The sequence below is a fragment of the Salvelinus alpinus genome, chromosome 35 (assembly GCF_045679555.1).
Source record: "Salvelinus alpinus chromosome 35, SLU_Salpinus.1, whole genome shotgun sequence".
Taxonomy (NCBI): domain Eukaryota; kingdom Metazoa; phylum Chordata; class Actinopteri; order Salmoniformes; family Salmonidae; genus Salvelinus; species Salvelinus alpinus.
In genome coordinates, this window is record NC_092120.1 from 15,638,760 (window position 1) to 15,781,115 (window position 142,356).

At 43.2% G+C, this 142,356-nt stretch overlaps 10 protein-coding genes, 1 long non-coding RNA gene and 1 pseudogene across 14 annotated transcripts in view; 4 read left to right on the forward strand and 8 right to left on the reverse strand.

Annotated features, from left to right (window-relative positions):
* Nucleotides 1-1,030: 1,030 nt before the first annotated feature.
* phldb3 (pleckstrin homology-like domain, family B, member 3) lies at nt 1,031-27,063 on the reverse strand. Its single transcript, XM_071383810.1, has 15 exons — nt 26,485-27,063; nt 17,176-17,324; nt 16,809-16,919; nt 16,253-16,375; nt 15,743-15,871; nt 14,598-14,780; nt 13,386-13,496; nt 11,810-11,911; nt 11,571-11,658; nt 10,783-10,948; nt 10,341-10,428; nt 8,979-9,128; nt 7,622-7,829; nt 4,278-4,363; nt 1,031-4,102 (listed from the first exon to the last, which is right to left on the reverse strand). The coding sequence occupies exons 2-15, from the start codon at nt 17,320-17,322 to the stop codon at nt 3,968-3,970; spliced, it is 1,827 nt and encodes a 608-aa protein (XP_071239911.1). The 5' UTR covers nt 17,323-17,324; nt 26,485-27,063; the 3' UTR covers nt 1,031-3,967.
* Nucleotides 27,064-28,588: 1,525 nt separating this feature from the next.
* Nucleotides 28,589-34,968, reverse strand: LOC139564328 (persulfide dioxygenase ETHE1, mitochondrial-like). Its single transcript, XM_071383781.1, has 7 exons — nt 34,294-34,968; nt 32,887-33,031; nt 30,987-31,135; nt 30,535-30,664; nt 29,848-29,937; nt 29,340-29,456; nt 28,589-28,996 (listed from the first exon to the last, which is right to left on the reverse strand). Exons 1-7 carry the CDS (start codon nt 34,483-34,485, stop codon nt 28,950-28,952), a joined length of 870 nt encoding a protein of 289 aa, XP_071239882.1. The 5' UTR covers nt 34,486-34,968; the 3' UTR covers nt 28,589-28,949.
* Nucleotides 34,969-35,795: 827 nt separating this feature from the next.
* On the reverse strand, nt 35,796-39,404 carry LOC139564329 (transmembrane protease serine 6). The gene is made up of 6 exons (XM_071383782.1): nt 39,238-39,404; nt 38,882-39,060; nt 38,283-38,378; nt 37,778-37,920; nt 36,249-36,404; nt 35,796-36,146 (listed from the first exon to the last, which is right to left on the reverse strand). The coding sequence occupies exons 1-6, from the start codon at nt 39,354-39,356 to the stop codon at nt 36,087-36,089; spliced, it is 753 nt and encodes a 250-aa protein (XP_071239883.1). The 5' UTR covers nt 39,357-39,404; the 3' UTR covers nt 35,796-36,086.
* Nucleotides 39,405-43,369: 3,965 nt separating this feature from the next.
* On the reverse strand, nt 43,370-60,537 carry LOC139564031 (D(2) dopamine receptor A-like). Its single transcript, XM_071383226.1, has 8 exons — nt 58,208-60,537; nt 50,057-50,471; nt 49,659-49,768; nt 48,708-48,844; nt 45,366-45,580; nt 45,112-45,195; nt 44,475-44,841; nt 43,370-44,298 (listed from the first exon to the last, which is right to left on the reverse strand). The coding sequence occupies exons 2-8, from the start codon at nt 50,438-50,440 to the stop codon at nt 44,102-44,104; spliced, it is 1,494 nt and encodes a 497-aa protein (XP_071239327.1). The 5' UTR covers nt 50,441-50,471; nt 58,208-60,537; the 3' UTR covers nt 43,370-44,101.
* Nucleotides 60,538-60,645: 108 nt separating this feature from the next.
* Nucleotides 60,646-83,909, reverse strand: xrcc1 (X-ray repair complementing defective repair in Chinese hamster cells 1). Its single transcript, XM_071383225.1, has 17 exons — nt 83,501-83,909; nt 83,036-83,128; nt 80,262-80,369; nt 79,917-80,075; nt 75,965-76,042; nt 75,349-75,472; nt 75,056-75,156; nt 74,169-74,337; nt 73,741-73,996; nt 73,068-73,184; nt 67,274-67,358; nt 67,007-67,115; nt 64,373-64,412; nt 63,164-63,300; nt 62,797-62,887; nt 62,470-62,545; nt 60,646-61,726 (listed from the first exon to the last, which is right to left on the reverse strand). Exons 1-17 carry the CDS (start codon nt 83,549-83,551, stop codon nt 61,619-61,621), a joined length of 1,902 nt encoding a protein of 633 aa, XP_071239326.1. The 5' UTR covers nt 83,552-83,909; the 3' UTR covers nt 60,646-61,618.
* A 3,209-nt stretch (nt 83,910-87,118) lies between these two features.
* On the reverse strand, nt 87,119-93,165 carry LOC139564442 (sialoadhesin-like). Of its 2 annotated transcripts, none has more exons than XM_071383965.1 (8): nt 93,086-93,165; nt 91,412-91,810; nt 90,298-90,609; nt 89,824-90,087; nt 89,171-89,443; nt 88,593-88,683; nt 88,126-88,291; nt 87,119-87,991 (listed from the first exon to the last, which is right to left on the reverse strand). In XM_071383965.1, exons 1-8 carry the CDS (start codon nt 93,138-93,140, stop codon nt 87,788-87,790), a joined length of 1,764 nt encoding a protein of 587 aa, XP_071240066.1. In that variant the 5' UTR covers nt 93,141-93,165; the 3' UTR covers nt 87,119-87,787. The 2 variants fall into 2 exon arrangements, with proteins under 2 accessions (XP_071240066.1, XP_071240065.1); XM_071383964.1 differs by having other exon boundaries at nt 88,584-88,683.
* Nucleotides 93,166-107,304: 14,139 nt separating this feature from the next.
* Nucleotides 107,305-108,342, forward strand: LOC139564562 (uncharacterized). The gene is made up of 3 exons (XR_011672779.1): nt 107,305-107,375; nt 107,642-107,741; nt 107,824-108,342. It is a non-coding gene; the product is annotated as an uncharacterized lncRNA (long non-coding RNA).
* A 240-nt stretch (nt 108,343-108,582) lies between these two features.
* Nucleotides 108,583-118,734, forward strand: LOC139564480 (B-cell receptor CD22-like). 2 transcript variants are annotated; one of them, XM_071384034.1, is made up of 11 exons: nt 108,583-108,665; nt 114,782-114,877; nt 115,451-115,810; nt 116,067-116,360; nt 116,483-116,746; nt 116,965-117,252; nt 117,423-117,513; nt 117,608-117,652; nt 117,738-117,782; nt 117,949-118,123; nt 118,405-118,734. In XM_071384034.1, exons 2-11 carry the CDS (start codon nt 114,853-114,855, stop codon nt 118,444-118,446), a joined length of 1,629 nt encoding a protein of 542 aa, XP_071240135.1. In that variant the 5' UTR covers nt 108,583-108,665; nt 114,782-114,852; the 3' UTR covers nt 118,447-118,734. The 2 variants fall into 2 exon arrangements, with proteins under 2 accessions (XP_071240135.1, XP_071240136.1); XM_071384035.1 differs by lacking the exon at nt 117,738-117,782.
* A 2,108-nt stretch (nt 118,735-120,842) lies between these two features.
* LOC139564106 (free fatty acid receptor 2-like) lies at nt 120,843-123,721 on the forward strand (annotated as a pseudogene).
* Nucleotides 123,722-127,049: 3,328 nt separating this feature from the next.
* LOC139564107 (free fatty acid receptor 2-like) lies at nt 127,050-127,976 on the forward strand. Its single transcript, XM_071383305.1, has one exon. The coding sequence runs from the start codon at nt 127,050-127,052 to the stop codon at nt 127,974-127,976; it is 927 nt and encodes a 308-aa protein (XP_071239406.1).
* Nucleotides 127,977-129,216: 1,240 nt separating this feature from the next.
* Nucleotides 129,217-136,181, reverse strand: LOC139564504 (lens fiber membrane intrinsic protein-like). 2 transcript variants are annotated; one of them, XM_071384077.1, is made up of 6 exons: nt 135,940-136,181; nt 134,909-135,130; nt 132,706-132,910; nt 132,081-132,230; nt 131,745-131,879; nt 129,217-129,498 (listed from the first exon to the last, which is right to left on the reverse strand). In XM_071384077.1, the coding sequence occupies exons 2-6, from the start codon at nt 135,014-135,016 to the stop codon at nt 129,437-129,439; spliced, it is 660 nt and encodes a 219-aa protein (XP_071240178.1). In that variant the 5' UTR covers nt 135,017-135,130; nt 135,940-136,181; the 3' UTR covers nt 129,217-129,436. The 2 variants fall into 2 exon arrangements, with proteins under 2 accessions (XP_071240178.1, XP_071240179.1); XM_071384078.1 differs by lacking the exon at nt 134,909-135,130 and having other exon boundaries at nt 129,218-129,498.
* Nucleotides 136,182-136,877: 696 nt separating this feature from the next.
* LOC139564108 (myelin-associated glycoprotein-like) overlaps nt 136,878-142,356 on the reverse strand; it is an 8,432-nt gene continuing 2,953 nt past the window's right edge. Inside the window, exons 3-11 of the mRNA XM_071383306.1 lie at nt 140,941-141,324; nt 140,431-140,724; nt 139,841-140,110; nt 139,305-139,577; nt 138,786-139,049; nt 138,400-138,666; nt 137,955-138,066; nt 137,230-137,281; nt 136,878-136,931 (exon numbers count right to left, since the gene is read on the reverse strand). Coding sequence (XP_071239407.1) covers nt 136,878-136,931; nt 137,230-137,281; nt 137,955-138,066; nt 138,400-138,666; nt 138,786-139,049; nt 139,305-139,577; nt 139,841-140,110; nt 140,431-140,724; nt 140,941-141,324 — 1,970 coding nt within the window. The remainder of the gene's footprint in view (nt 136,932-137,229; nt 137,282-137,954; nt 138,067-138,399; nt 138,667-138,785; nt 139,050-139,304; nt 139,578-139,840; nt 140,111-140,430; nt 140,725-140,940; nt 141,325-142,356) is intronic.

A 142,356-nucleotide genomic window follows, 5' to 3' on the forward strand; every position in this document is an offset into this window, starting at 1 on the left:
CAACTAAGGAGTGGCTCCGTAAGAAGCATTTCAAGGTCCTGGAGTGGCCTAGACAGTCTCCAGACCTGAACCCAATAGAAAATCTTTGGAGGGAGCTGAAAGTCCGTATTGCCCAGCGACAGCCCCGAAACCTGAAGGATCTGGAGAAGGTCTGTATGGAGGAGTGGGCCAAAATCCCTGCTGCAGTGTGTGCAAACCTGGTCAAGAACTACAGGAAACATATGAACTCTGTAATTGCAAACAAAGGTTTCTGTACCAAATATTAAGTTCTGCTTTTCTGATGTATCAAATACTTATGTCATGCAATAAAATGCAAATTAAATACTTAAAAATGATACAATGTGATTTTCTGGATTTTTGTTTTAGATTCTGTCTCTCACAGTTGAAGTGTACCTATGATAAAAATGACAGACCTCTACATGCTTTGTAAGTAGGAAAACCTGCAAAATCGGCGGTGTATCAAATACTTGTTCTCCCCACTGTATATATTTATATACACATTTTAAAAGATTTCCATGAAATACAAGGTCTTAGGTAAGTACGTAATTTAATTTGACTTGGTATGCTTGTAGACTCTGAAGACTACACTTAGAATCCACAGGACAGTGACCACTCCACATATTATGGATGAAACTGATGAATATGACAGGGAGATGTTTAAGTTACTTTGTTAGCTACCAAATCCACAGACTCTGTAACTGATTTATACAGAGAATAGGATAATCGTTAAATGGGGATGGGGCGTAATATGCCATTCATATTACACCACATGCTAGGCTAGCTAATGCTATAGCAGCCCATTGGATTCCATGAGAATGTGACCTTTAGCATTGTGGTGAGTAGCTACCAGAAGTGTTGTCGAATCCAAATGGGTTGCTTTACTATTCCTAAATTAAGTGACAAGAAACGAAGCACTCTTTCTCCACCTTATTGATCATTTCTCCAACTTATTAATAAACCAGCTGCATAAACATGTGAACACAGTAACTAGGCTCAACCACCAGAAATAAAAACACAGAACTGTTGAAAATAGTAATCAAGTACCTTTAACATCAATATTGATGCTTTCAGAAAATACAGACGGAAGACTGTTGTCTTATTCAAGGTTGAGGTAATATTGGGAGAGGTAGGAACGGGGATAAGGGATGTTTAGGATAGTGGTGCAGCCCTTCTCAAGCAAGTCCCCAGCACAATCTTTAACACTGTCTCTAACACTGTATTCCCGAAACCTCTAGTCCATGTTCCTTTACATGGACAAGTGAGGAATGACTAACATGTAGACTCCAGTGTAAATCTACATGGAATGAGCACACAAGATCCACTCAGAGCCTCTATAATTGGAGGCATCAACACTGCCACCTTTTGGTTTTGGCACAGAGCATCTGAAATAAACAGTTTAGACTGAAGAATGGATAGCAAAAAACACAGAAACAATATCTTCCGAAATACAATGCTCAGTTATTTTTTTGCACATGAACGATTTAAAAGAGCTAAAGTGAAATCATGAGAAAGAATGCTTATGGTTTGTATCTAGAACTCAGTAAAACAGTAAGCCAAGTTTGAAAGAAAAACTAGATATTTAGTCACCACAAACTACGAGACAGTGGATTATGCAGTCAGACGGAACAGAGAAAATAGGCATTTAATGTCATAGATTTAGCCGGTAGTAATTTGTGCAATAGACACCGGCTGGAATGTGGTTTTAACCAATCACCATACAGGATTAGACCCACCCGTTGTATAAAATGTTTTTACAATCAGTGTACAGTATAATAAAGTTTATACATCTGGTGTTTTTAATCCTGAATGTTGATTGGTTAAAAGTGCATTCCAGCTAGGGTTTTTCCCACAAATTCCCTACCAGATAAATCTATGACGTTAAAATGCCTATTTACTCTGTTCCATCTGATTGCGCAATCCACTGTCTCGTCAGCTCATCCAGGCAAGTTATAAACTTGATCTCCACTATAAAAAGCATCTAGACATTGTCTAACATTGTTTTTGAGACTAACATTTAGTTTTCAACAGCAGAGATTTGTATAAACCTTGTTGTCTGTCTCTCCGACATTTGCAACAGTGTTTCAATATTCAAATTCTATATCCACCTGTGCCATATTTGACGTGACTGTCAGTTAGCCATAGTTGGCTAGCTAGCAAGCAAGAACATTGCCAGGTAGTATGGTAATGGAACATTTAGAACAAACGACTGGGTTGCATCCATAGACACAGAACAAAAAGACTGACACCTGGGTCGCTTCTCTGGGAACCGAACCGAAAGAATGGTTCGGTTCGGGTAGCAACCCTAGATTTGTGTCGGGACTAAATCTTGAAATAGTATGAATAAAATCATCAAAATAATGTTTTTAATATAAATATGCCACCTCTTCATGTTACAACAGCTGGGGGCAATCCATTTGAAACGGTCAATACCATAGTTAATAGATCTGTTTGAAATATGTATATACAATTGTGGGTGCCAGTTTGTATAGCTCTATAGCTGTCTGGCAGGAAAGTAAAGTTAAAATAATAAAAATAAAAAGCATAATTAAAAAGTAGTTTTCAAATAGACATTGAGACAACGCATATCAGTAAGGGAAGGTTTTCACCAAAAGTGTATGATCACCAAAAGTGTATGAATAACCTTTAATGATCACAATAATAATAATACATATTTGTAAGCATATAGTATTTCTGTGTTGATATTGTAAAAAAACAAAAAACAATCCATTTTGAGAACTGAACGATCTGTCAGTGTTTTGATTGACTCTGAACAGCCCTTTTGACAGATGAAAAATATACAAATGTTCAATACAGACATACATGTACAGGTTACTGCCAAAAGAATGGCAACACTAGAGTTAATGAGGGATACAAAGTATATTGAAAGCAAGTGCTTCAACACAGGTGTGGTTCCTGAGTTCATGAAACAATTGATATCCCATCATGCTTAGGGTCATGTATAAAAATGCTGAGCAGGCCATTATTTTGGCTATTATTTTGTCTACCATGGCTATGCCCCTATAGGATGACAATGCCCCCATCCACAGGGCACGAGTGGTCACTGAATGTTTTTGATGAGCATTAATACGATGTAAAGCCATATGCCATGGCTGTCTCAGTCACCAGATCTCAAGCCAATTGAACACTTATGAGAGATTCTGGAGCGGCGCCTGAGACAGCGTTTCCCACCATCAACAAAACACAAAATTATCAAATTTCTTATGGAAGAATGGTGTCGCATCCCCCCAATAGAATTCCAGACCATTGTAGAATCCATGCCAAGGTGCATTGAAGCTGTTCTTGCTCGTGGTGGCCCAACGACCTATTAAGACACACTATGCTGGTGTTTCCATTATTTTGGCAGTTACCTGTATATTTCAATGGAAGCTGTAGTACTTCAACACTTCAATATGGCCACAAGAGGGAGCTCAAACACAGCTGCTAGAGAGACACCAACCATTAAATCCTGATTTGAGACTAATAAAAAGACATCAAAGGTTTGTCTGTCAGTATATCATGGTTGGCACTGACTCTAAGATGTCCAATGGTTGCTCCAGCTTGCACTTCCACGTCTTTATATTCCCATGGCCTTGTCCCTCCTCCATCCTCTAAACGTCTCTTGTTCCACACAGAACCTGTAACAGTCTGCCACTCAGTCCCATGTCATCAAAGCTCCTAAGATACTATCCAGAATCAAATGTCAGGTCCTTCAGGAAGAGCTTTACTGAACATTATGTTCTGCTCATCACTCCTCACCTCCACCACTCATATGACGTAAAGTTCAGGCAGCAAAATGGCAGCCTAGCTGGGTCCTACACGCATTGGAGGGTGAAGATTGCAGTTTTCCCCACATAATGTAAACTGCTGAAACTGTAGCCAGGTTAGCCAAGTCAGCCAGCTGAATGGAGGTTCAGCCCAAGGGGTAGGTCAGACAGACACAGGAAAGGGGGCAGGTGTAAAGTCGAGGTCAGTAGCGGCTGTGCTCGTCTGTTGCTGTAACAATGACGTCCATCCAGATCCTCATGGCCTCGGCGCTGGGCGCCACCAGGAAGAAGAGGCGCTCGTACGTCTTCACACAGAACGTAAGGCTGGGCCGCGGCGACTGAGAGAGAGAGAGAGAGAGAGAGAGTGAGATGAATGGTGGGAGAGCCATAATTTTGGGGATTTGGTGTCAAGCATTGAATGCATGAATGGATCATCTCTTTAACAGTTGTGGTGATATCATGGGCACATTGTTCCCTCTCTATGGTGATAAAATACTGTATATGAGGACTCACTGAAGTGGCTGTGCGCAGGTGGTCATAGTAGACTTCCTCTATAGCCTGGAAGTAGATCACCCCCTTTAGCTTCCTCTCATCACAGTCTGAAGGTAAACAATAGTCAATTAGAGAGAGAATGAGAGAAAGAAAGAGAGAGACAGACACAAATCACATAGGCATTTAGTAGGGCTGTGGTCATTACATTTTGTCAGCTGGTTATTGTCATGCAAAAGACTGCCAGTCTCACAGTAATTGACCGGCAATTAACATAAACAAATTTAGCATCTCCAGACCTCCACGCATACAAGCCGCTGGTGCGAAGCCTTTGCAACATCTACATTTAAAAAAGTATAATAAATCAATTGAATATACACCATCACAATAAATCCATTATTGATTTTAGGCAGGTCTATTGAAACATTATGATGTGAAGAAAATATATTTCAGAAGAACAGAATATGAGTTGGCCTACTGTATGTTATCTGGCTATGCTCAATGTCATAGGCCAGGCATACTCAACTCTTATCCTACGAGGTCCGGAGCCTGCTGGTTTTCTGTTCTACCTGATAATTAATTGCACACACCTGGTGTCCCAGGTCTAAATCAGTCCCAATTAGAGGGGAACAATGAAAAAATGCAGTGGCACTGACTTGAGTTTGAGGGCCATGGGATTTAGGCTTGTTCATTTAGCTGACAAGAAATTCTTCTAAGTCTTATGCCATTATTTTATATTACATGATTTTATAGCAAGAATAATATAATTGAACTTATCTGAATAAAATAGAAAGGATATTTTTCCCATTCCCGGAGTGAGTGGGCATATGAAGTAGCTATGTTGAGCGTAAAAGTGATCATTTTGAAACAGGTCCAATATTATGCTAGATTCAGAGTTATTTTGCAACTTTAGTTGGGAAGTACAGCCGCAGGCTGCCCAGTGACACAAGCCTACCAGACGAGCTAAATAACTTCTATGCTCGCTTCGAGGAAAGTAACACTGAAGCATGCATGAGAGCATCAGGTGTTCCGGACGACTGTGTGATCACGCTCTACGTATCTGATGTGAGTAAGACCTTTAAACAGGTCAATATTCACAAGGCCGCAGGGCCAGACGGATTACCAGGACGTGTACTCCAAGCATGCGCTGACCAACTGGCAAGTGTCTTCACTGACATTTTCAACCTCTCCCTGTCTGAGTCTGTAACACCAATATGTTTCAAGCAGATCACCATAGTCCCTGTGCCCAAGAACACTAAGGTAACCTGCCTAAATGACTAACGACCCGTAACACTCACGTCTGTAGCCATGAAGTGCTTTGAAAGGCTGGGCATGGCTCACATCAACATCCTTATTCCAGAAACCCTAGACTCACCCAAATTTGCATACCACCCCAACAGATCCACAGATGATGCCATATCGATTGCACTCCACACTGCCCTTTCCCACCTGGACAAAAGGAACACCTATGTGAGAATGCTATTCATTGACTACAGCTCAGCGTTTCATCACCATTGTGCCCTCAAAGCTTATCACTAAGCTAAGGACCCTTGGACTATACACCTCCCTCTGCAACTGGATCCTGGACTTCCTGACGGGCCGCCCTAAGGTGGTAAGGGTAGGTAACAACACATCCGCCACGCTGATCCTCAACATGGGGGCCCCTCAGGGGTGCATGCTCAGCCCCCTTCTGTACTCCCTGTTCACTCATGACTGCATGACTCCAACACCATCATTAAGTTTGCCGATGACACAACAGTGGTAGGCCTGATCACCGACAACGACGATAGGGAGGAGATCAGAGACCTGGCCGTGTGGTGCCAGGACAACAACCTCTCCCTCAACGTGATCAAGATAAAGGAGATGATTGTGGACTACAAGAAAAGGAGAACCGAGCACACCCTCATTCTCATCAACGGGGCTGTCAATCAATCAATCAATTAAGTTTATTTTATATAGCCCTTCGTACATCAGCTAATATCTCGAAGTGCTGTACAGAAACCCAGCCTAAAACCCCAAACAGCAAGCAATGCAGGTGTAGAAGCACTGTAGGTTGAGAACTTCAAGTTCCTTGGTGTCCACATCACTAACATTGTCCAAGCACACCAAGACAGTCGTGAAGATGGCACGGCAATATATTTTCCCCCTCAGGAGACTGAAGAAATTTGTCATGGGTCCCCAGATCCTCAAAATGTTCTACAGCTGCACCATCGAGAGGATCCTGACCAGTTCCATCACTGCCTGGTATGTTAACTGTTCGGCATCTGGCCGTAAGGCGCTACAGAGGGTAGTGAGTACGGCCCAGTACATCACTGGGGCCAAGCTTCCTGCCATCTAGGACCTAGGCGGTGTCAGAGGAAAGCCCAAACATTTTTCAAAGACACCAGTCAATCAAGTCATAGACTGTTTTCTCTGCTACCGCACGGCAAGCGGTACCGGAGCACCAAGTCTAGGACCAAAAAGCTCCTTAACAGCTTCTACCCCCAAGCCATAAAACTGCTGAACAATTAACCAAATGGCCACCGGATTATTTACATTGACCCCCCCCCCCTCCATTTGTTTTTACACTGCTGCTACTCGCTGTTTATTGTCTATGCATAGTCACTTCACCCCTACCTACATGTACAAATTACCTCGACTAACCTGTATCCCCGCACATTGACTCGGTACCGTTACACCCTGTATATAACCTCGTATTTTGTTATTTTATTGTGTAATTTTTATTATTTTTTAACTTTTGTTAATTTGGTAAATATTTTCTTAACTCTTTCATGAACTGCACTGTTGGTTACGGGCTTGTAAGTAAGCATTTCACGGTAAGGTCTACACAATTTGTATTCGTCGCATGTGAAAAAGAAAGTTTGATTTGATTTGATATTGATGCATAAACTATAATATGCCTATGGATGTTTTTAACTAATCATCACCTTAGAAAGCTGTCCATATCCCTGTCTTAGGTTTTGAAAGAACAACTACAATGATCATGTTTTACACTGTTTCAAACTGCTGTTGAACTTCCTTCTTCAAATTGATCATCACAGTGAGGTTAGTTTTAAAAGCATGATGCTGTTTTGATGATAAGTGTTTGATGTGATTTTCGATGGCATTTGCATTGATGTCAGAGTGGTTAGAGGGACAATAGAGCCATGAGTATCAGGCTGTTAGGACCTGATGGTCATTAGCAAGTTGGGTACTACCAAAGCATGTCCAGAGTGCATAACATGAGATTACCGTGACTCAACGGTCAGGTGGAATTTTACTGCGGTCATGACTCATGACTGCCGGTGTGACGGTAATAGGGTCACCACAACAGCCCTAGCATTTAGGCTTATACACACCAACATCCAACACACACACAGTCTCATCACCTGTGTAGTAGGCTAGCCGCCTGTGGTCCATATCGAAGAGGAACCACCTCCTCCTCCAGGTCTTGACCCGCCCGCCACGCTTGGTCAAGAAGCCAGCACAGCGGCGCGGGGACATACGCAGGCCCATGCACCCCGCCACCCCATGACCCAGCGACTCCACGTGGGCCCGCAGGTCAAAGTTCGCAGAGAGGAAGAGAGGTAGGGAGCGCTGAGAAGAATAATGAGTATAATGTATATAATTTCACTATAAATATGCCAAATAAAACAGATCAACATTACAAGGTTAGTGAAAAGGAGACAGACAGAAAGAAAGACAGATTGGGGACGCAATAAGCAGGGGAAAAGGAGAGGTTGGAGAAAGGATGTATTGCGCTATAGAGCACACAGACAGACAGCCAGAGCAACCAGACAGAAAGACAGGCAGCCAGCATGTCACGTTCCTGACCTGTTTTCCCTTCTTTTTGTATGTGTTTAGTTGGTCAGGGCGTGAGTTGGGGTGGGCATTCTATGTTATGTGTTTCTATGTTGGGTTCAATGTATTAGCCTGATATGGTTCTCAATTAGGGGCAGGTGTTTTACATTTCCTCTGATTGAGAACCATATTAAGGTAGGCTGTTCTCACTGTTTGTTTGTGGGTGATTGTTCCTGTGTCAGTGTTTGTACCATACGGGGCTGTTTCGTTTCGTTTGTTAGTCTGTTCCTGTTCGTTGCGTTCTTCGTTGTCTGTAAGTTCACATGTTCAGGTCTTGTAACGTCGTTTATTGTTTTGTAGTTTATTAAGTGTTTTTCGTCTTCGTTATTATTATTTAAATAAATCATTATGTCTTCATACCTCGCTGCATATTGGTTCTTGGTTGGTGGGTGATTCTGTAACGATTGTCTATGTCGTCCTCCTCATCGGACGAGGAGAGGCGAGAAGGATCGGACCAATATGCAGCGAGGTATGAAGACATAATGATTTATTTAAATAATAATAACGAAGACGAAAAACACTTAATAAACTACAAAACAATAAACGACGTTACAAGACCTGAACATGTGAACTTAGACAACGAAGAACGCAATGAACAGGAACAGACTAACAAACAACAGCCCCGTGTGGTACAAACACTGACACAGGAACAATCACCCACAAACAAACAGTGAGAACAGCCTACCTTAATATGGTTCTCAATCAGAGGAAACGTAAAACACCTGCCCCTAATTGAGAACCATATCAGGCTAATACATTGAACCCAACATAGAAACACATAACATAGAATGCCCACCCCAACTCACGCCCTGACCATACTAAACAAATACAAAAACAAGGGAAAACAGGTCAGGAACGTGACACAGCCAGAGCAGACGGACGTACCTCAGGGGAGCTGGGGACAGGACTGGTGGTTTTGGGCTGCTCCTCTGGGTCAGGGACTAGCCTGGTCTGGGACTCTACTGGTTCTGCTGCTCCTCGGCCCTCCAGCTCTCTCTGCCTCCTCTCCTCCACCACCACCTGCCTCCTCTCCTCCTGGATCAACCCACAGGCTCTATCTCAGTTATCCTTTCTGTACATCCTTGCATCCTATCTCCTCGTGTCCTTATCAATCATATTGGAGGAGAAGGTGCCTCCCTTCAAAGACCTTCTTCAATTATTTTTTATTTTTTAGAAAGAGGCATACTTGTATTGACAACAGGGGGATTAAGATGAAGTACAATATCTAGGCTGAGGCATACTACGTATTTATTTGGACAGCGAAGCTAAAACTTAATTTGGCTCTATACTTCAGCATTTTGGATTTGAGATTATATTTTTATATGAGTACAGAATGTCACCTTTTATTTGAGGGTATTTTCATACAAATCTGTTTTACCATTTAGAAATGAAAGCACTTTATGTATCTATCTCCCCATTTGAAGGTGTCATAAGTATTTGGACAAATTCCCTTAAAAGGTTAGCATGTTTTGGGGACATGATCCTTGTGCATCTAACTTTCTCATTCATCATTATTCACGATTCATTCATGATTATCCGTAATCATGGTAGCATCCACATTAATGTAGAAGTGTTCAGAAACATATTCTATTCTTATTTACAATAAAAGTGAGTCCAAAATGATACCATTCTAATGAGCACAACATAATCCGAAACATAACCAAAACAAACTCCAAATGCATCCAACAAGTTTGTAGAGTCACAATCTTGATGTAGTCATCGTGTGCTAGGAATATTGGACCAAATACTAAACTTTTGACTACATTTAATACACTATAAGTGAATTTGCCCAAATACTTATGACATCTTCAAAATGGGGGCACTAGACAAATAAAGTGCATTCAATTCTAAACGGTAAAACAGATATGTATGAAAATACTCTAAAATAAAAGGTGAAATTCTGTACTGACGCCTCATATAAAACAAGTTTTTAGCTTCAAATAAATACATAGGAGAGTGTATGTTCATTTTCTATGAAGTGTTCTTCCATTTCACAGTGTTTTTTCTTCTGGTGGTCATGTTAATTACGTACGGTAATCAGTCAGTGGTCACACAACAGGGTTGTGTTCATTAAGCAACATACAGAAGAAAACTGACTGAAACAAGGAGGGACTACCTGAATTAACTGTCCAATAATAAACAAACTGTTTTTAAACGTTTTGTTACGGTGTGCCCTAATGAATATGACCTGGCATGTCTAAAGCTGTGTGTCTGAAGTGATATGGGATGTTAGTGGTGGTGACTCACCCTCTCTTTGAGAAGCCTTTCTCTCTCTGCCTTGGCCTCCCTCAGTCTCCTTTCAATCTCCACCAGGTTTAACAGTCCCAGACTCGGGCTGGAGGGAGAAGGAAAAATACATACATGTCAGCAGAGTTATTGTCATTATTGTCGTCAGAGACGCAGATGTACAAGCATACAGACACATGGACACACGCCCACACAGACTGAGAGCAGCATTTATATTTCACTCACACACACCTAGAAAACTCACCTGACCAGTCTATCACACTCCACCTCACATCAACTACATCTCCACTCTGACCCAATCACCCAATCAATCTTCCACAGACAACTCATCCCTTCCCTCTCCTCCTGACAGCCAATCAGATACCTCCTCTTATTCACTTACAATACAATCACATGTTCCTTTAAACGTTGTGATTTTAGATGTTTTTTCCCCTCCACTCACCTGGCAGCACGGGAGCTACTAGCACTGTTACAGGGGGTGAGGAGATCACTGCCATTGCTGGGCCCAGGTCTGTGCCCGTTGCTGTGCCCGTTGCTGTGCCGGTGGGAGGGAAGAGGGGAAGTGAAGCGCTCTGGGCTCGGACTGTCAGGTACCATTCTCACCAGCCCTGTGAAAGAGATGGAGAGACAGAGAGAGAGAGAAAGAGGAAGAGACACAAAAACAGCACACATAGCACGTATTATATTATATAAGAGACAGGGTAAGGAGAGCATGAGAAAGGGGGAGAGAATGGAGAGAGCAGAGGAGAGAATGGATGACAGCGCACACACACACAGTGGGTTAGAGAGATCGTGGAAATGGGATTTAGGCAGCAGCGGAGCAAACAAACAAACTGAATTTCTAAAGAACAGCCATAGACTAGTACCCCCACTGGCTCATCCAGTTCATACAGCTATATCCTGCTCACGACATGGTAATAACACACAGCTACATCTGCTACTGACACGCCTTAGCAGAAACTGAAAAGGGAGAGTGAGAGAAAGAGATGGAGAGAGAGAGAGAAAGAGATGGAGAGAGAAGCAGAGAGAAAGTGAGACAGACGGAGAGAGAGAGAGAGAGAGAATGAGAGAGGGAGAGACAGAGAGAGAGAGATGGGGTAGAACTAAACAAGTAGACAGACAAAGACAGAGGATCAAAGAGAAAGAGAAAGCAAATACGTAAAAATGCTCTGAAGTAAAGCAAATGAAAAACACAAAGGAATTCATAATTAAACACCCATCATAGCTCACCTTGCGCCGAGACCGGCCTATCCGCGAGCTTATTGTTGCGGTGCGAGCTCCGTCTTCGGGGTAAACTGGCAGATTCTTTGGCTTGTTCCTGAAGTTAGGGAATAACACTGTGAGTTTGTGTTTCAGTACATTACTGGGAGAAAAACAACAAGTGAATCAAATCAGTGTTTATGTACAGTATGTGTCACGTACAACTGGAAAACATGACCCGTGTCAATGGTAACGGCCCGGCAACATACCTGAGGTGATTTGTGAATGGTCAGCGGCGAGAGTGACATCATGCAAGGGACCGAGCTGGGGATGTTGGACCAATCAGCGAGTGGCTTCTTCTCTTTCAAGACCTGATAAGAGATGGGAGTGTGACCGTTATAAAACCGGTTATGGCATAAACTCAGCCGTGAAGAGGAGAGTGAAAAAATAGACAAGTGAATGTTGTTGTTATAACCTAGACATGTCAGTTAGGTTGGCCAAACCGTCAGTCATCAGACCTGGATGACCACACGACACACTAAGACGGTTGTGTCAACATTTAGCCATGACACATAATGAAATGACATAGTAGGAGTGTAACAGGTAGTAAAAGACATTCTGCAACTCACTGAGAATGGAAAACGCATGCCAGCTCTCAGGAACCACCCTAATGAGTTAAAAATTATCTCCCACACACTATATCTCGCTTTCCCTCCCTCCCTCCCACCCCTTCTCCCTGACTCACAGACACATAAGCAATTCGGAAGCGGTATGCATTCTCTGTGAACCCGTCTCAGTCTCTCTCTCTCGTGTCTGGATGAGAGGAATGAAATCAATTTCTCTCTGCCAAAAACAGTTCCATCTCTTCTCATTAGTGACTACTATCCATATGACTACCCTAGCATGTCATACAAAGTCTTATTGTATTCAGACACAGTTGTACAGAAACACATTGTCTGTCCCTCCTTTCTCCCCCTATCTACCACTCCCTCCCTCGCTCCCTCTCTCGTCCTAGTATTAACTGACACCCTTAGCCTGTATTAAATGCCATTTCTGATTAACACATTCTAAAGACACTGGAAGCATGCATATTTGATTTGTGGTGTCTCTCCGCTTACCGGTGTTGTTGCGACGCTTTTAAGTTCTCTCAGCTTATCTTCCCTCATTCCCTCTCTCTCTCCCTCAGTCACCCTCCCCTGTTCTGCTTTTCTCTTCCCTGTTTCCTCCCTCTCTTTCTTCAGTCATGCCTCTCTCTCTCTCTCTCACTCTCTATGCTCAGTTGTGCTCTTTCCCCGTCTCTAACTAGTCTCCTCCCCCTTTTCAACTCGCCCTGTCATGATTCTAATCAAAGGCATGTCATTGGTTCAACAACAAACCATATCATTGCCCAAGCAGGGAGTTGACAAATCACACACTTTGGCGCTTCAGACAACCATTATGAATATTGAATTAAAACACTGGCAACATTGGACATTCTTATCTAGCTTCCACGCACTTCATTTACATTTTACATTGTAGTCATTTAGCATACGCAGTTTGTGCATTCATCTTAAGATAGCTAGGTGGTACAACCACATATTACAGGCATAGAAAGTACATTTCTCCTTAATAAAGTAGCTGTCAGTAGACCAGTAGGGTGACATGAGAGAACTTGGGAAGGTTGAAAACTAGGAGGGCTGCAGTGTTCTGGATAAGTTGCAGGGGTTTGATGGCACAAGCAGGGACAATCATTAAATGTATCATACTTGAACCACCGGGAATATAAGACATAATTATAATTTCCCTGATAAATAATACATAAACTATGATAAAGTTCTGATCATCATTCCTTGTTCCCTTTATTACCCTTTGAGTGGTGCGGAGCAACTCTCTCCTCTCCTTCTTGAAGGCATTCATCTCTCTATCCTGCTCTCGCTCCATCTCCTTCAACTGCTTCTCAAGCTGCTGGACTCGCTCCTGAAGAAATCGATGAATAAAGAAAAGAAATCGACAAATGAAACGTCAGACACTTAATATTAAACAGCGCATCATTCTGTCTCCTGTCATTCATGTACTGTATGTCCAGTGGCATGTTAGACAGAGGATGTTGTTGTTAGCATTATTAGAGTTGTTGTTTTAAATGTGCACAGCATCTTATCTGTTGTGTCTCATGACTTATGTCAATAGTCAGTTACTCTAGGTGTGTTCAATGGCACAACTTCCAACATCCATTTGAGTTATGAGAGGAGATGAGGGATGAATGACAGAGGAGAGGAGTGGGAGATGACAGGGAATAGAGAATTCGGGATGTCAGCTCAGCACAGTTAATATGTCAGAGAGGAGGAGATAAAGAGAGAGACAGAGAGAGAGAGGGGGGTATAGAGATGAGCTGTCAACCCAAGCAAGGCCACAGTGCAGCTGAATCAACTCTCTCCCACTCTCTCTCTCTCTTCCCCTCTTTTCATCACTATCACTTGTTTCATCTCTCTCTCTCTCTCTCTCTCTCTATTCTCCCACTTTTCCACCTCATCACATGATATCCTAAGTTTATCCTCTTTCTTTCTTCTCGCTCCCTCACGATACAATCCTTCCTTTTATTCTTCAACCCCTCCCCACCACTCTCACCATACCCCTTTTACCATCTCTCTCCATTCTCTACTTTTAGTCCCTCTCCTTTCCTCCTACATTTCCTCAATTGACCAGCTCTCCCTTCATCTATACATCTTTCTCCACTTTCCCTCCATCCCTCCCAAAGTGGCCTCTGATGCAATTGCCTAACTTGTTTGTGCAGTCACGTGACAGTGGAGGGTGATACCATAGAGTGTGAAGAGAAGGGCGAGTTCACGCTCATGTCTCAGTTTAAGAAGAGGAGGCTGGGGGGAAGGGGGTTACTTGTGAGGAGCCGTTTCCAAACAGAGAGTGACTAACGTATGGGGCACAGAGTGGGGGGAGAGGAAGGGGGCATTTAGAGAGAGTCTGTGGTGGGGGATAAGCTTCTAACCAAACTAGTAGAACCAGCTTGGAGCTGTGAGATTCTCTGAAATGTTGTCGTCTTCTTATTTGTCAACCCTGGCTTACCTGCGCTGAGGTGACAGCATGCTTTTGGCATGAGATCTCCTTCTCCTTATCTTCCTCGTTCCCTCTCTCCTTCCCTTCTATCTTTCCTTCGCTCTCCTCTTCCTCTACTCCGGCCTCGCTCTCCAGGACACGGAATTCCCAGTCCTCAAACACCCGGCCGGCTGCCTCCACCATCTCTTTCTCCTGAAAGAGAGAGAGAGGGACGGAGGGAAAGAGAGAAAGAGAGTGGGATGGAGGGAGAGAGAGAGAGAGATGCAGAGAGAGAGAGAAAGTGATGAAGGAAAGATGCAGAAGGAGAGGAACAGACAGAAAATGGAAGAAAGCTGTTGATTAGTACAGAAAGAGCCTGTGGCTTAGAACACTAAACCAAAAAACAACTGGTCGGACCACTCCATTCAAGACCATTAAACCAAGTCGTCGGTCTCAAGCTTGTGTCCCAAAGGCTATCCTATTCTCTATATAGTACACTACTTTTGACCAGGCCCCATTGGGCTCTTGTTAAAAGTAGTGCACTATATAGGGAATAGGGTGCCATATGGAATAGGGTGCCACATCCACTGTCATCAGAATGACACGCCATGTCAGTGTCACTGCCAAAATGCACAATGAACCCTTTGTCTGCCTGCCTGCATGTCTGTCTCAGATACCTATATGACACTTTGACCTATCAGGTAGAAGAGGTACTACAAAGATAACTAGTACCGCCGACAAGAAAGAACATGCAATGACCAGAGAGGCTAGAATTAGAACACATGATGTGAAATGAGTTCTAACCAGAGGCAGTGTGAAACCATGCTGTCACTAGCACCTGAATTCAACTGTATATGAGGCAAGACCAAAAGCTAGCTCTCCACTGCACAAAGTTGACTTCACTTCAGGTCTCAGGGCAGGTGATGTCACTCTGCTAGGCTACCTGTGAACTACCCTAACTACATCTAGACAGACAAACAGGTAGAAGATGCAGTGCATTCTCTTTTTGGGTACTATTGATAAGGTACCAAACGGAAGGAAACGGACTGAAACAGGTAGGGACAACCTGGACTTAAGCGCTCTTTTTGTTTTTGTTTTGCAAAACGTTTTAAAACATTGCGTGCCTTAATGAATACCACCCCAGTCAGTGGACTGTTCCTGGATCAGTAAATCACCTGTTGTAGATGGACCAGTAGCTGCTCTCTCTGGCCCTCTGGCTGACTGGGGATCAGTGTCTCCTTCTCCTCCAACCTACTCCTCAGCTCCTCAACCCGGGCCCTCTCCACCTCCAGACTGGCACGCTCCTACAGAGAGAGAGAGAGAGAGACAGACAGAGAGAGAGAGAGAGAGAGAGAAAATAGGAGGATGAGGGATGAGAGAGGGAACAGTCATCCCTTTATATAAAGATCCATCTGTTTGTCAGCTCATTCCACTATTCCATAGCTTAGGCCTATAGTGTCACATGAAGTGACTCAGTGTCTATCTCACTGCTATAGCTACTCATGTACAGGCCATATCACTCTCCGGTCCCAAACCATGAGATTCAAACATACCGCCTGAAGACAGGATGCTTTGGATGGTATTGAATGGAGCTCTGTCTGCAGGAGGACAGCTAACCGTCCATCCGTCAGTCTGTCTGCGTCTGTCTTGCTCCTTATGCTCCTTGTGTGTACAGCACTACTGACCTTCTGTCTGTCCGTCTGTCTGTGTGTCTCCTCCTGCAGTGTCTGTAGATACAGAGTGTGTCTGCGCAGCTCGTTCCTCTCCTCCTGCAGCTCGCCCTCCAACAGGGCTATCTCCAGCTGCAGCTGGAGTGGCAGACGAAAGAGAGAGAGAGAGAGAGAGAGAGAGAGAGAGAGAGAGAGAGAGAGAGAGAGAGAGAGAGAGAGAGAGAGAGAGAGAGAGAGAGAGAGAGAGAGAGAGAGAGAGCGAGCGAGAGAGAGAGAGAGAGAGAGAGAGAGAGAGAGAGAGAGAGAGAGAGAGAGAGAGAGAGAGAGAGAGAGAGAGAGAGAGAGAGAGAGAGAGAGAGAGATGTTAGTCCCACAATGAAGAATGCAGAATGTGCCTTTGAAGGAGACATTAGAAAAAAGGAGTTGGTTTGTTGTGAACAGATCCAGAATCAAATTTCATCAGATACATTTACTGAACAGCCACCACTCTCCATAAAAATTGTTTGATATGAGACACAATCAGGCCCTTGAGGGTTTAACTTGTACATTCATTAATCCATCAGTGTCTCACCTCTATCTTTAGCTCCTCCCTCTGCTGGTCAATCTCTGTGATTCGCTGTTGCAGCATGGAGGGCAACGGTAGGATCCTCGGTGACCGCGCCTCTAAACGTTTGGCTGGAGACTGAGAGGTAGAGAAGAGACACACAGACGATTGAAAAGAGACTATTCAACCTGGATCTAACAGTCATTCCGATGGCTCAGTTGGTTAGAGTGCGATGACTGCGGCACCATAGTTACCGGTTCAATTCCAGCGTTGGACACATACACTGATGTGTACGTTGAGTCGCTTTGGATAGCAGCGTCTGACTCTGACCACATTACCAATGTAAACAACCAACCGCCGGACACTAGTTAACGTGAGACCCACTCCTCCTTACCCTCTCACTCTCTGTGCTGCTGCTCTCTGTGTCTGACTCCACCCCTGAAGAGGCGGGGCTTTGCCCTCCAGCCAATCGGGCGGCCCACGGCGGCCGCAAGCCCTGCTCCCATCGGCTCCTCGGGGTGTCTATATTGTGGAGGGGCATTTCTGTAGGATAGAAAGAGATGGAAGGTGGGATGATGAGTGCTATAGGATCCGGGATCCTTAACCTTGACCAGCACCCTTACCTTGCCAATTTTAAATGTGAACTTCAACGGGGTATCATCACCCTGAATATAGTGGCAATTCAATACACTGCATGGTTAAGAGCTAAATGAACCAGGTGACAGTTCACAGAAGTGATACTACACTATGAGCAGTACACCAGTGTGTCAGCAGCACTAAGCACTTTAAAGCAGAATATCCCCCTGACTTCCAGAAAAGTTGTTACTGGAGAAAACACCCTGGAAAAAGCGATAGTGAAAGAGAAGGTGGTTTGGGATTGTATTTCAGGACAAGGACTGTTAGCACAAGGCTTTTGCTGTATGGACAGTTGGTACTGTACAGCAAACAATGCCGATTCACCTCCCAGCTTTGGAAGTGCATTGTGGGGAAGCATGGCACACAAATTTGAGTCAGTGCAATGATGTGGTCTTTTAATAACCATGCACAGATATACATAGAAATAAGGGGATTCACCTTTGAAGTACTATACACTGTACATAGTACTATACACTGCTCACAACACATTATGAACGATTTGCATCACTGCTGAGGTCTTGGATGGAGAATTCTCAGCAATAACTAGGTTATTTAATGTCTTTATGTCACTTGCTCATACGAGTGTAAGCAGTAGTAAAATAGCAGCAAATATGAAGTAACGACCGAGCAAACCGAGTGCACACACTCACAGGCAGCAACCAAGTACACACATACACAATCACATGCATGCACACACACAAACACACACGTGGGAAAATAGTCTGGATTCCCATTGTCCAAACCTTTCCCACCCTATCCTTTTTCCCTCTCTACTCCTCTCATTCCGTCTCCCTGAACTCCTCTCTTCTCTCTCCCTTTCTCGCTCCTCTCCTCCTGCTCTCTCTCTCTCTCTCTCTCTCTCTCTCCCTCCCTGTACAGGCCTTATTAGGCGATGGGGCCTGGAGGAGTGGAGGCATGGAGATAAATATACAACTATGATATGAGTGAGGGCTTCCAAACACAGACTGGCACACTGACACAGAGACAGACAGAGGAGGGAGAGAGAGGGGGACAGAGAGTGGAGGAGGAGAGGAGACGAGTGGGGGGAGAGGGGAGAGGGGGGAGGAAGTGGGTTCTAAAATGTCAGAGGCCAGTGTCATATTTCCAGTGAGGAAATGGAAAACAGTCCGAGTGTGTGGTATATAACTTCACAGAGCTGTACACAGGACACACAATACTATGTTGTTTATAGAAGAATAGTGAATGGTTGCATGCAGGAATTATGTATATACTGTGTTTTTAATTGTGTATGTGTGTGTGCGTGTGTGTGTGTGTGTGTGTGTATGGATGCACGCATGTTGAAGAGGATGGCTACCATTCATCAATACCCATAATTACACATAAATATTTGACAAAGTAATACCGTATGCCAAATTCCATATGGTGAAGTTATTAGTTATTATTACTTCCATTCCAGATATGACATGTAATGGACACCACATGGAGGTCATGCTTTGGGAAGAGGGCAAAATTAGAGTGAATGCTGGTGAGGAGAAATCTTTGTTTAAACCAAGACTGACTCACATCCATATGACCCAAACGGACGTTTGCATTATCCGGTTGAGATACACTATCAACAGTAAGAGAGACTGTAGTGTTGAGAGAGAGTCATGCAGGAGTAAAGTCCATTCTGTCATGTCAACACAGATGTTATTCAAAAGCAACAAACAAAGGCTAAACAAACACACCAGGGTTGGGTCTGTAATGGCACCCTATTGCCTACTTTTGACCAGGGCCCATGGACAACAATACAGAGAAAAGATAGGGAGGGAGGGAGGGAGGGAGAGAACACAAAGAGACTAACTTAAAAGGATGGAAAAGAAAGTGAGTAGAAAGGGACATAATTAAGTGGAAAGGGAAAAGGTATGATATAGAGGAAGAGGAAGCTGAACATTTGTGTGTTAATGTGCTGAAAATAGGTCTTGATTGCAGAGGCGTGGCAGGAGCGATAAGAGAGTGGAAGAATCAAAGGCAGTCCCAAGGAGTGAGTGAGTGAGTGAGTGAGTGAGTGAGTGAGTGAGTGAGTGAGTGAGTGAGTGAGTGAGTGCGTGCGTGCGTGCGTGAGTGAGTGAGTGAGTGAGTGAGTGAGTGAGTGAGTGAGTGAGTGAGTGAGTGAGTGAGTGAGTGAGTGAGTGAGAGTATTAAAGCTGGGCGATCCAGTTGTGCTAAATGTCCAGGACTGATGCGATACCGATAAATAGATTGCTAAGTTTAACATTAATGTGCACCAGATTTTGCATTACCCTTTAAACTACTACTAGTTTGATGGTTGTAGCCGTCACGTGTCCCATTAACAATCACCCATATTAACAAAACGTATTTCATTTCAAACTTCACATTTCTCTAGTATGGGCTACTTATCGTAATGAACAATATCAGCATGGTCGGTATGGTCGGGTGGATCATTTCCAGTTTATGGCCGCAGCTCTAGTGTGTGTTACACAACTACTGTCCTATCCGGAGGTGACACAATGCATTACCCTCAAGTCTGAGGTCAGAGGACTCACTCAATCTCTCACACTGCAGTGCTAATCTTTCCCCTCGACTCAGCAACAACCAGCAACAGTTGAAGCGTCATACAACTAGTACACACACATTACACACACAAGAACATACACGCCCTCTCAACAGTGATCGATCATACGCGAACAGAAGCAAGGATTCCACAGTATTTAGGTTCCACAATCCTTACTACCAACACACAAACACACAGAAATAGAGAAAGAGAAAAAGAGTACACAATCGGAGTTCATTCATACCTGTCCCTCCTCCCTCGCACTGCAGGTAGTAATATGCATATCCATATCTAAAGAAGTGTAAGTCTGTTCACTCTTGATTCACCTGTGTTGACAGGATTACAGGACTGGGATTCAATTCAATCAACTTTATTCATCGCTGAGGGGCAATTATTTCTAGCAGCCATGTGTGTGTGTGTGTGTGTGTGTGTGTGTGTGTGTGTGTGTGTGTGTGTGTGTGTGTGTGTGTGTGTGTGTGTGTGTGTGTGTGTGTGTGTGTGTGTGTGTGTGTGTGTGTGTGTGTGTACGAGCCAATGTTTTTCCTCTATCTCCTTTGACCACTTGAGGTCAGGTTTGGATCCAGTGAAACTTCAGCTGACGGAATCATCATCAACCCCCTTACTGGGTGACAACGCTCATGTGTTGGCCTATCAGCCTTGTCTATCTGAGGAGGACAGGCTGCAGCCACAGTCATGGATATACAGTTCAACAAACTCTGTTTGATCATTTGATGGCCGGCCATTTTGGTACCATAAGATCCAAGACAATTGTCTTGCGTTGGAATGTTCATGGAACGTTTTGTGTGAACATGGAGAATCATTTGACAAACTCAGCGACAGCAGAATACAGCAGAACTGCTACAATAATATCTCGCAACCGGGCCGTGCACATACTGTTTGGGGGGCTGGTGCTCAAACTAAAAAAAGGGGACCCCCCCAATTATTTTTTGCCACAACCACAGACTCATTGAGCAATTATGACTTTGATTATAAATAAATTAAATTTAAATTAAATTTAAATAAAAATGACTGATTATTTAGTTACATTAAAGCAATAGAAGGCAACATCTTAACGGGTAATTAAATGACACATATTTCACAAATTGAACAACGACTTGCAGGCAGTGGATTCAGAACAACAATGACAAAAACTGTATATTTTTTACAAAACACATCTAAGACTGGAAGGGCAAAGGGGCATGTGCCTGTCTCTCAGAGTCACACTGACTGTGACCATAGTTCCCCAATAGAATTGTATGGAGAAATAAAATAAAAAAAGGTAGGCTAAGCACTGTGTAGCCTATTCAAAACCATATGTACTGTACATTCACAATCAATACAAGTGACAAGAGCTAGGCTATTTTGCGCGACAAACATAGGAAACAAAATACTTAACTATGGCGTGCCTGAATGCAGAGGATTTGTTTTCACTATGGGCTCAATGCAAGGGCACCAGAGAAACATGTTATACACACAACACTAGAACAACTGCCCTGCTTGGGGTTGACCTGGGGCTGCCATTCAATTAAAGGGACAGTCCACACTCTCTCTGTCCCTGGTGGCCAGACCAAGTATAAACACAAGCAAAAAAAATACATTTACACCAATAAGTATAAGTATATTCTTTCTACATGTTTGGTCAAATTTGTCTTATTCTTTGTTTTTTAAGAAGGGTACACTAGCAAACACGTCCCCCCTCAGTCCTCCAGAGCATTTCAGGGTGAAAATCAAATGTATGGACTGTGTCTTTAACCTTTGTCTGGCTGATATTGAGCAAGAGCTGCTCTCACCTGAGAAACATAAAAACACCTGTATTTTCTGCATTGGTGAGCACTTTGCTGCGCTATCCTCAAGAAAGGCATCAGGTGTCACATACATAACCCACTAGCAGTTCAGGTAGCTCAAGTGTCTCTCTTCGTTGAGTCCAGAAGAAAAAAAGGAAACTTACTGTCATCAGTGTATGCTATTCTGCATATTGAGGGAGAAGTAAGTAATCAACTTACTGATTATGACAAGTTTGTGCTCCATTCAAACCCACTAGTCTGTCTAGTGTCTAGTCTGCCAGCCTCACAATGTCAATAGCGGTCAACTGTAACAATGAAAGACATTTTCATCAGTAACAATAAAGGGCATTTCCATAGAATACAGGTACTGTATTGCTCAGGTCTCTAGTACTCTCCAGAGGATTACAGCGGAACTATCCAACCCCCACCTGACCTGTTAGCCATGAGCACATTGTGACATCTGACAGATCAGGTGCCCTGGAACACCTAGGATGCGTCCAAAATGATTTATTTTAGCTTTTATTTCTTTCATCACATTGCCAGTGGGTCAGAAGTTTACATACACTCAATTAGTATTTGGTAGCATTGCCTTCAAATTGTTTAACTTGGGTCAAACGGTTCGGATAGCCTTCCACAAGTTTCCCACAATGAGTTGGGTGAATTTTGGCCCATTCCTCCTGACAGAGTTGGTGTAACTAAGTCAGGTTTGTAGGCCTCCTTGCGCGCACACACTTTTACAGTTCTTCCAAAAAAAAATATGGGATTGAGGTCAGGGCATTGTGATGGCCACTCCAATACCTTGACTTTGTTGTCCTTAAGCCATTTTGTCACAACTTTGGAAGTATGCTTGAGGTCATTGTCCATTTGGAAGACCCATTTAACTTCCTGACTGATGTCTTGAGATGTTGCTTCAATATATCCACATAATTATCTTTCCTCATGATGCCATCTATTTTGTGAAGTCCACCAGTTCCTCCTGCAGCAAAGCACCCCCACAACATAATGCTGCCACCCCCCGTGCTTCACGGTTGGGATGGTGTTCTTCGGCTTGCAAGCCTCCCCCTTTTTCCTCCAAACAGAACAATAATTATGGCCAAACAGTTATATTTTTGTTTCATCAGACCAGAGGACATTTCTCCAAAAAGTACAATCTTTGTCCCCATGTGCAGTTGCAAACCGTAGTCTGGCTTTTTTATGGCGGTTTTGGAGCAGTGGCTTCTTCCTTGCTGAGCGGCCTTTCAGGTTATGTCGATATAGGACTCGTTTTACTGTGGATATAGATACTGTTGTACCTGTTTCCTCCAGCATCTTCACAAGGTCCTTTGCTGTTGTTCTGGGATTGATTTGCACTTTTCGCACCAAAGTACGTTCATCTCTAGGAGACAGAACGAGTCTTCTTCCTGAGCAGTATGACGGCTGCGTGGTCCCATGGTGTTTATACTTGCGTACTATTGTTTGTACAGATGAACGTGGTACCTTCAGGCGTTTGGAAATTGCTCCCAAGGATGAACCAGACTTGTGAAGGTCTACAATTTCTTTTCTGAGGTCTTGGCTGATTTCTTTAGATTTTCCCATGATGTCAAGCAAAGAGGCACTGAGTTTGAAGGTAGGCCTTGAAATACATCCACAGGTACACCTCCAATTGACTCAAATGATGACATTTGACATCATTTTCTGGAATTTTCCAAGCTGTTTAAAGGCACAGTCAACTTAGTGTATGTAAACTTCTGACGCACTGGAATTGTGATACAGTGAATTATAAGTGAAATAATCTGTCTGTAAACAATTGTTGGAAAAATTACTTAGATGTCCTAACCAACTTGGACACCTAACCAAAGTAGATGTCCTAACCAACTTGTCAAAACTATAGTTTGTTAACAAGAAATTTGTGGAGTGGTTGAAAAACAAGTTTTAATGAATCCAACTTAAGTGTATGTAAACTTCCGACTTCAACTGTATGTAGACAGCTATGAAAAGTACAGACGAAAACTCTCTAGGTAGATAGTGTGGTCTAGTTTATCATGAGATACTCTACCTCAGACGAGCAAAACCTCAAGACTTCCTTTGATATCGTGCACCAGCTGTTGTTAACAAATATACATAGACCACCACCCCTTGTCTTACCAGAGACTGCTGTTCTATCCTGCCGATAGGGTGTATAACCCGCCAGCTGTATCTTATTCATGTCATCGTTCAGCCACGACTCTGTGAAACATAAGATATTACAGTTTTTAATGTCCCGTTGGTAGGATATACGTGCTTTTAGTTTGTCCCATTTATTTTCCAGCGATTGTGCGTTGGCTAATAGTACGGATGGCAAAGGCAGATTAGCCACTCGTCACCTGATCCTCACAAGGCACCCTGATCTCCTTCTGCAAAATCTCTCTTTTCTCCTGCGAATGATGGGGATGAGGGTCTGTTTGGGTGTCTGGAGTAAATCCCTCTCGTCCAACTCATTAAAGAAAAATTATTTGTCCAATTCAAGGTGGGTAATCGCTGTTCTGATGTCCAGAAGCTCTTTTCGGTCATAAGAGACAGTAGCAGCAACATTATGTACAAAATAAGTTATAAACAATGCAGAAAAAATAAAATAATATAGCACGGTTGGTTAAGAGCCAATAAAATGGCAGCCATTCTCTCCGGCACCATGATACATTTGTGTATATCAGAAATGACACCCTATTCCCTGGTCAAAAGTATAAGGGATATGGTGCCATTGTGGACCCTACCTACTGGGCACAGACATCAATTCAACATCTGTTCCACGTTGGTTCGATGTAAATTAATTGAAATTATGTGGAAACAACGTTGATTTAACCAGTGTATGCCCAGTAGGAAGTGTCCATACCAGTCTCAGCTGTATGACCTCAGAGCCCACTTAGCAATGCTTCGGTGGTATATGGAGGGCTACAGTAGTCTATGGAGGGCTATCAGGAAGCTGTCATCACCCCACTGTGTCCTGACACATCAGGTTCCCAGGAATACCTGGTGACCAGTCTGAGCTGTATGACAGAGCCCACTGAGATATACCACCATAGCCTATGGAGGGCTATGGGCTGAGAGAGGAAACTGTCATTATCACACAAGGGCCTGAGCAGGAAGAGCCGGTGAGAGGAACCAGGGTCATATTCATTAAGGAACCCAAACACGTTTTAAAAACAAACACGAGCGTTTCTTATTGGATAAGTTCAGGAAGTCCCTCCCCATTTGACGTTTTTTTTTGCCGTTTGGTACCTAATGAATACAACCAAGGCTGGACAGCTCTGTGTGGCGTCTGTCTGTCAGATGAGAGGTGAGATATCATGACTAACTGTCTTCTAGGTGTGAGGGCAGATAGGCCTATTGTTAGACTCCTAGAATGATACTGTAGCTGGGCCAACTGGCTTCTGTTGGGGAATAAATGTTTTTTTGTTTATAGGGGACCAAAGGGTTGAAGATTCAAATACAAGCTAGGATCATTGATTGTTAAGGAAGATGATTTGTTGTATTTCCTGTAAGTTACCCTATAGGCCTAATTGTTTCTCCAATAAAGTAGATTATCACACTATGATACCACTGCATGAATAGAATAATTCATTCAAACGTGACTTGTGCATATTACAACACTGCAGAACTGACTGGAATGGTCCGAAGACACCACTAATTACACAGACTTTGAATATATACTACTTCAACAACATTAGCAGAGATTCCAGTGGGCTGAGCAAATCTCTCCGTTCTGAGGTCAGCGAAATAACGACCCATTAATGACAGGCTAGGTCCCAGCTATAGAGCTGTTCGTACAAGTGCAGCCAAAAAAAAAGGGTGTGCGAGAAAAAGAAACAAGGAGAGATTGAAGACAGAAGATAGATATGTGCTCTGGACTCCCCTGACGGCAACCCTCCCAGGCAATCTTTTCTCTCCACCTATGTCAGCGTCATCCTATACTCCCCTCCTCTACTTTGTTTACACTATGCGCAGATGGAAATGATAAACAATGATAAACAACAGATATCAGAAGAGTCTGGTAAACAAATGTAAGTTCACATAAACTGAGGAAAACAATGCCCTGGGAAAGGAGGTTTGAGACATTAAGAAAAACATGTTTGAATTAGAACCAGATATGGTCCTCTCATCGTTTCACAGTGAAAATGACACATTGAAAAGCTATAGGCCTGAGGACATTTTTAGCCCATCTAACTACTTATGCTCAAGCACAAAAGTCCCAAATATTGGGTACTCAAATATAATGTTGTCATAGAATCTTGAGTATCTGGATGTTGATCATCATACAACCAAGCATTCTGACATTTTAAAAACGAATAACCCCCCCCCCCCCAAAGTTGTTATTTAAGTTATGGTATGTACACAATTTGCATAAATAGTTTTTTAAAAAGTAGTCTTTTTGGCTTAGTGTGAACTAATAGACTAATGATAGCTGTATTATTTGATATAGTCCATTTATATAAATGGCATAGGTCTATATTTTATTTATATAAATAGTTTAGAAAGTAGGCTACAGTAGCCTACTAGCTTTCTGTAAACATAATAGAGATTCTGTGTTCCATTTATTTACATGCTATGTCAAGTTCAAATTGACATCATCCCTTCTCATGACACTAATGAAGTCCATTTATAAACAGACGACCACTTTCAGTAGATAATTAACACTGTAGGTAGCTACTGTGGAATAATACGAATCCTAGTGTTATCAAATCGCGATCATTCACCAGCTACAATGTATCAAACTACAGCTACCCAGAACAGAAACAAAGAACTCATGCCTTACCTGAGAATACGCCGCTTTCTCTTCAAACGCGTTCTTGTTGTGGGTAATGTGTATTATTGTTCTTGAATTTGAATAAAATAGACGCTCATAAAAACAGAGTGACTAAATAACGAAGTGATGGGTTTAGACGGGAAGCGCGCTTTCGCTTTCAATCATTTGAACTATATCCAGAGAACTTTCAGAGTTTCTGTTTGCTGTCATATCCCATCTGAAGACCTTTGGTGTCTATGCTCTCCTCTCTCTTCTCTCTGGTTTGATTCAATCCTTTCAAATCAATCCCAGTATAAATGACAGATCGCAGTGAGCTGTCGTCGTCAACAGGTGAAATGGAATGCATGTGAGGCGGGCACACCGACCAACACAAAGTTAGTGTGAAAACGCGACTGAGCGCGTCACTAACTGACTATACAGTTTCTGTGGTCTATTTGTGAGGGGGCTCCGCACCGAAATGAGAACTCTATTCTGGGATTTCCCGCGACGACATGACTTTGTAATGCCCTCGTTATAGGCTCGCTATAGGCTAACGCAAAAGCAGTTTGGCTTGGCACCCTGCCAACACACCTCGCGGGTGGTCTTGTGTCGCTGTCAATGCCAAGGGCCATTGGAAAGCGTCAATAGCTGCCACGTATATCTCTCCACTCTCTTTACTATATCCAATGTCCTTTATCGGCCCCTGCCCCCTTAACAGTTCTGTCTCACTGAGCTGATAGGTTATTCCCTCAGTCTTCCCCTAAACAAGGGCATGTGGACAGGGTGAGAGAGAATGCCTGCAGTCAGGGTGGGTAGTAGTGCGTGAGTGAGTGGGCAAAGATAGAGTGAAAGGGATAAAAGAGAGAGCAGATGGAAGAGGCAGGGTACAGACTGGGTGAAAGAACAGCTGCGGACTTGAAAAAAAGCACAACAAAGTCAAAGAATAGGTATTTTTTTCCACAGGCGAAACACTGCCAATTGTTTTTGTCTGTGTATGTTTTTGCTTATATAAAAAAAGTTGAAAACAAAACAATAAAACATAGCTTAGGTGTGATGGCAACACTGGTCACACCCTGTGCATTTTAAAACAATGAATGCAGGCGTGTCTGTCAGTAGGTATACAAGAGAAGAGTTGCCTAATGTGGATGTTCTGTTTGTCTCTAGCGGTGATGGACAGCTGGCAGATGAAGTGGTGAGAACATGTATGTGACAACAACACAATGTAATCTTTTCTTCAGACTTCTAGTTCTTTCTTTTTTTTCACTTTGAATACATCATCTCTATTTCCATCCAAAGGTTACAGTAGAAACCAAACATTTGTCATTTCACACATGGGTGTGTCAGGTGTCTTTCAATGCAGTCCAAACCAAGCTGTCACTTTTGTCACAGCATCAAAGGCATGAACTGCTCAAGTAACCATCCTCAAATACTTACATACAGAAGGGTATAGAACCTTTGAGATGTATTAGCTCACAGTACACCATGATTATGAAATGATCAGGCAGGTTTCAGAGACAGAGACATGGTTGAGTCAGAGCCAGACACTCCCATCTCCCCAAACCTGTCTCCCAGGTAGAGACTAGTCAATGGGCCGCGGGACAAAAATTAATGTAGTATGCTACTATGCTAGATACACAGCTAAGAGGAATCCTAAGGCTAAACCGATTATGGTGATGTGTTCAGAACATTACAATATGGTACTATATAAAGAGGGTGAGAGAATAACAGGATGATACCGGATAAATAAAGCGGTAGATAGAAGTCAGATAGAGAAACAAGCACACAAAGGCACGGCAATGACGAGTTTAGGACTCTTGCATTGGAAACTTGGCCCATAGTGATTTCAAATGCAAATAGAGGAGTTAGGTATTCCTGGTATGCAAAAAGGCCATGGCTGGCAACAGTCAGAGTACTGTGTGTGTGTACAGTATGTGTTTGTACAGTGTGTGCGTGCATGTGTATTGCCTTGGCTAGGGGATGCTGGAAAGGCCATGTGGAAGAGCTCAATTGTGTCAGTCCAGCATTCATAAATACTAAACCATGAATGGAACCTTCGATCAGAGCATTTTCCATAAGTTACACTTCAACTCTGCAATTTATACAGGTGTAGTCAAAGAAAGAGTTCATTCAGACATTTACAGTTGAACAATCTTTATTTAATATAAAACTAGGTCATTTTACTGTTCACATTATTCCAGGAGATTGTATTAGAAATGTCACAATGTACATGGGTATGTTTTATGATCAAGTATTTTAATGCATCTTTTACTATACAATTTCAGTATCTGTACACCCACCAAATCATAAATCATGAATTTATGTTCATATTAGAAATAAAATATATACATTCTTACATTTTTGACAAACTTTAGTTCTGGTTACTTCTTAGATACAAAATATTGCATTTAAAACATTAAGTTGTAGCCGGGTGAAAATAAATTTCCCTCTTCCTCCCAATAGTGCTTAAAGTGAAATCCTAAAAATCGATTTGACATTCAAACCTCATGGAGTCCACACACCAGGTTTGCAGGCACCGCAATATCTGGCAGAGAGAGAAATAAAAAAATCAACATCTTGTTTCTATCAGTGAATTGAGAAGAGCTTACACTAACAAGTAATCAAATCGATGCGCAAAGGACAGTTTTGAAAAAAAAACAGTACGTGTAACATATTGCAATTTTGTCACGAATAGCTTTGTCATGCTCTTTCCCATGATGAGGTTTAAGTGAGGTGAAAGACCACTGATAATAACTCTATTGTAATAGAAAAGTTACATATAATCTAGATAATAATAGGCCCTATAGTAATAGAATAGTATTATATCATACACAACAACAGTTTCTATTGTAATAGAATCGCTGCAGAGGGTGGACTGTCTGAGATACCTATCTTAGCAGGCTTGGGGAGGTTCAGGTTGGTCATGATATCCACAAACTCTTCCACGCTCTTAGTCAGGCGGGGGTTAAACCTGCTCTCCTCGCCCACGGTGGAGGCCGTCTGACCTGCAGCACAGGGTTAACAGACCTGTTAGCAATACAACACAATGATGATTCAATGACTACACTCAACTGTAGAACACACAGTCTGATCTGGCTTAGGAATGACTCAGAAGAGAACACAGAGTTGAAAATTAAAGTAGACAAATGGTGAAGAGTGGTGGTACAGTACACCGGACAAGTTAACTTCGTAAAGTCTATGGAAAGGATAGTCATAGCATTGTGAGAGTATACAAGCCTTCTGGGTATGCTTGTACAAAATAGTTGGTGAGGCTATCCCCAAGAGCATAGATGTAAAAAAGGAAATCTTGCAAGGAAAGGGGGTCAGGGAATACACAAGGATATACACATTATAGTGGAATACAAACACATTGCATAAAGAGGATGTCTTGTCAACCTTTGTAGTCATGTGCAGGGAAGACGAGACACTGAGGAGGTAATGTAAAGATCTTCTGGTGGACTGATTCATAGAGCCTCCTAGAGCAGCCTGGGAAGTAGAGAAACAAACAGATCAGGGTTGTTTTCATTGGACCCCAAACAAACGGACTGAAACAGGGAGTGACTACCTGGACTTGTCCGATAAGAAACACTCATTCACGTTTTTCTGTTCCAAAACTTTTACTGTTGCTTGCCCTATTGAACATAACCCAGGAGTAGGCAAGTAGTACAATGACTATTTGTGATCAGACTACACTGAAAAAAGGTTACAATACTGCCACCTTGTGTCCACTAAGCATAACTACAAAATCAATGCAACAAGTGTGGGTGAGGCAATGATCCACAAACTTTTCATGCATTGTTTAAAATAAGTCCTGACCAAAGAATTGGGAAACAATAGTGTATAGGGATGAAAGACTGTGACATACCCTGATAATATCTCCATGGCTAGATATATCACCACAGAGGCCAAAAATCAGAGAGAATATGACGTGAGTCACACTATAGTACTGTGTTGGCTTAGATACTTTATTTTCACTTTGTCATGTCCAGCATGGATTCAGCCTGGTGGATGCCCGGCCAATGCATTACAGTACAATTTGTCTTGGTTCTGCTCGGTTTAGCTATGTAGTGTGGAAAAGGTTACCCTGCTGGAAGTCTGTCCTTCCACAGCCCCTGATTAGCAGTGTGTCCCCAGTGAAAGCCATGCTCTGGTCCTCTGTCACCAACGTCACACAGCCGTCTGTGTGCCCTGGAGTCTCCCTCACCGTCAGATACTGAGGGACGAGAGAGGCAGTAAGAGGGATTTCAGAAAACAAGTGAGGGGAAGTAAAGAGAAGAAAGGGGGTGTGAAGGAGAGATGAAGGTGAATAAAGCCGAAGCATTTAGAGCAGTCGTCAACAACCCTGATCCTGGAGAGTAACAGTACATGATGTGTCGGCTTTTGTTTCAGCCCAGCACTCGTACTCAGTTGAACCAAAACCCTGTAAACCTATGACTTTCCAGGACCAGTGATTTTGGGTGACCACAAATTGGGGTAGGTCCAGACCCATACTGTATTCTCTATAGCTATATGGCTGTAGGTAGGTCTGTCCTCACATGTTTGCCAAAGCTGATCTTATCTCCCTCTGATAGCAGAATGTCTGCACTGGCCCCGCTGTGCTTGGAGATGGCACTCTTCATCCCAAACAGCCTGTTCTTCAGCTGTCCCGTGCCTGTGATGTGGTCTGCATGGCAGTGAGTGTTCACTAATCGGGGGGGGGGGGGGGGGGGGGTGGAACAGGGTAGTGTGAGTTGTATGTCATCATTAACTTCTTGAGAATACAGGGGGTGCTATTTTCCCATTAGCATAATTTGCCCTACAGATTAAACTGCCTCTTATTCAATTATTGCTCTTACTATATGCATATAAATAATACCATTGGAAAGAAAACAATCTCTAGTTTCTAAAACCGTTTCAATTTTGTCTCTGAGTGATACACAAGTCATTTGACAGCACTTTCCCTGACCAAGAAGTAGAATGCAAGAAGTCTATGCTCGCTTCAACGCTCTGCCTATATATGGTCATGACCCCTATGACCAGAAACACACTTCATTCGCCTTCCTCTGGGTGTCAAGAGGACGTCAGAGGAGAAATTCTTTGTTTATCTGGTACTGACGTGAAATAAGACCTATTTCTTTGGCGTGACCGACAACTTCCGGTTTTCTGATTCGCACGAGTTGGAGCTGCGATTGTGTACTGTTTTGCTGGCGTTATGGATGAAATCTCCGTGTCGAATTTTGTTTGATACATGTGACCATATCATCGTAATGTATGTTTTTTCAATATAGTTTAATCAGATTATTTGAATTTTTTCGGGAGTTTTGTGGTGTTCCGTTGTCTGATTTTATTTACGTTTGAGAGATCCGTGCCACTCGACCAGTACCTGTGCTAAATGGAGTGGGAAAGGAACAATTCTGAACGGAACCAACGACTCATCTTGACAAAGGACACTTTGATCAACATTCTGATGAAAGATCAGCCATAGTAAGACCCAATTTACGATGTTATATCATATCTGTTGTGCATGTGAACTGGCCGTGGGCGCCTAGCCGAATCTGCCTGGTATAGCTATGCTAATTTAGCGCTACATTTTGTTTTCGTTATAAAACATTTAATAAATCTGAAATATTGTTTGGATTCACCAGATGTTGGGCTTTCAATATCTGTACGCTGTGTATTTTTCTGAAATGTTTTAAGATGAGTAATTCGTTATATGACGTTGGTCTCTGTAATTGTTCTGGCTGGGTCAGCACTATTTCAGATTGCAGCTGCAATGTAGAACTGTGATTTATACCTGAAAAATGCAAATTTTTCCAAAAAAAAACTATGCTATACCATAAATATGTTATCAGACTGTCATCTTATGAAGTTGTTTCTTGGTTAGTGGCTATATATATTTTTATTTAGTCGAATTAGTGATAGCTACTGACGCAGGAAAAAACTATTGGGAGTAAAAAAATCGTGTCCTTTGCTAACGTGGTTAGCTAATAGATTTACATATTGTGTCTTCCCTGTAAAACATTTTAAAAATCTGAAATGGTGGCTTTATTCACAAGACCTGTATCTTTCATCTGGTGTCTTGGACTTGTGATTTAATGATATTTAGATGCTACAAGTTACTTGTGACGCTATGCTAGCTATGCTACTCAGTGGGGGGGGGGGGGGTGCTACCGGATCAGGGTTGGTGACTCGTGAGAAGTTTTTAACAAGAATACTATAAACAAGGAGATCAAAATGGATGTAGGATCAGTGTGTGTGTGTGTGTGTGTGTGTGTGTGTGTGTGTGTGTGTGTGTGTGTGTGTGTGTGTGTGTGTGTGTGTGTGTGTGTGTGTGTGTGTGAGGAGTGAGTTAGTGTGTAAGTGAGTGAGTCAGTCTGTGCATGTCTATATGTGTGTGGACGTGTTAGCGAGCGCATGCTTGTGTGTTTGTCCATGTTTTAGAGACATCCAAGTTACCTGCCACTTTCAGGTTGAAACCCAGTTCCTCTGTGAGTTTCAGATCCCTGTCCACTGTCTCCAGTACTGGATCAATGAGGACCGCCTCCCTGCTCTCTGTATCAGCCAGTAGATAGGTGTAGGTGCTGCTCACTGACTCAAACAGCTGTAAAGGTTGGAACAAGCAAGGACAAGTGAGTGAGTAACGACAGGTTATAAAAGGTGAGGGGGCAGTACAGTATGCTATTGCATAACGCACATCCTGCCTGTATATTAGTCATGGATGATAACATTTGGGGTGTGGTCTTTTATGGTGATAAGTGGTTTGCTATTTTCTGTGTCAAGTGTCACTGTCAAGGTGGATTTTCATACAAGAGAAGGGTGCAATTGCGGCCAGCAATTGGAGGCAGTGCTGCATGTGGGCATTCCTGCATCTACAGGAACCCCCATTTATCCTTCTATTGGTCAATTTTTAAACTAGGACTCCCTTACGAAGGCGCTCATGTACAGTAGGTGGCGGTAATGCAGCATAAAGTTGGATGCCAAGCGCAGATAAACACCACAGAAGAAGAGGCGGGAGTAACAACCGTAGCTTGCTAGGACAACAGTAGACAGTGTCCTTCGCCCCTGCTCTCCCACATTTCTGTTAACGAGGATAGTTGTTCAGTAGACGTTTAGGACACTAACAAGCTAGGACTCCGGTACACAGCCGGTGGGAGAGGTAGCTAGCACACCGGTAGACCGTGTATTTCGCCCCCGCGTGTCGGGCACTGGTTTCCCGCAGTTCTGCTAACGACGGCAGGTGTTCGTAAGCGGGAGTGAACGACGCTCCGGTACACAGCAGACACCGGTAGCTAACTAGCTAGCTAGGACACCGGTAGACAGTGTCATTCGCCCCCGAAAAACTCAGATAACACTTATTTCCGTTTTGACATAGAGTGGGGTGGATTTTAATCGCATAGACAATCAGGGTAATTCCAGAATATCAAGTGTCACACAAGCATGAAGATGGCGTGCTATTGTTATAATGTAATGGTTACCTAGTTTGGTTTGTTTAGATTTGAGTTATTACAAATCTTAAGTGGGTTTTTTTTTGCCAGAAAGTGTAAACATTTCCATTTGAATACGCCCCCTCTACTGCTACAGTTCCGCTAGCTTTCTACATTGTTGTACAATTGTTTGAAAACAATAAAACAACTAAGGATGTCTGGAAAATACGTTCCCCCTAATTTTGTGAACCAAGACACATTTTTATGAATTCTCATGTTGACCTATTGCAAAATACTTGTTTACATGCAGTGAAAAAAAAGTATTCCTATTTTCACTGTGCTTCCAAAAAGTCGGCGCCCAATTGAAACTTCAGCCTATAACTTGCCAAACGTTGGCCCAAAGCAAAAAATATATACATTATTGCAGTGGCTAACTCACCTGCCGGAAGAAAGGCCCTTTTCCCAACTCCATCCTGGCGCAGTAAGGTCGTATGATGACTGATTCCAGAGGCTGCTTGCTGGTGCGTAAGCCCGGGCCCATGTGGGCTGGAACTTTACGCAAGTGCCCGGTTGTTTGGAGGCACAGCGTGTAGGCCAGAGCAGGTTTCAGTCGGTTTACAATTGAACACATTTTTTCTCCACGGTGATTTAACTGACACTGCGACGGGCAGGGTAGAAATCCCAGAACTAAAAGCCGACGAGTTTGTTGTGTCCCAATCCTTTGTAGTGGTCCGCTGTCTTTGCAGTATATTTGGCTATAGCCTAAAACAAAATTTGCATGGTAGGCACAAATGTTGTAGCTATATTGACTTATTGTGCATGTAGCCAGGAAGTCCAAAAAAATCTGATAAGGGAGCCTACTCCTTGCGAATCTCCAAGAACTAAACAAGAGCAGTGGACATGTGCAAGATGTCAACACTTCAACGCGCGCACACACACACACACACACACAAACTCAGCAAAAAAAGAAACGTCCCTTTTTCAGGACACTGTCTTTCAAAGATAATTCGTAAAAATCCAAATAACTTCACATATCTTCATTGTAAACACTGTTTCCCATGCTTGTTCAATGAACCATAAACAATTAATGAACATGCACCAGTAGAACGTCGTTAAGACACTAACAGCTTACAGACTGTAGGCAATTAAGGTCACAGTTATGAAAATTTAGGACACTAAAGAGGCCTTTCTACTGACTCTGAAAAACACCAAAAGAAAGATGCCCAGGGTCCCTGCTCATCTGCATGAACTCTGGAGCGGCATCGATATGGAGGGTCCGTCATGGTCTGGGGCAGTGTGTCACAGCATCATCGGACTGAGCTTGTTGTCATTGCAGGCAATCTCAACGCTGTGCGTTACAGGGAAGACCTCCTCCTCCATCATGTGGTACCCTTCCTGCAGGCTCATCCTGACATGACAATCCAGTATGACAATGCCACCAGCCATACTGCTCGTTCTGTGCGTGATTTTCTGCAAGACAGGAATGTCAGTGTTCTGCCATGGCCAGCGAAGAGCCCAGATCTCAATCCCATTGAGCACGTCTGGGACCTGTTGGATCGGAGGGTGAGGACTAGGGCCATTCCCCCCAGAAATGTCCGGGAACTTGAAAGTGCCTTGGTGGAAGAGTGGGGTAACATCTCCCAGCAAGAACTGGCAAATCTGGTGCAGTCCATGAAGAGGAGATGCACTGCAGTACTTAATGCAGCTGGTGGCCACACCAGATACTGACTGTTACTTTTGATTTTGACCCCCCCCCCCTTTGTTCAGGGACACATTATACCATTTCTGTTAGTCACATGTCTGTGGTACTTGTTCAGTTTATGTCTCATTTGTTGAATATTGTTATGTTCATACAAATATTTACACAAGTAAAGTTTGCTGAAAATAAACACAGTTGACAGTGAGAGGACATTTCTTTTTTTGCTTTGTTTTAGGGTCAGGGTTAGTCAGAGTTCAGTGTGTCACTATGACAGTGCACATGGGTGTATTTATATAACAAGTTATTTGGCACTGCTTTCTGCCCTTCGTGACTATTGTCAGCAACTCCAGAAAGGAAACAAACCCAGTCCCAGTTGAATCCAACAATCCATGCATTATTATGAGTAATTAACCATAATGGTTTGAATGAGAATGTGCTTTCAATAAAATTACAAATATTGAATGCCAAGCAAAAATACATAATACTTTAATATTTTGCATAAATGTAAGTGGTCGCATTACTGCTAATAAAATCTAGCTGTCAGAGGTATAATTCATTGTTGTTGGGGTTCCAGATTCTTCAAATGTGTCCATCTGTAAAAGAGTCAAAATGATGACATGGAGTGGTGCATTTTCACATTCAGAGAAGCACTGACCCAGTTCTGTGTGGCTGGTGCATCTACTGTAACTATGTACCTCTACGTATTTGTACATCCAGGGGAGCAGCTGGGTGACTCTGGTGTAGACTCCTGGTTTGTTGGGCCGACCACAGCCATCTCCCCAGCTCACTATCCCAGCCAGCCTCCAGTCCCCCTTCCCTGTCTCACACACCAGTGGGCCTCCACTGTCTCCCTTACAACCAGAGAAGACCACATATGAATTAATGCCTGCATGCATACACCCCCCCCTCCCCATTTTGCCCTCAGAAAGCCTAATTTTGTCTGGACGTGGACTCTACAAGGTGTCGAAATTGTTCCACAGGGATGCTGTCCCATGTTGACTCCAATGCTTCCCACAGTTGTGTCATGTTGGCTGGATGTCCTTTGGGTGGTGGACCATTCTTGATACACACAGGAAACTAGTAGAAAGAGGAGTAAGGGAAGCGCTACTAAGGTACACTATAGTGCATTTTGGTAGATAGAAGGTGCTCTTTGGTAAAAGATTGCATTGCCTTTGAATGGGGTATGGTAGTAGATGCCAGGCGCACCGGTTTGAGTGTGAAGAACTGCAACGCTGCTGGGTTTTTCACGCTCAACAGTTTCCTGTGTGTCAAAAAGAAAGGAGGACCAAGGCACTCTTCATATAATTAATTAAAATGCCTTTATTAGTATGGCATGTTCAATAGAAACAACGTTTTTTTTAAACCGACGTGTTTCGGCTGCATGGCCTTCGTCAGGGAGTACGAAGGGTACTCCCTGACGAAGGCCATGCTGCCGAAACGCGTCAGTTTAAAAAAAACTTTGTTTCTATTGAACATGCCATACTAATAAAGGCATTTTAATTAATTATATGAAGAGTGCCTTGGTCCTCCTTTCTTTTTGACACACAGGAAACTGTTGAGCGTGAAAAACCCAGCAGCGTTGCAGTTCTTCACACTCAAACCGGTGCGCCTGGCATCTACTACCATACCCCATTCAAAGGCAATGCAATCTTTTGTCTTGCCCATTCACCCTCTGAATGTCACACATACACAATCCATGTCTCAATTGTCTCAAGGCTTAAAAATCCTTCTTTAACCTGTCTCTTCCCCTTCATCTACACTGATTGAAGTTGATTTAACAAGTGACATCAATATGGGATCATAGCTTTCATCTGGATTCACCTGGTCAGTCTATATCATGGAAAGAGCAGGTGTTCCTAATGTTTTGTACACATATCAATATGATATTTTGTCTATGCATATTGGTGCGTTGCGTGCACTGTGATGTTAGTTCTCTTGTATGATGTGTGTAATTCTTTTCTTCTATTTATATGATAGAACACATAAAAATATGCCATATACAGTATAGGCCTATTTGGTGCCAGCTAAGTGGATCTGCTTTCTAGACAGGGAACTATTTTTATATGTGGAGAGCATAGGCCAGCTGAGTATAGCCATTGACATCTGGAGTAACAGAGAGGCCTTTCTTCCCTATGGAATAAACAGATTCCTCAGTATTTTGAGTATTTTGTTTTGCAGTTCTTGGTGTGCGTGTGTGTGCTTGTGTGCGTGTGTGTGTGTGTACCTGGCATGAGTCCACCCCTCCCTCCATGGTGCCAGCACAAAGCATCCTGGGAGTGAGGTAGGAGCCGTAGACATTCGGGCGGGAACACGTGGACTGGGCTATCACTTGCACCTGAGCCTGTCGTAGCTCAGATGATACAGAGCCTTGAGAGACAGAGAGAGAAAGAGAGAGAGAGAGAGAGAGAGAGGCAGACAGACAGACAGGTGGAGTAGAGAAAGGAGGGTTAAAGACAGATGAGAGAGATGAAGAAGGAGAGATTATACAAATAGGAGTGTATTAATGGAAAGAGAATGAAGAGACAATTGTCAGGTTATTGAATGAGATTATGGGATGGAAGGGAACATTGTCTTCATTCTGTGACAAATGTCAGGCAATTTGATGTGATTATAGAAAAAGTGGGAAAAATGGAAGACAAGTAAGGCAGAATAAATTAGAGTGATCATCCAATCAGTTGAATCGAAAATCATAAGGTAGTGGTGTGGGAATATTTGTGAACGTGACTCACCCCCTTCTTTAGTGAAGCCCCAGCCAGTGACCCAACAGGGGGCACCAGGAAGGAAGGACTCTCTAGGACTGGGCATACATACTGGTCGAACCCCACCTAAAGCAACACATAACCCAACACCAGGGTCATGTTCATTAGGACACACCGTAGCAAAACTTTTTGCAACGGAAAACTGGTTCCTTATTAAACAAGTTCAAATAGTACCTCCCCATTTCACTCAGTTTCTGACAGTTTTCTCCATTTTGTGCAGCACATTGACTGTACTGCACTGACTATAAGCTCACATGTACCCAGTGAATCAGTGGTTAAATCAAAAGCGATTCTGTGAGGTAGTATTTTCACATTCTACTTCATTCTACTTATTTCACATTTAATATAAAAAATCGAACCCACCATCTTAGTTTTGCAAGCACCATGCTCTACCAACTGATATTCTTTTTGTGTTGACATAGTGTTAAGTTGTCAGTTAGATTTCATGCTTGAGAGAAACCATGAACATGACAAATGCCAAACAGGAACAGGTGAAATCAGAATAGGAGCAACCATACATATAGCCATATAACCTCCGCTGAACATCTTTCATCATTAATTCTTCTCACCTCCCATGTCTATGTCAGCCACAGTGCGCAGTAGCCCCAGGTCATAGTCGTTGTTGTTTCTGGAGAAGCTGGGGTGATAGAGGATCTGCAGTGCTCTGTAGCGTTGGCCCGCTGATGTGTCCGTCAAACTGAGCGTGTCCACAACCACCTGCCACTCTGACTCCTGCAACATGTTGTACCTGAGTTATGGAGAATGCAGGGAAATAGAAGGCACATATTATCTAATGTAATAAGTACAGTTTCCATATTAAGACAGCCTCAGAGTCAAAAGGAGTTGTTGAGGATGTCATAATTTGAACACCGTAATGAAAATAAATAAATAGATAAAGCATTTGTTCTCTTTCCCTCCCCCTTACTGGATGAAGCAGTGGGCTGCAGTAATGATCCAACGTGGGGTGACGATGGCTCCCCCGCACACATGTTTCCCTCTCCAGTGTAAACTGCTCTGCCAGCCCCACTTGTCCTCTGCTAACATCCCCCCAACAATCCTCCAAGCCTTCCGACCAGCACCAACTGGACCTAGACAACCTGAGGCAGAGTGGGATAGGGGAGGGGTGCTTCACCAAATGAACTGTCAACACAGACCTAACCTGAACACGTTATTCGGTTATGCAAGACATTGTTCAGTTTGTACAATATTGACTTGTGGGATCAGTTACTTATTGTCATTGTGTGATAGCCAGTCATTTGGCCAGTTGTCTACAGATTGCTTGTGCATTTGAATGTACCAAGAAGACCTATACAATTCTGATGTATCAGTGGATGGGATGGCATTACCTGCACTGGCGTTACCTGTCTGGTTGATGGGTTGCTTGGGCAGCAGGACTGGCATTGAGACACTGCAGTTCCCTTTAACGCCACATGGCTGCACAATGTCTGTCAGGTTGGGTGGGAAACACAGGAACTTGACTGAGGAGGAGACAAACAAGATGCGAAGGAGAGTGAGCGAGGACATGGTAAAATGGGTGTTTGTTGAACGCTTGCATCCTTTTTTTTACTGTCAAATGCATCTTGTCTTGGGCGGCAGGTAGCCTAGCAGTTAAGAGCGTCTGTCTGCTTGTCTGCAAGCTTTCATGGTTGCCCAGGAATAGGTTGGAACATTTATGCAATCAACAATGTGTATTATATTATACAACTGAAAGGTTGCTGGTTTGAATCCCTGACCTGACTAGGAGAAAAAACAATCGATGTGCCCTTATTGCACCTGTAAAATCTGTCAATGTAACCCTAATTGTGCCTGTAAGTCGGTCTGGATAAGAGTGTCTGCTAAATGACTGTAAATATAATAAGATATGACATTGTGTCTGTAAATGTTACTAGCCATAAAATCCTTGCTTTCTCAAAGCTTATTGGAGGAGAGGATGCAAGGGACCTCCTCCCCCAACGAGCTTTGAGAGGAGTTGAGTGAAAAATGCTCGTGACGTTTTCAGACACAGCCCGGGTCTACTATGCCAAGCACTGCATTGTCAGTGAGGTTACCTAAAATGGCGAAGAAGATGAAAAGAATGATGAAGACGGCGATGAAGGTCGTCAGCATTGTCAGACGTGAGGGGCAAGTGCACCGCGGGGGCTCAAGATCTACAGTAAGAAGGGAATAGAATAACAGATCCGTTGTTTTGAATAAACTGCTGCATTCTGTGGATACCTTGAACATTCAAGTGCTTTTAACAAGTACGTGCATAACCTTTATAGAAAAGTACAATACGTTTCAGAGACGTATATAATATCTGTCCCTGTGTGGTTGACATGTCGGCAAGCTTTCATGGTTGCCCAGGAATAGGTTGGAACATTTTATGCAATCAACAATGTGTATTATACAACTGTGGAAAGGGTCATGGTACAGCCAGGGGGACTGTGGTGCTTGACATGAACACAAGCTAATCAACCAAAAGCCCAGTAAGACTTGGGGGCATATTCAATACTCCAATTCTGTTGCAAAACGTTGCAAGATTTTCATTAAATGGAAGCAAACGGAACAAAACGGGAGGGACCTACCTGAATTTGTCCAATAGAAACTCGTTTTGCTCTGTTTGCTTCCATTTGGTTTTTAAACAGTTTCCGTAATGAATATGCCCGTGTATTCAAGTCTCTCTCTCCAATACTGCACAGTAGCCTACCTGGCTCTTCATCAGGGCAGTCTTTGGGGAGTGTTAGCCCAACAGATCCTTCATTCACTTCAGATGGCTTCCTCTGTGGGACCTCCAGAGAGCCACCATCACAGGGAGGGAGGGGCGAGGAGGTCTCTGAATTTGGGTCCTCTGAGCATGCCATGTCCGGGGGTTGGGGGGATGAGGGGACTACCATTTGGGGTTGGGCCTCCATGGGTACCTCAGAGGAGGACGTAGGGGGATCAAGTCGTGCTGATGTTTGGGGCTGTTGGGCCTTTAGATTCACCTCAGAGGGGCGAGGTGTTGGGGTTGTGTCTGTCTGGTGGGCATTGGGAGGTGGTGGTGGTATGCCCATTCCCAAGTGGTAAGTGGGAATTCCCATGAGTGCAAAGAGTGTAGAGGATGGTAACTGGAATACCCCCACTGGTACACCCCCAGTTGCAACATTGAGGGAAACAGAGGGGAAGGTTCCGAGGGATGGGGTGATGGGTTCATTGCGTGGATGTTGTGCACGTGGAAGGAAAATGGAGGCCTTCATATCTATACTTGTGAGGTCTGGGTATAGGAGTTTCTGGGGGGGTGGTGTGAGGAGTGGTTGGGCAAGGGGGGTGATAGTAGACCGATGCTGTAGGGGTTGGAGGCATGCGACAGGTGGTGGAGGATGGATCTGACCAGGGGGAGTCTGCCCTGAGTGGGATCCAGCAGAGAGGGTCTGAGGCTGGGCAGGAGAGCAGACCAGAGAGGGGAGCTCTGGGCCTATCCCAGATGAATTGGTACCACAGGTGCCCTTTAGCAGAGATATAGACAAGCTTTTAAGAACCTGTACAATGTGTTTTGAGGGTGAATGTTAACTTCTTGATACAATCTCTGTTCTTATAAACAAGTATACACAGGATTTTTTAACATATCTGTATACACATTAAGTCCTCCACAAGTTTTGTGCTGTCAGTAGAATCAACAGAATTGTGCATGAATGAGAGTTAAAGAGAAAATTATTATAAAGAGCATAATTGCTATAATAGAGCTATAAGGAATTTGAATAAAACATTTGAAGCTTGCTGGGAAATCAAATACCACCCAGTGTAGATTAGGCAAGGACATTTTGTTTCCAAAAAAAGTATAGTTACTAAATTGATTTTACCTGAATGTAAGCCATAGAGAGCTGTGTGTCTCTACTTCATCAGGGATTTTTCAACTTAATCTATTATTCCTTCACTCAAAGTTGGAATTCCAAAGTCACAAGAACAACATCCTTGAAATAGTGGCAACAATTCTGTCAAATGCATTGTCTATCCCAGGCGTGGTCTTTTTCAGTTCATTTTCGCCAGACCACTCCTCTGTCGTCTCTTCTTCTACCTGCACTAATCCTTCCATACCCAACCTAGTTCCTTTCCTAATCGTTTCATTATCTCACCCCCCCATCATCCCTCTTCTTCTGCTCTCATGAGTACCACCATTTTACCTCTCCTTAATCTTTCTCTCCTCCTCTGAAGGGGGGGTACTGTAGGTAGGTGCGAGCAGGACAGGACAAGGTAACAGATATGTACACTCTTGTCATCAGGGATCATGAAATATGCATGTGAATAATTGTGAGCCAGGGTCAGAGTTTAAAAACAGAGGGTAATGTATACTGTACCGCCGAGTCATTCACTCGCAGGTACTCAGTTACACAGACACAGTATACTGAATGAAATCAAACATACTTAAGTTTTAAATATACAATGAATCCATTCTTATTTGAAGGGCTTCTCATTTTAAATAATCTCCTAGGTTGGTTTGCATACAGTATGACACAAACACAGACAAACGGTCCCATACAAACCATGTCTATGTTCATCGATGGGACAGGAGTTGTCAATGGGAGGCACACACAAACGCACAGTCATAGTGACCTAACCATGACTTACACTGACCCACTATCTTTGTGTGTGTGTGTCCTGTTTCACATCAGCAGCATTTGTTTGGCCTCTCACGTTACTGTAGCAGACAGGTGTTGGCAGACAAGCATGGGGAGCATCCACACTGCTTCACCACCAGAGGGGTTAAAGAAGCGATGAGAGAAGAGCCAAAGATAAATGTAGAGAGCAAATGTATTTAAACAGTTTGGAAAACAAGTTAGTCAATTAATCCATTTATGTCTATTGTTTGACCAGTACAGTAATGCAGGGTTGGGGTCCATTTGAATTGAAGTCAGTCAATTAAGGAAGTGATTTGAATTTAAAATCCAAAAACGGATTAAGTTGTCAATGAAAACACAACTTTTTTCTGCGAATATTAATCAATTGGAAAATATCTTTACTTCCAGAATTGACTGACTCCAATTCGAATTGACCCCAACCCTGCAGTACAGAAAACTTGAAATAGACGAACAACAATATGAGTAGAACATAATTTATTACGTGTATCTGTACAATAACAGTAATACAGATATTTACAGCAGAGCTCACATTAACTCTAAACAACAATATATACATATACTTCATGAACAAACCTTGATGAGTCACTCATCATATTGCATCATATCACACCTTCACCAACATGTTCTTAATATAATACATCTCTTACAGGCTTGTTTACACTGGGACGACACAACAAGACTGCTATTGGAGAACAATTGTGCAGATTGATTGTGTATCTCCTTAAAAAGATTACCTCTGTCCTGTTTTTACTCCGTTAATTAAATTGCAATGTCTGCAGTCGCTTTGACAGTATACTTTAGAGGGGTATTCTGCCACTGTTTGTGCCCTACCCCATCTCTTCCCATAGAACCTTCAGAATATCACTCTCTTCCTGCTATGTTTTAGATTTACAGAAGTGTACATAATCTCTTTATAATTCCCAAGTCTGTTTTGATTTGGTATATCTGTCTTGTTTCACTTGCTCTTCTGTTTGACCTCTTAGATTATTTTTTTTAAAGTTCTGTCGCCTCTCTCTCTGTACCCCTCTTCCCCATCCATCTCTCCTTCCATTCCCTCCTTGCCTTTGTTTTCACCCCTCTCTTTCCCTTCTTTAGTTTTATTTCTAGTCTCTGATCTTTTTTGCCTCTCTCCACTACTCAAACACTTTTCACACTTGTCCTTTCCCCCCCCCCCCCCCCCCTTCTTCCCTGTACTCAGCAATTTAGGATCTTGATGAAGGCCTTGCGGAACTCGATGTTGAAGGTGGTGTAGATGACGGGGTTGACGGCACTGTTGAGGTAGCCCAGCCAGGTGACAGCACTGTACAGGGAGGGGGAGATACAGCAGCTGCCACAGTGGGCCTTCAGCACGTGGGTCAGGAAGAAGGGCAGCCAGCAGATGATGAACACACCTGGTGGAGGAAGGAGGAGAATGAAAGGGTGTGAGTCAGTCTCAATTCACTCTCTGCCCCTTCCCTTCAGATCATCAAACATTGAAGGGCCAAGGGGAAGGGGTAAGGAGTGAATTGGGACTGGCTGAAACATTCTCTATTCAGCCACCCTCATTGTCTCCTCCTGTTTCTCTCACCTAGCACGATAGCCAGCATCTGGGTCGCCTTCCTCTCCTTCTGCTGCGACAGAGTCCCTTTCACCCTCTCTTTCGCCATCGCTCCCTTCTCCCTGTCTGCATTGCGCTCCCTCCATCGCTCGCGGCCACTCATGCCGTCCTCGAAAGTGGCACCGCGGGGTACGAGGGTGGAGCGTGCTGCCACCGACGGTGACGGGAACGGCGCGGGTACCACCGAGATAGAAAGGGAGATCTTGGTGGCTCGTCCAGAGGGGTGAGGGGGGGGGGGAGGGTGAGACGGGGGGAGGCTTTGGTCTAACTGGGACAGGAAACCACGCCCCACCAGCTCCTCCTCCAGGGGGTGCACCACCACCTCCTTCACTAACATCTAATAGGGCGAGAGGCAGGGAGAGGAGGAAGGAGGGAGGGAGGGAGGGAGGGAGGGAGGGAGGGAGGGAGGGAGGGAGGGAGGGAGGGAGGGAGGGAGGGAGGGAGGGAGGGAGGGAGGGAGGGAGGGAGGGAGGGAGATAAGAGACAGAGAAACAGCAAGCGATGTAGAGATATGTACTGTAGGCTCATATTGTAGGAGATTTCGTAATCCAATTACATGGTCACAGTGGTCCCCTGTACAGTGGCTCACAGTGTTCCAGTGACTTACCACTTTCTTGCGTTGGGGGGCGGTGGTGGGGGGCCTCGTGATCAGAGTGCACAACTTCACATCCTCAGGGAGGGTACACTTATTCTGAGAGGATGAAGGGAGAGAAAAGAATGAGAGATAGAAAGTTTATTTTTATTTTTAAATCAAACCTTTTTAACTTCCTCATCCTGCCTCTGATTTATTGGCTGGCTGTTTTATGGGGTTAATTGACTGGCTGATTAGTTGACTGATAGATTGATTGACTAATCATGAACCTTCCTGTGCCTGTGGCCCTCCCCCGTCTTGCCTCCTCCCTGTGGGTACAGGCCGTGTCTGCGGGGCACGGTGCGCCGGCCCCGCCTCCGCAGCACCACACAGATCTGGGCGTACACCAGCAGGGTCACGATGAAAGGAACGTAGAAGGAGGCCACGGATGAGTAGACCACAAAGGACGGATCAGCGAAGGCACACTTGGTCTCCTCCCGACTGGCTGATGGAGTGAAGGGGATGAGAAGAGGTGGATAGAAACACAGAGATGTTGTTTGGGAACAGGTGGGAGGAGGTGAATGGTAAAGCAAGAGAGAAGTTTTCCTCTACAGTTCTGGTCAGATAGCCAAAGATGTCAGTCAACCCTAGCTGTTAAATATGTCAAAGTCCCCTCCGTAATGGTGTGGCAACTAAGTAAATGCCTGGTTTAGCTCCAGAGAAGACAGGTACATAGGCATCCGGCATTGGCCGTTTCTCTCCATATTCAGGCTGGATGCATGAAAGGCATATCAAATCTGCTTCTTATAAGGCCAGGCCACAGCCTATCGCACAACACACTACAGTCTAGTTGAACCCTTTCAACAGTATACAGCTGCTAGCAAATTACTATATGCTGTACACTGTAAGAAGGTACCTTAAATACTGCCTTTCTGTTGAATTGGATGTGTAGGTGGTAGGTCCAATCCAATAAACGCAAGCTTCCCCATATACAGTATAACCATAGCCTTTCTATAGGACACGTGGTGACCCTGAACGCCAATCATCTCGTATTCCCAGCGGTGTGTTCAAAGGTGTGTTCAAGGGGCTCTCGAAGGTTACTGAATGTTAACAGGCAGATTAGAGGGGCTCTCGAAGGTTACTGAATGTTAACAGGCAGATTAGAGGGGCTCTCGAAGGTTACTGATTGTTAACAGGCAGAGTAAAGGTGCTGCGTGGTCAATCTGATATCTGCAGTGGCCATAGAGCATTTACTGTTTAAAAAAAATAATATATATTTCACCTTTATTTAACCAGGTAGGCCAGTTGAGAACAAGTTCTCATTTACAACTGCGACCTGGCCAAGATAAAGCAAAGCAGTACGACAAAAACAACACAGAGTTACACATAAACAAACGTACAGTCAATAACACAATAGAAAAATCGATGTACAGTGTGTGCAAATGTGGAAGAGTAGGGAGGTAAAGGCAATAAATAGGCCATAGAAGCGAAATAATTACAAATTAGCATTAACACTGGAGTGATAGATGTGCAGATGATGATGTGCAAGTAGAGATACTGGGGTGCAAAAGAGCAAGAGGATAAGTAACAATATGGGGATGAGGTAGTGTGATATGTGATATGACGTCTGCAGAAGTCTGGGCATTTATACTTCTTGTGCTTTGCGGCGCAGCACAGAGCTGTTGTCAAGGAAGTGAGTTTGTGTTTATACAGGACCTCCCGCCCTCACCTACCGTCAACCAATCATGTCAATGCGGAGCGATACGGAGCCCTCCGCATTGTTACAATATTTGAGAGGCACACAGCCATGGGGATTTGGCCTCTGCATGCCTCCATACGAAGCCCCCGACCACATTTTCTGATCAAGTATATATTGGCTTTTAGTGTTGGCCACTCCAGCTCGAGTGGTTGTTGCATCAAGCTGTGCAGTATTTGCATAAGAAAGCAGTACTCTCTTCAGGATATCTTAATCAGTCAACAAGTTTCAATGAAAAGAGGGGCTCATTGATTGGCCTGTCAGTCCACATCCACAATACAGAATGTTTATCGGTGATGCGGCTGACATTTTAAGTCGGATAACGTGCACATCATCACGTTTTGCTCAAGATGTTTTTTTTTAATGTTTTTTTTAAACAATTATTGCACTGTCTCGTCGGAGCGGTAGCTCGTGCAAAAAGAAGCGAACTGAGGTTTGGAACATAAGCTCCTACCCTGAGGACGGGGCTGAAGAGAGCAGTAGGGCTGCAATCTTCTTCCAGGCTGACTACAGATGGACTGGAAGATCGCAATAGTTATTTTACATAGCTAATAACAAAAGGGGTGTGGGTTTCTGCCATGTTTATGTCTCTCCTAGACTTAGATGAGTAAATGAGACTAGAGCACTTGTGATTGAATAGATTCATCGGAGTGGCTGCTGTTCCGGATTCTCTGGAACCCGACTTGCTGTTGCTAAAAATACATAGATTTCTGTGCATGCGGGATCCACTAGCCTACATCCGTTCAGCTGATGCTCAGTCACTCCGTGACTCCGCTGCCGCTTGTACACAAAACAGTTCAAACAAAGGTAGTTCTTTGTCTGTTGTAACCATAGGCTATAGCAAACAAGCACGACACCAGGCGGTTGTCTATCGATTTAATGTTCTTCAACATCATTGGAAACATTGGCTAAACAGAAGGCAGATTGCTGGCTATATGGCAGCATAACTATAAAGATTACACCATCACACAAAACGCTAATTGTTTTGCCCCAATGCAATGTGTAGACTGCGTCTTGCTTCTACGGCAATATCCGTTACAACAGACAGAGAAGGTTTCTGCATCTATATATTTTTTTGGGGAACATTCGTTCAAATTGCAGCTGTTCAGAAATATGAGGCAGAAACGGGCTACTGCATCATACCGATCAAATTGGCTGAGGGTGAGTAAAGAGAGAAATGTGAATGTGTGTAAAAAAAAAAAAAAAAAAAACACATGCGCAGAACCTGATTCGGATCCTTAGATTTTAGAATGAAGTTTCCAGAAGGGCGGGACGGTGGAAAATTGCTTTCTTTGTAGCCTCGGCCTAGTCATTGACCATGTTGACATGCACACAGAATAACGGATAGTAGCTCATATCTCGCTTAAGGTCTTATCCGGGATAAGCTGTTGACATGCACCTTTGATATCCTGCTCATGAGGATCCATGAATAAACAGAATATTCCTCATTTAAATATATGGGTTAAATGGATAGTAACTGAAATATAAACTCTGACTGTAGGCCTATAACCTCTCACCTGTAGCGTAATACAATATTAACTCCTGCAGAAATATGCATTTCAAGCAGTGAAATTAAACAACAAATTAAAAAAATTGTAGGGGAACAGGGGTGGAGAAATATTTATTTCTTTCAACATCTCTTGAGAAAATGTGAAAGCGTGTGTAATGTGTTATCTTAGACAAGCATACAGTATGCACCCAAGAAAAACTGAAGTCTTATCAGAAACTTGTTTCGTCTTTTTCTCAGCTTTTCATTTCCTTTGAAACTGATGACATTCGGACATAAAGGACCAATCTTTCCACTGTTTTGGAGTTATTGTGTTTTCTCCGGGGGGGGGGGACTGAGAGACAGATACATATACAGAGACAGACAGACCTGTGTTGTTGAGTCCAAACAGCAGAGGGCTGGAGATGGCGAAGGAGAGGAACCACACAACAGCAATCATCAGAGCCACCCTCCTCCTGGAGCTGTATCTGGTGTTATACAGCATGGGCATCGCCACCGCCATGTACCTGCACACACACACATGCAGTATTTAGAGCTAACGCCTACACACACGCACGTGCACACAAAGAATCCCGCACGCACACAAACACCTTGCCCACCACCGCCCACACACAGTTCCGTTGCATTGTCAGTCTCATTCACCAGTCAAACACAAACAAAAGCTGTCCAAGTCAGTTTCACAGTGCAGCAGCGTGACAAACCACTCTAAGAGCCCTCCATAGAAAGCCTGGTGTGAGGAGAGGAGACTGTCATCCCTCCAAAGGGCTGGTAGTCAGGGACAGATACGAAAGAAGAACAGTACCCACACTAAGCCCTGAGACATGGCTTCACATTCAGAGCGAATCAATCTACAAAGGGACAAACTAGGCTACAACTATTGAGGCTGCTGTAATTGTCCATTTCTTTCACTGGTTTTAAAAGGGGAAGGATTTGGTTGGACAAAATAAGCTCATGTTAAGAAGAAGATAATGATACTTGCGAAGTGAGGAGGTTACCCAAAAAGACAGGAAATGTTTTTCTGATGGGAAATTGTTTTCTTTATGGGAAAAAGAACAATAACAAACCATAAAAAAATTAATTTCCCATCAGGAGACATTACCATCACCTTAAAATACGTTTTTGCTGCACGGGCACAATGAAATCAATCCAGATTTTGAAGACAGTGTGAGAAGAGAGTGATGGGAGGAGAATGAGCGAGACAGACAGACAGACATTGTAGATAGAGCGATAGATACTGGAGAGAGAGAATGAGAGATATACTGTAGTAAGATAGATACTCTAGATAAATACTGTAGTTAGATATAGAGAGAGTGTGAGTACCTGTCGATGCTGATGGCACAGAGGTTGAGGATGCTGGCAGTACACATCATGACGTCCAGGGTCAGGAGGATGTCACAGTGGATGAGACTGAAGCGCCACTCCCCTACCACCTAGGAAAGGGACACATTATTATTACATGTGCTCCGGAACAGCAGGGGTTTGTAATTCATGACCCTGATCAAAATGAGTGCCCTACATAGGGTACCATTTGAGACGCAGCCATGCTGATGCATTATTGACTGCTACCTTGACATTATCGGAGGGCTTTTGAAACACCTATGAATGAACTAGTGTAGAGAGCCTAGGAGGTGAAGACGGGGAACGAGACAGAAAAACACTGGCTGCCAGATGGATAGAAACACGCACGCACGCACGAACCCACACACACACACACCCACCTCCAGGTAGACGCCCCAGGGCATGACCAGGGTGGCCAGCAGCAGGTCGGACACGGCCAGGGAGACAATGAGGTAGTTGGTGGTAGTCTGGAGGGAGCGCTCGCGCGACACCGCCACACAAACTAGCACGTTGCCGAACACCACACAGAAGATGAGCAGCACCAGCAGCACAGCGTAGAAGTTATAGGGAGGGGAGGAGGGCAACGGAGAGCTGGAGCAGTTGGACGGAGAGAAGGAGGAGGTGGAGAGGGAGAAGGAAGAGAAAGGGTTGGAGGTGAGGGAGATGGAGAGGGACAGTGTGGCAGAGGAGAGGGAGGGGGGGTATGATGGAGAGAGGGAGGAGAAGCCTGACTCATCTGTCTCATTGGGGAAAGTAGTCATCATGCTCCTCTGGACAGAGAGAGTCTGGAACAGTCTGAAAAAGTAACAAGAGAGACTAATAGCATCAAGAGTTATAACTCATAATTAGAAACACAAGCTCTACAACTCTGTACCTTGTATATACAACACATACAGTAGATATATGTACAATTCAACTATCTCAGCTCAATGCAGATTGGAGTTGTACATCCTGTTTGATTCCCATATGGGCCACACATATCAAATGTCTTTGTTGTTACTTCGCATCAGTCGCTTTGGATAAAAGCATCTACTAGATGCCCATATTTTTCTACTTTAAGTGAATTACAGTGGTATTCTTCATTCGATTGGCAGTTTTATTCCACCTTTAGCCTATTTCTCAAACATAGCACCTCTACCCTCCAATGTTTCAGACAGATTGGCTTTGAGATACATAATTAAAAGGGAGAGATCTAAAGCTCCCTCCCTGACCCTCTACATTACCCAACATACCTACACCAGCCTACATATAGTGCATTCGGAAAGTATTCAGACCCCTTGACTTAACATTTTGTTACGTTACAGCCTTATTCTAAAATGGATCCCACAGACTCGTCCTCTGTGGGAGACAGGATAATAACAACATATTATTACATGAGAAGAACATAACCTACATCAGAAGCATACCATCTTACTAACCTACATCAGAAGCATACCATCTTACTAACCTACATCAGAAGCATACCATCTTACTAACCTACATCAGGTGATAACTTAGCCTATACTACGCTGTATAAACGTATGTACAGTGCATTCGGAATGTAAAGACCTCTTGACCTCTTTTTTATTTTGGGAAATGTATAAATACAAAAACGGGAATATTACATACAGTACCAGTCAAAAGTTTGGATACACCTACTCATTCCAGGGTTTTTCTTTATTTTTACTATTTTCTACATTGTAGAATAATAGTGAAGACATCAAAACTATGAAATAACACATATGGAATCATGTAGTAACCAAAAAAAGTGTTAAACAAATCAAAATATATTTTATATTTGAGATTCTTCAAAGTAGCCACCCTTTGCCTTGATGACAGCTTTGCACACTCTTGGCATTCTCTCAACCAGCTTCACGAGGAATGCTTTTCCAACAGTCTTGAAGGAGTTTCCACATATGCTGAGCACTTGTTGGCTGCTTTTCCTTCACTTTACGGTCCAACTCATCTTAAATGGGTTGAGGTCGGGTGATTTTGGAGGCCAGGTCATCTGATGCAGTCCGAAGTTTACATACACTTAGGTTGGAGTCATTAAAACTCATTTTTCAACCACTCCACACATTTCTTGTTAACAAACTACAGTTTAGGCAAGTCGGTTAGGACATCTACTTTGTGCATGACACAAATCATTTTTCCAACAACTGCTTAAAGACATTATTTCACTTATAATTCACTGTATCACAACTAAGTGCCTCTTTGCATGACATCATGGGAAAATCAAAAGAAATCAGCCAAGACCTCAGACAAAAAAATTGTAGACCTCCACAAGTCTGGGTCATCATTGGGGGCAATTTCCAAACGCCTGAAGATACCAGGTTCATCTGTTCAAACAATAGTACGCAAGTATAAACACCATGGGACCACGCAGTCATCATACTGCTCAGGAAGGAGACGCGTTCTGTCTCCTAGAGATACTTTGGTACGAAAAGTGCAAAGCAATCCCAGAACAACAGCAAAGTACCTTGTGAAGATGCTGGAGGAAACAGATACAAAATTATCTATATCCACAGTAAAATGAGTCCTATATCGACATAACCTGAAAGGCTGCTCAGCAACTTGTTTGGTCATGGCCATTACTGGAAAAAAATAGATGCTTCATGATGCATTTATGATGGGTCTAAAACACTGTCAGTCATAATACTAGGTACTTTATACTTTACCTGGGATAAATATCATACATACAGTTGAAGTTTGAAGTTTACATACACCTTAGCCAAATACATTTAAACTCAGTTTTTCACAATTCCTGACATTTAATCCTAGTAAAAATTCCCTGTCTTAGATCAGTTAGGATCACCACTTGATTTTAAGAAAGTGAAATGTCAGAATAATAATAGAGATGATTTATTTCAGCTTTTATTTCTTTCATCACATTCCCAGTGGGTCAGAAGTTTACATGCACTCAATTAGTATTTGGTAGCATTGCCTTTAAATTGTTTAACTTGGGTCAAACGGTTCGGGTAGCCTTCCACAAAATTGGGTGGCCAATTCCTCCTGACAGAGCTGGTGTAACTGAGTCAGGTTTGTAGGCCTCCTTGCTCACACACGCTTTTTCAGTTCTGCCCACACATTTTCTATAGGATTGAGGTCAGGTCTTTGTGATGGCCACTCCAATACCCTGACTTTGTTGTTTAAGCCATTTTGCCACAACTTTGGAAGTATGCCTGGGGTCATTGTCCACTTGGAAGACCCATTTGTGACCAAGCTTTAACTTCCTGACTGAAGTCTTGAGATGTTGCTTCAATATATCCACATAATTTTCCTCATGATGCCATCTATTTTGTGAGGTGCACCAGTCCCTCCTGCAGCAAAGCACCCCCACAACATGATGCTGCCACCGCCGTGCTTCACGGTTGGGATGGTGTTCTTCGGCTTGCAAGCCTCCCCCTTTTTCCTCCAAACATAACGATGGTCATTATGGCCAAACAGTTCTATTTTTGTTTCATCAGACCAGAGGACATTTCTCCAAAAAGTACGATCTTTGTCCCCATGTGCGGAGCAGGCCTCTTTGCTGATGCCGCATTTGACTTTGAATGTGTGTTTGCATGACCTCAGCTCAGCCTATCAGAAAATACTGGGCCAGCCCATCTTGGTAAGGGGGCCAGCCGTTGCCCACTGATCAGCCAAAGGCTGATTATATATTACTATAACAATTTTCTTTTAGCAAAAATCATTAAATAAAGGCCAATGGGCCGCTGTTCATGTCACTATTCTTATTGTTTTATTTGTATATTAAAACAATATTTCTACCAGCCCACCCAAACAAGACAAATGGTCCAGCCCATCTGGCAATTGCCAGAATTGCCAGATGGCCAATTCGCTCCTGGTATAATAGGCCTATTTTACACAAAAAAATGAACGAATTAAAGGCTAAAAGTGGTCAGCAACTTTTTTACATGTGGAGTGATAATTTACATGACCATTTCTACCAATCTGCATGCCAGTTAGGACCTTTGATTTTCATATGGGCATTTGTGTCAAACAGAAAATACACTGATGAAAATAAATATCCATTATAAATCACATTGGCTACACCGCATGGCAGTTGGTTCAGGTTCTTTCAATTGCATGAAATATGGTCTCTCTATGCCTGTCTGCCTTTATTCTAGCCTTCTCTGTCTTCAGCTTTTGCTAGCAAACATGACAAATTGTATGAACTATTCTGGGCCCTCAGAGATTCCCGCGCCCGTGATCTCCAGACATACAGCTTTATTTGTGCAAGGGAGAAGAAGCGTTCAGGTATTTTATGCAGGATTCCGCAGGATATATCGTTACAGAGCATTACATTTTCCACTTTCACCCTGAGGCTAGGTGGTTATCGAAGGGGAGAGTGATGGAAAGATTTTTCAAATACAAAAACAGACTTTGTTACTTCCTGTTCGAGGTGAAGGAAAAATGACTGAAATGGGACAGCTCATTAGTTGTGGTTAAAAAGTTAAGACAATCAGAAATAATACAGGTACAGTAAGTGCCAATTTAAAGGAAACCCCTACATAAAGTGTCTTAATAGGGCCTTGAGCCATCATGGGCCAGAACAGCTTCAATGCGCCTTGGCATAGATTCTACAAGTGTCTGGAACTCAATTGGAGGGATGCGACTCCATTCTTCCACGAGAAATTCCATAATTTGGTATTTTGCTGATGGTCATGTAAAACTCTGAATCAGGAGCCGCTCCAGAATCTCTCATAAGTGTTCAATTGGGTTGAGATCTGGTGACTGAGACAGCCATGGCATATGGTTTACATCATTTTCATCAAACCATTCAGTGACCACTTGTGCCCTGTGGATGGGGGCATTGTAATCCTATGGGGGCATAGCCATGGTAGCCAAAATAATGGCCTGCCCAGCATTTTTATACATGACCGTAAGCATGATGGGATGTTAATTGCTCAACTAATTCAAATCAAAATGTTATTTGTCACATTTACAGAATACAACAGGTGTCGACCTTACCGTGAAATGATTACTTACAAGCCCTTAAACAACAACGCAGTTTTAAGAAAATAGACTTAAGAAAATATTTACTAAATAAACTCAAGTAAAAAAATTTTTTTTTTACAATAAAATAACAATAATGAGGCTACATACAGAGGGTACCAGTACCGAGTGAATGTGTGGGGGAACAGGTTAGTCGAAGTAATTTGTACATGTAGGCGTAAAGCGACTATGGATATTTAATAAACAGCGAGTAGCAGCAGTGTAAAAACAAAGGGGGAGGGGGGGGTCAATACAAATAGTCTGGGTGGCCATTTGATTAATTGTTCGGGAGTCTTATGGTTTGGGGGTAGAAGCTGTTAAGGAGCTTTTTGGACCTAGACTTGGTGCTCCGGTACCGCTTGCCATGTGGTAGAGAGAACAGTCTATGATTTTGGTGACTGGAGTCGGACAATTTTTGTGCTTTCCTCTGATACCGCCTGGTATAGAGGTCCTGGATGGCAGGAAGCTTGGCCCCAGTGATGTACTGGGCCATACGCACTACCCTCTGTAGAGTATTACGGTTAGATGCCGAGCAGTTGCCATACCAGGCGGTGATGCAATCAGTCAGGATGCTCTCGATGGTGCAGCTGTAGAACTTTTTGAGGATCTGGGGACCCATGCCAAATCTTTTCAGTCTCCTGGGGGGGAAAAGGCGTTGTCGTGCCCTCTTCACGAGTTTCTTGGTGTGTTTGGACCATGATAGTTTGTTGGTGATGTGGGCACCAAGAAACTTTAAACTCTCAACCCACTCCACTACAGCCCTGTTGATGTGAATGGGGGTGTGTTCGGCCCTCCTTTTCCTGTAGTCCACAATCATCTCCAATTCAGAAACCACACCTCTGTGGAAGCATCTGCGTTCAACCCTTACAAAAAAAGATTGCAGTCAGAGTGCAGTATAACTTCAGTGCACTGCTGCATAACTGCAGTTAGAGTGCAGTATGCTGCAAATACGGCATCCAAAAGAACAGTTTTTTTTAATGCAGTCATTTTGCAGTGTAACTGCAGTTCAACTGTAGTACACTGCAGTTATTCTGCAATTACTGTGACCAAAATAGCACAATCAACTGCAGTTTCAAAACTGCAATCTTTTTTGTAAGGGAGTATACTTTGTATCTCTTATTTACAATATATTTTTCTCCTACTTCCTTTAGTCCTTTGACTGACAGGAAATCAATATGTTTAACAACAAAGGTAAACTGTCAGTACTGTTCGGCAAATGGGCTTGTTGTGAAAAAGCTCTACATGGCAGTGCTTATGGGAAATCATGGAAAGTGGGTACAAAGCGTGTTCTAAGACTTGTTTCATGGATAAAAAAAGTACCTAATTTTAGATAGAGATGAGCTATGTCAAAGAGGTGAATTGAGATAACATTGTTGTTCTATACTGTATGTGTCAGCACTTCTTTAAGCCATACTTAATTAAAGTAAATTATGCAGATGAAGACTCAAAAACGATCCTGTGAAGTAGGTAGTCCAGACTTTTCATTAAATAAGAACCCCCTCTCTTGCTCTCTTCTCAGGGAAAACATCCCATTCATCTCTCTTTCTCTGACAAGCCTTTTCTCCCTAAAAATGGTTGTGTTGGAAAGAGATATTTAACAGCCACCTCATTCTTTTTAGTATACGTCCCTAACTTGTAACTGTTAAATATCTGGTCTCTAAATGACAACAACCCATGTACTGGATCATCTCTCTGTCCTTCCATGCGCTCTTTCTCCCCGTCTTCTCTCCCTCCTTGTCTGTCACATGGACTCTAGACAGGTCTAGCACAGCTTTGGCCTGGTTAGTCGCAACAAAAAACACTTTTAAAAAACATGTGCCCAACCTTGTTCTAGCGAAAGCCAGTCTGTAATAAATATTTCACTGGGCAGCAACAATCATGGGAGGGAAAGGGAGGAAATTGAGCAGCACGAATAAATCGTCAGTGTTGAGAGAGGATGGAGGATGGACTCCGTGACGTGGCTGGGCTGGCTGCCGCATTAGCATCCCACTGCTGAGAGTTGGTGGGAAATGAATGAATAAATACTGACTGGTATATTTTAAATCCCTCACTTCTCTCAGACTCAACGCTCCATGATCTACTATTCCTCTCACTGCTTATTAAGACCATGATCAGCTCTAGAAAAACTATTTTGTTTAAGAGTTTTTATATTTACAATGACGGTCTGGCAAGAGGCCTCATATGGGGTAGGGGTGGGGATTAAAAGATTATCAATGCTTCATGATACCCAAAACCAAAACTAGTTCCACAGTATACAAATGTAAAAACTGTTTCTGAATATTACAATCATTATCACTCTTATCTGCCAACCTGATCTGGCAGACGAAAAGCTGCTCCTTTCAGATCCCAGGTACCACCTGCTATCATTGTGCCCTTGAGCAAGGCACTTAACCCGTACATGGCTCCAGGGGCGCTGCACTGAGGCGGACCCTGTGCTGCTCCCAATGTGTGGTGTGTGTTTGTGTCTGGGGGGGGGGTCGGGAGCAGAGCAAAGACTATCATTTATTGATGGACTAATAAAGTACTTTACTTGTCTTGTCCATGTTTAGAAGCAGAAATGCTGGTGCATCAAGTATCTCAGAGTAGGAGTGCTAATCTAGGACCAGGTCTGCCCTATCAATGAGATCTTACTGTATACTAAAAGGCTCAACTGATCAAATAAGCACTCCGACTGACTTTTAATACATACAGCCCCTGGACTCATTACTAGTCTTAACAATGTAGGTATATTTAGTCCCATTCGTTTTCTAGGGGAGTCAACCACTCTCAAAGGGTTTTTCTAGGGGAGTCAACCACTCTCAAAGGGTTTTTCTAGGGGAGTCAACCACTCTCAAAGGGTTTTTCTAGGGGAGTCAACCACTCTCAAAGTGTTTTTCTAAGCTCCTGCTGGGATGCGGACCTGCTACCTGACATTATAAAGTGATAGTTCCTGCAGCTAATTCTCAGGCTCTCAGTGGAAACCCACCCTACGTGCATGAATGAAGGAACAGCTTGTTCAGTAGAGCCCTAGCCCTCTAACGTGATGCGAGAGTGCTTTGGTGACGACGACCCATTTGATCGGCCACACTCAGGGGCGTGTGTATGTGTGTGGTAGTATGGTCACTTATAGCTAAAGATCATTGGAAAGAGGGGACAGGGGATCAAGAGTGCTCATGGAAATGACATACTCCATATCGAGATAAACGGTGGGAGAGAAGGATACTGAGAGAGACAGAATAATTGTCAGTAAGCTCAAATGGCAAGGAAGAGGGGAACGAGAAGTTGAGATCAAATGGAAAGTTGAGGACTTCCAGATATGTGAAGGGAAACGTCAAAAAACGTAATACCATGGACTGAAGTCACATTGAAGAGAGATCCCACTACTACTAGACATGTGGAAGTACAACATCCTCAGCATGGTTTTATTCATTGAGTGGTTATTTTAGGACCAACTACTCATGTGGGCACAAGTACACACAGACACAGAGACATAGACCAGATAACATAAAAACACAGAGACAGGTAACCCAAATGGCAACAAAATGATGAGTAAAAAAGTAGGTTAAACTGCAACTTACCCTCACTCGGCTGTAGTGGTAGTCAGTCCCATACCCTCCGAACAGAGAACTGCAATAGACAGCAGACAGTATGAAAATGTATGCACTCACTACTGTCACTCTGAATAAGCAGAAAATGGAAAATGACAGCAGAGTGAATCAGTAAGTCACCACTCAGTCTGCTCTGAGCCTGCCAACCCTCTCCTGTCAGAGCTCACACCTCAACCTCTATAACGTACAACACACTCACTCCCTCTACTCCTCAATGAGTGTTCCAGCAGTAAATCCCTTCTCTCCACCTCTCTCTGGTTTTCATGCTCTGTCCGTTCCTCCAAGTGATTTAGCGGTACTCTCCCTCTCTCTTTTCCCCCCTCCTCTCTCGTTAGTGGCTCCTAGGATCAGATCCAGTGAGCAGTGTGTGTGTGTGTGTGTGTGTGTGCGCACACTCTCTTTAGGAGACGAGACGCTCACTTGTCTTAAAACCTATTCAGAAAAAAAACTGACAGATGAAAACAAATGAACTGCGTGGGTAAAAAGCTCTCTAAAGCTCTCTAATTGTGCAACAAATTAAAATCATCCATATACATTTGGCTGTGCTCGCAATGAGTAGAAGCAGTAGAGGAGATCAGAGAGAAATGAGACATGGAAGACAATTCGAAGGGAAAATGTATATGCTTCATTAAAGCATAAACGGGGATAGCAATGGGTGAGGGCAGGCAGTATGAGATAGGCAGTGTCATCTAACTCACTTGAAAACACAGTGAGAGTAAGAATTATATCTCATAATTATAACAGATAGTTCAGTGAAGTTGGTTAGTGCCCAAGTACTGAAGCCAGCTATTCACTCAGTTTGTTTTTCATCGTACAAACAGACACCCCTTCGGACTACGAGTCATTTAATTTTGGCCTCTTTTGTAAAAAAGTTCTGTAAAATCTGCAGGAATTCCTCTAAAAATAATGGAAATCTGTTCAAGTATTCCCACAAATAAAAAGATAGACATACAGTATAAGATTGTGTCTTTATTTTAAAATATATATTTTGGGCTTACTTGGTAAATTTGCAGTGTACGAATTATTTTGCAGTGTACGAATTATGTTGCAAGCCCCAGTCCATCAGCTCTGACAAAAATCGGGTCCGCGGCTGAATCTAGTTGCCTACCCCTGCCTTAGAAGTTAAGATAAGACAGCACACTATCGGGAAAGGTAATTAAACCATCTCCAATGAAGCAGCCCTTTAAGCCTCTCTGTGTCTATCATGTTTCTCTGCTACTTGAACTTTGAACAAATTAGGTACAAATCAAAACCCCTTCATCCAATTACAGTATCTCAGTAAATAACTCACTTAAAATGATCATGACTGCTGGTTTGTTCCATGCACAAAGCTCTCACCAATGCCCCTCACTGGGAGCATAATGTGATCTACACAGTATAGCTGAGACCCAATTCTTTACCGTTCTTCCAAAGTGCACACTTTCTCGCATGTACTTTACAATGGGGTAAACTCCTTCCAGCCAATGCGTACACCATTCCTATGCGTTATGATCTGTGACAGGGAGTGTGCAAGTGTACACTTCTGGAAAAGGGTGGAGATTCGGGACATAGCCAATGAGACAGCAAGCTTAGAGACTGTGTATAAGGTACCTCAGGTGGTCCAGACAATGGTACAGCCTACACATTGACAACTTGAGGAAGTACAGTAGAGCTGGATAAAAATATTGTGTGTGACACACACAACTCATTAACAGGAATACTTGACTATGGTATAATACTCAAAGTACATCAGAATGTAGCCATATAGCTATAAAATGTCAATATTTGACTAAGAAATAGCCTATCAGATTAAGAAAAACAGTATAGACAACACTATGAAGTGAAAAGGGCCTTACTTTGCACAGGATAAACTCTCAGATCTACCAGTCTCTCTATTTCAAGGACATGCCAAATATGTCAAAGGAATATGAGACCATACAAAAAATAAAAGCTTTTGAAACATCTATGAATCAATCTGGTGCTCCAAATGGAATTAAGTATAAACTCCTAAAAGGCTTGTAAAAAAAAATGAAAGGCATTTCAACATTAACAATGTTGAGTATGTTGTGTCAGGTAATGAATGTCTAAAACTGTATGCATTCATCTCACACCACTGACACCCCCCCCCCCTAAAAAAGAAGTCTGAAAATGATTTCCTTTCAAAATAACCATGGCAGAGAATTCAAATATTTTATCTTAATTTCTCTCCTCTCCTCCCTCTCTTGCTCTTCTTCCGTTACCCTAATCCCCTTGACTGGAGAGCAGAAGACCCAGACGCCCAGGGGAGGGAAACATGGGTAGAAGTGAATTAGAGGGGGGGAGGGGGGCGAGATGATAGAGAATGGAGGGATGGAAACAGCATGAATAGAGGAAAGAAGGATGGGGTCCATTCAAATTAGAGGGTGTACAATTCATTAAAAAATGCATTATTTTAATTAATCAAATGTTTATTTTTGGGGAGAAGAATCTGAAAGCAAAGCTAAGATGCTGTAATAAACAAGTCGAATCCAGACAGGAAAAATAAGGATGATGAACACATATCACATACTTACAAAAATAACCAAGCAAAAACAGGACTTATTGGATCCTCACACAATAGTTTCTGTTTACAATTCAAAAAGCATACAACATGAATAAAACAAAAGTACACGTAATTCTACAGCACTACATGCTACAAATTACACTACAATCCCATGCATTTGCCCAAAGCGGACTTGCTGAAAAATAAAATAGTAAGATGAGAGGAATACCAACCATTCCTTGAAGCCTATTTCATGTTCCTACATAGCAACAAGGACAAAGGCCTTATTTTCTATTCATATTTCGTGGTCGTTGGCCTCGATTGTCAGTGACCTTAAATAACTAACAAACACCTGTACGCCTGTAAACGGCACCCTATTCCCTATGTAGTGCACTACTATCGACCAGGGCCCATAGGGCTCTTTATAGAGAATAGGGTGCCATTCCGGCTACACCTAGATCTCTTTATGTTGCTCCTAACACATACACTCCCCTCTATCAAAGCCAGTGGCTTTTCAGGACATGATAACTGGAGTTTTGACATGGACCCTGAGGTAGTGGAGGTAAAGCAGAGATATGTTGTTTTAAAAAGCCCTGAAAGAGAGACAGATAGGCGAGTTATTTTTGTGCACCGGTACCAATAAGTCTTTGAAGATATGCCATCTCTGGTAGGGAAACCATTTCATCCATCTCTCTGGATGGCCTCAGGTAAAGTTAAGGCATTTGTACCAAAATGGCACGTTGCTTGGTTTCATTTACCTAGGGATCTGAGAAGAGCTAATGTCTATGGCTTCAATGTACACCTCTCCTACCCTTTTGGACAGGTACAATACTGTTGTGTGTGTGTTTGTGTGTGTGTGAGCACGTTGGCAAATGCAAGTCTCAAGGGACAACAGTGTAGGGCTGATATGGCAGCGTCTTCTGTCGATCGTTGATGGCAAAAATCCATGTGGGTTTGACAAAGCTTAAATTACCATTCTCCATCAGTGCCTGTGGCAGAGAGAAAGCGAGAGTGGGAGAGAGAGAGAGAGAGGGGAAAATATATCAGGTGGGAATCTGTTTAATTATAAAGGGGTAGAGACTGAACCCTTGGAGGGCATGAGGGTTCGCTAGCCAATATTTAAAATGGTACAGCAAATAGGTCAACAACATATATATTTCAATAGCTAGTGACTTGGCAGAGGCACTTTCCATTGCAAATGAGCTTGCGTGGAATACAGACGTCCGTGTAACAGACCTACATCAAAAGGCAACTAACCACGCACGTCCAATATCAGATCAAACATCAGTGATGTACAAAAAAGGCCCCGGGGTAGGTAAACATCGCATCAAAAGATTCTCCATGTCCTAGAATCTGATCTTTTAAAAAATATAAATAAACCTTATCCAGGAAAAATGTACTAATTATTTCACTTAAGATAATCATGTAGAGTGTCAATGTTATTTCATTCCAAGACTTTCAATGAGGAAAATATCATGATGCATTACTCTCTTTTTGGGAGCAGACTGTGAATTGATCACTTTACATAGATGACTAGCATTCTAACTCCCTGGAGTCATTACCTTTTTTACAAAGACACCTTTATAAGTGTGTGTGTGTGTGTTACACAATCATGTTTGTGGTGTGTGAGTGTGCGCTTGCCTTCTCGTGTATCACTCTAATATTTGTGTGTGTGTGTGTGTGCGTAACATCAAGAGGTCTTTCGAGGAAACAAAAGGGAGGTCACACTTACGTCTTCAAAGGAGTCGTGCCATCCCTCGCTGGTGACAACAAACTGGACCTGCTCACTCATGTAGTCCTCCACCTCCCTGAAGAGGGGGGGGAGAGGGGAAGAGGAACAAAGAAAGAGAGAGAGATATGGGGAGGGGAAGAGGTTGAGGAGAGTGCCAAAGCTACCTGTCTCAACGGAGATCCAAACACTGCTTTAGAAAAGGTACAATGACACACAAGCCCTCATCCGCTGATCACTTGCATTAACTCTAAAAGTACTAGTAAAGTACTACTGTTACAGGAAAATCTACCCTACTCTCATTCTGGAGTCAGTCTCTCTTCTCCCTACCCGTTGAAGGCGATGATGTACCGCAGGAGTAGGCGCCTGTCATTGTTGGGGAACTTGCCGTAGAGGAAAAATCGCTTTCCAGTTAGGAAATCTAAAAAGGGTAGTAAGAAAATGAAAGATCAGCATGAGAGCAAGACTCCCTGCATAGCATTACAGTAATCATCATTGTTCATCACTGATGGGGAAAAAGAGAAGAAATTGTCTGCAATTTGACAACTTGACGTTTGTGAGCGTCGTGAAAAACCAGTGTGGCTGACAGAAAAGCACTTTATTGATTTAGAATAACATGAACAATGAGCGAGAACAAACTGCCAGCACAGACTGTACAGAGAGAGGCAGACAAGGTCAGACAGACAAAGAGACAGACCTGGTAGCTCAGGGATGGGCTCGTCCTCCTCGGCCTCAGCGTCAGTGTTCTCGTCAGTCGACCCCCCAAAAGGGTCCTCCTCCTCCACTCCTTTTCTCTCCTTCTCTCCTTTCTTCTGCCGACTCTCGCTCTCCACCCTGCCGACGGGAGAGAGAAAAGTTGTTTATGAAAGGGGGGTTATGAAACTACTGACTGATGCTCTGCTGGTGTCCTTGAATGAAGAGATGCCACACCTGTTCATTACGTTGTGATGCCGCACAACAAATACAACAGACAGAACCAGACATTTCTCCCCACATACAAAACAAACATCCAGGCTCTCTTCAGATTACTGAAAGAGCGAGGGGAATGTTTGATGCAAGACCATTTCAGTATGGCAGAGTTTTAGACTTGTATTGATGCTCACAACAAAAATAGAGACAGCGCCATCCAACAACTAATGAATCAAAATGAGAACAATCTGTGCCTCCCGGGTAGCGCAGTGGTCTAAGACACTGCATCACAGTGCAAGCTGTGCCACCAGAGACTCTGGGTTCGAGCCCAGGCTCTGTCGCAGCCGGCCGCGACCGGGAGGCCCATGGGGCGGCGCACAATTGGCCCAGCGTCGTCCGGGTTAGGGAGGGTTTGGCCGGCAGGGATATTCTTGTCTCATCGCGCACTAGCGACTCCTGTGGCGGGCCGGGCGCAGTGCACGCTGACCAGGTCGCTAGGTGTACGGTGTCTCCTCCAACACATTGGTGCGGCTGGCTTCCAGGTTGGATGCGCGCCATGTTAAGAAGCAGTGCGGCTTGGTTGGGTTGTGTTTCGGGGGACGCATGGCTCTCGACCTTCGCCTCTCCCGAGTCCGTACGCGATGAGACAAGACAGTAACTACTAACAATTGGATACCACGAAATTGGGGAGAAAAAGGGGGTACATTATTATTATTATTTTTTTTTAATAAATATCTCTCTGTTGATCTCTCTCCTACCTACACCCGCCAACATGAGGATCAAGTTATCTTGGTCCCAGACCTTTGTGCTGTCTGGCCAACTCCTACAGTCACTGGGTAACTCCTACGGTCACTGGTCACTGGGCAACTCTGATAGCACAGAGATCTGAGACCAGGCTAGGGCAGAGGCACTGTCAACCAGTAGGAATGGCTTTGACACCCGCTACAGTCAAATATTAATAATATCCCACTCATGTTCATTTGATGGTGTTAGTTACCTCTTCAGCTCGTCCTCCGTATCCATGCCAGACTCATCTTCTGTGGGAGACAGGAGAATAACAACATTTTATTACATGAGAAGAACATAACCTACATCAGAAGCATACCATCTTACTAACCTACATCGGGTCATAACTTAGTCTATACTATGCTGTAGAAACGTTTGTAAGTGCTTCACCCATACCTCTAAGCTTTGCTCTACCAAAATAAAAAGGCCTTGTACTTAGGCCCTAGTTAAAGGCTAGGTTTCCTTAATATGTATTTTCCAATCAGTGCAGATGGAGACAAGGAAAATAAGCTACTTCTAGTCTATTGAGATGCACCCAGTCGCGATTTATTCTTCTTCCCTCTTTCATGTTTTGAGGTACGTGATGCGTTAGTAAAGACGTTCTCGTCTCACTAATGCGCCCGGAACACTTACTCGTGGCCTCACATTACCATAGCAATTAGAATCATGCACAAGTCTCTCGGCAGCGATTGCACTACGCAAGTGCTTCTTTCCGATCTTTCGCTCCCCTTGTCCTCTCCACACGCATCCCTCTCTTCATGTCCTTTTTGCGGCGGTGTTGTCAATCCGTCCGTCCCTCCACGCAATTCATTAAAGCAGTCTGTTCCCAACTTGTCTTCCTCTGTTCTTTCATCCCCATCCTCTTCAGTCTTAGTGGTGTTAGTCTTTCTTTCTTCCTCGGCTAGCTACTTGAGCAAAATGTATTAAGGCGATTGAGCGATTCCATTCACTACATGGTCAAAGAAAAACATTTACGGCAATAACGGCTCTGGTAAGAAAAGGTGACGAAACGAGTCTCTGAAAACGAGTACGGCCAGAGAGTATGTTCCTTTCTCCTCCCTTTCCAACACCATGTCAGGGTCCTTCCATTCTTACACACGTGATTCAGCTGCTATCAACAGTATGTAGTTGTCTGTTGTGAGCACCATTAGCTCATGAGAAAACTGGCAGCAATGATTTACTCAAGTTTATAAATAAGTGGTGAGAATAATGTCCGCTACTAAAATTTGTATCTGTTCTGTTGTTCGTTTAAAAAGCAGTGCTGCACTGAAAATGTCCTTTTCCTCTATCCCCCCATCAGTCAAAAGAACACTCTCTTAGCTCACCTCTCCATTTCCTCTATCCCCCCATCAGTCAAAAGAACACTCTCTTAGCTCACCTCTCCATTTCCTCTATCCCCTTCTTGGAGGCTGGCTGTCCACTTACATTTAGCAGACGCTCTTATCCAGAGCGTGAGTTCATACATTTTCCTACTTCCCCTCCTTCCCAATCCGTTCATCCCTCCTCTCACCTCTATGTCGCTGGTGTACCAGGACAATCTCTTAAGTAAGACATCTTGAGACTACCCTGCTAGCGCCTCTAACTGCACTACAGACATATTGCCCTAGCTAGCAGTTGATCCTCAACGCTAGGCCTATCTCCTGTGGTAGTGTTGATTTACCTTTATTTCAACAGGGAAGTCGTAGGGAGTGAAATCCAATTAAAAGGTTGTCAACAATATTTGAATGAAAGAACGATCAATCAAATTAATGAACTAATTAATGAACTCATATTTTAATGTCCCATATGTTGCCAAGCAGATGTCCCTATGGGACATTAAAGTATTCATTCATTCGTGCATTCTGTAATTAATTCATACATTCAACCCCAGGAAAAACCAAGAGACAGTGGTTGGGGGTGATGCGTTGAGATGCATTTCGATCAGTGATTCTGTCTGTCTGAACCTAGGCAGTGTGTATGATGGAGCTGGGCCATATGGACAAAATTGACTTATTTTCGCTATAACGATAAATCAGTGATAAATGACAGTAAAAACATTTGGGGTGGTGCTAAGGCTGGGCTATATTGACAAAACATGACATTGCGATAAGGGAGCGTGCAATTGGCATGCTGACTGCAGGAATGTCCACCAGAGCTGTTGCCAGAGAATTGTATGTTAATTTCTCTAATATAAGCCATCTCCAATGTCGTTTTAGAGAATTTGGCAGTAAGTCCAACCGGCATCACAACCGCAGACCATTGTGTAGACGAGTGTTTTGCTGATGTCAAAGTTGTGAACAGAGTGCCCCATGGTGACAGTGGAGTTATGGTACGGGCAGGAATAAGCTACGGACAACGAGCACAATTGCATTTTATCGATGGCAATGTGAATGCTCAAGAATACCGTGACGAGATCCTGGAGGTCCATTTTATTAAGGCATGGTGAAATCCATAGATTAGGGCCTAATGAATTTATTTCAATTGACTGATTTCCTCATATGAACTGGAACTCAGTACAAATCAATGAAATTGTTGCATGTGTTTATATTTTTGTTCAGTATAGAACAGTAGCTCTATGAACTGTATATTTCCCGCATTAGTGTTTTGAGCAACGGTCATATGCTTGTGCTTCTCAGAATGCATCTCTCCCTCCACCATGCGCACAGTGGGGAGAGGGAGTGAGAGTCAGCAGCTGACCGCGAAACAGGGACAGGCAGATAGTTTTATAACAGGAATCAAGATAATGCATAGCCTATTACTGTTGACCAAATGGTTTTAGAACAATCTACTGGAACGTTGTGTAGCAAAATCACGGTCATTTGAGGTTTGTCATCCCAGCTCTAATGGAGGTGTGTATAATGGAAACCTGGTTCATCTGCGTCTGTGGAGCCACCATACAGATCCTCCTCCTCTTTCTTGATGGGGGTCTTTCTGGGAGTGGGTTGCCGTTCTTCTTCTTTCCTCTTTTGTGGAGTCTGCCAAGGAGGGAGAGGGCAGTATGGGGGTGGGAATAGGACAAATACAATCGTGCAAATCAGAACAATTACAATTATTTGAAGCAGCATTGTGTTTTTCTTAGGCAATCATGTCATGGCATACTGCTAGGTCATAGAATGGTTTAAGAATCCCATACCCTCCTCTCTTTTTCCTCCTCACTCTCCTCATCCTCCTCTACGTCGCTCCCCTCCGAGCTGGACTCCGCTCCGTCCATCAGGTACCTGGCGGAAAGAGAGGAATGCGGGAAGAAGAGAAAGATCGTTTAAAATAGAGAACTACAAAAAAGGGGTGAGGGGAAAAGAAGCAAAACAATAAGTGGTGAAAACATCTGATTGGGTAAACAAGAAGATTCCCATTAGATGGGCAGCAAAGGGACAATCACACTGGCTGAAATTCTACACAAAGGTTCAAATGTTGGAAGAACAACATCTGAAAAGTGCAAAAAATTACTTCATGTTCCAGACAGACACAGAACAGTCACAGATCACACACACACAGTACCAGAAATCAGCACCATGGACAGCACAGCATCCACATACTTCCCTCTTCCTGTTAAGTGGATTTGTTTTACACTTGGAGGTGGTTCTGTCCCCTACAATGATGTATTTGCAGTATGTAAATTGAACAAAATAAATTAACTGATGCAATACCGATAAATAGATTGATAAGTTTAACATTAATGTGCACCAGATTTTGTATTACCCTTTAAATTACTTGATTGTAGCCATCACGTGTCGCATTAACAATCACCCATATTAACAAAACGTATTTCATTTCAAACTTCACATTTCCTTAGCATAGGCTACTATGCTATACTAAAATGCCTGCAATAAGTGATCGCTATGGTCAGTGTTGATAACTTCCGGTTTATCTTTCCAGCTCTAACGTAAATATATATTTTATACATTACTGTAAATGGAAATGTTGTTTTGCAAATGTTAAAGTGCTACTACGCAGACAGGGTGGAAACACATTTATGCACACTACCTGGAATCTGAGGAGCTAAGTTCCGTGAGGAATTCAAAAGGCGGTCAAACTAAGAAAGTATATGGATTTGACGTCACATTATTTACTGGGCCTATATCTATTCTCAACCTCTACCTCCGTATCACCGTATAGAACATGACATACTGGAGTATCAATGTCATGTGCTGACAAGACAAATGCCCTTTTTGAAGTGGAATCAGGCCATTCACACCAGTAAATAGGTTTTTACGACACCTATCAAGGGGTGCCTGTGTGTCAGTGCCCTCCGAGCCACCCCACAGAAAGGGACTGAGAGGGTCCTATGACGAGCAAGCGTGGCAGTGTCCTTAAGGGAAAGTCCTTAACCTGGTCCGCTCAGGCACGACTAAACCGCTAATGTGTTCTATGAAAAATGTAAGTGGCTTAAATCGCATTAGATTAGGCCGTCCTTGAAGCGAATACATTACGGAATAAAACAATAAGTCTGGATGAGGAGAGAGAGAGGGGCGGCGGGAACAGCGTGTGGCTGTGGCACCCAGATGAAATGGAGCCTCAGCCTCGACAGCGGTGTTGCTAACCCTCTCAAACACACGTCATTCTCAATCAAAGATGCGTTACCTTTTCCACAAACACACGCTCTCCAGCCCCTCAAGTCACCAAGACGACCGCTAAGATGAAATACGGCTATCAAGGGTCATCACTACTCACACTGTTACCGCTCTATTCTGTGCTTTGATTCCTCATATCCTACAGCACTGTTTAGATTGGAAAATGAAAAAGTAGTGTTGTGTAGCGGGTGCACACACACACACACACACACGACTGGCTACATGCTTAGCTTAGAGAGACGGGGTCTGAGACTCTCTGAGCTTCTCAATCCTCTTAGGACACTTCACTTCATATGCAGTGTGGCGAATTACCTAAAGAAATGTATTGAATTGAGTTAAGGAACAGAATTCTCAAAGCTTTACCAGAGGGTAGGTCCTAAAGGAAAAGAGTGATTTGTTTACCTCTGCACTCAGACGTCCCCGGAAGGCTAAGTATTTCATCTGAATTGTGTGGGAAAAGAATATTAGTCTCAATTTCAGGGCCAAAAAAAGAATGAAAGCAGATCAAAACATTTACTGTATGACCATGAGCACATTTAATATGTTAATGTGCCTTTTTGATTAATTACTTCTACAATAAATCAGATTGATCAATATGTCTGATTGTTGATTCAGGTAAATGACGAGCCAAGGGCAGACTAAATATCAAATAATAAAAGTATCAAAAATATAGTGGACTAACATTGTGATGTCGAATAGCTAGCCACTGTATTCACTCGGCTATTGTATTCAAATTCACCTCTATTGGTGACGTAACCGTGACAACAGCACTGTGATCCATTCATGGTCAATACGATCATAATTGCTCCAATCATTTTTTTGTAATGTTTTTTTATTTAAACTTTATTTAACTTCTCATTTGAAATGATGGCCTACCAAAAGGCCTCCTGCGGGGGATTATGCACAATCTGAGGGGAGGAATAAAGTTGTATTTTATCAGTTAAATTTGTCCTTTCATACGAAAATTCCAATTAAGAAAAGGTCAAGGGCTTTACTGGAGGAAAATGGTTATTTGCACAACACTAGATCTTCATCACAAGTTGTTATCTAAGGTAATAATGGTAAAGAGAAAAAAAACTATTTAGGGAATAGAGTGCAATTTGGGACGTAGCCTAGGCCTGTGATTGCTAAAAGGGAATCTAAAAAGGTTTCCGAGGCACTTCAGATGTTACCGACGGACACTAACGCAAAGTTTACTTATGTATTCCCCATTCATTCCATTTTGTTGCCGATTTATCTTGATGCCACTTGAGGGAAGTGTGCTAGCGTGTGCCCCTCCTCTCTTCTTCTGTCCCCTCCTTTCATTTTGAAGTGTTCTCGTAAGGACAAAAGGCCCAAAACATAGCAGTGTTTTTCTGGTTTGAGTTGGGCTGTGTGTTTGTGTACGGGCGTGACGACTGTCTCTCTGTGTTTGAGTATGCGTGTGTCTACGTCTGTGTGTGTGTGTGTGTACGAGCACTAGTCTTCTTCAAAGGAAGTGGACCCTTCAATTACCCATAGCAGATGCAGCTTTTAAATAAGAAATAAATCATTAGAGCTCCGCACTCCAAACAAGAGCTGCACAATGGAGACGAGATGGCTTGGATGGATGGATGGATGAGGAACGAGGATAGACGAGTGGAAGGCGAGAGGGATTCTCTATAAAAAAAGGAGAGTGGTTTAGGGAGATGGTGAGCAGTCTACAGCAGAGGTCCGTAAACACAGACAAATAATGGTGGTAGTGTGTGTGTGTGTGTGTGTGTGTGTGTGTGTGTGCGTCCCAATGTAGAATTCTGATGCTAACGCAGAGAAAAATACACACAATTAGTGTGTTAATAGCTCAACAGTGTTAATTGGACTTATTTCCGCAACACCCTCTTACAACAGTACTTGATCATTTCGGCACACCTCTTTCGAATTAGATGAGCGGATATTCATTTGTTTATGAGGGCCAATTACAGAGACATGATGTCAATAGTGTCAGACTAAAGAAAATTAGCGCATTGTACAGGAGTAGGGAACAGTGTAGAAAAACATGGTGGAGGTGACTGATGCCAGGCACTGGGACCTGACCTAGCCTAGAAAGTACCAGACCTGGGTTCAAATACATGCATATTTACACCGAACAAAAATATAAAACGCAACATGTGAAGTGTTGGTCCCATGTTTCATGAGCTGAAATTAAAGATCCCCAAAAATATTCAGACCCACAAAAAGCTTCTCTCAAATTTTGTGCACAAATTTGTTTACATCCCTGTTAGTGAGCATTTCTCCATTGCCAAGATAATCCATCCACCTGGCAGGTGTGGTATATTAAGAAGCTGATTAAACAGCATGATCATTACACAGGTGCACCTTGTGCTGGGGACAATAAAAGGCCACTAAAATGTGCAGTTGTCACACAACCACGCCAGCGCAGGACGTCCGCATCTGGCTTCTTCACCTGCGAGATCGTCTGAGGGGGGTGCTGAGGAGGGTTTGTCTGTAATGAAGCCCTTTTGGGAAAAACTAATTCTGATTGGCTGGGCCTGGCTCCCCAGTGGGTGGGCCTATGTCCTCCCAGGCACACCCATGGCTGCACCCCTGTCTAGTGGGAAATCCATAGATTAGGGCTTAATTCATTTAAATTGACTGATTTCCATATATGAACTGTAACTCAGTAAAATCTTAGAAATTGTTGCAGTTGCGCTTATATTTTTGTTCAGTGTAAGTATTTGAAAATACACTTCTGTGTATTTGAGTAATTTGAAATACACAGCCCAAAACAACTACTTTAAATATAAGTAGTTATAAATGCATGTTAATACTTTTCAAATGTATTTCCAAATATTTAAAAAAATGTTTGTCAAAATACTTTGTTTGAAATGTATTTGAAATGAGGTCTTACTGAAATACAAAATAGTATTTGAAACCAGGTCTGGTAACTACCCGTGGAAGCAGTGATTTCACCTCAGGCGACAGACAAGAAGTGAAGGCCTTATGTGAAAGGCATTTTCACTTTGAAGAGTGGTGCGGTAAGAAACGCCCAAATACCCTTTCCATATTATGAGGCCTTGCTTTGACTAACTCGAGAATCAATACACATAGTTTTGACTGAAGAGAGAACTTCATTGAGCCCGCTTGTAGTGACAAGAATCATTAGTAGAAGTTAGACAATCCATCACAGCAGGCTTCAACTCTTCAAGGTAACACTATTCAGTGAGCTGCATAGGTACAGGTAAAGCCTTGGCAATAGGTGCTTTTATAAACACCATTAACTGCCATCTTCACTTAATTGGCTGAATTCAAAGACGATTATTATGGCTGCTTTCTGATAGAGAATGGGTGGCACAGAGTCAAAGAACCCATTAATTTGAAGCAGACTTTTCAACACCACATCTTCTTTCAATTTTTATAAACTCAGCAAAAAAAGAAAACGTCCCTTTTTCAGGACCCTGTCTTCCAAAGATGATTCGTAAAAATCAAAATAACTTCACAGATCTTCATTGTACAGGGTTTCAACATGCTTGTTCAATGAACCATAAACAATTAATGAACATGCACCTGTGGAACGGTCGTTAAGACACTAACAGCTTACAGACGGTAGGCAATTAAGGTCACAGTTATGAAAACTTAGGACACTAAAGAGGCCTTTCTACTGACTCTGAAAAACACCAAAAGAAAGATGCCCAGGGTCCCTGCTCATCTGCGTGAACGTGCCTTAGGCATGCTGCAAGAGGTATGAGGACATTGCAATAAATTGCAGGCAATCTCTACACTGTGCGTTACAGGGAAGACATCCTCCTCCCTCATGTGGCACCCTTCCTGCAGGCTCATCCTGACATGACCCTCCAGCATGACAATGCCACGAGCCATACTGCTCGTTCTGTGCGTGATTTCCTACAAGACAGGAATGTCAGCAATGGCAAGCGAAGAGCCCGGATCGCAATCCCATTGAGCACGTCTGGGACCTGTTGGATCGGAGGGTGAGGACTAGGGCCATTCCCCCCAGAAATGTCCGGGAACTTGCAGGTGCCTTGGTGGAAGAGTGGGGTAACATCTCACAGCAAGAACTGGCAAATCGGGGGCAGTCCATGAGGAGATGCACTGCGGTACTTAATGCAGCAGGTGGCCACACCAGATACTGACTGTTACTTTTGATTTTGACCCCCACTTTGTTCAGGGACACATTATTCAATTTCTGTTAGTCACATGTCTGTGGAACTTGTTCAGTTTATGTCTCAGTTGTTGAATCTTGTTATGTTCATACAAATATTTACACATGTTAAGTTTGCTGAAAATAAACCCAGTTGACAGTGAGAGGACGTTTCTTTTTTTGCTGAGTTTACCATCCTCCCCTCTCCCTCTCTCTGCCTCCCCCTCCCTCCCTCCCCTTACCGTTTGAAGGAGATCTTCTGCTTCCTCTTGTGGCAGTCCAGCACCCACTCCTTCCGGACGATGACGCCCCCTGCTGACTTCACCTGGCTGTACTTGGGGGTGTTGGAGAAGGCACAGCTGGATGAAGCAGATGATAAACCCTTGGTTAGCAAAGCTGTGTCTCAGATGGCACTCTATTCCCTATATCGTGCACTACTTTCGACCAGGGTCCAAAGGGACCGTGGCTACATCCAAATATGGCACCCTAGTCCCTGTATAGTGCAATAAATAGGGTACCCTATGGGATGCAGGCACTGGAGGGAAGCCAGGGACAGCCCACTGCTACTATGGGAGAGCGTGATTAGGGCAATGTGGGTCACATGGTCTGCTTTGCTTCCCATGCTGTTATTGTGATACTCCTGTAGTTACACTAGTCTTGGATGTATATGGAGAATATACTTGATAATATTACTCCTAAAAATATTACTACCACTATAATACTAGCCCCATTGTTGGTTGTATTCCACACAATTCTTGTTGACCTGTTTCCAATATGTTCTTACCTCACTCTATTACCATTTTCATGCATCTTTAATTGACCAATATGAATTCAGATTACAATAAGAACCCAACTAAGGAGTCCTTCTCAAACTACTACCTCCCAGTTCCAGCACCCTCCATCTCCTCCACTCACATGAGGTGTGTGGCGTCAGGGGTCCAGTCAGAGTGGTACTTGGCCCCCATGGCCAGGGCCTTGTCCCTCAGGTCCCCCCGGAAGGGGTTCTGGAAGCCGCTCAGCACAAACACCACCCCCTCCATGATCTTGTTGAGGGGAACGGGGGCCTCGGAGGAGCTGGACTGGGCTTTGGAGGGTTTGGGTCTGGGCTTGGCTTCTGGTTTGGGCAGGCTCTCCTTCTTCTTGGTGTCTGGGGTTTTCTGGGCAGGGGAGGCTGGGGTGAAAAGAATGACAGAGGTGAGGAGAGTGGAAAATAGAATATATAACTATCAGGGTATTTGCATCGATTTATTAAACTTACTTTATTTACACAAGCATAGGTGAAAAAGGTGTAGAGTGAGTCAGCGAGGGGCTGGCTGGCTGACTGACTTGCAGGGTGTCTTTACCTTTGGCAGTGCTGGGGCTGGGAGTACTGGCTGTTCTGGGTTTGGCCTTGGGTTTCGGGGTGGTAGTGCCCTGTTCAGGGGAGTCCATAGGGCTGGGTTTCTTTGAGGGGGGCGGAGCGAGGGCAGACCGGCGCTCTTTACTGAACTCAAACTTCCTCTTCACTTGTGCCTAGGAAATAGGAGGATGGATAAATCGATTTGTCCTTATGGTAAAACCATGACAGAAATATGTACTCAAAGAGCAAAGCTGCTTATCAAAAACTGCTGAAATTGCTTATCATTTCTAGAAGTGGGATAATCGACACAAACGAGCAAAGAAAACAAAACAAGCAAACAAATTCGGGTCCTAATTATGTTTACACTTATGTAAATGCATTTATAAGTGAGTAACATCGCCTCTTGCTTGAAAGAATGATCTCTGAGCATCTGGAAAAAATGTACCACAAGCAAAACATACATACCATCTCTTTTCATTACCGATGATTTACAATGTTTACATTAAATCTATACTACATTAGCTATGAGGGTGCAGTCTACCGAACAATCACCTTGTACCTCTTTTTAAAGAAATCAATATGGTGTCTGCCTCTCAAATGGCACCCTATTCCCTATATTGTGCACAACCTTTGACCAAGGCCCATAAGGCACTTGCCAAAACTAGTGCACTATATAGGAATAGAATAAGGTGCCATTTGGGACATAACTAGTATCATAGCCTGGAGATTCAGGTCAGTTCGCACTAGCCTGGAAGGACTTAATGAATGATTCACCATCAGTTCTGGTCTTAGAGAAGCCAATGATGCATCACTATGGGCTCTGATCAAAACTAGTGCACTATATAGGGATTACGGTACCATTTGGGACACACAGCAAGCCTTGGTCCTTACCTGTGTTGGGGGAGAGTTGGAGGACGGTGGGGCTGAGGAGTGGCCAGACCCAGACTGCAGGGCGGCAACTGCATAGCTGAGCTTCTCATTCTGTGGCGAAACTGTGGGGGGAGAAGAGGTGACGAGATTGTGAGAGAAGTTGGGAAATATTGTTTCACATTTCTCACCCCACCAGCAGACCTTACGGTGCTTTTCGCTCACGTACTCAATCACGCCACATCAATGCGCACCAATAAACCTGCAATGTGAAATTAGCTGTAACTAGGCCTTTAGCTTGAGTACGGTAGTAGTACCCTTGAGCGCTGGGCTGCCTTTGGAGGTGCTCTCTCTGTTGAAGAAGAGGCTGCCTGGCTGAAGACTGGGGCAAGCCGAGGGGGCCTCATCCTTCACCCGAAACTGGCCCAGCTTGGTCAACTTCTGTCAGGGGGCAAGAGACGTTAGTGTTGGGAGAGAGTCTGATCAAGTCAGTCATGTTAGGAAAGCACAGGACATTGTACATAAACGTAATTTTTGATGGTATGAATTCAAGTTAGTTCACTCAAATCAAAGGATGTTTTGCAAAAAATTGTCTACTCTCTAGATGAGTCCACGCCTAGCCCATCTGTTGTGTGGATCCAGCTATATGCCTAAATCCCAAATGATTGGGGAAGACAAGCACTAACTAATAAAACAAAATAAAACAGTGCCCGTTGAAGCATATTACAGGATATGTGCAACATATGGTTGCATATGGACTTATATGTAAGATCACTTTAATGGTCAGAAAATGTGTAATTCAACTTGAGCTAAACTCTGCAAGCATTTTGATTTTATAATATAGTTATATACTGAATGAGTCTATTGAGTCAGTCTCAGTGTAGAGTGGGTTATGTAGAAGAAGGTGAACGATGAGGGCTGAGCTTCTCTTACCGGTGTTGTTGTGGTTGGTGGATCACTTTTGTCTGGTGTTGAATGGAACTTCACGAAGGCCACTCCGTATGCTATGCTCTGAGGGTGGAAAATGCCATTTGTCGTCATGTCATTCCAATCGGAATCATTTTCACAAGGGTGTACAATAGGAACTGTGCTAAGACTAGGGCTGTGACAGTAACTGAATAACCGTGTAGCTGACGGTTATGGATGAAGACTGTCATTAAAATAACCGTTAAAACCATTTAAAAATAGGCCTACATACATTTTTTACTTTACTTTCATGTAGATAAACTTTACTTAATAGCGGGAGTGTTTATTAATGATTATAAGCAAATGTTTTGCTAACAGTGTCTACAAAATGTTCTCCATCTCCTCCTCTTGCCAACTGTCCTTTGATGTTTGAGCAGCTAATCTCTAGATGCAAGGCGGTGGAGAGTGCTATAGGCTATGGCACTTGAGTAAAAAATTCTTTGATGTGTGGACTTTCTTTTATAAAATGGATGTTTTCATTGCTTGCTAGCAAATAAATACATTGTTATTTAAAAAAAGGTTGGATGTGTCTGACTATTCATTAATTATGCAACAGGAGTCGACAAGGTTGTTCTGGCTCTGAGGCCTATAATACACAAATGTTGTGTGGAATGGACAATGCGCCAATCCTCTCCAACCTGGCATGGTATAATTTTATTCGGAATCTTAATTTAAAGACTAATCTACGCTGATCAGGCCCGGTCCTGGCTGATATGCCGCTCTAGACGAGACCGAAGAAAAATTGCCTACCAACGCAAAGTAGAATAGTAACCTGGGCTATACATAGAGTGTCGCCCACAATGCACTTTTATGAATGCCCATGTGGTAGCCTACAATTTTTTTAAGTGGCAATTTACTGTCAATCCCTGTCATTTTGTTAAATTAATTTCTGTTAATGCATGTATTAATTACAGTAATTTACCTTTCTCACTCTCGGACTGGAAACATTGTTTGCGGAGTTCACAACTTGCTAAACTTGTCAGAAATATGATTTGGTTTATTTCATTCCATCATTTACGTGCTCCATGTGAGAAATGAGCATGTGACTAGATGTTGGAACATTGCTGCAGGGACTTGCTTCCATTCAGCCACAAGAGCATTAGTGAGGTCGGGTACTGATGTTGGACGATTAGGCCTGGCTCGCAGTCGGCGTTCCAATTCACCCTAAAGGTGTTCGAAGGGGTTGAGGTCAGGGCCCTGTGCAGGCCAGTCAAGTTCTTCCACACCGATCTCAATAAACCATTTCTGTATGAACCTCGCTTTGTGCACAAGGGCATTGTCATGCTGAAACAGGAAAGGGCCTTCCCCAAAATGTTGCCACAAAGTTGGAAGCACAGAATTGTCTAAAATACCATTGTATGCTGTAGCATTAAGAATTCTCTTCACTGGAACTAAGGGGCCTAGCCCGAACCATGAAAAACAGCCCCAGACCAGCGTTCTCCTGGCATCCGCCAAACCCAGATTGGTCCGTCGGACTGCCAGATGGTGAAGCGTGATTCATCAATCCAGAGAATGCGTTTCCACTGCTCCAGAGTCCAACGGCGGTTCATGAAGTTCCCGACGAACAGTTCTTGTGCTGACGTTGCTTCCAGAGGCAGTTTGGAACTAGGTAGTGAGTATTGCAACCGAGGACAGAATATTTTTACGCGCTACACGCTTCAGCACTCGGTGGTCCCATTCTGTGAGCTATTGTGGCCTACCACTTTGCAGCCGAGTCGTTGTTGCTCCTAGACGTTTCCACTTCGCAATAACAGCACTTACAGTCTTCCAGAGCAGCTCTAGCAGGGCAGAAATTTGACAAACACACTTGTTGGAAAGGTGGCATCCTATGACGGTGCCACGTTGAAAGTCACTGAGCTCTTCAATAAAACCCTTCCGCCAATGTTTGTCTATGGAGATTGCATTGCTGTGTGCTCAATTTTATACACCTGTCAGCAACAGGTGTGGCTGAAATAGCTGATTCCACTCATTTGAAAGTGTGTCCACATACTTTTGTATATATAGTGTACTTGTCCTGATTCTTGTAAATGTCAAATGTAGGAAAGTGCCCAGCTGGGCTTCAGTAAACAAAAATGTCCTTCACCTCACACAGTAGGAAGTCAACGAAGTCCGTTTTTATTTATTTATTTAAATCTTTTTACATCCATTCAAATTATAATAGTTCCTCGCAATATTTGAAAAATCTTAACACTATCCCCCTCGATAATCAGTGTCGTAGATAAATAGGCTGTTGCGTGTATTTGTTTCTATTTTAAGGATTGTCAATTTAATCTTCATACTATAGCATAGCTGTCCCCTTCATACTTTACTTCATTATCTTATAGCCTACTATCAGAAAGCCTAAGGTAGGCCTAGGTTTTTTTATACGTTTTTAGGAAAGGAGAAATATTTGCTTGTGTCTGACATACGCTGGTGGCTTTGATTGACGGGTGCGGGTTGTGTGTGTGTGTGTTAGTTGATTCTCTTAATAGAGTACCACAGAATGAGTCAAAATACCCATAAAACCTATCGTTTTACCACCATTAATTTTAGAAACACTTCAAATAAGTGTTTTGTGTAGACTTACCTTGGCTTAATGGTAAGGTGACTTTATTCAATATATTTGCCGGTATTTTACCCCCCAAAAATGAAATGCTAATTAGCTGCTAATGTGGCTATCATAAAGAACTACAAATGCCATGATGACCTGGACGAGACTGCCAAATCAAGGCAAAGGTAAGAATCTCTGGATTAACTATCTAATGTTAGCTAAATGTAGCAATGAATAAATTGGCTACATTTCTTCAGAAATAACTGTTAGCAAATAACTGTCAGCTAGAGATGACATACAGGAGCTTGTAGGGATTTGTAGTTTTGCATGATGTCTACTTTTAAATTAGAGAGTAAATAGAGGTGAATATATTGCTAAAAGTCACATTGTCCAAGAGAGATTTACATGGTTATCAAAACGTCACTCTAGGGTAAGCCTACAAGAAACACAGCCCTTATTTTAAGTGTTTCTAAAAAAAAACGATGGGAAAAATGAATGGTGGAAAAACAATTTCCCTGTTTGACCACTAGGTTTTATGGGTATTATGGACACCTCCACTGTGGGGCTCTATAGGTCTTTATGTTCATTCAGAAAGTTTCCTAAAGTAGCCTGTTTGGACTCCATCTCTTTAATAAAAATCAAACGCTTCTGTCATGATTTAACCTTGTAAAAGGTCTATTTTCAGACGTTTAGGCTACATTATTTCTCTCATTAGTGTCCTCTCTTTGAAGGTCATATGCCAATGCCATCGAATGACAGCAGCACGGATTGTGATGTTATGCGACTATTTCGGGGGAAAGTGGTAGAAAACCCATCGGACTTCGTTTCAATGATTTTGTGTGTCGAAATAGGATCTGAATAGAATGTTTTTATATGGAGGAAAAAACAACAGAAAAGGACAAGGCAGATGTACAGCTTTATTTTGACTCCGCTAATAAGTAATAACCTAATATTAATAATGATATGCCATGATAATAACGAAGTGCAATAGCTTGTTTTAAATAGGTTTTATTAAGAAGCAGACCCCCCCCCCCCCCGTTATGTCATCGACCATGTACATTGGCCTGGTCAATTACTGTAACCTCAAATTCCAAGACCGTCAAAACCCTAGCTGAGATACTGAATGTAAGCGATGCCATTTTTCAAATAACTTGACTAATAACGCATCGCCAGGGTTGTATTAAAATCGGGCACACCGTAGCAAAACCTTTCGCAACGGAAAACGAAAATGGACGTTTCTTACTGGACAAGTGTAGTTAGTCCCACCCTGTTTCAGTCCGTTTGCTGCCTAATGAATATGACCCTGGTTTACAATAATTTAGGTGGCATCACATACACACCCAAAGCTCTCTGTCCACTAAAGTTCTCTCTTAGTGGTGTGCAGCTCACCTTGCTGTACGGCTGGCTACACACAATCTTCACACGGTCCCACTTCTCCTGGGCCTGAGCCTTCACCAGCTGGTTAGGGCCAAAGAAGCGCACACGGTTGGTGTTGGTGGCGTTACGGCTCTCCGCGGGGGACATGAAGGAGGATGTGGCCAGCAGAACCTGGGAGAGACAGTGGGAGGTTCTCTTAGGAATTAAGCAGCACACTATACCTAATGGTAGTAAAGCCACAACTATGCATTGTCCATAATAAGAGGCAGAGACTAGTAACTTCACGCAGTGCATTCAGTGTGGTAGATATCAGCGAGGTATACAGGTACTACAATATACAGTAAGGAGGTGGCATACCTCATAGTCCTGGTCTTTGACAGAGGTTGAGTGTCCCACCAGCACCTCGATAAAAGCAGACCCTTCATTTCCTATGTCTATGCTGTACACCTGCTCTTCTTTCTCAAACTGAAACGATTGGAGAAAGAGCATGGGTTATTTAGTACAAACTAGGAAAAAACAAACAGGGGAATGCAGTGTCACAGTGCCTTCAGAAAAGTATTCATACCCCTCGACTTATTCCACATTTTATTGTGTTACTGCCTGAATTCAAAATGGATTACATAGATTTTTTCCCACATCCATCTACACACAATACCCCATAATGACAAAGTGAAAACATGTTTTTAGAAATGTTTGCAAATGTATTGAAAATGAAATACAGAAATAACTAATTTATAGAAGTATTCACACCCCTGAGACAATACTTTGTAAAAGCACCTTTGGCAGTGATTACAGCTGTGAGTCTTTCTGGGTAAGTCTCTAAGAGCTTTCCACACCTGGATTGTGCAACAAAAAAAAAAACACAAAAAAAACATTCTTCAAGCTCTGTCAAATTGGTTGTTGATCATTGCTAGACAACTATTTTTCAGGCCTTGCCATACATTTGCAAGTAGCTGTAACTCGGCCACTCAGGAACATTCACCGTCTTCTTGGTAAGAAACTCCAGTGTAGATTTGGCCTTGTGTTTTAGGTTATTAACCTGCTGAAATGTGAATTCATCTCCCTGTGTCTGGTGGAAAGCAGAATGAACCAGGTTTTCCTCTAGAATGTTTTGTGTGCTTAGCTCCATTCCGTATCTTTTTTATAAATCCTTTATGACCATACATTATAGATTTCATAAGGTCTTTAGTTATGGCCTAGTTTCCCCCCCAACATTGTGGTCTGAAAACATGGCTCATGGGCTGTATATGCAGGGGTGTGAAGTAATTTGTCATTCCTGTTGGAATCAAGCTTTACGGAGTAGGGATGTGACAATTGGAAAAGTTTTCTTGTCAATTAACAGACTTTTTATTGGTTTCCATTAAAACTATAATTAGAATGCATCCAATTCCACGTGAATTCACAATGCAGATGGTCTACATGGCGCTTCACGCGGAAAGAGAAAATTGTATTGCTGCTGCTGCTCTTCCTTTTCACGTGGCACATGTAGCTTGTTTTTGTCGTCCAATCACAAGTCATCAAACCGGCACTAGGCTAAAGTCAGAGCTAGAACCTCCATGTGGCAAGTAATTAGCCACTGGACTCCCGAGTGGCGCAGCGGTCTAAGGCACTGCATCTCAGTGCAGACACCCTCTACAGACACCCTGGTTCAAATCCAGGCTGTATCACAACCGGACGTGATTGGGAGTCACATAGAGCGGCGCACAATTGGCCCAGCGTCGTCCGGGTTTGGCCGGTGTAGGCAGTCATTGTAAATAAGAATTTGTTCTTAACTGACTTGCCTAGTTAAATAAAGGTTCAATTATTTGTATATTTTTATAATTAGGAGATATGTAGCCTAATCAATGGAAGATGGAATTAAAATGACAGAACAAGAAGCTAAATGAGAAGGACAGACTACAACACCAAGAGCCAACATGTAAACTGCTACTTAATAATCTGAATGGAGTTGTTACTGTAATATTGAGAAGGGGAGAAACTGTATAGTTAAAGTTATGTCGTTTCAATTAGCCTAGCTAACATTAGCTAGCTATCTGGCTATCTAGCTTAACTAGCGTCTCTTGGTTTGATGCAGTCAATACATGCACTATGTAATCCAGGGCTCTCCAAACCTGTTCCTGGAGAGCTACTGTCCTGTAGGCTTTCGCTCCAACTATAATCTAGAGCACCTGATTATAATAATTATCTGGTTGATAAGCCGAATCAGGTTAGTTAAAACTGGGGTTGGAGCAAAAACCTACAGGAGGGTAGCTCTCCAACTGGGGTTGAAGAGCCCTGATGTAATCATATGAGATGATAAATAACTAGCTATAAGTATTCTACCAGCGCACGTTGACTTGGTCGCAATCTCTCTCCCCTCGCTGCTCCCCTTGTCACTCACATTTGAGCTGCTGCTCTGCTTTTTTCCCTCCTACTAACGTTACAGCATTGTTGCGTTGGGCATTTATTAAACTTATTTTCCCTTTATGATGATGACGATCGGGACCTGTTAGTGGTAGTTATTCAGTTAGGGAGTTTTTCCTTAAGGTTGAAGATCCCAATTTCGTTTAAAAATATTAACTTTTACACACCTAATAGGGAAGATATTCAACAATTGATTATCTACAATCTGCATTCAGAACGAGTGCTATGGTAAAGAACTCGTCAAACAAGACTACCTAAAACATCCAAACTGGAACAACCATCTCAGTACGGGTGTAATAAGTCCAACCACTTACAGATTGGAATAATTTAGGAAAATGTATGTTATTTGTCTTAGATCAATTAATTAATGTGCATGCAGAAACATACAGTATATATTGAAACAAACTATTCCAAAAATCAACATGTAACAAAGCATGCTGGGAAATATGATGGGCCACTCCCAAGTATTTTTCACCATGAGAATTAATGGACGAGTAACGTGTCGAGTAACGACACGCGGTGTTGATTCCACTGCGATTCAAATAACACTTCATTTATTCACTGCAGGTTGCATCAATTTAAATCCAACTGGTGTTAACCCCACTAGAATCAACACTAAGATATAACACACACAACACATTTTAACACCCTCAAATTTGCTGTGTGAATTGGAGTCAGTGAATTGTTAGACAATCCCATGAAAACACAGTGCAGAAGTAGCCTATTACCTGTATAATGACTGAGGTTTGTTTCTCCCCTGGCTTTGCTGCTTTCCATTTTCTGTATGTGTCCGAGCTCAGCAGGTTGTCAGCCTTGTGAGTCTGCAAGGAAACAACAAGAATAGCTAGGACCCCATGAACTGCAATTGCCATCTGGTGTTGTTACCACTGGAAATAGGAGTTACTGTTTAAATTCAAGAAGATACATTTTTGACAACAAAATATTACTGGGAAGTGTAGCTAGCTAACTACTTCGAATGGTGCATGCAAATACTGTACAGTACTGTTCCAATGATTATTTATGTTCTGGTGGGCTGAAAAAAAAGCAATGTACATATAAAGGGCTAGACAGTCGACATTATGCCTCAATCAGACAGCAAGCAAACCTAGCTAGCTAACACGTTAGGAAGCTAACAAGCGGGTTAACGAATACTGTACTAGCTAATTAGTCTAGATAGTAGTTGGACAACTTACATTGTCTTCAGTGCTGCAAGACACGATGTGCTTGAGTTTTATCTCCGGCATTTTGCGCTAGTCACTTAACTTGTCAAAAAAGTAATGCCGCTTTATTTGTGTTTTTTCAGCTAATGAAAAGCTCTACGCTTTCAGCTAGTTAGCAATTGCCTGGTTAGCAAACAATGGAACGCGTTCATGGCTAGTTTATAGCAAGCAAACCGCCTCTAATGCTCCATAGAAGTACACTGTTTAACATTTCTGTGTTTAATACATTGTATTTTACTTCCCTGTAAATTCTATTATCATGTGAAGGCGGACAAAAGCAGCCGAATTGTATTTGGTGATTAAACAGTGACCACTGAATTTCCCCAAAATCCCTCTCAATTCACAACCTCCAACGTAACTTCCGGTTGATATTTTATTTAGCCAATCAAATCAGTTGACGCTCCTTCGTCTTCTTCTACTTCTTCTTCTTCGTGTGGTTTTCCGGCCGACTAGACGCTTTGTTGCGTTTTGCTGCTGTTCACAGTTCGAAAATAGATATACATATTGTTCACAAAAAAGGAAATAGGGAAAAAAGGAAATTGAACAACCATCTCAAATCAAATTGTATTTCTCACATACAACAGGTGTAGACCTTTCAGTGAAATGCTTACTTACAAGCCCTTAACCAACAATGCAGTTTTAAGGGAAAAAAAGAAGAAAAGTAAGATATAAGAAAAACAAATGATTAAAGAACATCAGTAAATAGCAATAGCAGGGCTATATACAGGGGGTACCGGTACAGATTCAATGTGCGGGGGCACTGAGGAAATATGTACATGTAGGTAGAGTTATTAAAGTGACTATGCATAGATAATAACAGAGAGTAGCAGCAGCGTAGAAGAGAGAGGGGTGGGGGGGTGCAATGCAAATTGTCTGGGTAGCCATTTGATTAGCAGTTCAGAAGTCAAATGGCTTGGGGGTAAAAGCTATTTAGGGGCCTCTTGGACCTAGACCTGGTGCTCCGGTACCTCTTGCTGAACAGTCTATGACTAGAGTGGCTAGAGTCTTTGACAATTTTTAGGGCCTTGCTCTGACACCGCCTGGCAAAGAAGTCCTGGATAGCAGGAAGCTTGGCCCCGGTGATGTACTGGGCCAAACGCACTACCCTCTGTAGTGCCTTGCGGTCAGAGGCCGAGCAGTTGCCACACCAGGCAGTGATGAAACCTGTCAGAATGCTCTCGATGGTGAAGTTGTAAAACCTTTTGAGGATCTGAGGACACATGCCAAATATTTTCAGTCTCCTGAAGGGGAGTAGGTTTTGTTGTGCCCTCTTCACAACTGTTATGGTGTGCTTGGACCATGTTACTGTGTTGGTGATGTGGACACCAAGGAACTTGAAGCTCTCAACCTGCTCCACTACAGCCCCGTCTATGAGAATGGGGTCGTGCTTGGTCCTCCTTTCCTGTAGTCCACAATCATCTAATTTGTCTTGATCACGTTGAGTGAGAGGTTGTTGTCCTAGCATCACTGTCGTGTCACCAGCAAACTTAATGATGGTGTTGGAAACGTGCCTGGTCGTGCAGTCATGAGTGAACAGGGAGTACAGGAGGGGACTGAGCACGCACCCCTGAGGGGCCCCTGTGTTGAGGATCAGCGTGGTGGATGTGTTGTTACCTACCTTTACCACCTGGGGGTGGCCCGTCAGGAGGTCCAGGGTCCAGTTGCAGAGTTCAGACCCAGGGTCCTTAGCTTAGTGATGAGCTTTGAGGGCACTATGGTGTTGAATGTTGAGCTGTAGTCAATGAATAGCATTCTCACATAGGTGTTCCTTTTGTCCAGGTGTGAAAGGGAAGTGTGGAGTGCAATAGAGATTGCTTCATCTGTGGATCTGTTGGGGCGGTATGCAAATTGGAGTGGGTCTAGGGTTTCTGGAAAGACATGAGTGCTACGGGTCGGTAGTCATTTACCTAAGTTACCTTAGTGTTCTTGGGCACAGGGACTATGGTGGTCTGCTTGAAACATGTTGGTATTACAGACTCATACAGGGAGACGTTGAAAATGTCAGTGAAGACACTTGCCAGTTGGTCAGCGCATGCTCGGAGTACACGTCCTGGTAAGCTGCCTGGCCCTGTGGATTTGGGAATGTTGACCTGTTTAAAGGTCTTACTCACATCGGCTGCGGAGAGCGTGATCACACAGTCATCCGGAACAGCTGATGCTCTCATGCATGTTTCAGTGTTACTTGCCTCGAAACGAGCATAGAAGTTATTTAGCTCATCTGGTAGGCTCATATCACTGGGCAGCTCTCGGCTGTGCTTCCCCTTGTAGTCTGTAGTAGTTTGCAGGCCCTGCCACATCCGACGAGCGTCGGAGCTGGTGTAGTACGATTCGATCTTAGTCCTGTATTGACGCTTTGCCTGTTTGATGGTTTGTCAGAGGGCATAACAGGATTTCTTATAAGCTTCCGGGTTAGAGTCCCGCTCCTTGAAAGCGGCAGCTCTACCTTTTAACTCAGTGCGAATGTTGCCTGTAATCCATGGCTTCTGGTTGGGGTATGTACGTACGGTCACTGTGGGGAAGATGTCCTCGATGCACTTATTTTTAAAGTCAGTGACTGACGTGGGGTATTCCCCAATGCCATCGGAAGAATCCCGGAACATATTCCAGTCTGTGCTATCAAAACAGTCCTGTAGTTTAGCATCTGCTTCATCTGACCACCTTTTTATTGACCGAGTCACTGGTGCTTCCTGCTTTAATTTTTACTTGTAAGCAGGAATCAGGAGGATAGCATTATGGTCATATTTGCCAAATGGAGGGTGAGGGAGAGCTTTGTACACGTCTCTGTGTGTGGAGTAAAGGTGGTCTAGAATGTTTTTCCCTCTGTAGTGGTACATATATATAATACGTACCACTATTCCCAACACACCCCACCACCCCTTCCCACTACTTTGGCCCCAACAGATCCTACACTAGGATGTCGGCCTGTGAGACTGGAACCTCTTCTCTCAAACCCCCCTGTAGTTCTTCTGAGCTAAAATCTCTGACTCCTAAAAACTTCTCTGCTGCTGCTACTACCAGTTCAATCTTCTGGGATTTCCTTTCCATCTGTGCGGTACAATTAATGACCATAGCAATAAACGCAAAGAAGCCAACCTTACTAAAGCACAATCTGTGAGGGTCACTCTGTACTGGCCTACTACTCACAAGGATCCTCTCAGGCTCCCTCAACCTTTGCACACCATCCTCTACTTTCTTCACTGCCTCAGCATATGACACTTTCTGCACTTCTTGCACCCTGGAAACTTCAACCTGTCTCCCCCACACACAACATTTCTGATCCCTTGCAACATGGCCACCCCCACAATTGACACACTCCACTTTTCCCACCGAAACGACACACTCCTTTGTCCCATGCCTTTCAGCACACTTTTCATACCTCGGAATCTCCCTTCTACATACTGTTGCAACATGACCATAAACTTGGCACCTGAAACACCATAGTGGGTTCGGAACAAACGCTCTCAAGGGATGATGTATGATACTGTATATTTCAACCAGTATGGGGGTATACTCTACCACTTACTGGATTGTATTTCATGTTGGTGGTAAAATAAAATAATATAATAGAGAGGGTATAAATTCTTATCAACATTAAAAGCACAGAAAAAAGCTTTATTTTGTCACATGAATATTGAACCAGAACATACATATGGCAGCATATGAAATAGCTTGTTAGTGTAGTGACAAATTGCTTTTTTGCTTTAGTAACCATCAATCCTCTTGAGTACAGAGTCAGGCTGGGAGGTGAAGAGAGACACATTTATATAAAACATATACTAAAGTGATTGTTTTATAAGAGAGGTGTGTCTAACACCTTTATCATCATTACATCATACAATCATGTTCATCCTATCTAGAATATCATTATACAGACATTATACGTGTAATGATGCAACATGTACTGCATGAAATAGGTGAATATTGTGTGTGGACCATTATCTTCAAGTATATGCACTGATGAAGTAGCTAGGGATACTAAGTCTACAATTATGCACACAAAAGTTGTATATATATATATCATTCAAAAGGAGAGAAGGATAATCTAAATGTGCCACATAACTACTTGCTAACTATGTATAATCATGCAAACTTATATCAAGTGGATATCATATCATTGTGCCATTATCAGTCAAGCAGTATGTTCATGCTTCTATAGCTCTCTTAGCTCTCTTCCACTCCATGACATAACACTGGTCCAAGCCGTTAGTGCTAACGATCTGGACCAGAGCTATCCATGACATACCTCACTGAGAGATGAACTCAGATGATCTCCAGGTAGATAGCTGTTTCAGTGTTATTGTCAATGTAGGCAGGGCTTTGTCTGTCTCTTGTTCCTCTGTCCACCGTGCCCCCTTGACTCTCTCCTCCTCTTCTCTCCCCACCTCGTCTCTCACCTCCTCTTCTCGCTCCCCCTCTCTTCTCTCCACCTCGTCTCTCCCCACCTCGCCTCCCCATCGGATGTGTCTGAAACACAACATAATGTGGTTAATCAACCATTCAATTGGATATTTATGTTTCAATGCATAATAAAGCTTTTGTATTGTAATATACCCAATTACAAGCAAAATTATATTTTTGGTACAGAACAGTAGGTGTACCTGTTTGGTCCGGACGAAAAGAGGGGTGCAGTTCTGGTAAACCAGCTGGTAACTGCCATTGGTGTAGATGTTGTTGACCTCAGTGCAGTTGATGTAGAGGGGCATCCGATCCTGGTAGATCCCCATGTCCCCAGGATACACTGGAGGTCTGCAGGTCAGCACACGTCTTTAAGGAATGAAGGCAAAGACAAGAGTTTGGATTAGAGAGGACATCATCATGAAACATCTACTTTAAAGATTTAAGATGTCTCCTCTTGGAACGTTTTTACATGTGAATGAATAGTTCCTCTTTCATTATTCTATTCAATGTTATCTTAAATGAAACAACATATGTTTGATGTACTGGTATGTAATTTGGTTATTCCAAGTTTGCAAAACATCTGAAGTTATTGAGGCACAATGGTGGCAGACGTTAGAGAAGTCAGAGACAAGCAACTCTCAGAAAATATGTTTCTTACTTTCCGGACCTCTTTCGACAGCAGAACAGGAGAAGTAGAGAGAGGATGAAGGTGGCCAAAGAGATGCATACTGCAGGTATCACTTTCCACAGCAGAGAACCTGTCAATCAACAACAAAAACACAGCTATGTAAACTAAAGATACCACTTTTTTTGCTCTTCAACCTTCAGCAAACAGATTATCTTCTTATCTTATATTATACTGTATTATTATACTATGTTATTGGAACAGGTCAACCAACCAGTGACATTACAGGAACCATTCATACATTTGTAAAGATAATCTTAAAGAATAGGCCTTAGTGACCTTGAACGATTCATGCTTAGTATTTCACCCTCATATTTTACTCACAGTACAGATGCTGCCTACAGTACACCATGTATAATGTGTGTGCATCTCAATTGTGTTTCCCTGTTTCCACATGTCCTCACTTTCTCAAAATATATTGGAGGAGAAGGTCAGAGGTTCCTTTCTCCTCCAATGAGTTTTGAGAAGGAAGCGAGGAGAGAGGACGTGAGGAGTCAAGGAAATACAATTCAGATGCACCCATGTATTTCTCTTGTGTGGCGTGGTGTCCTGATGCTTACCGTCCTCTGCCTGAAGCAGTGTGTGGGAGTCGTTGCCCAGTGCATTAATGGCGAAGCAGTCTATCCTCAGTGGAGTGTCCATGTGGCCCCTTAGCATGGCTGTTAGTGTACCGTTCTCTGAGCCTACTGATGTGTTGTAACTGTATGGTGGAACACTACCGTTGACACTCCAGGTTACGGCAGGCCGGGGGTTGGAGTCTACAGAACAGCGACACAGAACCTCCAACCCCTCCACAACACAGTAGGAGGAGAGTTGGAGGATGACAGGCTTGTCTGGGGGATAGAAGAAGGGAGGGTGTGAGAGAGAGTGAGAAAGAAAGAGAGAGAGAGAGAGAGAGAGAGAGAGAGAGAGAGAGAGAGAGAGAGAGAGAGAGAGAGAGAGAGAGAGAGAGAGAGAGAGAGAGAGAGAGAGAGAGAGAGAGAGCATCATGGAAGGATCAGAGACATTAGAGTACGTGGGATCTACTGGAAAGGGGTCCGCCCTTAGAGGTTGTGACACCGTATTCCAAGAACAATGTAGCTTCTCAATTCAAAATATTGTTCTTGTATCACAATGTAAAGTGTAGAACTGCACAAATAGCAGCCGTTTATATCCCTACGCAGAAATTGGAAGCAAAATAATCTATCAAACATTGACTATACAGAATGCTTACATTGAATGTTTAAGGAAGTCGATCTGGACTCTGCCCGTCCAATTAGGTTCTGGGCTGTGCAGCGGACCCTCATGTCTCGGGTCACGTTGTACACCCGGACCGTGTGTGTGCGCTGGTGAAGGTCTACAGTTAGCCCATGTTGGGTGTATGACCACCTGTACTCTGTCACAGGCGGGTCAGCTTTACAGGAGCAGGCCAGTAACACGTTCAACCCCTCCTGGACAGTCAAGGTATGGACCTGGACTGTGATATCTTTTGGAGGAACTAGAGGAGAGATGCAATTGCAGTCAAGGCCAGTATACATAAAGCATCTCTGAGTTGGAGTGCTGATCTAGGATAAGCCCCCACCCCCATCCTATATAATTACAATATATAAGTAGAATCTGATCCTAGATCAGCACTCTGAAACACTATGAATATGGGCCCTGGCTTAGCATTACACACAATCATAACTTTATATAGAAAAGTACTTACATCTCACATGGAGCTCCTTTACGGTGTATACTCTTCTTCCTCCTGGAAATACTGCCTCACACCTCATTCTGGGTTTGATGCGGTACGATGCAATAAAGGTGAGAGAGGTCCGTAGTGTAGGCCCCTGGCCCTGGGGCCGGAGTACCTGCAGCTCCCCGTACTCGCTGCTTTTCTCCTGAGCTCCTCTCTCCCACCGCCACTGGAGGGTGGGTGCCTGGGAGGGACAGGAGTAACTGATGCTGCAGTTTAGTGACACCACCTGTCCTTCTGTCGCTGCCCCCACACCGTTGATCACTGGGAGCTCTGGGGACTCTGTCAGTGAGGGGGACAAAGAGAGATAAGAACTGACTTGATGAACATAGTCTAAATGGGGATAAAGTAAATGTTTAGTCCATTAGCATTAGGGATAATTCCACTCAGGTTGAGTAAACATTGGTAGATTGATGTATTAACATGAGCCATATAAAATAACTCTCTTATCACTTATGTAACATGTTAACAATGAAAAGGATAGCAGTTACTTAATCTCTATATAATAAGAGATGAGACACAGAGATTCTGTTAAATAACAAGAGATACACTAAGTGTATAAAATATTAAGAACACCTGCTCTTTCCATGACATAGACTGACCAGGTGAATCCAGGTGAAAGCTATGATCCCATATTGATTTCACCTGTTAAATCCACTTCAATCAGTGTAGATGAAGGGGAAGATTTTTATGCCTTGAGACATATATTGTGTATGTGTGCCATTCAGAGGGTGAATGGGCAAGACAAAAGTTTTATGTGCCTTTGAACGGGGTATGTTAGTAGGTGCCAGGCGGTTTGTGTGAAGAAATGCAACGCTGCTGGGTTTTTCACTCTCAACAGTTTCCTGTGTGTATCAAGAATGGTCCACCACCCAAACGACATCCAACCAACTTGACACAACTGTGGGAAGCATTGAAGTCAACACGGGCCAGCATCCCTATGGAACGCTTTTGACACCCTGTAGAGTCCATGCCCAGACTAATTGAGACTGTTCAGAGGGCAAAACGGGGGATGCAACTCAATATTAGGATGGTGTTTGGTATACTCAATGTATGTAATTATGTACGATGAGATCCCTCTCACCTGACACAACGATGTTGACACTCCTCGCATTCCCCCAGACTATCTGTCCATGGCCCTTCAAAGCCAGCTGATAGACATTGGAGTCAGCCAGGTGGACCCTGTCAATCATTACAGAGCAGTCTCCATCGTCCGTGTTTCCCCGTAGGGATGTCCGGCCCAGGAACTCCCTGCTGACTGTGGATTTGTCATCCGTACTGAAAGCTGTACTCTGCAGGACGGCGATGTGGCTAGTCCTGTAGCGCAACCTCACGCCCACCACTTTCCCCTGCCTGCCCAGGGCGGAGTGAGAGGCTGAAGGAGTGAAGGAGCAGGGGATGACCACGCAGGAGCCTGCCAAGGCAGGGACATGGTTTGGAACAGAGGGCATGGGGGACACAGCATGGGTGTCCCTCCAGAAGCCTGTTGGGATGAAGTAGTAGAGAGACATGAGCTATATCAAAAGTTAAAGCCCTGTAGTGCAACAATGTGACTGTGCAACTATGTCACTGTCTGGTAGATGTGAAGAAGATACTGTACAAGTAAAAATAGTTGCACCACACTAAAACAGAACAGAAGTAACACGTAGCATCCAACAGATAACTACTGCTGGCTAAAACTACATCCTAAAGTAATACCATGGAGGAAGAACTTTGTGTTCACATTACATTCAATCATCAATGAACAATGAAATGAAATAGAATTGTAAAAAAAATACAAATAAAAAATAATTACTCTCTGTTCAGCTGTTTGTTGCTGGGCAGTCTGACAAAACGTGATATGGTGGGACATTTCACAATAGAGTTAAATTAAGAAAAAGGGAAGGGACATGCTTTGCTTTGCTTGCATTATCATCCTACTGTACTAACATGGTCTCTTAGCTTTAATTACTTATTTTCTCACCTGTTATATTGTTGAATACACAATTGCATCAATGAATGGATAGAATTGTGCAGCAGTCATTTCCCCTCTTTTTATAGTAGTCCTGTGCCTCAATTAATGGGGAAAACTGCTCTGCAGCTCATTATCGTCATATCTAAAAAATATATACACTACCGTTCTAAAGTTTGGGGTCACCTAGACATTTTTTGTCCATTAAAATAACATCAAATTGATCAGAAATACAGTGTAGACATTGTTAATGTTGTAAATGACTATTGAAGCTGGAAACGGCAGATTTATTTTATGGAATATCTACATAGGCGTACAGAGGCCCATTATCAGCAGCCATCACTCCTGTGTTCCAATGGCACGTTGTGTTAGCTAATCCAAGTTTATTATTTTAAAAGGTTAATTGATCATTAGAAAACCCTTGGCCAGAAACAAATAACTTTCTTCTGAAACTTGTCAGTCTATTCTTGTTCTGAGAAATGAAAGCTATTCCATTCGATAAATTGCCAAGAAACTGAAGATCTCGTACAACGCTGTGTACTACTCCCTTCACAGAACAGCGCAAACTGTCTCTAACCAGAATAGAAAGAGTAGTGGGAGGCCCCGGTGCACAACTGAGCAAGAGGACAAGTACATTAGAGTGTCTAGTTTGAGAAACAGACGCCTCACAAGTCCTCAACTGGCAGCTTCATTAAGTAGTACCCGCAGAACACCAGTCTCAACATCAACAGTGAAGAGTCAATTCCGGGGTGCTGACCTTCTAGGCACATTTTAAAACATTTAAATATAACATCATAAGCAACTCACCAAAGATCACAATACACAGCAGGAGCATTCTGTCCAGACACATGACTAGAACCATGCTCAACAGACACAACAGAGGGAAGGATGGCGTGATGGAAGAAGAGGCGAGGAGGAAGTTGTTTTGGTTTCATAATGTCACGGTGTCATGAATTTATTTTAAGACCACTAAGAATTTCCCTAATAGTCTGCAGTACTATATAGTTAAGCTAACACATTTCAAATACAGTACATCTCATATTATATCATAATTTGTAATGGCATTATTGTAATACATAGGCCTATAATACACTCGTGTTATAGGCCTTGTGTCACGGCATTCATCGTGACTTGTGTCACGGCATTCATCGTGACTTGTGTCACGGCATTCATCGTGACTTGTGTCACGGCATTCATCGGAAGAAAAAGAGGAATCGTCAGACCAAAATGCAGCTGGGTACTTGTTCATCATTAATCTACTGAACTGAACACTAAATACAAAATATCAATAGGAATAACCAAAAACAGTCCTGCATGGTGAAAACACTAAACAGAAAATAACCACCCACAACTAACAGTGGGAAAACAGGCTACCTAAATATGGTTCTCAATCAGAGACAACGATAGACAGCTGCCTCTAATTGAGAACCACACCAGGCCAAACACCTTGAAATACAAAACATAGAACAAAACATTGAATGCACACCCACATCACACCCTGACCAAACCAAAAATAGAAACATACAAAGCAATCTACGGTCAGGGCGTGACACCTTGGCTGGCACACCACTTGCTATTGGCTTATGATACTGTCACGACTTCCGCCGAGGTCGGTCCCTCTCCTTGTTCGGGCGGCGTTCGGCGGTCGACGTCACCGGTCTCCCAGCCATCGCCAATCCACCTTTAATTTTCCATTTGTTATGTCTTGTTTTCCCACACACCTGGTTTGCATTCCCTCGTTACTCCTCTTGCATATAACCCTCAGTTTACTCCCATGTCTGTGTGTGGATTTGTTATGTGTAAATGTATGTGTACTCCAGGCTGGTTTGCGCCGGGATATTGTAACCCGTGTGTGTTTAGTTTTCTGAGTGCCGTGTTTTGTTCGCCTCAATAAAGGGCTCCGTTTGCTACCAATTTCTGCTCTCCTGCGCCTGACTTCCCTGCAGCCAGTTACGCACTCCATTACAGATACATTGTGTGTCTGCGCAGTGAAAATACCCTAAGTGATGATCCTACACCCGTATGAGAAGAATAACTGTTAATAAAAATCTGCCATTTTAAAAGAGTCCCATCATCCCTGAGTCGGAGGATTCCATTGCCTAAGTGACATATAAAGGAAAGAGAGACATCAGCAGTTGTGTGTGTGAGGAGATGCATGAGGACATGTGTGACTCACACTCATGCTGTTAGCCGTTTCCTCACACCACTAATTCTCTTCTCATTGACTCCCACTCGTTATTAGCTGTAGGCCGTGGCATTCATGCAGGGAAAACAATCTTAATTTGGCATAAATGGAGGTTGATAATGTAGATTGTAAAATTCAATAGAACGTTAATAATTAATAAGATAACCTGAACTTTATCCACTGACATTTCAGAGGTGGGCTACAGAAATGTATTTTGAACCTTCCAACAAAGTTCCTATTACTAGTTTTAAAGAAATATACTGAATAATGTCGGTGCACAAGCCAGGAAAAACAACATTGCATGGAATGTTTTTCATGTAAAGCTGTAGTTCTGAAAAGAACTATGAAAAACTATGTGTTGAGAGGTCAAGATCAAGGTGAATAAAATGAATACATGTCAGAAAGATTCCGCATGACTAAAGATCAAGAGGGAGTGGGTTCAACCCGTGTTAAAGATGCAAAATAAGCAGTTACTTGGAGATTTAAAAAAGTTAATATATATAAAAAAATTAAGCAATTCAAGCTCCTAATACAGGAGCAAAAAATGGTCAATGTTGTGTTGAAAAGGTAAACAGCAGCCAGACTGCAGACAAAACTAAAAGAAAGTAAAAGATCACTATTTGATTTGTTTATCTTTATTGTGCATATAGAGTGAGGTTGTAGACTGGAGCACATGATATCACTCTAAGCACAATACAATCAGTTTTGGGAAAGGGACCAAAATCAGTGGAGGCTTTCACAATCACAATGTTGACTCATGGATATTCTGTATATTCCTTATATTCTGCATATGAATTAAACTTGGCACCTATTGTAAGGGGTGTGTAACTGGTGGCAGGGAAGTCAGACGCAGGAGAGCAGAACTGAGTAATAACCGGAACAGTTTAATTATCAAAACCACCGGCATCCAGAAATACAAAATATGGGTACAAATCCCGTCGCGCACCAGTCAAAATGTGCACAAGCACTTACAACAAACAATTTCACACACAGACATGGGGGGAACAGAGGGTTAAATACACGACAAGTAATGAGGGAAATGTAAACCAGGTGTGTGGGAAAACAAGACAAAACAAATGGAAAAAGAAAGGTGGATCGGCGATGGCTAGAAGACTGTCATGTTTTGTCATTGATTATCATGTCTTGTCCCTGTGCTTCCCTTCTATTCGTTTCCCTCTGCTGGTCTTATTAGGTTCTTTCCCTTTTTCTATCCCTCTCTCTCCCCCTCCCTCTCTCCCTCTCTCGCTCTCTCTCTCTCTATCGTTCCGTTCCTGCTCCCAGCTGTTCCTCATTCTCCTAACTACCTCATTTACTCTTTCACACCTGTCCCCTATTTTGCCCTCTGATTAGAGTCCCTATTTCTCCCTCTGTTTTCCGCTTCTGTCCTTGTCGGATCCTTATTTGATGTTTGCTGTTCTGTGTCCTTGTTCCGCCCTGTCGTGTTTTTGCCTTCTTCAGATGCTGCGTGTGAGCAGGTGTCTATGTCAGCTACGGCCTGTGCCTTCCCGAAGCGACCTGCAGTCTGTGGTCGCGTCTCCAGTCGTTCCTCTCTACTGACGAGAGGATTTCAGTTTTCCTGTTTTGGATTTACCTAAGATAATATCCAGGAGTATCGTTTTTTGTTTAAGACTGGAATAAAGACTCTGTTTCTATTAAGTCGCTTTTGGGTCCTCATTCACCAGCATAACAGAAGACTGGTGACTTCGACCGCCGAACGCCGCCCGAACAAGGAGAGGAACCGACTTCGGCGGAAGTCGTGACACCTATGGTTTGTTGTTACTGTACTTTTCAGTGTTCTGGGCACTGTTGTCTCAGCTTACCCATTTGGAGTCATGAAGATCATTTTTACAGCAGAAGAAGATTATTTGTGCAAAAATCTAATAAATCATGTAATAAGGATCTGGTAGATTGTGTATGTTTTGCCTTATATTTCAGTATTGTACAGTATTTGTATATGTGTTGACTTAAAGTGTATATGCCTTATATGACATACACAATTTTGTACATGATTTTGGTGATTTTCCCAAAAAGATATGGTATGACATATTTTATAAAATATATATGAATTATATGAGTATTTTATGAATATTATAAGAATGTCACGCCCTGACCATAGAGAGCTTTTATTCTCTATGTTGGTTAGGTCGGGGTGTGATTTAGGGTGGGTCATCTAGGCGTTTATATGTCGATGTTGGCCTGTTATGGTTCCCAATCAGAGGCAGCTGTTTATCGTTGTCTCTGATTGGGGATCATATTTAGGCAGCCATTTCCCCTTTGTGCTTTGTGGCATCTTGTGTTTGTGTAGCTGCCTGTGAGTAGTCCAGAACATCACGTTTTGTTTGTTTGTTTGTTTTGTTTGGTGAGTTTCTATTTATTAAAATATGTGGAACGCTGCGCCTTGGTCCATTCCTTATGACGAACGTGACAGAAGATCCCACTATCTCAACTGGACCAAGCAGCGTGCTCGGGAGGAGATGGCATCCTGGTCTATAGAGGAGGTTCAGTTGAGAATAGACTGGACTTGGGAGGAGGTATTGGAGAGATACGAACGCCTACCGGGGAAGCAGACGGAGGCAGCGATTGAGGATCAATGACGACTCCGGGGTTCACAACCAAAACGCAAGCACGAGAGGCAGCCCCAAAAATATTTTTTGGGGTGCACACGGGGTGGTTGGCAGAGCCAGGTTTCAGACCAGAGCCAACTCCCCGCACTCGCTTTAAGGAGCGTGTGACCATTCAGGCACCATGTTATGCGGTGATACGCACTGTGTCTCCAGTGCGCATTCACAGCCCGGTGCGCTCGGTGTCAGTTCTCTGCACTTGCCATGCGAAAATGAGCATCCAGCCAGGACGGGTTGTGCTGGCTCAGCGCTCCTGGTCTCCAGTAAGCCTCCTCGGACCAGGATATCCTGCGCCAGCTCTACGCGCTGTATCCGCAGTGCGTCTTCACAGCCCAGTGCGTTCTGTGCCAGCTTCCCGCACTTACCGGGCTGGAGTGAGCATCAAGCCAGGACGGGTTGTGCCAGCTCTGCACTCTAGACCTCCAGTGCGCCTCCACAGTCCAGTGCGTCCTGTGCCTCCTCCCCGCACTCGCCCTGAGGTGCATGTCATCAGCCCGGTGCTACCTGTACCGGTCCCACGCATCAGGTCTCCAGTGCGCCTCCACAGTCCAGTACGTCCTGTGCCTCCTCCCCGCACTCGCCCTGAGGTGTGTGTCATCAGCCCGGTGCCACCTGAACCGGTCGCACGCATCAGGCCTCCAGTGCGCCTCCACAGTCCAGTACGTCCTGTGCCTCCTCCCCGCACTCGCCCTGAGGTGCGTGTCATCAGCCCGGTGCCACCTGTACCGTTCCCACGCATCAGGCCTCCAGTGCGCCTCCACAGTACAGAGCCTTATAACCTTATAGGTTTTACATAAGTCAACATGAAAAAAACATGCCAAATACTATGAGAAAAATACAATATTTGTATATACATTTTCATTTAAAGGCATGGATTTCCATGGTTAAGGCTGGGCAGAACATCCTACTGGACAGTTGATTTATCTTCAACTATGCCGTTTGTTCTTCCATTGAGCATTTTCACCATGCCCAGCCCTGCTTAGCTTAGATATTGGTCACTGACTACTACCAATGTGCTATCGTGAGAATGATTGCTAAAAGATCTCCACTTAATAACTAAATAGATTCCATGCTGCTATCAAGTCATTCCTCGTCCTCCTCCTCTCCTCCCCCTACCTCTCCTCCTGTCCACCTCCTTCTCTCCTCCTCCTCTCCTACTTATGCTTTCCCCCTTCCTCCTCCTCGAGGCGTACTTTGCTTCTTTTTCAATAAGTGTCACATTGCACGTGGGAGGGACGTCAAGCGGTGGTATACAAGTGCTTTGAAATGTGTGTCCCATGTATGTGAGACCTTACATGTCTCTTGTATGTTATTTTATTCAATATATGCAACATTTCTGTTGTCTAAATGTAAACCACCCATATAAGTCAGATATTACTAGAATCTTCTATGAATCTTGTACGTGTATTTGCTGCCATATGTGTTACTTACAAGTTCCAGGTAGAATTTATAAGAATCTTGTTAAATTCTTTTATATCTTTTCCATATGGGTAGTGTTATTATCATAGCCACGAGAAGCAGTCTATTTGACACAATAATACAGTGAATAAACAGGTTCCTAGACATGATTGAACTGTGGACTATGGACTCCTTGAGCTGTTCTGTTATCGTAGTTCTGAGCATGTCACTACCATTCCCACCATCCAACAGGTAAGAGAGTATCCATACAATCCCTGCATACAGTCAACAGTATGTGGTCAAAAGAGTGCAGGGGTCAGTAGTGAATGTAGGAATATCTTCTGTTCAGGTGAGGGTTCTTACGGCATGCTTGAAGAGTGTTTGTACCAAGTTTCTTGCTGTTTTCTATGTACGTCAGGGTTTGTGGCTTGGGTGTGGATGTTCTGTTCTACAAAGTCAATAACCAACTTTTTTGTTATGCAATTAGAATGTACTGTATAAGGATCCATATAAGATCTGAATTCTATTTCCCTTTTCAAACAGGATGTGCTGTAGCTCTTACTAGCTGGTCTTCTTTAATGATTGTATACAGTACACGGATGGCCAAAACAATCATGACATGCAGCAGTTTGAGCTACTCCAGGAAGTGACGCTGCAGGCTAGCTCAGTACTGCCCCCTCTCATACGGTACTGCAGGCTACTATTAGCAACTAATAGATCCTTATAACTTCTTCTGTGTGCAAATTTGTAAAAAATCAGTTCAAGGACATACATTTGGTGTTGTAGATGCAATTATTGGTACCATGATTGTCTCCAGATTGACCAAAAAGATAATTTTTCCATTCCTTATAATGGGGGATCCTGTTTTCTGCAACCAATGCTTGCAGTACCGCGGTCGGGCTAGAACTTCTGTGGCTTTAACTAGAGAGGGCAGTCATTCTCCCCAGTCTTTCTATTAGTACAATATAAATAATTAGTACGATATAAAGTACTTTGCAACCTAATGAATTGTGCAATATACAGTAAATTAAAACAATTCATAATCATCATTAGTCCGTAACCATACACTAACATATCTGCAGCATCACAACTCCATAGCTCATAAGCTCTACAGCCCAGCAGCTGCTGTGCTCCCAGCGGTATGTGCTCCTCGGGTGGACCTGTGTCCATCCTGCCCACCTACTACGCTGGCTATGTGACGCCGGGTACTTTCTCATGCCCACTACCTGTCCCTGCTGGAGCGTTCGCCCTCCAATGCCGTTGTGCAGGCCCTGGAGGTGGTGTGCGCAAGCGAGGAGAGCAGCCGCGGCTTCCTGCAGGTCCTGAGGGAGGTGTGTATGTTGATGAACTACAGTACTTACAGTATAATAACCTGATATGTTACTTACATTAAGCAGGGCATCTTCGTAATTATGTTCCTGTATCTAACATAATGGTGTCTTGTGACTGTCTCCTTATCAATATAAGGTGCAGGACTACTACTGTGATGAGCTGCAGGTCTGGGTGGAGAGACACTGCAGGGAGAGGACGGAAGGAACAAAGGAGACCAACCCGGTTAGAGTGGAGGGTGAGCCTGGCTGCAGGGGAGTTGTAGCCTGGTCCCAGATCTGATTTTAGAATGTGCCAATGTTTGTGAAAGATTCCCTTAATTTGTTCAGAGCGCTTTGAATAGCGGGTAGTTAGAATGCAAGAATGCGTCTTTTTGCGAGACTGCCCTTGAAAAAGGTCATGTCTCGTTTTGTTTTGAATTTTCTCAATGGCAATATTAATCTGATCATTTTTGTACCCCCTCTCCTTGAACTTTCTTTGCGACTCAGCCATATTTCTGTCGAAATCTGATTGTTTTTTGCAAATTCTTTTGATTCGACAGAATTGGCTGTAGGGCAAACTATTTTTCAAGGGAAGTGGGTGACAACTATCAGCCCTCAACAAACTGTTACGATCAGTAGGTTTCCTGTAAAGATCAGTGTATAGAACATTATTTTCACACAAGATCAGAAGATCAAGAAAACTGATTTGACGTGTATCAGATTGCATAGTAAATCTCAAATGTTCAGAACAGGAGTTAAGAAAAGCATGGAATGCCTGGAGCTGTTTTGCATCACCCCTCCATAGAACAAAAATATCATCAATATACCGTTTCCAAATAATGATGTTTGGCAATAATTTTTTTGTTGAGAGGATTGAAAATAGACTGTTTCTCCATGTAACCCACATACAAATTAGCATAGTTAGGAGCCATGGGGGATCCCATAGCAGTACCCTTCGTCTGAATAAAGAAATCATTTAGAAACATGAAATAGTTGTGTGTGAGTACGATTTCAGCCAATGTTATAATGCATTCACTGGAAGGTAGTTTATTAGGGTCACGTTGCAGAAGAAAATGTTCCATAGCTTCAATACCGCTTCAATACCGCAATATTTATACTCAAATCAATATTTGAGTATAAAGACATCATGATACACGATTTGCAGCAACATTTCTCCTAGATATGACTTGAGTATCTTATTGTAACGTGTTAGGTATGTGTGCCCATGTTGCGTGTCATTTACTTGTCTCTCTTCTATTGCAGTTCCCCTTTCAGCTCACAGAAATACCCTTCTGGAACGTACAGAATGGCTTGCATCTTACGCAGAAGGGGGAGGGCAGGCCTCCAACTCCAATGTTATGGTCTCACGCCAGTAGATATACAGAGCACCTTACTCAGTCAGATCCTCTCTGAAAGAGGAGAGGGTGGAGATGTTTTCCGTCTTCCACTTGACCGTCCAGGAGCATCTGGCCGCCCTGTATTGTGCAAACAACCTCTCAAAGCAGGGGCACATCATCCAGGCTCTGGACTTCTGGTGCTTTGGCGAGATCCCACCACCTTCTACCTCCCCAACTCTCTTACTGAGCCAAGACCTCCACCTGGACCAGACTAGGGTGGAGAACCTGCAGATGTTCACTCGCTTCTTCACGGGGCTTCTCCGGACCAGGCTGGGGGGACAGTTGGATGGGCTGGTGCTGGCCCCTATGGAGGTGGGCTTGGAAGGGGAGGATATCCGCATCAGGCTGAGTATCTGGTTCCAGAACCAGTTTAAGGGTAGGCAGCTAGCCAATCAGACAGTGCTGAACCTGCTCCACTGTTTGATGGAGCTGCACATGAAGGAAGTCACCAGCAGGGCGGCACCAGAGATCCGGATTCTGAACCTGTTCAAGATTAAGCTGAGTGGTTGACTGTGCAGCGTAACACTACGTGTTGCAATTCTCCCCAAATAGGCTCAAGGAGCTCAACCTGGGATACTCCAACATCGGAAACAGAGGTCTTAGCAGGCTAGCTCCGATATTGCACCGCTGTGAATCTCTTTAGTGAGTATTCATTGCATTTTTATTGTGTGACACACCTGTTGCAAATGTTTGATCATCAACAGGGACTAACTGATGAGAAGTATAGCAATTAACTCATTAATGTAGGTAACTATAATTTGTATTTTTTCTCAGTCTGCGATTTAACTGCCTGGAAAGGGAGGCAGCCATCCTGGAATCTGAGGTGTTGAAATCAAATGAGGTGAAGAAGCTGTTGTAAGTGACTCTGAAAATAACTATTTCTGAAAATAACAATTGCATCTCTAACACTGTTTCATAGTACCTCTATCTCACACTTGAACTCTTGACTCCTCTATTTTGTACAGTATGTGTGGTAACAACTTGGGTCTGGAAGGGTTTCTGGAGCTGTGGAATGCCCTGGAGCAGAACACTATGCTGGAGGAACTCTACTTGGACATCACTGGCATCACAGACAGAGGAACCGAGAACATTGTCAACTGCCTAGCAAGAACACCTCTCTGAAAACGCTGACGTAAGAGAAAGGGGAGAGAGAGAGATGTGTTATCTTTTTTTGTAATATTTATTTTATCTGACTTAGTATTACTGCATTGTTGAGGAAAAGCTTGCAAGTATGCATTTCACTCTACTGTTTACATCTGCTGTATACTGTGCAAGTGACAAATACACTTTGATTTGATTTTGACAGTTTTCTCTGAAGTTACAATGGGTGTTGACATAGCGCCATCTAGTGTATTTCACAGTTGTTGCTATGATAATATCCTGTCTGACCTGTTATTATTTTCTCCTTCCCAGCATCGTGGGGAATGACATTGGGGAGGTGGGGAAGAGGAGGCTGAGGGAGCTAGAGCATCGACGGCCGGGGCTCCGGATCATTGGGAACTTTGTGGATGACCTAGGACTGCCAAAGGCCTACCTGGACTGGGTAGAGGAGATGCGGGATGACCGGGACCAGATGGACTCAGTGAAGAACGCAGATGCCCTACAGTCCATCTTGAAGGGGCTGGGGGTGTGAGTAGGTGGGGAGAATGGGGGGGGGGGGGACAGCCACAGCCAAAGCCCTGGAGCTGGAGACCACGATTGTGGAGCTTTTGAATGCCCTCACTCACCTGACTAGAGTGAGATGACTTCACTTAACCTTTTGCTCTGTGAGGAGCATAGGTTATCCACAAAGTGAGATGGCTGATCAAGTCTACAGTAAATGGGCCAAATAAATTCAACCACACCTTTGCATCATCACAAAACCAGAGAGCAACCTCTGTCTGGTGAAGTCCACAAAGCAAGCATATTGCATGTAACAAACCGTTACATGACCTACAGCCTGGTCAAGCAAGTGAATGTTTCCAAAATCTTCTGACCACTAAACAACTATTGATTTAGAACCACGGAAAGTTACCGCAAGTCTCAAAGAAAACAGGAGCTGCCTCCACTCTTCCAGCACCATTTCAACTTCAACATTTCAACCTCGTCAAATCATCTATTCTTAGTCTAATACAGTGACAAATAAAAGATAACCAAAAAGTATTTAGTCCACTCATCGTAAGCTAAATATGATGTGGCTGTCCATGGTTCTGATTTCTGTGTGTGTCGGTGCATGCTATTTCAAGAAGTTAAATATGTTGACTCACCCTACTTGTTGATGAAACGGTCAACGCTTTTATTCTTTGTTGTCCTAGGCTACCTGGCTAAAATGTTTGCTCACTAGCCTGACTTCCATTCATGGTCAACATTAGCAAGTTAACATTAGCCTTCTACATCAGCTACATATTGAACTTCCATCCTCTCAGGCCAAGGAGACAACAATGTATGAATTAATGGTTGGATCAGAATCATTGTTATAATCATTGGCCAGTACGGAGAATTAAGTAAAACCACAAGTCCAAATCTTTATCTCCATCCATGTCTAATTTAGCAAAGGGACAGCTTTAACTAGCTAGCCACCGGAGGACAACACAACAAGATGCAACAATTTAAGTTTCTGTGAATGACGTATGCTCTCAATGTGATTTGATAGGAGTGACGCCAAAATCCTTCACTTTGTTTTGATGCGCCAGGACCATTCACAATTGAACTCGCTGTTTAGCTCAACGCTGATTGGCAAATCATACTCGTTTGGACCAGACAGCATCAGATAGATGAAGGGGCGCTGGTTTGCTCGCTCGGATGCTTTGTCTGGTGAGATAAATTCAGCCTCTTGTGAATTGAAGGAAAATTAGAAAACAGAGAGACGAAAGATAAGTTCAAACAATTTTATTGGTAAAACATTTTTGGGAAGTCTTCAAGGCTTCCCTTGGTATCCATGAATACACATCACTGCCTATAGCCCTAAATCCTAGCCCTTTTATACTTTTCTAATTGGGCCGTAGTGATTCTGTTGCCATTGCTGTAAAAGCTGGACGTGTAATAAAGCTCCTTTGTGGTAATGTTTGCCGTGGGATTTTAGAACTCTGCGAGTGACAAGCATTGTTTCTGTTAAATTATTTATCAGCTGAACAGCACTGACACTGAGAGCAATGATTTAGAAACTGGATAGAAGTTAGTGTGTCAAAATACATTTGAGTGGAACAGTGTTACATCTGATACATTTACAGTAATTTGTGTCATGCTGAATGTAACTTGTGAATGAACACATACAGCTCTGAAAGTTCTTAATTTTCTCAGTCAGACAAATAAAAAGAGAAACCCAGCATGGCCAAAGAGCTCTATTTTCATGTCTTTCAACAAATGTAAACACCTGGAGATTGCTCATTGGCATTTGGCTTGGAACCGGTGCTTTGGTCAGATTACATAAACATTGAGCTCTTTGGCCATGTACACCAGTGCTGGGTTTGGCATCGACATGAGAGTGCATAAGCAGAAAATGACCCCATACCTACTGTCATATATGGAGGATATTTGTTATGGGCTATTTTGCTTCCACTGGTCCTGGGGCCCATGTTAAAGCCAACAACATCATGAACTTTACCCAGGACATTTTAGCCAAAAACCTAGCTGCTTCTGCCAGGCTCAAACTTGGCCGCAAGTGGATCTTCCAGCAAGAGAATGACCCCAAGCACACATCAACATCCACAAAGAAATGGTTCGTTGGCCACAAAATCAACAGTTTGCAATAGCCATTGCACTCCACGAGGAGACTGCGTGGCAGGCTGACTACCTGTTATGCGAGTGCAGCAAGGAGCCAAGGTAAGTTGCTAGCTAGCATTAAACGTATCTTATTAAAAACAATCAATTTTAACATAATCACTAGTTAACTACACATGGTTGATGATATTACTAGTTTATATAGCTTGTCCTGCATTGCATATAATCGATGCAGTGCCTGTTAATCACCCAAACGGGTGATTTAACAAGCGCATTCACGAAAAAAACACTGTCGTTGCACCAATGTGTACCTAACCATAAACATCAACGCCTTTCTTAAAATCAATACACAAGTATATATTTTTAAACCTGCATATTTAGTTAATATTGCCTGCTAACATGAATTTATTTTAACTAGGGGAATTGTGTCACTAAGTCTATGATTTGATAGAGCAGTCTGACTGAGCGGTGGTAGGCAGCAGCAGGCTCGTAAGCATTCATTCAAACAGCACTTTACTGCGTTTGCCAGCAGCTCTTCGCAATGCTTTAATTAAGCAATGCTTTAATTAAGCATTGCGCTGTTTATGACTTCAAGCCCATCAATTCCCGAGATTAGGCTGGCAATACTAAAGTACCTATTAGAACATCCAATGAACATCCAATGAAATACAAATTGTATAGAGAGAAATAGTCCAATAATAACTACATCCTAAAACTTCTTACCTGGGAATATTGAAGACTCATGTTAAAAGGAACCACCAGCTTTCATATGTTCTCATGTTCTGAGCAAGGAACTTAAACGTTAGCTTTTTTACATGGCACATATTGCACTTTTACTTTCTTCTCCAACACTTTGTTTTTGCATTATTTAAACCAAATTGAACATATTTCATTATTTAAAGCTCACAGAATGGGACCACCGAGTGCTGAAGCGCATTGCGCACAAAAAACGTCTGTCCTGCGTTGCAACACTCACTACCGAGTTCCAAACTGCCTCTGGAAGCAACGACAGCACAATAACTGTTCGTCGGGAGCTTCATGAAATGGGTTTCCATGGCCAAGCAGCCGCACACAAGCCTAAGATCACCATGTGCAGTGCCAAGCGTCGGCTGGAGTGGAGTAAAGCTTGCCGCCATTGGACTCTGGCGCAGTGGAAACGCTTTCTCGGGAGTAATGAATTATGCTTCACCAGTTCGATGGACAAATCTGGGTTTGGCGGATGTCAGAAGAACGCTACCTGCCTGAATGTATAGTGCCAACTGTAAAGTTTGGTGGAGGAGGAATAATGTTCTGGGGCTGTTGTTCATTGTTCATGGTTCGGGCCAGGCCCCTTAGTTCCAGTGAAAGGAAATCTTAACGCTACAGCATACAATGACATTCTAGACGATTCTGTGCTTCCAACTTTGTGGCAAGAGTTTGGGGAAGGCCCTTCCCTCTTTCAGCATGACTATGCACCTGTGCGCAAAGCGAGGTCCATACAGAAATGGTTTATCGAGATCGATGTGGTAGAACTTGACTAGCCTGTACAGAGCCCTGACTTCAACCCCATCGAACACCTTTGGGATGAATTGAAATGCCGACTGCGAGCCAGGCCTAATCACCCAACATCAGTGCCCAACCTCACTAATGCTCTTGTGGCTGAATGGAAGGAAGTCCCTACTGATGTGCTAAATTCACCCCTCAAACTTACTCAACAGCGACCCAGCGTTGAGCTGAGCTCAGCTGTAGATCTGAGTCACTAGTCACCACGGTAAAGGATGTCACACTGCTTGCTTAGCGTGTTCCACTTCCACCTGATTCGGCTAACACCAAGCCTGATCTTAATGCAGTTTTCGGTTCCCAAAACTAGAATCTGTTATGAACCGAGTGCACTACGTTCTGTAAATGTGACCCTTTGTCAAAGTTTCTAAAGGTTGTGTTGTTTACAAGGACTGCAATGGCAAATTGAGTTATTGCACATGCACACTTCCCAGCGAAGGTGTTCCCTAACCAAAATATGTAAATACATGCTAGAACCCTCCAATAGGATCTTGCTTGGCTCTGCCCACTTCCTTGCTCGTTCTACCCACTATGCTTAATTTTCTCCCATTGAAAACAACACAGATGAACTATCTCGGGTTAGCTATAAATATCTTTGATTTAACTGTCTTCCTCCTCTGTTGTCTATAGTTGCTCCACAGATCCTGCCCTCCTCTCGCTGCATCAGAACTGCAGATCAGATCAACTGTACCTATAAGAGTCATGGGAACCCCTCTCCCAAAGTGTAGGGGCGATTGTCTGGACAGCCTGTCAATCAGTTTACTAACACTGTCATCAGGGAGCCAATGGGCAGCACAGGCCTGAGAAGCTCCCTCACCACCCATCAATCACAGGAGGAAGACACGCCCACTCTGCCTCAGAACCAGCTCTGTAGGATCTCATTCACAAGGGGTTTGGACACCATAATTGACTACAATGATGATCTTGATAACCTTGATAACAACTTTTGTAAGTCTATCGATTAAAGCTTTTTCTGTTCACCCCTAGGTCAAGTTTCCTTGGCAATCTTCATCACTGCAATATTTGTTTCGGCATTAATGACAGCACTGATATGTGCTTTACTGTTTCTCCTAAGGTAAAATGTTCCGGAAATACTGCACATATTTGTGTCTTTATACTTTTCGTGCTCTACATTAACTTAGTTCCTGATTCTGAAGTGTACACTTATTTATAGCTATTTGATTTGACCAGTTTGTTGTATGATGATTTCACAGGGTTTGGGATCCTTGTTTTACAGTACTCAGAGGTCAATACAATTATTACGACTGTGATGTGGTGATGAACCTAGTTCCGACCAGTAGTGAGAGTACACAGGTAAGAATCATCAGATTTATCCTAGAAATATTTTGATAGTGAAAGAAATCTTTTAAATGTCTATAAATGTATGTTATTGCAGGATCCTACTGTGCCAGAAGAAGACATATACGCCAACAGCATGATACCGTGTCAGGCCAGTAGACAGGGACGCAAACAAGACCTAGAGGCACCCAATCCGGTTCCCAAACCCCTGCCTTCCACCAAAGCCATCTCTGAGACAGACTGAACCAGCCTGCCCAGTCCCATCGCTGACACTGCTACAGTTCCAGGAGAAGGCACAGCAAAGAAGGATGGGGATGATGTGTTGTATTCCAGTGTGATTTGGGAGAAGAAGAAGTGGATGAAGAAGAAGAACGAGCGGTCCGTGGACGGTGGAAGGGAGGCGTCTAGCGGTTCCTACCTGGAGGAAGAAAAGTGTGTGCTAGGAAATGTAGGCAGACGCAGAATGAGTAAGGCACTGGAGATGGATAACCTGCAGTTTCTCTAGTTTTTCATGAATTTACTGTAGGCCTATTGTACTTTCACAAAGATATATTGCTCTTAATGAACGTATAACGCTGTTTTCTTCACCATAAAACAAATAAACACATTAAATGTCCACCTTATTGTTCTTTATTGTAGCCTATGTAATTGTTGACAGCATTATGATGTTAATGTTTTCAAGGTATTTAAAACTCTTAAAGTCACTATAATATCACTGAATGCACCAATAGTATTTAACAAAAAAAACAAAAAAATACAAAGGTGCCTTTGAAAGCTAACATTAGAACAAACTGTTGGCCAATTGGAAAGTAGGCTCTGGCAGACTCAGTGAGTTTCCTGCTTGAAAAGAACAAAGGGGAGGATGATGTAGTGGTTTTCGCTTTGTGACAGAGAACAGAGGGCCAACTCAGACTGACACGCTCACCATCTCCTCTGAAGGTAAGGCATGATGTTCATCTCTGGTTTTATGGGGATTTGGACAACATTTCAATGACAGTGATAGGTTGAACAAACCATTTTGGGAAATGTAAATATGATGGTATGTCTGTACACTCTTAGAAAAAAGGGTTCCAAACGGGTTCTTAGGCTGTCCCTATAGGGGAACCCTTTTTGGTTCCAGGTAGAACTATTTTAGGTTATATTGAGGGTATATGTGTCCAAAGAAACCAAAATATTTCCTGAGCTATTTTATATCTCCTAGATATAGGACAGAGACATCAAAATCCTATTCCTTATAATACATTTTTTTTGTGTCTTTTTTGCCGTTTATTAATGTTAGAAACAGTGTTTTCATTGGTTGACATAGGTCATCATAAATGGTTCTGCTGTCTGATTATGGTTTATAATGTCATTTTGCAGCCTCTAGGTAGACTGGGATTTATTTCCAGAAACCTCTTCCCATAGGACCTACCACATAATATACGATCGACTGTTCATCTTGATACTGTTTTCAATTTGTTATCACATTTTTATTCACCGGGGGTGATGTCTAAGAAACTGTCCATCCACATCCTCTTTTATCAAACCAAAATTAAATTGGCAGAAGTAGTGACAAGAAACAAGGAAGGGTCTCTGGCCATGGCAGTTTCACATCCTGTAGCATATCAGGAGATAATGTCTTTATCTGGTCAAATATAGTCCTTGGTTACTTAAAGTACATACATTTTAACAGACACTCTTAACCAGAGCGACTTGAATAAATGTTCAACCTTGTCCCCCATGGGAATCGAACCCAAAACCCTGGCATTGCAAGTGCCGTGCTCTACCAACTGAGCCCCACAGGACCTAGTATTCGATATCTATTAGGATCCTCATAAGGCAGCAGCTTCTCTTCCTGTGGTACAAACAGGAAATAAATAACTACATCTCAACAAAACCACAGCCTACATCATACATCACAATACATCATACATCACAATACATCATACAAGACATGACATTATTACTCTATTATTACAAATGTACTATATAAAATGTACAATACTACAATAATACAATATTACAATATTAAAATGTGTGTGTGTTAGAGTGTTTGTGTGCATGCGCGTTTGCGTGTGTCAAATAAAATACATATGCTTCGTAAACTACAGGTGTAGACTAACATTGACATACTTACTTACAGGCCCTTCCCAACAATTTATAATAAAATAATAATAATAATAATAATAGAAGAAGAAAAAAATAGTAACACAAGGAATAAATGATAGCTTGGCTATATACACGGGGTACCAGTACAGAGTCGATGTGCAGGGGCAGGAAGTAATGGAGATATATATGCACATATAGGTAGGGGTAAAGTGACTAGGCAACAGTAGCAGCACCGTATGTGATGAGTGTTTAAGGTGCCACCAAAATCCTGTGGTGTGTGGCGAATGTGTGCCTGTGTGTACATGTTGTGTGTGAGTGATTGTGTGTGTGTGTACGTGTTGGAGTGTCAGTGTAAGTATGTGTGAGTCTGTGGGTGGGTGGAGTCCGGTGTGTGTGCATAGTGTTTCTTTACTGTCCGCGTTGTGAGTCGTTTACAAAATATCAGATTTAGCTTTTGAGCGGCTAGACGTTCTTTACCATCCGGCCATCAGATTTGCCACCAATGGTCCTTATAGGACACATCTATACTCCTCTGTAAACTGGTCATCTCTGTATACCCGTCGCAAGACAGGTATACCTCACTCCCTCACTCCCTCCTATCTGAGATATCTACTGCAGCCCTCATCCTCCACTTACGACACCCGTTCTACCAGTCACATTCTGTTAAAGGTCCCCAAAGCACACACATCCCTGGGTCGCTCCTCTTTTCAGTTCGCTGCAGCTAGCGACTGGAACGAGCTGCAACAAACACTCAAACTGGACAGTTTTATCTCAATATCTTCATTCAAAGACTCAATCATGGACACTTTTACTGACAGTTGTGGCTGCTTTGTGTGATGTATTGTTGTCTCCACCTTCCTGACCTTTGTGCTTTTGACTTTGCCCAATAATGTTTGTACCATGTTTTGTGCTGCTACCATGTTGTGTTGCTACCATGTTGTTGTTATGTTGTGTTGCTACCATGATGTGTTGTCATGTGTTGCTGCCTTGCTATGTTGTTGTCTTAGGTCTCTCGTTATGTAGTGTTGTGTTATCTCTCTTGTTGTGTTTTGTCCTGTATTTATATTGTATTTATTTATTTAAATCCCAGGCCCCTGTCCCCGCAGGAGGCCTTTTGCCTTTTGGTAGGCCGTCATTGTAAATAAGAATTTGTTCTAAAACTGACTTGCCTAGTTAAATAAAAAAATTAAAAGCTGCTCAGTGGAGGTACTGCAGGGGGTCCACAAATACTGTATATATACACTACCGTTCAAAAGTTCGGGGCCACTTAGAAATGTCCTTGTTTTTGAAAGAAAAGCAAATTTTTTGTCCATTAAAATAACATCAAATTGATCAGAAATACAGTTTAGACATTGTTAATGTTGTAAATGACTATTGTAGCTGGAAACGGCAGATTTTTAATGGAATATCCACATAGGTGTACAGAGGCCCATTATCAGCAACCATCACTCCTGTGTTCCAATGGCACGTTGTGTTAGCTAATCCAAGTTTATCATTTTAAAAGGCTAACTGATCATTAGAAAACCATTTTGCAATTATGTTAGCACAGCTGAAAACTGTTGTTCTAATTAAAGAAGCAACAACTGGCCTTCTTTAGACTAGTTGAGTATCTTGAGCATCAGCATTTGTGGGTTTGATTACAGGCTCAAAATGGCCACAAACAAAGAACTTTCTTCTGAAATTCGTCAGTCTATTCTTGTTCTGAAAAATGAAGGCTATTCCATGCGAGGAATTGCCAAGAAACTGAGGATCTCGTACAACACGGTGTACTACTCCCTTCACAGAACAGAGAAAAATTTCTCTAACCAGAATAGAAAGAGGAGTGGGAGGCCCCGGTGCACAACTGAGCAAGAGGACAAGTACATTAGAGTGTCTAGTTTGAGAAACAGACGCCTCACAAGTCCTCAACTGGCAGCTTCATTAAATAGTACCCGCAATAGACCAGTCTCAACGTCAACAGTGAAGAGGCGACTCCGGCATGCTGGCCTTCTACTTGGACAGCTTGCTATCATAGACGGAAAAACAAATTCCCAAGTTTATCAAGACATTTTGCAGGAGAATGTAAGGCTATCTGTCTGCCAATTGAAGCTCAACAGAAGTTGGGTGATGCAACAGGACAACGACCCAAAACACAGAAGTAAATCAACAACAGAATGGCTTCAACAGAAGAAAATATGCCTTCTGGAGTGGCCCAGTCAGAGTCCTGACCTCAACCCAATTGAGATGCTGTGGCATGACCTCAAGAGAGCGGTTCACACCAGACATCCCAAGAATTTTGCTGAACTGAAATAGTTTTGTAAAGAGGAATGGTCCAAAATTCCACCTGACCGTTGTGCAGGTCTGATCCGCAACTACAGAAAATGTTCGGTTGAGGTTATTGCTGACAAAGGAGGGTCAACCAGTTATTAAATCCAAGTGTTCACATACCATTTCCACCCTGCACTGTGAATGTTTACACAGTGTGTCCAATAAAGACATGAAAACCTATAATTGTTTGTGTGTTATTAGTTTAAAGACTGTGTTTGTCTATTGTTGTGACTTAGATGAAGATCAGATACAATTTTATGACCAATTTATGCAGAAATCCAGGTATTTCCATAGGGTTCACATACTTTTTCTTGCCACTGTAAATGGTAGATTATCAGACACTCAACAAGAAGGTCGATCCCCCGCGATGGGAAGACACATGAGGCAGAGCAGGGTTTGGCCAGCCAGGATGTCCTTGTCCCATCGCGCTCTAGTGACTACTGTGGCTCATGCATGCTGACTTTGGTTGCCAGCTGTAAGGTGTTTCCTCCGTACAGCTTGCCTTAGGAAAGTATTCAGACCCCTTGACTTTTTCCACATTATTTTTACATTACAGCCTTATTCTAAAATTGATTAAATAAATACAAGTCCTCAGCAATCTATGCACAATATCCCATAATGGCAATGCAAAAACAGGATTTTACAAATTACTGCCAATATTACAAATAAAAAACAGAAATACCTTATTTACGTAAGTATTTAGACACTTTTCTATGAGACTTGAAATTGAGCTCAGGTGCATCCTGTTTACATTGATCATCCATGAGATGTTTCTACAACTTGATTGGAGTCCACCTGTGGTAAATTCATTTGATTGGACATGATTTGGAAAGGCACACACCTGTCTATATAAGGACCCACCGTTGACAGTGCATGTCAGAGGAAAAACAAAGCCATGAGGTCGAAGGAATTGTCCGTAGAACTCCAAGACAGGATTGTGTCGAGGCACAGATCTTGGGAAGCATACCAAAATATTTATGCAGCATTGAAGGGCCCAAAGAACACATTGGCCTCCATCATTCTTAAATGGAAGAAGTTTGGAACCACCAAGACTCTTAATAGAGCTGGCCGCTTGGTCAAACTGAGCAATCGGGGGAGAAGGGCCTTGGTCAGGGAGGTGATCAAGAACCCAATGATCACTCTAACAGAGCTCTGGAGTTCCTCTGTGGAGATGGGAGAACCTTCCAAATGGACAACCATCTCTGCAGTACTCCACCAATCAGGCCTTTATGGTAGAGTGGCCAGACGGAAGCCACTCCTCAGTAAAAGGCACATGGAGTCTTCCAAAACAGCCCGCTTGGAGTTTGCCAAAAGGCACCCAAAGACTTTCAGAGCACGAGAAACAAGGTTCTCTGGTCTAATGAAACCAAGATTCAACTTTTTGTTCTGAATGCCACGCGTCACGTCTGGAGGAAACCTGGCATCATCCCTATGGTGAAGCATGGTGGTGGCGGGGAGACTAGTCAGGATCGAGGCAAAGATAAACGGAGCAAAGTACAGAGATCCTTGATGAAAACCTGCTCCAGAGCGCTCAGGACCTCAGACGGGGGCGAAGGTTCACCTTCCAATAGGACAATGACCCTAAGCACACAGCCAAGACAACACAGGAGTGGCTTCGGGACAAGTCTCTGAATAACCTTGAGTGTACCAGCCAGAGCCCGAACTTGAACCAGATCGAACTTCTCTGGCGAGACCTGAAAATAGCTGTGCGACGACGCTCCCCATCCAACCTGGCAGGGCTCTTCTGCAGAGAAGAATGGGAGAAACTCCCCAAATACAGGTGTGCCAAGCTTGTAGCATCATACCCAAGAAGACTCAAGGCTGTAATCGCTGCCAAAGGTGCTTCAACAAAGTACTGAGTAAAGGGTCTGAATACTTATTTAAATGTATTTCTGTTTTCTATTTTTAATACATTTTCAAAAAAATTCAAAACCAGTTTTTGCTTTGTCATTATGGGGTATTGTGTGTAGATTGATGAGGAAAATTGATGAGGAAAATGAATGTATATGTGTATGTACAGTATCAGTCAAAAGTTTGGACAAACCTACAAGAGTGTGCAAAGCTGTCATCAAGGCAAAGGGTGGCTACTTTGAAGAATCTAAATTCTAAAATATAATTTGATTTATAAAAAACAAATTGGTTACTACATGATTCCACATGTTATTTGTCATAGTTTTGATGTATTCACTATTATTCTGCAATGTAGAACATATTTAAAATAACGTAAAACTCTGGAATGAGTAGGTGTGTCCAAACTTTTGACTGGACTGCATATACATGCATATTTAAAAATACATATATGGGGTATTGGAAATGATGCAGACAAATACATTGATGGAAGCTACAATCTATCTGCAATATTAAAGCTGATCTACGACCTAAAAAAATATTTAAAAAAAATAAATACAAAAATAAAAAAGGTTCCACCCAAAAACGATCTATTGGTATTTGTTTCGTTAGTCCATTGTTGACATAGTCCAAAATGTTTTGCTTGTCAGCAAACAAGTCTTCAAGATGTGTAACTTTCAAAATATTGCTGACAAGCAAAACATTTTGGGAGAGTGTCAACAATGGACTAATTTAACAAATACCAAAATATTGTTTTTGGGTGGAGTTTTCCTTTAATGAATTGATTGGGTGATTAATTTTTTGTTTTATAGCTATAAACGTCAGCATCCTAAGCATCACATGGTATCGGGACCCTAATAGACTAAAGACACCACAGACTCTAATGGACATCCTCAGCTTCATCACAGGTATGTTATACACATCTTATTATATGACGTTTGCTTGCGTGGTAAAACTTTATGTTTGCATCAAAATTATCTGAATTTAACTTTCTACCTATAAGCCGTTAAATGTCACTGTATGTTAAATACTGTATGTAGATAAATACAGTATGTACAGTAAATGCAAATTATTTTTGCTTTGGACAAGCTTGTGCTACAGAAACTGATGAAGCTTTTATAATGGAACCCAATTATTGACTCTGATTATTGTCAGCAATGGTCTTTGCTGAAAGTGCTACATGTATAAAGAAAGACAACGACAGAACCACATGCGGTATTTTTAACCTGTGGTCACAGAATGTGTGAGATGTGCTTACTGGCTACGTCTAGCTAATTTGGTTAAGGTGCAGTGTCAATGCAGCTGTTATATTTGTCCTGCAATGCAACAGTTTCTGTTTCACTGGGGAAACACTTCTGCGGATCAACCTATTCAATTCCTCAAATTGGGGACGTTAATTCAAACTCCACCTAATACAGCTGGCAAAGTAATAAAAGAGAACCGATGCAATGTGAACTGACTTGTTAGGCCTTCTTCCTCAGGGTGCACACTTGTCTCGCTTGGTCACTGTTGGATGGTGAAGGTGCCCAAAACTGTGAAGGCAGTAGATGGCAGCTGTGTAGAAGTGTCCTGTCACACCGCCCCCCACCACAGGGTCATCTGGTACAAGTATCATAGCTTTCACTATCCCAAGCTTTATGATGGCAAGGAACCGGCCAGTGTGGAGGCCAGTTTTAGAGAGCGTACATCAGTGCCAGGCAATGCATCAGAGGGTGACTGTACACTGAGGGTTGAGAGTGTGACATGGACAGACAATAACCTCCAGCTCTACGTGTGGATCAACCCTGATGAGTCAGCTACACATAAGTTCCATCATCAGATCGTAACAATTACAATTGAAAGTAAGCACACTCATGGAGAGGTGTATTAGATTGAATATTTGTTGTAGTTGAACAACTGAATAACAACAGATTGTGATTAGATGAACAGTACTTCATTACTTTGACATCTCTTAGGAGTGATAGTGGTCGGTAGTTGGAGCACTATGTTAAAACTGAATGAGAATTGCAGACAGGGTGTTAAACCATTAGTCATGGGGACTGGTAATGCCTTGTTTGCCTTCGGTTCCAGCTAATAATCATTTATTTGAACTTGCAGATAGAAAAGCTCCTGCGTTATCCATGCAGAATGCAATGGTGGATGGAGACTTATTCCAGGCCAACTGTAGTGTCTGGCATTCCTGCCCATCCTCTCCTCCATCCCTTCGCTGGAGTCGTTTGCCTGTAAATTATACAGCGGTGACTTCAATGGAGGAAAAGGGAGGGCTGTGGGTGTCCACTGAGACAATACAAGGAAGAGGAACGTACCAACTGCACAAAAAAGAGATGAAATGCACAGCTCAATTCGCTACAGTCCAAACTGAGAGTGAACCAGTCATTCTTAACATCTTATGTGCGTTTTTGGTCTTTCTTGTTTGTTCTCAGTTGTGTAATTATTCCGTTCACATCATATACCATTTTATAAGAACAAACAACTACATAGTACCAATACATGTCTGTCTACTTCATTAACAGATGCCCCTGTAGGTGTGAAGATGATGGCGGATGAACAGCCAGTCAGTCAAGGTCATAGTGTCAACCTGGAGTGTGTTGCTGACAGCAACCCCCAGCCAGGCCGGTATGTGTGGATCAGACGACAGGGAGGCCAAAGCTTCCAAACGAATTCAACTCAGGGAAAAATGTCCTATACCAACATTAGCAGAGACTCTTCATTCTCCTGCATTGTCCAAAACAATATTGGATCAAATCAGTCAGCCTGGCTGTTTCTGCATGTCAACTGTAAGTATCTCATTGTATGTGTGGTTTCACAGTTTCCAATGGAACTAGCATTATATTTGTACACTGAAATGCTAATTCAAGCAACAGGTTATGGGTGTAAAATAGAAGAACAGACTCCTTCCCACCCTAACGTAGTTCTATTGTCATTGTTTCTCACTTACAATAAGAAGGAAAACATTTTTTTTTTATCACCACTTTGTGTCATTCTGTCACTCCAGTCCCCCCGGCAATCCTCTCTGACTCCACTTGCTCCTTGAAGGGTGGGATTCTGACCTGTGTGTGTAGAGCAGAAGCCCGACCTAATGCCACTCTGCGCTGGACGATCAGCGGAAGCAGCACTCTCCCATCCTCCTTCACTTCCATCACCGTATACAGAGATAATACGGTGTCAGCAGAACTCACTGGGCCTGTGGAAAGTCGACCAAATGTCTCCTGCGTAGCCAGTAACTCACTGGCCACTGACATCCAGCAGCTGCCCCTTGACACAAAATTCACAGCTGGACAGTGTAAGCAAGCTTTCAGTACAGCATTTCTGTTCTTAATCTTCTGATGTCATTAGAATCTGCACACGGTGACAGTCTTTCTTCCTCCTCTGCCTCCCCATGTGTCCCCCCTCCCCACTCTCTCTCTCTCTCTCTTGCTCTCACTCTCTCCGTCTGTCTTTCTTTGAACACAGTTCTGCCATGGATGCTGACTGCTCTGGCAGTTGGAAGTGTCTTTCTGTGGGGAGCTGTAATGTTTGTACGCAGAAGACGTTGCAGAGAGAGGTTTGTATGGTTCTTGATTATGAGAAGATGTCACATATTCAACCATTTTAGGTGTGTCATTTTGAATGATGTCTCCCTTCTACATTATCTGTAGACCAAAGGCCACCTCTAATCTCCACACTTTGGATATCCCTCTAAGGTACTGTCATTTTTGAATCTGTATTTTACATACAACAAATAATAATGTTCAAGCTCATTGACATCGAGATGTTTTTGTCAATAAGGCAAGCTGACATGTCAGAGTCCCTAAGGTACAGCAATCCCCAAAAGTAAGAAAAAGTTTAATTCTCTTACCCTTTGACCAATCATCAAATTCATATGATATAGCATGGAAATTAATAAGCTTCTGTAGAGGGTGGTTGGAGAATAAAACGTTCTAAAAGTAAAAAGGGTACTGAACTATAATCAGGTTCCACATTCTCTTCTCCTTCACAGACCACAGCAAAAGGCTAAGAGGACCAAGCCTAAGGCCATGCCCATGGCCTTACCCAAGGAGAAAGCAAGGCCAGAGAGCCCATCGTCAGTCTACGAAAATGACTTTGTGCCGAAGAAGCCCAGTCAAAACCCAGCAAAGAACAACGAGAAGACCAAATTACAAGATAACACAAAGGTAAACTTTATGTAACCTCACTGCACGCACAATTTGGCTGGTGCAGCGTTTGATAAAAATGTAAATACCACATACTTTTTACCCACACTTTCATATTTCACACACTGTTATGACAGGAGAGTGATTACCACTAAACCTCAATGACGTACATTCACACCCCTCTAGCCCTCAGACCAAGTATATTTGTGAAGCCATTTTGGTGGCCTAAATGTGGTGCTCTACTGTTGGTTTCTCAAGCATGTAAAAAGATAGGTTAAAACGTTCTTATTTTTTCCCCACAGGCTATGTGTTCAGACATGGATGATATCTACCAAAACTATTGAACTACCAGTGAACACAATGTTTGCTTCAGAGTACATAATAATAATGTTATCCAATTGTTATAAGCTGACGATTGAGTCGTGTAGCCTACTGTTAAAAGTCTAAAGTTGTTGTGTTTGTGCACCTGTCTGGGCTGAGTGGATTGTGTTTTTTGTGTTTAAGTGATGAATGTAACCTATGTTTTGTATTATAACTTTTGTATCAACTTAATTTGTGTGTCAAATTGCTTTTAAAAATGTGTTATGTGAACATAATTATACCTGAAATAAAATACATACATGATAACTTTTTTTAGAGAGCTGTCTATATACTGAGTATACCAAACATTAGGAAAAGTTTCCTAATATTGAGATGCACCCCTTTTCCCTCAGAACAGCTTCAATTCGTCTGGGCATGGACTCTACAAGATATTCCACAGGGATGCTGGCCCATGTTGACTCCAGTGCTTCCTATTGTTGTGTTAAGTTGGCTGGATGTCCTTTGGGTGGTGGACCATTCTTGATACTCACAGGAAGCTGTTGAGCATGAAAAACCCAGCAGCGTTGCAGTTCTTGACACAAACCTGTTGGCCTGGCTAGGGCTGTGGTGGTCACGAAATTTTGTCAGCCGGGTGATTGTTAAACAAATAACTGCCGGTCTCACGATAATGAACCATTAATTAATATAAACACATTTAGCATCTCCTGGCTTCCACACACAGCCTACAAGCCACTGCTGCAGACCTTTGGAACATCTACATTTTAAATATGTAAATAAATAAATCCATAATATAATCCATTATTTATTTTAGACAAGTCTAAAGAAACATGATATGAAGAAAATGTAGTCTATTTCAGATGAACAGAATAGCATACTCTGAGTTGTCCTTATGTTAGGTCCTGATATGGCTATGGCATATGGCTATGGGCTACACTAGTTCATTTAGCAGACAAGATTTGCTTAGAATTCTATGGCATTATTCTGTGTTGAGCGGTTAACAAAGAAACAGGTACTCCTATATAATTAATTTGGAGTTATTTATGTACATTTTGTTGTGATACAAACATTGGGCTATATGTTTTGATGTTTAATACATTCTAAGGCTGCAAGATGCGACTCTAATGATGATTTGAAAAAAGTTGCATGAAAGGCATGAGCTCTCTTTGTTTTTTGTGCAGGTGGCACACACTTCATCAGTCTCTCATTCACAGTTTGACAAGCACTTGATAATGCCTCAATTTTCCTGCCGGCATCCTCTTTGTGTGGCCGTAATGCCCCCTAAAAAAATCCATGACTTTTGCGGCCAGTAGCCGTTGTGCCCTTGGGCTGAATATAATCATTTTAATTACCTTCTACCTGCATGCTGCGTGCTCCGTAGCACCTCTCACTCACATGCTCTCATCACAAAATCAGGTCATAGGCTACAAGTGAAGACAGACACATCGGGGACGCAACTGCGCCTGTCCTTTTCCAATTTGAGGTGCATATTGAACATATTGGAATAACTGTCCAAATTGACTTTACGTCAGCCAACAAGATGAGTAGGCCTAACGAACAGTAAAGGCACTAGCCTATGTCAATCTACTATCCCCCATAGTATAAAAGTTGATCTATTCTATTATGTGCTAAAAATAAATATTCCAAACATAGTTTAGGACAGTTGTGGGATGCGATAGATCCCAAATTAATATAACCACTAGCATCAACAAAAACTTTTTTACGCAATGAGGCTAACACAACAGATCAGAACATTTAGCTTAGGCTATTTCGTCACATTATAAGCGCAGCAATGCGGCCAGGACAGTAGGCTATAAGCGCTAATTAGCAGGAAAACACCATTATCAAAAGTGATGGCGAATGCAATTATGCATGTAATTGCATTTGTGACATCTGCTGATGTAAAAATGGCTTTATAATTACATTTGATTGATGTAACGCTTTTATTGTAAAGGTACATTTTTATGGTGAAAATGATCTTCCCTAAACGTGAAACTCACGCGCTGCATATGTACAGTATGTCAGTTAGGCTCTACACCCATTGTAAAACGGATTAATGTGCTTAATTTTAAGATGTTATTTGGCAACTTTAGTTGTGATACAAACCTTATAAAAAAGCATGTAGGCCTATGGGCTAGGCTACATGAGGTGTGGGACTATGATTTGAAAAAGTCGCATAAAAAAGGTAGGCATTGTTTTTGCCTTACGCTGGGCATCATTCACAAGTGATAATATATTATTCACAAGTGACAGGCAAATATTGTCACCCATCAGACTATTCTTGATTTAATCATGTCTTTACATATACTAAATAATAGGAGTGGAATTTAGATTTTTCTTTTGATTAGAATGGACCATTATCATACACCTGTCTGGAAACAGGGTAAAAAAAATACATGACATCTATGCACTTAAATAGCGAATGGAGGACGCTTTCCCCGTGGCTCATTTCCATGCCAGCCAGGTAGGCTATACTCCTGTTGTGAAGAGAAACAATGTGCTTAATATGTGATTAGAAGGACAATAGAGTGCTGAGTACCAGGCAGTTAGCAAGTTTGGTAGGCTACAAATGACCATCAGCAGCATCAGAGCTTGGAGAAGCCTATTTACTGTGACTAAACGGTCACGTGGAATTTGACTGCCTTCATGACTCGTGACCGCAGGTGTGAGGTAATATGGGCACCATAACAGCCCTAGGTCTGGCACCTATTACCATACCCCGTTCAAAGTCAGTTACATCGTTTGTCTTGCCCATTCACTCTCTCATGTCTCAATTGTCTTCCCCTTCATCTATACTGATTTAAGTGGATTTAAAAAGTGACATCAATAACGGATCATAGCTTTCACCTGGATTCACCTGGTCAGTCTATGTCATGGAAAGAGCAGGTGATCAGAATGTTTTGTATACTCAGTGTATATTGATTATTCAATCAGGGTCCACCCCAAAGCACCAAAACAAAGAAGCATTGATTGGGTAGAACAGTACATTCTTAGAAAAAAAGGTGCTATCTAGAACCTTAAATGGTTCTTCGGCTGTCCCCATAGAAGAACCCTTTCAAGAACCCTTTTGGTTCCAGGTAGAACCCTTTTGGATTCCATGTATATAGAACCCAAAAGGATTCTACCTGGAACCCAAAAGGGTTCTAACTGGAACCAAAAAGTGTTCTCCTATGGGGACAGCTGAAGAACCCTTTTGGAACCCTTTTTTCTAAGAGGGTAGCACCTTAATTAACCCCTTAGTCGAAGGCACACCTTATGGTGACAGTTATGCAAAACTTCAATGATTTAGTCCCAGTGATGGCTGTTACACTTGGTTTATTACACCGTTGCTTATCTCATTATATACAAACCACCCATTTATTGACTGCTTACTTGTTCTGCTAAAATGAGCTAGAGAGAAAATATTTTTTCAAGTAAAATTAGGAGCATGCAGTTAGAAAGAGGTGGACAGTCCTCCCCAACAGAGCTGAGGAGAGAAGTGACATTAATCCCAAATCGATGACAATCGCTCTGCACAAATAACTTTCCGTGAAGCCTGTGTAGCGGACAGCCTTGGACTTTCCACCATATCCTCTGTTTGATGAACCGTTGATAGCGTGAGTAATACTTCAATGTTCATTATTTTTTATTTAAGACTTGGTCCTGACAGCACACTGCCAATTTATGTAGTTAATTAAATAGCCTACTGATACAATTAATCTCAAACAACAATTTAAACAATCTACATTCTACCATGATGCTTTTATTTCCAGATGGCGGAGTTGGGTTTGAAATATAAAAAATGGAATCAGAGATGATTTCATGGATGGTTTCATTTTTATTTCAACATTTCCTCAGCAAGCTGCATCCATTACATCATCATTTGAGATCATGGTTGATCTAAATTTAAAGTTGACAATTTTTCATCTTACATTGAGTGCTACATGATCAAATATAGATAATAGTTGCTGTCGTTCTCTGCTTGTCCTCAGTTGAGAGCCATTGTGGTGAGGAGTGAGGTGATCCTGTCCGTCTACATCATTACCTTCCTGATGTGCCTGCCTGGCAACATCCTGGCACTCTACGCCTTCAATACCATCAAGATCCACAAAAAGCCCACTCCTACAGACATCCTCCTGCTCAACCTGATCGTGTCCGACCTTATCTTCCTGCTCTTCCTGCCCCCCAAGATGCACGAGGCAGCCTCTGGCATGGTCTGGACTCTCCCCAGCCCTCTCTGCAACATTACCTCTTTTGTCTTCTTCTCCTTCATCTACACCAGCTCCCTCCTGCTGATGGTGGTCAATGTTGACCGCTACCTGTGTGTGGCCTTCCCTGTCCCGCGCAGGCTCCGCCGCAAGCTCTTGTACGTAGTGGTGAGCAACCTGGTGGTGTGCATCTTCAGCTCTGCTTCATCTACATCGTGGAGAACCAGACCTCATCTGATTTCTATGCCTGCTATGAGAACTTCACCCAGGAGCAGCTGAAGGTGGTGCTTCCCATGCGCTTCCCATGCGCTTGGAGCTGTGTGTGGTTCTATACATCGTGCCACTGCTGGCCTGTGTGTTCTGCTACCTAAACTTCATCCTCATCCTCAATAGGACCCCTAACCTTTGTGCAGAGAAAAGGAAGAGAGCCGTTGGAATGGCTGGGACCCTACTGGTTTTGTCTGCTTCCTGCCCTATAACGTCACCCATGTACAGGGGTTCATCATCCAAGACAATGTGGAGTGGCGGCTCTACGCTCTGCACCTGACCACGGTCAACACCGTCCTGGATCCTATGACATTCTACTTCTCCTCCTCCTTCTACTTCTCCTCCTCCTCCTGATGTAGACTAGACAGAGACCTGCCAGCAGCATATCTGCCAGCAGCATACCACCCTGCATCCCACTGCTCACTTCAAATCAAATCAAAGTTTATTTGTCATGTGCGCTGAATACAACAGGTGTAGACCTTACAGTGAAATGCTTACTTACAGGCTCTAACCAATAGTGCAAAAAAGGTATTAGGTGAGCAATAGGTACTGTAAGTAAAGAAATAAAACAACAGTAAAAAGACAGGCTATATACAGTAGTGAGGCTATACAAGTAGCGAGGCTACATACAGACACATACAGACACTTTTTGTCCTAGACTTGGCACTCCGGTACCGCTTTCCATGCGGTAGTAGAGAGAACACTCTATGACTAGGGTGGCTGGGGTCTTTGACAATTTTTAGGGCCTTCCTCTGACACCGCCTGGTGTAGAAGTCCTGGATGGCAGGCAGCTTAGCCCCAGTGATGTACTGGGCCGTACGCACTACCCTCTGTAGTGCCTTGTGGTCAGAGGCCAAGCAATTGCCGTACCAGGCAGTAATGCAACCAGTCAGGATGCTCTCGATGTTGCAGCTGTAGAACCTTTTGAGGATTTGAGGACACATGCCAAATCTTTTCAGTTTCCTGAGGGGGAATAGGCATTGTCGTGCCCTCTTCACGACTGTCTTGGTGTGTTTGGACCATTCTAGTTTGTTACTGATGTGGACACCAAGGAACTTGAAGCTCTCAACCTGCTCCACTACAGCCCCGTCGATGAGAATGAGGGCATGCTCGGTCCTCCTTTTCCTGTAGTCCACAATCATCTCCTTAGTCTTGGTTACGTTGAGGGATAGGTTGTTATTCTGTCACCACCCGGCAAGGTCTCTGACCTCCTCCCTATAGGCTGTATTGTCGTTGTCGGTGATCAGGCACATCAACACACTGTTGTGTCGTCTGCAAACTTAATGATGGTGTTGGAGTCGGGCCTGGCCATGCAGTCATGGGTGAACAGGGAGTACAGGAGGGGACTGAGCACGCACCCCTGGGGAGCTCCAGTGTTGAGGATCAGCATGGCAGATGTGTTGCTACCTACCCTCACCACCTGGGGGCGGCACGTCAGGAAGTCCAGGATCCAGTTGCAGAGGGAGATGTTAAGTCCCAGGATCCTTAGCTTAGTGATGAGCTTTGAGGGTACTATAGTGTTGAACGCTGAGCTTACAGTCAATGAATAGCATGCTCATATAAGTGTTCCTTTTGTCCAGGTGGGAAAGGGCAGTGTGGAGTGCAATAGAGATTGCAGTGTCTGCGGATCTGTGTGGGCGGTATGCAAATTGGAGTGGGTCTCGGGTTTCTAGGATAATGGTGTTGATGTGAGCCATTACCAACCTTTCAAAGCACTTCATGGCTACGGACGTGAGTGCTATGGGTCTGTAGTCATTTAGGCAGGTTGCCTTTGTGCTCTTGGGCACAGGGACTATGTGGACTAAGTGGTCTGCTTGAAACATGTTGGTATTACAGACTCAATCAGGGACATGTTGAAAATTTCAGTGAAGACACCTGCCAGTTGGTCAGCATATGCCCGGAGCACAAGTCCTGGTGCTCTGTCTGGCCACGCAGCCTTGTGTATGTTGACCTGTTTAAAGGTCTTACTCACGTCGGCTACGGAGAGCGTGATCACACAGTCGTCCGGAACAGCTGATGCTCTCATGCATGCTTCAGTGTTGCTTGCCTCGAAGCGAGCATAGAAGTGATTTAGCTTGTCTGGTAGGCTCGCGTCACTGGGCAGCTCGCGGCTGTGCTTCCCTTTGTAGTCTGTAATAGTTCGCAAGCCCTGCCACATAAGACATGCGTCAGAGCCGGTGTAGTAGGATTCAATCTTAGCTCTGTATTGACGCTTGCCTGTTTGATGGTTCGTCGCAGGGCAGAGCAGGATTTCTTGTAAGCTTCCGGGTTAGGGTCCCGCACCTTGAAAGCGGCAGCTCTAGTCTTTAGCTCAGTGCGAATGTTGCCTATAATCCATGGCTTCTGGTTTGGGTATGTACGTACAGTCACTGTGGGGACAACGTCCTCAATGCACTTATTGATGAAGCCACTGACTGATGTGGTGTACTCCTCAATGCCATTGGAAGAATCCCGGAACATGTTCCAGTCTGTGATAGCAAAACAGTCCTGTAGTTTAGCATCTGCTTCATCTGACCACTTTTTTATAGACCGAGTCACTGGTGCTTCCTGCTTGAATCTTTGCTTGTAGGCAGGAATCAGGAGGATAGAGTTGTGGTCGGATTTACCAAATGGAGGGCGAGGGAGAGCTTTGTACGCGTCTCTGTGTGTGGAGTACAGGTGATCTAGATTTTCTTCCCTCTGGTTGCACATTTAACATGTTGATAGAAATTTGGTAGAACTGATTTAAGTTTCCCTGCATTAATAAAGTCTCCGGCCACTAGGAGCACCACCTCTGGGTGAGTGGTTTCCTGTTTGCTTATTTCCTTATACAGCTGACTGAGTGTGGTCTTAGTGCCAGCATCTGTCTGTAGTGGTAAATAAACAGCCATGAAAAGTATAGCTGAAAACTATACTTAACTAAACTCAATTGACTCTGAAGCTATGGAGGGTTGGTCATAGTTGGTCCCTGGATGGGAGACCAGATGCTGCTGGAAGTGGTGTTGGAGGGCTAGTAGAAAGCACTCTTTCCTCTGGTCTAAAAAAACATAAAAATGCCCCAGGGCATTGATTGGGGACATTGCCCTGTGTAGCAAGCTGTCTCTCGGATGGGACGTTAAACGGGTGTCATGGCTCTCTGTGGTCACTAAAGATCCCATGGCACTTATCCTAAGAGTAGGGGTGCTAACCCCGGTGTCCTGGCTAAATTCCCAATCTGGCCCACATACCATCTTGGACACCAAATTATCCCCAGGTTCCAATTGGCTCATTCATCCCCCTCCTATCCACTGTAACTTTCCCCAGGTTGTTGCTGTAAATGAGAATGTGTTCTCAGTCAACATACCTGGTAAAATACGGGTAAAATGAAAACCTGAAAGGTTCATTGTGAAGCTGCCAATCTTTACATAACTGTTCTCTTTGAAAGAGTATTGCTTTTCAGCCCATTAATATTTGTAACTTGTTATTATACAGTAGTTATTGATGAAGTGGCATCAAAATGCCAATAGATTATTCCAAACCTGAGCCACAACCACATGGACACATACAGTAACAATTAGTGTTTGTTGCTGCAGTACTCATCAAGTGTTAGCAAAATGCTAATACACATATGATGTTATCTCAACCTTGGGCACATGGGAAAATAAATGTTAGGATTATAGTACCCTGTTATAATTGACATGACTGTTCTCTTTGTTTGTACACTATTTACAAAAAAAGATATTGAAATTAGACGTTGGTATTACACTCCCTCCTACACATATATAATATCAAATATAAACACAGCAATGTTTTGCATTTTAGTTAACCGTTACCATACAGTCTCAACTCCTCACGTTTGCAGACCACTGTTCAATGCGTCTGCTGTACACTCAGACAGGTCTGCTTGACTACTATATATGCTGGCACGTAACAGATCTTAAATTACTACCCTTGGCTGAGCTCTCCAATTCCTGATTAAAAATAAATACACATCTACAGCCAGGTAGGTTATGATCATTTGGAATTAAGAATGTGTTTTCCTTCTCCCTTTAAGGTTTTCACTGTTGAGCTGCAAGTGTACTGTGGGTAATAAGAAGTTGGCTGAGATATTGTAACAAAAATACATTGAAAACAAAATTTGTATCATTTGAAAATATGATTATTGGGCACCCTGAATGTGTTATTTTTGGTTTTGTTTATCTTATAGCTTCAAAGCCATGTTGTGGGTGAAAAGTGAGGTGATTCTGTCCATCTACATCATCACCTTCCTGATTGGCTTGCCTGCCAACATCCTGGCACTCTACGCCTTCAGCGTCAAGATCCACAACAAGCCCACTCCCACAGACATCTTCCTGCTCAACCTGATTGTGTCCGACCTCCTCTTTCTTCTCTTCCTGCCTCTTAAGATGTACGAGGCTGTACGAGGCTGCCTCCGGTACCTGCCCGAGTTCCTATGCTCCATAACTTCCTACACCTTCTTCTCCACTATCTACACCAGTTCTCTCCTGTTGATGGCTGTCAGTGTGGTCTGGTACCTGGCGGTTGCCTTCCCCATCACCTACCGCCAACTCCACAAACCTTTGTATTCTGTGGTGGCCAGCACAATCATCTGGCTTCTCACCACTGCCCACTGCAGCATCGTGTTCATCATCCAGCACCACCCGGACCTCTCCCAAAGCAACACCTCCGTCTGCTACGAGAACTTCACCGAACAACAGCTGGCCATCCTCCTCCCGGTGCGTCTGGAGTTCTTCGTCATGCTCTGCTTGGTTCCTCTCATGGTTTGCATCTTCTGCTACCTCCGCTGTATCTGGATCCTGTACATGCTCCCCAGGATCAGTCCGGGCCAGAAGCAGAAGGCCATCGGGATGGCGCTGGGTACTCTGGCCGTCTTCCTTGTGTGTGTCTTTCCCTACAACTTCTCCCATATACTGGGTTTTATCACAGGCCGCAGCCCCCCGTTGAGGTACTACACCCTTCTGCTCAGCGCCTTCAACACTTGCCTGGACCCTATCATCTTCTACTTCTCCTCCTCCACCTTCCGCATCACTATCAAGATGTCCATCTGCAAGATGCTGGGACTGCGACAGGGTCAGGCTGCGATCCAAAGGGAAAGCACAATAGCCGATATTGGCCAAGAGTAGAACATGTAGTCACCGTAAGTGCCTTTTGGGTAATTTTGTCAAAAATAACTATTCATTTTACCAAATGTTTTAATTCTGTCATAAAGATCAAATGTCCAACTTCATAAAAAAATATGTTTTCCCATCTCAAGACATTCAATTAAGAAGAATAACTATACAAATTCAAATTAAAGTAACAGGATTGACTGTAATAGGGTTAACAACATCTTAAATCAGCCATAACTCCCTTTGTGACGAGGAATGGAAGCATTCCCCATTTCTAGTAACTTGTACAAACATTTCTAGCCTATCTATCTCTGGGTAACACAGAGTTGGTGGGTTATGCTTGACGCGCTCAGTTTCCCAGCATAAAACACCAGAAAATGGCCTAAAATAGAAAGAACAGGCTCACCTGCTTTTACACAATGATATGGCTATATTACTGGATGGTGCATTTTTCTTTTGATTCAATCATTTAAAAAGGAATAGTTTTACCATATTTAAACGAGAGTTCAGTTCATGTTACAGGGTTATTAATAACATAAACCCGAGGGACAAATGTAAATGAATCATTAAATAAGTAAAAATCTTCAGCCATTACTTTCCTAAAGTAACAAAATAACTGGGACTTGTAATTAAGTAGACATATGTCTTCGTAGAAGGTGAACAAACATGACATTGGACATGCCTAAATGGGGATTTTCAGAGAACTAAAACCTTACTTTAATGAAAACACACATTAGAATGCGTAAATATTTTTTTTTTAAAGGCTTAGCTTAGTTAAAGCATTGATGTATGTGATCCTAATGTTAAATTGAGTGTTTTATTGAAATGACCAAAGGCAATCTATTCGGGGAACGACCCAGCTATATAAAGTATATTTCAGATAATATGTAGTTTGTGTTTTAAACATTTCTGTGAACTGTACCTTTTTTTTGCCAAAGTCATTCATATTTAAATGTTTAAATGTTTACATTCCATTTACAAAAGTGAGCACTTCATACATGATTCATTTGTTTCATCACAGTAGCTTCTGTTACCCTTTTGAATTGCACACTATGTGAAAGCTTGGTTGTTATCCTTTAAAATATTAATTTGTCTGGTTAGAGTATGTTCTGTGTTACCCATTTGAATTACATAATAATAATAATGCTAAATATTTTCTACCTCTATTTGTATTGGCATGAATCTGCCAACATATTTGTGTTGCAAAGACCTTTCTGTATTCAAGAGTTTCAACGCTGAATGTAAGAAAGAGTATAAATGTTTTACTGTTAGAGTTATAGCTTTATTAAAATGACACGTAAACTGCTCAGGCAGAACCTAACATTTGTATTAATCTTTGGTTCTCAATTTCCTAGTACAGTTTCTATATTTCAGTGATATGTCTATTGGTGTAAGCTTGAATCTTTCATCGTGTTGGAATTGCGGGGCCAAAATGTCACGGATTTGCAATCTTTTCACTGGCTTTCCTCTCTCTTTTAGCGTGGGCCCACCACTCTCCTGCATTCATGCATTCTGTAGGCACACATGTAAAATATTCCTGCAAAAGAAAAAATAAATAAATCAACAACTGTCCAGCATCCATGCTACTTGAGGCAGTCCCCATAGAGATACAGTTGAAGTCGGAAGTTTACATACACTTTAGCCAAACACATTTAAACTCCGTTTTTCACAATTCCTGACATTTAATCCTAGTAAAAATTCCCTGTCTTAGGTCAGTTAGGATCACCACTTTACTTTAAGGATGTGAAATGTCAAAATAATAGTAGAGAGAATGATTTATTTCAGCTTTGATTTCGTTCATCACATTCCCAGTGGGTCAGAAGTTTACATACACTCAATTCGTATTTGGTAGCATTGCCTTTAAATTGTTTAACTTGGGTCAAACATTTCAGGTAGCCTTCCACAAGCTTCCCACAATAAATTGAATTTTGGCCCATTCCTCCTGACAGAGCTGGTGTAACTGAGTCAGGTTTGTAGGCCTCCTTGCTCGCACACACTTTTTCAGTTCTGCCCACAAATGTTCTATGGGATTGAGGTCAGGGCTTTGTGAATGCCACTGCAATACCTTGACTTTGTTGTCCTTAAGTCATTTTGCCACAACTTTGGAAGTATGCTTGGGGTCATTGTCCATTTGGAAGACCCATTTGCGACCAAGCTTTAACTTCCTGACTGATGTCTTGAGATGTTGCTTCAATATATCCACATAATTTTCCTACCTCATGATGCCATCTATTTTGTGAGGTGCACCAGTCCCTCCTGCAGCAAAGCACCCCCACAACATGATGCTGCCACCCCCGTGCTTCACGGTTGGGATGGTGTTCTTCGGCTTGCAAGCATCCCCCTTTTTCCTCCAAACATAACGTTGGTCATTATGGCCAAATAGTTATATTTTTGTTTCATCAGACCAGAGGACATTTCTCCAAAAAGTACGATCTTTGTCCCCATGTGTAGTTGCAAACCGGAGTCTGGCTTTTTTATGACAGTTTTGGAGCAGTGGCTTCTTCCTTGCTGAACGGCCTTTCAGGTTATGTTGATATAGGACTCGTTTTACTGTGGATATAGATGCTTTTGTACCTGTTTCCTCCAGCAACTTCACAAGGTGCTTTGCTGTTGTTCTGGGATTTATTTGCACTTTTCGCACCGAAGTACGTTTATCTCTAGGAGACAGAACGCGTCTCCTTCCTGAGCGGTATGACTGCCGTGTGGTCCCATGGTGTTTATACTTGTGTACTATTGTTTGTACAGATGAACGTGGTACCTTCAGGCATTCGAGAATTGCTCTCAAGGATGAACCAGACTTGTGGAGGTCTACAATTACAACACAGTCAACACCTCCAATTGACTCAAATTAGGTTAATTAGCCCATCAGAAGCTTCTAAAGCCATGACAACATTTTCTGGAATTTTCCAAGCTGTTTAAAGGCACAGTCAACATAGTGTATGTAAACTTCTGACCCACTGGAATTGTGATACAGTGAATTTTAAGTGAAATAATCTGTCTGTAAACAATTGTTGGGAAAATTACTTGTGTCACGCACGAAGTAGATGGCCTAACCGACTTGCCAAAACTATAGTTTGTTAAGAAGAAATTTGTGGAGTGGTTGAAAAACAAGTTTTAATGACTCCAACCTGAGTGTATGTAAACTTCCGACTTCAACTGTACATAAAGAATAGTGTATGATCTGTTATCAATAAATACCAGCATTGTCTGCATGTTTCATCAATAAAACTGCAACAATTGATGACATTCTGCAGTGTTTGGTTTGACTCTATTTGACTAGCATTCGGGATTTTAAATAATGATTTAGGAGATGAGAAGAACATATGCCATCTGATTCTAGTTCTGCTCATCCATAGAGAACAAAAGAGGGCACACTCCTATATTTGCCATTGATGCTTCTGTGACAGCATTGGCAGCTCCTACATTTTTGTAGTTGAATATTATCTTCTTCTATACATTTATCGACGATCTTTAAACAAACGGAAAAGGTGCATACCGCCACCTACTGTGCGGGATTGTGTTTTTTGTCAAAACATCCATACAGCCAAAGTTGGTGATTTACTGCCACCTGCAGTGTTGGAATATTTGCTCAGGAGTATAATTCTTTGGCTGATCCCTCCCGCTGATCTGGATGGAATTCTATGATCCTTCCTTAACCTACAGGAAGTCCCACCCAGTTGACAGCTTTTAAATTGTGTAAGCTTGTAATGGTGCTGCCCATGCTCAAACAGAATTTCTGGCAAGTGGGCCCTCCATCCATATTTATATCTTTATCATTTTTACCTGCAAAGAAGGTCATGAGCAGTGCCACCCAGCCCAGTATGTAGGACCAAGAGAAGCGCCAGTCACCGAAGCGCTTCCCCAGGAAGTTCACCGTCACTCCAGTGTAGATGGCCATTGCAAGCAGAACAAAGAGAGCTGGCGGATAGTAAGATAGGACAAATTCAAATTCTGACTCCCAATGTACAGTAGACAGAACTGTAGGCAAAATAGCGGTCAGGTCAGTAAACATAGACATAATGATTTTTCCTGAATTCATTTACATTTGTGTATTGAGGCTGTGCGTATTTGTGTATTGTGTCTAGCTCTGTTAGCTTCGCAATGTCCAGTGGGACTCACTGGAGACGAAGAACATGATCCCTGCAGCGAAGGAGCGGTTGAACCTCTCGAAGGCGGAGAAATGGGCAAAGGAGAGAATGCCTGCGATGATGCCGGCGAAGCACGACATGGCTGACAGGATCATGAAGGCACGGGTGGCATTCCAGTAGGCTAAGGACAAAGAGAGAGAGAGGGGAATAAAACAAGAAAAAGAGAGGACAGATACAATTTCAAAGATTAGAGAAAGTCGCAAGCCCACACGCCTGTGAAAACTGTGTCTTGACCCATTCATTCAGTCTAATGCTCCAAATGTTTTTTATCACCTACACTAGTGCCAGCCAATTAGGGCCAACGGGTGCATGATTTGCCTCCATAGTTAACTGTAAAAACATATTGATTCTAAAACACGTATTGATTCTATTGAGTCTGAGTCTAATGGCACATGTTGCTATTTCAGTCATTCAGTCATCTCCTTCATTACAGTCCTCCTTGGTAGTCCTGAACATAGGTAAGAAAGGCATACAACATTCATATTAGGAAGTCCTTCAACTAAGGGAGTTTCGTCTGACAACTGAGGGACTTCCTAATATGGATGCCGTACAGGCAATCCCAGTGGTGCTATGGGTCCCCAGTGCGCCCCACTCACCGATGCTGTCCGTCTGCATGTAGCACTTGCCCGACATGCAGTACCTCCACAGGCCCTGGTGGGCGAAGCTCCCCGACAAGCGGTACTGCATCCAGTAGTCTGTCGCAGTTGAGACCACCAGCAGGATGTTCCCCACTATGGCGCAGAACAGGCCCCCTCCCATAAAGCTGTGCATCCTGAGTGACACTGCGACGGTGGTGAGGCTCTACGCACCGCAGTTCACAGAAAGGCAGAGGGACAGAGTCAATGGCACAGTCAATACAGTGAACCATGGGGCACAGGCAACACAGTCAACCATGGGGCACATGCAACACAGTCAACTATGGGGTACATGCAGCAAGGTCAACCATGGGGCACAGGCAACACAGTCAACTATGGGGTACATGCAACACAGTCAACTATGGGGTACAGGCAACACCGTCAACTATGGGGTACATGCAACACAGTAAACCATGGGGCACAGGCAACACAGTCAACCATGGGGCACATGCAACACAGTCAACCATGGGGCACATGCAACACAGTCAACCATGGGGCACATGCAACACAGTCAACCATGGGGCACATGCAACACAGTCAACCATGGGGCACATGCAACACAGTCAACCATGGGGCACATGCAACACAGTCAATCATGGGGTACATGCAACACAGTCAACTATGGGGTACATGCAACACAGTCAACCATGGGGTACAGGCAACACCGTCAACTATGGGGTACATGCAACACAGTCAACCATGGGGTACATGCAACACAGTCAACCATGGGGCACATGCAACACAGTCAACCATGGGGTACATGCAACACAGTCAACCATGGGGCACATGCAACACAGTCAACTATGGGGTACATGCAACACAGTCAACCATGGGGCACAGACAACACAGTCAACTATGGGGTACATGCAATACAGTCAACTATGGGGCACAGGCAACACAGTCAACTATGGGGCACAGGCAACACAGTCAACTATGGGGCACAGGCAACACAGTCAACCATGGGGCACAGGCAACACAGTCAACTATGGGGCACAGACAACACAGTCAACTATGGGGCACAGACAATACAGTCAACCATGGGGTACAGGCAACACAGTCAACCATGGGGCACAGGCAACACAGTCAACTATGGGGTACATGCAACACAGTCAACCATGGGGCACAGGCAACACAGTCAACTATGGGGCACAGACAACACAGTCAACTATGGGGCACAGACAACACAGTCAACCATGGGGCACAGACAACACAGTCAACCATGGGGCACAGACAACACAGTCAACCATGGGGCACAGGGAACACAGTCAACCATGGGGCACAGGCAACACAGTCAACTATGGGGCACAGGCAACACAGTCAACTATGGGGCACAGGCAACACAGTCAACCATGGGGCACAGGCAACACAGTCAACCATGAGGCACAGGCAACACAGTCAACTATGGGGCACAGACCATACAGTCAACTATGGGGCACAGACAACACAGTCAACCATGGGGCACAGACAACACAGTCAACCATGGGGCACAGGCAACACAGTCAACCATGGGGCACAGACAACACAGTCAACCATGGGGCACAGGCAACACAGTCAACCATGGGGCACAGGCAACACAGTCAACTATGGGGCACAGGCAACACAGTCAACTATGGGGCACATGCAACACAGTCAACCATGGGGCACAGACAACACAGTCAACCATGGGGCACAGGCAACACAGTCAACCATGGGGCACAGGCAACACAGTCAACTATGGGGCACAGGCAACACAGTCAACTATGGGGCACAGGCAACACAGTCAGCCATTGCACGGTTTACGGATGCCTTTAAGGTCCTACTACACAAAGTTGCAGGCAGCCAGGGTTGGGGTCAATTCCATTTTAATTCAGTGAATTCAGGAAATGAATTGCACATGTGAACATGTGTCATATTCAATAGCACAGGATGGCAAAGTGTCTCTGTAGTTGCACAGAGACAGTGTGGACCCTATTTTGAACTGAAATGTTCAATTTCTGTATCACTGTCAACACTGTGCAATCCACTTATGCGATCTACTACCCACATGCAATGTAGAAATGTCAACTCATTAACCTCAAACACATACAAAAATACTCCAACACTCCACAAGCGTGGTTATACTGAAATATCGAAGTGTTACATTTCAAAGTGAGAGTGGAGGATGGGCAGTGGTGTAAGTATTTACCGGCTCCAAAAAATGCTCATGTAGAACTAAGCAACAACAAATGATGGATATAAAAGCTGGATGGTATTTCCTGAGACAGTGATTCATGACCATCCAGCCAACAGTCATGACACCTCTGGAACACCTCCCTGTTTACAGATGATAAAACGTCCATAGAGATTCCTTTATGGTTGAGGAAACGCAGCGCTAACTGTCTCACTCATTGATCTTGCACCCGAGGCACTAGAAAATAAACATTCAGTTCAGTAGTTCAACGCAAAACGAATACTATTTGTAACACAGAACAATCACCAAGGTCCTATGTACTGCAGAGACTAATGGATGCCTCATAACTTCTGCATTCATCTTGGCCGTTTAACCTTTATTTAGTCAGTTAAGAACAAATTCTTATTTACAATGACGGCCTACACCGACCAAACCCGTACAATGCTAGGCCAGTTGTACACAGCCGGTTGTGATACAGCCTGGATTTGAACCAGGGTGTCTGTAGTGACGCCTCGAGCACTGAGATGCAGTGCCTTAGACCGCTGTGCCACTCGGGAGCCCAATCACATTCAACTGACATTCAACATGCTTGCATTGAACGTTACTTGAGGTCAAGCGTTGAGGTCAATATCTGTAGAATGCTGAATGAGATGCGACTGCATTTTTTAAAAAGCACACTTTGTAATAAAATGAAATGACACAGGACAGTTATTTACTTATTTCGCTTTAGAGACTTAAGCATTATCTTATTCTGATTAGTACTGAATGATTTCAATGTAATTAGCCCTTAACCCTTTAATTGCACTTCAGACCAAGTCTTCATTAGTCTTAGAAGAATATGCTTTCATTCAGTAGCTCTGCTATTTTTCTCCATGGACAGAAGTGTCCCTCTTTGCCCACCTGTGCCCCACATGGCTACAATGCTCTACTCAGATTCAGACACAGATTTACTTATACACTTGCTTATTAGTCCAATCAGTCCAAACGGTCCAATCTGGCAACACAACATAACAGCACCGGGGCTAAAGTACCAGGATGCATCTTACCTGAGTTCTGCAGGATAAATAAACCCTCTTAAGTGTCAACCTTTCCGTAGGGAAAGACTGAGAGAGAAAGAGAGAGAGAGTGGAAGCCTGGAGTGAGCAAAACGTCGAAGAGGACCCCCTAGGCTGAATTCCAAAAAGTTATCCGCTCTGCTTTTCTGTCTATGGAGGCAAATCCTTTACAGCAACCAACAGCGAGAACAAATGCTCTTGAGCTGGTGGGCGCAGAGGCACGTGGCTCTTTCTTTGAGCGACCATAGGGACTGTTGGAGGGGGGATTGGGTTGATAGTATGGGACAGTAGTGGATGGGTGGGGGGGGGGGGGTGAGGCCGCCACCGGTGTGCCGTGGTCTCCTTTCTGTTGTTGTCTCTGGTGTTCTGGAACTGTGGATGTGCAGAGGCTTGCAGTACTGGGGGGGGGGGGGGGGGGGGGGTCAATGCAACATGCTGAAGCTCACACTTTATTTCAGTTGGAGGAGGCGACTGTCGTCTGTGGGCTGGGTTAGGGTCATGAGAGCAGATACACGCTTAGAGAGAGCCCACACGTGACCACACGCATGGCTTAAATGAACTCCCACTCTCCATCTCGCTCGCTCACGCACGCATTGACACGCACTCGTATGCACCTGCTCACACACACACAATGTCAACATACATAAGCAGTATCATCATGACGCACTGATGGTCACTTTTAATTTATTCAAAATGATCTGTTGCTAAGTAATTACAAAATTATTATTTACACAGTATTTCAATATATGTATATTAGATAGCTTGCAGTCAGACAAAATGGTTTGATCAGTCATTAAGGAGCTTAATTAAATATTAGCATTCATGCCCAGAATTCAAGGAGAAAGAATTGTATGGTAAGTAAATACACCGGTGATCTGTACCAACACAGAACTGAAACAGAACTGGCTGTGTGTCTGTCTCCCAGTTATTTAGCTCCAGGCCTCATGGACCTCAAATCCAGTGAACACGGGCCTCTGGGCTGCCTAAAGAAACACAGGAAATGAGTCTACGATGAGCATTCAAAGATGTTCCCGAGTCCAGTCCTCACTGACCTCTTGTTCTAATAAACATCTTTCCATATCTATTGGTCTGTGTGCTAATGTGTTTTGTAATATCTCCCATCTCCAAATATTATCCTCCCAGCATTATACGAAGGAGGAGACGGCCATTTTAAACTTGGACACTGTACCCGGTGTCATAAACATTATAGTGGAAGTCCTCGTCTGACACCATCAGAGTGAGTGTATTACCTGGGCAGTCAGTAGGATCATTGTGTATCACCTGCAGTGCCCCCTTCAGCTCAACATCCTCCAGTGCAACACGGCAATCTCTTCTGTGAAGGTAAGACCACAGTTATTAGATGACATCGCTGACATTATTGTTTAATGGGTAGTGCAGTCCAAACCCTGATTTTGCTATGTTTAATATATATTTTTCCACACTAATAGTGTGAATAATAGTGTGAAATTGTGAAAATGAGTGTCATGGGTGGCTCAGTTGGTAGAGCATGGTCTTGCAATGCCAGGGTTATCGGTCCGATTCCCACAGGGGACCAGTATGAAAATGTATGCTCTCACTACTGTAAATCGCTCTAGATAAGTACATCTGCGAAATGACTAAAGTGTCAATGTAAATGTAGTGTATAAGCTGTTTGAAAAGACAGGTAGTGCTGCTGTCCTTGTACCACATATCCCCTGGAGGCAATGGTTTGATCCCCTGTTCTGCCAATCACTATCTCGCCCGCATCCCTAATAAACCCTACCATCTCATATTCTGACACAACTGTGGGAAGCATTGGAGTTAACATGCGCCAGCATCCCTGTGGAAGGCTTTCGACACCTCGTAGCATCCATGCCCCGACGAATTGAGGCTGCTCTGAGGCCAAAAGGGGATATTACGAAGGTGTTCCTGATGTTTGGTATACTCCGTGTGGTGTGCAATATTGGTTATGAAGCCGGATGTGTTTATAAGATCAGTAATTTATGATGTTTTATGGTCGTGCTCACCTCTTGGTGGAGTAAAATCTCCAAACTAAAAAGGAGGCGAAGGAGAGCACCAGCAACAGGGCGCCCCCAACTCCTCCGTAGAACAGGGACCGCTGGGTGGACGTTTCACCTGCTATCGAAAAATCCACAAAGGGATCATCAGTCTTACTACTTGGAGCTTTCTAATGTTCTACATTCACATTAAATATCGGCTGGAATTATTTAAGCTCCAAAGGTACATTAGGGCAAGCTAGACGCTACAGTAGCGATACGACACGATAACACTCCAGCTTCATTTCACTCTTTCAATTTATCCGACTCTCTTCACTACATTGTGGTGAATATGGTATAACTTCTGCTGGATAAAGATGACACATTTCACTACAAATACTGTCCTTTAGATATTGGTTTGTTTAGCATTTTGCCAATTACCCTATGTCCTCCACTCAGATAAGGCCAAACTTACCAATGAATGGGAGTTTAAGGAAGGCACTCCCATGCTCATTGGTTGAATTGCAGAGGACGTCACCCATGTCATCAACCTTGGTCCCAATGAGAATGGACCTCAGGATCCTCCAGTTGAGCAGGTCAGTGATGTTGTGAGTCTGATTGTCCTGAATGCTCCATGGTGTCCAAATGATCTGCGCCACAGGGTGAGAGTCCACCACACACTCACACCTCACCTCCCCATCATTCACAGAACAGAAGGAGAGGGGAAGTATAGCTGGTGCGTCTAAAAGAGAGGAAGATAAATGGAAAGAGAGAAAATGACAAAATGACTATGGCAAACGTCCATATATAAGATGGTTTATAAGATGGTTACATAAACGTTTATGGGATAATAATACATACACTCAACGTTCACAGCCATGGTGTCTGAACTGCACTCTCCCATCTCGTTCAGAGCAGAACAGCGGAACTGCCCCACGTCTCTGGTCACAGAGAGACTCAAACTCCCAGAATCCTCTCTAAGCAGGACTGACTGCTCCCCGAACACACGGTACCACCTGTAGGAACTGATTGGGAGGTGGCCGTGACCCAGACAGGACAGAGTAACCTTTTCTCCCTCCAGAGGCCGGGCTGGGAGCTGGCTGATGGACACATTGGTGGGTGGTGCTGGTGAAGACAAAAAATGGAGGAAATACAGCTATGTTAAAATGGTATCCAATAGCTCTCACAGTGACATTATCTTCGAAAATAATTCCAGCAAGTTCCATTATGTTGAATAGAAAAAGCATTGTGGAAAGTGTCACAACTGAGTGTACAATCTCTAATTTCTTTAATTGAACATAATTCATACTACATATTCAAATAATAATGACCATTACAAAAGGAGACCCTCATATACCACTGAGGACATTTTCATAATACCTTTCACAAATACACTCAGGAGAAGCTTATCATAGCCATGTGTGTTGTTGACCAGACAGGTGACAGACACATTTTCATAGGTGCCGTCTGCAGCCCAGATATCCATCACCGTGTGGTTCTGGGGGGAGGTGGTTGGGTCAGAGCCAGGGAACAGGGGTCCTCCATCCACCATCCACAGCACTTTGGCCCTTGGTCGAGCCCGGGCCTGACACCTGCAGATGACTTGGCCAGCGTGGTAGGAGCAGCTGGAGTTTGCTAATATAGATGGCTTGTCTGGAGAATTAAAATATGTTTACTGTTAGTTCCATTAGCTATCAATAAAAGTTCACATTTAGGCCTAATTCACATTAAACAAAATCTCACAGTCCATATGTTGGCAGTAGTAGTCCTCCATGGTCAGCAATTTGTAGTGGTGGAATAACTCTGGACAAATACATTTTATCTTTTTAATACATTTTTCCATTGGAATAGATTTGATTTCAAGACACTAAATCCACGTATCCATTCAATAAACCTCAGATCAACCTAAAACTCACATTCTGCAGTGACCACAAAACTAGAGGAGGGCTTTGACCTCCCCAGAGTGTTGATAGCTGTGCAGTGGAACGCATTCTCGTCTGGGTGCAAGTCTGTAACCGCAGCGGTCTCTGTGCTGTGGTTCAGTGGCATGACCAGGCCATCTCTCAGCAAGTACCACAGGTAGGAGCTAGCAGGGGGGTTGGCATCGCTGACGCAGGACAGGGACAGGTTAGTGCCAACCTGGACCACAGTGCTTCCCCCTGAGACACTCACAGACCTGGGGGCATCTGAGAGAGAAGAGGGGCAAAGGAGAGATGCTGGAAATATCACAGTGGGCCTTAAAATGGAGATCATCATGCGTTATTGTTGAGGGAATTGCTCCTAGTTTTCTAATCTGATGTTCCTATGTCCCAAGTTGTATCACAGAATGTTCCCAGCCTAAAAAGCAAAGCTCCTACTGTGATACCGCAACATCTGCTGTGCAGATCTAGAACCTCACTCAAAGACCTCTGTTAGCTGATGTAATGCTACAATTTGAATGATAATATACACAGTGAATAGAAACAAACAGTAAGAGGATTGTAGAGCGACTCTAGCTGAGACTCACAGCTCACGTCGAGCACCACCTCCCCTGCAGCTGTCTGGCCTCCTGGATGTGTCACGTTACACGCCACCACTTTCTCATGATCCTCTGCTCGGGCCACAAACGAGATGGTGGAGAGGACGCGCCATCGACCCTGTATCTCCTCGGTGTGGTACCCCTGGACCACCCCCCTCTGGTCCCCGAAAGAGAGGGAGGGAGGGGAGGAGGGGCAGGTGTGGAGGACAGCACAGGAAACAGTGATGTTGCCCCCTTCCCTCTGCTCTTCACTGACCGACAGCTGTGGCCTTGGTGCTGTATCTGGGAGTAACAAGAGACACTAAGTCTAAGACACTGACAATGGGTTCACTCATTGTGTTATCAGTCATTCCTCGCAGTAGTCTGCTAACATGTAACCAAAAAAACTACAGTAAGACAAATTTTATTTTGGATTCTTGTTTTTATAATGTTTGGTTAATAAAGAAAATCTCAATCCATTTTCAAGAGCCTTTGGTCAGGTTTTGCATAATTCATTACCTGTAACCTCCAGTGTCACCCTCCACTGAAAGAAGGCAAAGACAGACTTGCTGACCTCATCAACCCAGGGGTAAATGTCCTCTCCGTTATGTTCTAATCTCATTCCATTGATCATCAGGCTGCAGTCTCCATCAGAGGCCCTTCCCACCAGTTCAGTTCTACCACTGTAGAGCTCTATGATATCCACGGGTTTGGTGCGGCTAAAGACGACTGGGTATTTACCAGGCAGCTTGGAGTACTGGTACCAGGTGACATTAGTGGGGATGTAAGCGCTGGGGTGTGTGAAGGAACAGGGGATGAGGACACAAGACCCCATCAGGCCAGATATCTGATTAGGAATGGTCACGGTCCACTCCTCGGCCACTACCAACACACACCACACCACTGGACAGAAAGAGAGAGGGTGAAAAGAAATGAGAGAGTGACAGACATTTAATGAGTATTGTTTGATAGCTGTCGTATATGCTAGAGTAATTAAACAACGTCCAGAAAACGTTTAATTTGCGGGCTCAAATGTATCAGCAATTTCGTGATGATATTGAGAATATAAAGATCCAATGTACATTTATCGTAGAAACAGAAGACAATACAATGTCTTATCGACCAGATTGTACACCCATTCAAGGCTAAGGACATCATGATCATTTTTGTAAACATTTACCTCTCAACTTGAGGCATGATAAATGCCCATTGTGAGCAGGCACAAACAGTCATCATCAATGAGGTATAAAGTAGACCTACCTTGGAGAGTATAGCAGAGGAACACATGTTTTCTGAGCGTTATCATGACTGATGCACCTGCATAAATGGATGACATCATTAGAATTAGACTCTGGAAATCCTATTGAATCTGGAGGACAAAATGTCACTCAAGCGCAGATAAACTGTGACCAAAATGTAACTGGTAAGACTACTCTTTCAGCTACTGCCGATTTCTCCAATATGAAAAATCTGAGGCAGAAAGAGAAAACAAAACACAGCATGCCTTTGTCTAGACGCAATCATTCAATAATAACAGTCCAATACAGTCGTTGACATTTCTGAGAAATGTAAATGCATTGCAACTGCTCACGAAATGTTTCTAACAAAATATATTCGGCTGCATTTGGTAACATACCTCAGTAGTCCTGTCCGTGTCTTCCACTGATGACCGTTGCTCTTGGAAATGACACTGAAGTGACCTTGATGTCTACCTTCTTCTGCTTCTCATGCCCAAGAGTGGTCACAATGTTGCCACCTTCCACACCTCAACCATCTGAAACCACATAGACATACAGCACTTCTATAACAGCAGTACTAGTTGATGTACTATACTCGCAAGCTTACAAAGTATTTAGAAATACCTTCTAGGAGAAGAGAAAGAGAAGAAACTATCCAAGAGCATCGTGGTTAACTTTAAGAGCAGCCCAGGAGGAC

Coding starts and splice junctions, on each gene's coding strand:
- LOC139564480 (XM_071384034.1), top strand. CDS start 114,853: ATGGACATCCTCAGCTTCATCACAG. Junction 116,361..116,482: donor AGTCATTCTTAACATCTTAT/GTGCGTTTTTGG, acceptor CTTCATTAACAG/ATGCCCCTGTAGGTGTGAAG. Junction 117,514..117,607: donor AGAAGACGTTGCAGAGAGAG/GTTTGTATGGTT, acceptor CATTATCTGTAG/ACCAAAGGCCACCTCTAATC.
- LOC139564329 (XM_071383782.1), bottom strand. CDS start 39,356: ATGTTAGCAGAGGACAAGTGGGGCTGGCAGAGCAGTTTACACTGGAGA. Junction 38,379..38,881: donor GGCTGACATAGACATGGGAG/GTGAGAAGAATT, acceptor GTGTTGCTTTAG/GTGGGGTTCGACCAGTATGT. Junction 36,147..36,248: donor GGATGTACAAATACGTAGAG/GTACATAGTTAC, acceptor ACTCTTTTACAG/ATGGACACATTTGAAGAATC.
- LOC139564328 (XM_071383781.1), bottom strand. CDS start 34,485: ATGTGTTCAATTGTAAACCGACTGAAACCTGCTCTGGCCTACACGCTG. Junction 33,032..34,293: donor AAGGGCCTTTCTTCCGGCAG/GTGAGTTAGCCA, acceptor CAACCTTTACAG/CTGTTTGAGTCAGTGAGCAG. Junction 29,457..29,847: donor CCCTGCACATGACTACAAAG/GTTGACAAGACA, acceptor CCTGTGCTGCAG/GTCAGACGGCCTCCACCGTG.
- xrcc1 (XM_071383225.1), bottom strand. CDS start 83,551: ATGCCGGAGATAAAACTCAAGCACATCGTGTCTTGCAGCACTGAAGAC. Junction 73,997..74,168: donor CAGCCCCAGCACTGCCAAAG/GTAAAGACACCC, acceptor TTTTCACCCCAG/CCTCCCCTGCCCAGAAAACC. Junction 63,301..64,372: donor ACGGAGGACGAGCTGAAGAG/GTAACTAACACC, acceptor TCCCGTCGGCAG/GGTGGAGAGCGAGAGTCGGC.
- LOC139564504 (XM_071384077.1), bottom strand. CDS start 135,016: ATGACTGTTGGCTGGATGGTCATGAATCACTGTCTCAGGAAATACCAT. Junction 132,231..132,705: donor CATGCAGACGGACAGCATCG/GTGAGTGGGGCG, acceptor CTTTGTCCTTAG/CCTACTGGAATGCCACCCGT. Junction 131,880..132,080: donor GATCATGTTCTTCGTCTCCA/GTGAGTCCCACT, acceptor ACTATCCGCCAG/CTCTCTTTGTTCTGCTTGCA.
- LOC139564442 (XM_071383964.1), bottom strand. CDS start 93,140: ATGGTTCTAGTCATGTGTCTGGACAGAATGCTCCTGCTGTGTATTGTG. Junction 90,610..91,411: donor TGTCAACATCGTTGTGTCAG/GTGAGAGGGATC, acceptor CCTCACTGACAG/AGTCCCCAGAGCTCCCAGTG. Junction 89,444..89,823: donor GACTTCCTTAAACATTCAAT/GTAAGCATTCTG, acceptor TCTATCCCCCAG/ACAAGCCTGTCATCCTCCAA.
- LOC139564031 (XM_071383226.1), bottom strand. CDS start 50,440: ATGATGACTACTTTCCCCAATGAGACAGATGAGTCAGGCTTCTCCTCC. Junction 48,845..49,658: donor TGTGCCATCAGCATCGACAG/GTACTCACACTC, acceptor GTGTGTGTGCAG/GTACATGGCGGTGGCGATGC. Junction 44,299..44,474: donor GATGCTGGCTATCGTGCTAG/GTGAGAGAAACA, acceptor TTCCTCCACCAG/GTGTGTTCATCATCTGCTGG.
- LOC139564107 (XM_071383305.1), top strand. CDS start 127,050: ATGTTGTGGGTGAAAAGTGAGGTGATTCTGTCCATCTACATCATCACC.
- phldb3 (XM_071383810.1), bottom strand. CDS start 17,322: ATGCCCCTCCACAATATAGACACCCCGAGGAGCCGATGGGAGCAGGGC. Junction 16,920..17,175: donor GCAGCACAGAGAGTGAGAGG/GTAAGGAGGAGT, acceptor TCTACCTCTCAG/TCTCCAGCCAAACGTTTAGA. Junction 14,781..15,742: donor TACTGGTCCATCTACAACAG/GTGATTTACTGA, acceptor TCTCTCTTTCAG/GAGAAAGAGATGGTGGAGGC.